General features: G+C 43.5%; 1 protein-coding gene across 1 annotated transcript; it reads right to left on the reverse strand.

Annotated features, from left to right (window-relative positions):
• Window positions 1-45277: 45277 nt before the first annotated feature.
• Window positions 45278-46599, reverse strand: LOC123053206 (uncharacterized). The gene is made up of 2 exons (XM_044476639.1): window positions 46295-46599; window positions 45278-46008 (listed from the first exon to the last, which is right to left on the reverse strand). Exon 2 carries the CDS (start codon window positions 45993-45995, stop codon window positions 45630-45632), a length of 366 nt encoding a protein of 121 aa, XP_044332574.1. The 5' UTR covers window positions 45996-46008; window positions 46295-46599; the 3' UTR covers window positions 45278-45629.
• Between the last annotated feature and the right edge of the window lie 97580 nt (window positions 46600-144179).

Here is a 144179-nt window from a genome sequence, read left to right on the forward strand (position 1 = left end):
GTTCGTCAAGTCAGTGCTGTTTTAACCTTCTCAAGGACCGGGCGTAGCCACACTCGGTTCAACTAAAGTTGGAGAAACTGACACCCGCCAGCCACCTATGTGCAAAGCACGTTGGTAGAACCAGTCTCGCGTAAGCGTACGCGTAATGTCGGTCCGGGCCGCTTCATCCAACAATACCGCCGAACCAAAGTATGACATGCTGGTAAGTAGTATGACTTGTATCACCCACAACTCACTTGTGTTCTACTCGTGCATATAACATCTACGCATAAAACCAGGCTCTGATACCACTGTTGGGGAACGTAGTAATTTCAAAAAAAATCATACGCACACACAGGATCATGGTGATGCATAGCAACGAGAGGAGAGAGTGTGTCCACGTACCCTCATAGACCGAAAGCGGAAGCGTTAGCACAACGAGGTTGATGTAGTCGTACGTCTTCAAGGTCCGACCGATCAAGTACCGAACGTACGTCACCTCCGAGTTCAGCACACGTTCAGCTCGATGACGTCCCTCGAACTCCGATCCAGCCGAGCTTTAAGGGAGAGTTCCGTCAGCACGACGGCGTGGTGACGGTGATGATGATGCTACCGACACAGGGCTTCGCCTAAGCACCGCTACGATATTATCAAGGTGGAATATGGTGGAGGAGGGCACCGCACACGGCTAAGAGATCAAGAGATCAATTGTTGTGTCTCCAAGGGGTGCCCCCCTCCCCATATATAAAGGAGTGGAGGAGGGGGAGGGGGCTGGCCACCCTAGGCGTGCCCCATGAGGAGTCCTACTCCCACCGGGAGTAGGACTCCCCCCTTCCAAGTGGGAGTAGGAGGGGAGAGGGAAGGAGAGAGAGGGGGGAAGGAAAGGGGGGCGCCCCCCTCCTTGTCCAATTCGGACTGGGGGGAGGGGGCGCGCGGCTGCCCTTGGCCGCCCGTCCTCTTCTCCACTAGGGACCAACAGGCCCATTAGTCTCCCCCGTGGGTTCCGGTAACCCCCCGGTACTCCGGTATGTGTCCGAAACTACCCGAAACCATTCCGATGTCCGAACATAGTCATCCAATATATCGATCTTTATGTCTCGACCATTTCGAGACCCCTCGTCATGTCTGTGATCATATCCGGGACTCCGAACTACCTTCGGTACATCAAATCACAAAACTCATAATACCGATTGTCATCTAACTTTAAGCGTGCGGACCCTACGGGTTCGAGAACTATGTAGACATGACCGAGACTCATCTCCGGTCAATAACCAATAGCGGAACCTAGATGCTCATATTGGCTCCTACATATTCTACGGAGATCTTTATCGGTCAAACCGCATAACAACATGCGTTGTTCCCTTTGTCATCGGTATGTTACTTGCCCGAGATTCGATCGTCGGTATCTCAATACCTAGTTCAATCTCGTTACCAGCAAGTCTCTTTACTCGTTCCGTAATACATCATCCCGCAACTAACTCATTAGTTACAATGCTTGCAAGGCTTATAGTGATGTGCATTACCGAGTGGGCCCAGAGATACCTCTCCGACAATCGGAGTGACAAATCCTAATCTCGAAATACGCCAACCCAACAAGTACCTTTGGAGACACCTGTAGAGCACCTTTATAATCACCCAGTTACGTTGTGACGTTTGGTAGCACACAAAGTGTTCCTCCGGTAAACGGGAGTTGCATAATCTCATAGTCATAGGAACATGTATAAGTCATGAAGAAAGCAATAGCAACATACTAAACGATCAAGTGCTAAGCTAACGGAATGGGTCAAGTCAATCACATCATTCTCCTAATGATGTGATCCCATTAATTAAATGACAACTCATGTCTATGGCTAGGAAACATAACCATCTTTGATCAACGAGCTAGTCAAGTAGAGGCATACTAGTGACACTCTGTTTGTCTATGTACTCACACATGTATCATGTTTCCGGTTAATACAATTCTAGCATGAATAATAAACATTTATCATGATATAAGGAAATAAATAATAACTTTATTATTGCCTCTAGGGCATATTTCCTTCATGCATCTCATGCGGCTATTTAAATATATATGCTTAAATTGATATTGATCTATATATGCATGTTAAATTAAGACAACGGTCATATCGCTCTGTATAATAGTTTTAGAATTACCGGGCAAAGTCAGCTGGGAGGGGGTGGCAAGAGAACGTTATTTGTTGGCGGTTTTAGTTGTTAGGCGAGATGAAATGATGACAGTTTTTAAATGAAAATTGCCTCCTCACCAAGAAACTGCGATGCCGCATGAAGAAAATGACACACCTCGCCACTTCCTCACAACTATAACTGCCACAAAATCGTTCACATATGCCACCCTCCCCGTCGAACGTTCGCCAGCTAAAGTCGTCCTAGAATTATAGTTTTGGAATACCTAATGTACAAAATATATTTGTAAAAATTGCATAAATACACCGCCGTACCTATGTTGACACAACATGACTGTAGGGGGCTCTCCTCGCCTAGCCCGCGCCGCCGGCCCCGGCGTCTAGCCAACCGACGGCGACCACTCCGGCCCAATCGTCCACAGATCTCACCCAGCCCGGGCCTAGGGCCATGGCCTGCTCCCCCACCCCCGGTCGACCTCGTGAGCGACGCTGGCTCGAGGTCAGCCTCTCGCCACCGAGCTTGTCCAGCCTGCGCGCCGCCTTGCCGCCGCCGTCCTATCGCCAGGTGCTCTGCTCCGTGCCTCCCCGCCCCGCTAGCCCTGCGGCCCTGGCCTCATCGACCGCTCGGCTTATCCCGTGCTCGGAGATCCACCGGGTCCCCTGTGCGCCATCTCCGCCGTCGCAGGCCCCCTGGGAGATGGTCCGCGGCCGCAAGCGCCCCCGTTCTTGCCGTGCTCGCCGGCCTGACGACGCGCGCCGCCCGTGTCCCGCTCAGCCTGCCCCCGCGGAGGAGTGCCCGCGCTGCTTCAGCACGGAGCACACGCGCATCGAGTGCCGCTGCGTTATCCGGTGCTCTCGCTGCCGGTTCTACGGACACCTCCGCCGGAACTGCACCAACCCCCCTACCGCCCCTCCCTGCCGGCGAAGCGTGCGCCCAGGCCTCCCCCACCCCAACGCTCCCTCCGAGCCCTGTGCGCACTCTGGGTCCAGCGTGGCGGGATCCTTCCGGCCCGCGTCCTCTGGGTCGGGCAGTGTCTCCCCCGCGTCTCTCGCCTCCATGCCTCGTTCTGCTTCTCCGGCGAGGTCCCGCACCCCTTCCGCCACCCCGGTGTGGTCCGCGGCCGCCTCCCCGGTGGCCTCGGGATCGTCCGCGCCGCTGTCTGGCCACCCCTCTCGCCGCCCTGTGACCTCGCTCTGCTTCTGCCACGCTCTGCTGAGGTTTTTGCGGCGGAGCTGGAGCTACAGCAGCTCTCGCTGGTTGCCACCCTGGCTGGCAACCGTTCTAGGATCTCCTGCACCAAGGTCATCGCCGCGCTTCGGGAGCGCTTCCACCTCTCGCCGGACATCCTCTCCGTCCGTCGCCACCAGCCCGAGCCGTTCCTCCTCAGGTTCTCTGACCCAGCCGCTCATGCCCGCGTTGCTGCCGGAAACGCGCGCTTCCCACCATTCTGGCTCATCCTCCACCCCTGGAGCAGTCTGGCTGGTGCGGAGCCCATGGATCTTCCCTTTCGCGTGGACATCAAAATGATTGGCATCCCGGACCATGCCTGGCATCTCTCCTCTGCGGAAATGCTGCTTTCTCCATTATGTGAGATTGAGCACCTGGCTCCGGAGATCCGCGATTGCTCCGACCGCTCTGCGTTCAGGCTATCGGCATGGACCAACAACCCCGATGCGATCCCGCGACACTCTGAGCTCTTCCTCCCGGAGCCAGATGCGGTGCTGCCTGATGCCAACCCCGTGGTGGCCGAGTGTTTCGCGCTGCGTGCCCTCCGCCGCCCGGTGCGTATCTTCGCCACTGAGACCGCGGACTTCCGGCGGCTGCCCCCCTCCTCGGGCTGACCATGGCGGTGCTGCTCCTGGAGGTGACGAGTCTTTGCCTTTGCCAGAGCCTTGGCCAAGGCGGCATCAGTTCCTGAGTCGGGCGGGAACTGCGGCGCTGCTGGTGCCCGCCCCGCGCCGGGCGGCGCCACCGATGTGCTGTGGCGACGAGGTGCCCCACCCCCCCGCACGCGTCTAGTCTGGCGTGCTTTGGCCCCACCCCTCTGATGCCCCTGTCCGTCCGTCCGGTCGCATGGCCCACCGAATCGCTTTTCCTGCCACGGATAAAGCGCCTGCGACCATTTTGGACTCTTCTGCCTGCGTGACCCTGCCGCAGCATATCCTGCTGTTGGTCCTTTGACCAACCGTTGCTTCGACCGACACGCCCCGCAAGGATCCCAACCTTGATTCCCCTCTATCCTTCCGCTCCTCCGCACCAGGCAGTCCGGAGGAGCGCGCCACTCCGCTCCTGGACAGTTGTCCCCCTCCATTTCGCGCGGAGCGCGCTCCAGATTCTTCCACTGAGGGGGCCACTCTGCCCCCCGGCAAGCTCTTGACCCAAGCCTGACACGCCAGTCGCCCTGGCCCATTGCGCCCCCGACGACGGGTCCGACCTGGGCGCTGATCCATGCGCGTCTGACGTCCCGACAGCAGAGCCCACTTTGCCCCTTTTGGCGTTGGACTCTCCATGTGGTCTTGATTCGCTGCATGCCCCCCTCTCCACCAACGCTACGGGCGAATCCACCCCTGCGCCACTGCATGCAGATAACCGTGGGACTTGGGCCACTACGGGCGCGGATCCCTGCGATACCCCCACCTGCTCGCCTGATCCTGCGGGGCCGCTGCATGGGCTCGTCCCACCGATGCATGCCAACCCTTCGACCCCCGCTGATCTGGCGGCTTCCTGCTCCCTTTGCTGCAGGCCTCTAACCCACTGTTGCCTTCTCCCTCCCCTCAGTCTAGGCGCTGGCGCAACGACTTACCGCCTAACTTCACACCACACCGCAGTAACAGGATCGCCTTGACCGACCGTGGCCTCAACTCTGAGCACAGGGCCAAGCGCGTGCTCCTCAAGTGGCTTGGGCTGCTTTCGGACGATCAACCACTTTCAGACAGCGTTCTGCAGCAATATGCTCGCCCATTCGATCCGCCGCTCGCCGCAGAGACCATTCAGGCCCTGACTGACTTCTACGGATGGAAGATACCGACTGCTGCGGCGGACTAGGTGTCTCCGGATCGCGCCTCATTATGGCCTGAGTCCATGTCCCCCGCCCCACCTGCTAGGAACCCCCCCACTGTTGTTATGAATCAAAATCTTAAGATTGTGTTCTGGAATGTGCGCAGCCTTAATTGCCCGGCCAGACGCATCGCCGTTCTTTCCATGATCGCCTCGGTCTCCCCGAGTGTTGTTTGTCTCCAGGAGTCCAAGCTTGCTGTTGTTTCCCCTGCTGTGGTTGCCGAGACGTGTGGGACAGCTTTTCAGGACTTCTTCGTCCTCCCCGCTGATGGGACACACGGTGGCATCATTCTGGCTTGGAGACATTGGCCTCTACCACGTCACCGCCCTCGCCACGGTGCCCGGGCGCGAGGGGCATTGGTCGCTGACTGATACGTCTCCAACGTATCTACTTTTCCTAACGCTTTTCCTCTTGTTGGACTCTAATTTGCATGATTTGAATGAAACTAACCCCGGACTGACGCTGTTTTCAACAGAACTACCATGGTGTTATTTTTGTGCAGAAATAAAAGTTCTCGGAATGAAACGAAACTTTGCGAGGATTTTTTATATCAATAAAGAGAATTTCTAGAGCCAAGAGCCATCGGAGGGGGGCACCTGGGTGGGCAAAACCCACCAGGGCGCGCCTGCCCTCCCAAGCGTGCCCAGGTGGGTTGTCCTCACCTGGTGGCCCGGCAGACCCTGAAACCGACGCTATAAAATCCTATTTTTCCAGAAAAAAATCAGGGAGAAAGAATTATCACGATCCACGAGACGGAACCGCCATCACCTCCTGTTCTTCATCGGGAGGCCAGATCTGGAGTCCGTTTGGGGCTCCAGAGAGGGGGATCTTTGTTCTTGGTCATCACCAACCCTTCTCCATAGCCAATTCCATGATGCTCCCCACCGGGAGTGAGTAATTCCTTCGTAGTCTTGCTTGTCGGTGAGGAGTTGGATGAGATTCATCATGTGATCGAGTTAGTTTTGTTAGGGCTTGATCCCTAGTATCCATTATGTTCTGATATTGATGTTGCTATGACTTTGCCATGCTTAATGCTTGTAACTTTGGGCCCGGGTGCCATGAATTCAGATCTGAACCGTTTATGTTATCACCATTATATCCATGTTCTAGATCCGATCTTGCAAGTTATAGTCACCTACTACGTGTTACGATTTGGCAACCCCGGAGTGACAATAGTCGGGACCACTCCCGGTGATGACCGTAGTTTGAGGAGTTCATGTATTCACCGTGTGTTAATGCTTTGTTCTGGTTCTCTATTAAAAGGAGGCCTTAATATCCCTTAGTTTCCAATATGGACCCCGCTGCCACGGGAGGGTAGGACAAAAGATGTCATGCAAGTTCTTTCCATAAGCACGTATGACTATTTACGGAATACATGCCTAGATTATATTTATGAACTGGAGCTAGTGCCATATCGCCCTAGGTTATAAATGTCTCGTGATGAATATCATCCACAAATTACCGATCCAATGCCTACGAATTTATCTTATATTGTTTCTGCTAAGTTACTCCTGCTATCGTTACTGTTGCACTTGCTACAAAATTACTGCTCTCACTGTTACCGTTACCATTGCTGCTGACACTACTATCATATTACTTTGCTACTGATCACGTTGCTGAGATAATTAATCTCTAGGTGTGGTTGAATTGACAACTCAGCTGCTAATACCTTCAAATATTCTTTGGTTCCCCTTGTGTCGAATCTATAAATTTGGGTTGAATACTCTACCCTCGAAAACTGTTGCGATCCCCTATACTTGTGGGTTACAAGACCTTTTTCTGGCGCCGTTCCCGGGGAGGGTTAATACTTTTCTCGTAGTTGCGGATGATTGCAGGAGGGTTAATCATAAGTAGGAGGTTTGTTCAAGTAAGAACATCACCTAAGCACCGGTCCACCCACATATCAAATTATCAAAGTAGCGAATACAAATCAAACCAACATGATGAAAGTGACTAGATGAAATTCCCGTGTACCCTCAAGAACGCTTTGCTTATCATAAGAGACCATTTTCGCCTGTCCTTTGCCTCAAAAGGATTGGGCTACCTTGCTGCAATTTTGTTACTACTATCGTTACTTGCTCGTTCCAAATTATCTTGCTATCAAACTACTCCGCTACTTACAATTTAGCACTTGCAGACATTACCTTGCTGAAAACCACTTGTCATTTCCTTCTGCTCCTCGTTGGGTTCGACACTCTTACTTACCAAAAAGAGCTACAATTGATCCCCTATACTTGTGGGTCATCAAGGATATTTTCTGGCGCCGTTGCCGGGGAGTGAAGCGCCTTTGGTAAGGAAACATTTATATAGTGTGCTGAAATTTATTCTTGCTACTATGGAAAACAATCCTTTGAGGGGTTTGTTCGGGGTATCTTTGTTGGGGAATGTAGTACTTCAAAAAAATTCCTACAATCACGCAAGATCTATCTAGGAGAAGCATAGCAACGAGCAGGGAGAGTGTGTCCACGCACCCTCGTAGACCGAAAGCGGAAGCGTTAAGTAACGCGGTTGATGTAGTCGAACGTCTTCGCGATCCAACCGATCAAGTACCGAACGCACGACACCTCCATGATCTGCACACGTACAGCTTGGTGACGTCCCTCGAACTCTTGATCCAGCTGAGGCCGAGGGAGAGTTTCGTCAGCACGACGGCGTGGTGACGGTGATGATGAAATTACCGGCGCAGGACTTCGCCTAAGCACTACGACGATATGACCGAGGTGTGTTTCTGTGGAGGGGGGCACCGCACACGGCTAAGAGATCAACTTGTGTGTCTATGGGGTGCCCCCTCCTCCGTATATAAAGGAGTGGAGGAGGGGGTCGGCCGGTGTCAAGGGGTGCGCCCCAAGGGGGGAATCCTACTCCTACTAGGAGTAGGTTCCCCACTTTCCTAGTCCAACTAGGAGGGGAAGGAAAGAGGAAGAGGGAGAGAAGGAAAGCCCCCCCCCCCCGAATTCGGATTGGGCTTGGGGGGGCGCACGCCTCCACTTGGCCGCCTCCTCCTGTCTTCCACTAGGGCCCATGAAGGCCATTAACCCCCCGGGGGGTTCCAGTAACCCCCCGGTAGTCCAGAAAATGCCGGAACCTATCTGAAACCTTTCCGGTGTCCAAACATAACCTTCCAATATATCAATCTTTATGTCTCGACCATTTCGAGACTCCTCGTCATGTCCGCGATCACATCCGGGACTCCGAACAACCTTTGGTACATCAAAACACATAACTCACAATACATCTCGTCATCGAACGTTAAGCGTGCGGACCCTACGGGTTCGAGAACTATGTAGAGATGACCGAGACCCATCTCCGGTCAATAACCAATAGCGGAACCTAGATGTTCATATTGGCTCTGACATATTCTACGAAGATCTTTATCGGTCAAACCGCATAACAACATACGTTGTTCCCTTTGTCATTGGAATGTTACTTGCCCGAGATTCGATCGTCGGTATCACTATACCTAGTTCAATCTCGTTACCGGCAAGTATCTTTACTCGTTTCGTAATGCATCATCCCGCAACTAACTCATTAGTCACATTGCTTGCGAGGCTTATAGTGATGTGCATTACCGAGAGGGCCCAGAGATACCTCTCCAACAATCAGAGTGACAAATCCTAATCTCGATCTGTGCCAACTCAACAAACACCATCAAAGACACCTGTAGAGCATCTTTATAATCACCCAATTACGTTGTGATGTTTGATAGCACACTAAGTGTTCCTCCGGTATTCGGGAGCTGCATAATCTCATAGTCACAGGAACATGTATAAGTCATGAAGAAAGCAATAGCAATAAACTAAACGATCATAGTGCTAAGCTAACGGATGGGTCATGTCAATCACATCATTCTCTAATGATGTGATCCCGTTCATCAAATGACAACTCATGTCTATGGCTAGGAAACTTAACCATCTTTGATTAACGAGCTAGTCAAGTAGAGGCATACTAGTGACACTCTATTTGTCTATGTATTCACACATGTACTAAGTTTCCGGTTAATACAATTCTAGCATGAATAATAAACATTTATCATGATATAAGGAAATATAAATAATAACTTTATTATTGCCTCTAAGGCATATTTCCTTCAGTCTCCCACTTGCACTAGAGTCAATAATCTAGATTACACAGTAATGATTCTAACACCCATGGAGTCTTGGTGCTTATCATGTTTTGCTCGTCAGAGAGGCTTAGTCAACGGGTCTGCAACATTCAGATCCGTATGTATTTTGCAAATCTCTATGTCTCCCTCCTTGACTTGATCGCGGATGGAATTGAAGCGTCTCTTGATGTGCTTGGTTCTCTTGTGAAATCTGGATTCCTTTGCCAAGGCAATTGCACCAGTATTGTCACAAAAGATTTTCATTGGACCCGATGTACTAGGTATGACACCTAGATCGGATATGAACTCCTTCATCCAGACTCCTTCATTTGCTTCTTCCGAAGCAGCTATGTACCCCGCTTCACACGTAGATCCTGCCACGACGCTTTGCTTAGAACTGCACCAACTGACAGCTCCACCGTTCAATATAAATACGTATCCAGTTTGTGACTTAGAGTAATCTGGATCAGTGTCAAAGCTTGCATTGACGTAACCATTTACTACGAGCTCTTTGTCACCTCCATAAACGAGAAACATATCCTTAGTCCTCCTCACGTATTTCAGGATGTTCTTGACCGCTATCCAGTGATCCACTCCTGGATTACTTTGGTACCTCCCTGCTAAACTAATAGCAAGGCACACATCAGCTCTGGTACACAGCATTGCATACATGATAGAACCTATGGCTGAAGCATAGGGAATTACTTTCATTTTCTCTCTATCTTCTGCAGTGGTCGGGCATTGAGTCTGACTCAGCTTCACACCTTGTAACACAGGCAAGAACCCTTTCCTTGCTTGATCCATTTTGAACTTCTTCAAAACTTTATCAAGGTATGTGCTTTGTGAAAGTCCAATTAAGCGTCTTGATCTATCTCTATAGATCTTGATGCCCAATATATAAGCAGCTTCACCGAGGTCTTTCATTGAAAAACTCTTGTTCGAGTATCCTTTTATGCTATCCAGAAATTCAGTATCATTTCCGATCAACAATATGTCATCCACATATAATATCAGAAATGCTACAGAGCTCCCACTCACTTTCTTCTAAATACAGGCTTCTCCAAAAGTCTGTATAAAACCATATGCTTTGATCACACTATCAAAGCGTATATTCCAACTCCGAGATGCTTGCACCAGTCCATAAATGGATCGCTGGAGCTTGCACACTTTCTTAGCACCTTTTGGATCGACAAAACCTTCTGGTTGCATCATATACAACTCTTCTTTAAGATATCCATTAAGGAATGGAGTTTTGACATCCATTTGCCAAATTTCATAATCATAAAATGCGGCAATTGCTAACATGATTCGGACGGACTTAAGCATCGCTACGGGTGAGAAGGTCTCATCGTAGTCAACTCCTTGAACTTGTCGAAAACCTTTTGCAACAAGTCGAGCTTTGTAGACAGTAACATTACCGTCAGCGTCAGTCTTCTTCTTGAAGATCCATTTATTCTCTATGGCTTGCCGATCATCGGGCAAGTCAACCAAAGTCCACACTTTGTTCTCATACATGGACCCCATCTCAGATTTCATGGCTTCAAGCCATTTCGTGGAATCTGGGCTCATCATCGCTTCCTCATAGTTTGTAGGTTCGTCATGGTCAAGTAACATGACTTCCATAACAGGATTACCGTACCACTCTGGTGCGAATCTTACTCTGGTTGACCTACGAGGTTCGGTAGTAACTTGATCAGAAGTTTCATGATCATCACCATTAGCTTCCCCACTAATTGGTGTAGGAATCACTGGAACTGATTTCTGTGATGAACTACTTTCCAATAAGGGAGCAGGTACAATTACCTCATCAAGTTCTAATTTCCTCCCACTCACTTCTTTCGAGAGAAACTCCTTCTCTAGAAAGGATCCATTCTTAGCAATGAATATCTTGCCTTCGGATCTGTGATAGAAGGTGTACCCAACAGTCTCCTTTGGGTATCCTATGAAGACACATTTCTCCGATTTGGGTTCGAGCTTATCAGGTTGAAGCTTTTTCACATAAGCATCGCAGCCCCAAACTTTAAGAAATGACAACTTGGGTTTCTTGCCAAACCAAAGTTCATATGGTGTCGTCTCAACGGATTTAGATGGTGCCCTATTTAGCGTGAATGCAGCCGTCTCTAAAGAATAACCCCAAAACGATAGCAGTAAATCAGTAAGAGACATCATAGATCGCACCATATCTAATAAAGTGCGGTTACGACATTCTGACACACCATTTCGCTGTGGTGTTCCAGGTGGCGTGAGTTGCAAAACTATTCCGCATCGTTTCAAATGAAGACCAAACTCGTAACTCAAATATTCTCCTCCACGACCATATCGTAGAAACTTTATTTTCTTGTTACGATGATTTTCCATTTCACTCTGAAATTCTTTGAACTTTTAAAATGTTTCAGACTTATGTTTCATCAAGTAGATATACCCATATCTGCTCAAATCATCTGTGGAGGTCAGAAAATAATGATACCCGCCGCGAGCATCGACACTCATCGGACCGCATATATCAGTATGTTTTATTTCCAACAAGTCTGTTGCTCGCTCCATTGTTCCGGAGAATGGAGTCTTAGTCATCTTTCCCATGAGGCATGGTTCGCAAGCATCAAGTGATTCCAAAAGCCCATCAGCATGGAGTTTCTTCATGCGCTTTACACCAATATGTCCTAAACAGCAGTGCCACAAATAAGTTGGACTATCATTATTAAACTTATATCTTTTGGCTTCAATACTATGAATATGTGTATCACTACTATAGAGATTCAGTAAAAATAGACCACTCATCAAGGGTGCATGACCATAAAAGATATTACTCATATAAATAGAACAATCATTATTCTCTTATTTAAATGAATAACCGTCTCGCATCAAACAAGATCCGGATATAATGTTCATGCTTAATGCTGGCACCAAATAACAATTATTCAGGTCTAAAACTAATCCTGAAGGTAGATGTAGAGGTAGCATGCCGATGGCGATCACATCGACTTTGGAACCATTTCCCACGCGCATCGTCACCTCGTCCTTAGCCAATCTTCGCTTAATCCATAGCCCCTGTTTCGAGTTGCAAATATGAGCAACAGAACCAGTATCATATACCCAGGCGCTCCTACAAGCATTAGTAAGGTACACATCAATAACATGTATATCAAATATACCTTTCACTTTGCCATCCTTCTTATCCGCCAAATATTTGGGGCAGTTCCGCTTCCAGTCACCAATCCTTTTGTAGTATAAGCACTCAGTCTCGGGCTTAGGTCCAGACTTGGGTTTCTTCACTTGAGCAGCAACTTGCTTGTTGTTCTTTTTGAAGTTCCCCTTCTTCCCTTTGCCCTTTTTCTTGAAACTGGTGGTCTTGTTGACCATCAACATTTGACGCTTCTTCTTGATTTCTACCTCCGCAGCCTTTAGCATTGCGAAGATATCGGGAATTGTCTTATCCATCCCTTGCATATTATAGTTCATCACGAAGCTTTTGTAGCTTGGTGGCAGTGATTGAAGAACTCTGTCAATGACACTATCAACCGGAAGATTAACTCCCAGCTGAGTCAAGTGATTGTGGTACCCAGACATTCTGAGTATATGCTCACTGATAGAACTATTCTCCTCCATTTTGCAGCTGTAGAACTTATTGGAGACTTCATATCTCTCAATCTGGGCATTTGCTTGAAATATTAACTTCAATTCCTGGAACATCTCATATGCTCCATGACGTTCAAAACGTCGTTGAAGTCCCAGTTCTAAGCCGTAAAGCATGGCACACTGAACTATCAAGTAGTCATCAGCTTTGCTCTGCCAGACGTTCATAACATCTGGAGTTGCTCCTGTAGCGGGTTTGGCACCTAGCGGTGCTTCCAGGACGTAATTCTTCTGTGCAGCAATGAGGATAATCCTCAAGTTATGGACCCAGTCTGTATAGTTGTTACCATCATCTTTCAACTTAGCTTTCTCTAGGAACGCATTAAAATTCAAAGGAACAGTAGCACGGGCCATTGATCTACAACAACATAGACATGCAAAATACTATCAGGTACTAAGTTCATGATAAATTAAAGTTCAATTAATCATATTACTTAAGAACTCCCACTTAGATAGACATCCCTCGAATCATCTAAGTGACCACGTGATCCAAATCAACTAAACCATGTCCGATCATCATGTGAGATGGAGTAGCTTTCAATGGTGAACATCACTATGTTGATCATATCTACTATATGATTCACGCTCGACCTATCGGTCTCAGTGTTCCGAGGCCATATCTGCATATGCTAGGCTCGTCAAGTTTAACTCGAGTATTCTACGTGTGCAAAACTGGCTTGCACCCATTGTATGTGAATGTAGAGCTTATCACACCCGATCATCACGTGGTGTCTCGGCACGACGAACTGTCGCAACGGTGCATACTCAGGGAGAACACTTATACCTTGAAATTTAGTGAGAGATCATCTTATAATGCTACCGCCGAACTAAGCAAAATATGATGCATAAAGGATAAACATCACATGCAATCAATATAAGTGATATGATATGGCCATCATCATCTTGTGCCTTTGATCTCCATCTCGAAAGCACCGTCATGATTACCATCGTCACCGGCTTGACACCTTGATCTCCATCGAAGCATCGTTATCGTATCACCAACTATTGCTACTACTACTATTGCTACCGCTTAGTGATAAAGTAAATCAATTGCATGGCGATTGCATTTCATACAATAAAGCGACAACCATATGGCTCCTGACAGTTGCCGATAACTGTTACAAAACATGACCATCTCATACAACAATTTATATATCATCATGTCTTGACCATATCACATCACAGCAAGCCCTGCAAAAACAAGTTAGACGTCTTCTACTTTGTAGTTGCAAGTTTTACGTGGCTGCTATGGGCTTAGCAAGAACCGTTCTTACCTACACATCAAAACCACAACGATTTTTCGTCAAGTGTGCTGTTTTAACCTTCAACAAGGACCGGGCGTAGTCACACTCGATTCAACTAAAGGTGGAGAAACAGACACCCACTAGCCACCTGTGTGCGAAGCACGGCGGTAGAACCAGTCTCATGAACACAGTCATGTAATGTCGGTCTGGGCCGCTTCATCCAACAATACCGCCGAATCAAAGTATGACATGCTGGTAAGCAGTATGACTATTATCGCCCACAACTCTTTGTGTTCTACTCGTGCATATGACATCTACGCATAGAACTAGCTTGGATGCCACTGTTGGGGAACGTAGTATTTCAAAAAAAAATCCTACGATCATGCAAGATCTATCTAGGAGAAGCATAGCAACGAGCGGGGAGAGTGTGTCCACGTACCCTCGTAGACCGAAAGCGGAAGCGTTAAGTAACGCGGTTGATGTAGTCGAACGTCTTCGCGATCCAACCGATCAAGTACCGAACGCACGGCACCTCCACGATCTGCACACGTACAGCTCGGTGACGTCCCTCGAACTCTTGATCCAGCTGAGGCCGAGGGAGAGTTTCGTCAGCACGACGGCGTGGTGATGGTGATGATGAAGTTACCGGCGCAGGGCTTCGCCTAAGCACTACGACGATATGACCGAGGTGTGTTTCTGTGGAGGGGGGCACCGCACACGGCTAAGAGATCAACTTGTGTGTCTATGGGTGCTACCTCTTGAGCATGCGTTGGTTTTCCCTTGAAGAGGAAAGGGTGATGCAGCAAAGTAGCGTAAGTATTTCCCTCAGTTTTTGAGAACCAAGGTATCAATCCAGTAGGAGGCCACACGCAAGTCCCTCGTACCTACACAAACAAATAAGAACCTTGCAACCAACGCGATAAAGGGGTTGTCAATCCCTTCACGGCCACTTGCAAAAGTGAAATCTGATAGAGATGATAAGATAATATTTTTGGTATTTTTATGATAAAGATTGAAAGTAAAGATTGCAAAATAAACGGCGACAGAAATAGCTTGTTGACGGGAGATTAATATGATGGAAAATAGACCCCGGGGCCATAGGTTTCACTAGTGGCTTCTCTCAAGATAGCATAAGTATTACGGTGGGTGAACAAATTACTATCGAGCAATTGATAGAAAAGTGCATAATTATGAGAGTATCTAGGCATGATCATGTATATAGGCATCACGTCCGCAACAAGTAGACCGACTCCTGCCTGCATCTACTACTATTACTCCACACATCGACCGCTATCCAACATGCATCTAGAGTATTAAGTTCATAAGAACAGAGTAACACATTAGGCAAGATGACATGATGTAGAGGGACAAACTCAAGCAATATGATATAAATCCCATCTTTTTATCCTCGATGGCAACAATACAATACGTGTCGTTTCCCCTTCTGTCACTGGGATCGAGCAACGTAAGATTGAACCCAAAGCTAAGCACTTCTCCCATTGCAAGAAAGATCAATCTAGTAGGCCAAACCAAACTGATAATTCGAATAGACTTGCAAAGATAACCAATCATACATAAAAGAATTCGGAGAAGATTCAAATATTGTTCATAGATAATCTTGATCATAAACCCACAATTCATCGGATCTCGACAAACACACCGCAAAAGAGTTACATCGAATAGATCTCCAAGAAGAACGAGGAGAACTTTGTATTGAGATCCAAAGAGAGAGAAGAAGCCATCTAACTAATAACTATGGACCCAAAGGTTTGTGGTAAACTACTCACACATCATCGGAGAGGCTATGGTGTTGATGTAGAAGCCCTCCGTGATCGATGCCCCCTCCGGCAGAGCGCCGGAAAAGGCCCCAAGATGGGATCTCACGGGTACAGAAGGTTGCGGCGGTGGAAATAGGGTTTCGTGGTGCTCCTTGATGGTTTCGGGGTACGTAGGTATATATAGGAGGAAGAAGTAGGTCAGTGGAGCCACAAGGGGCCCACGAGGGTGGAGGGCGTGCCCAGGGGGGTAGGCGCGCCCTCCTTCCTCGTGGCCTCCTCATTAATTTATTGACATCCACTGCAAGTCCTCTGGATCACGTTTGTTCCAAAAATCACGCTCCCGAAGGTTTCATTCCATTTGGACTCCGTTTGATATTCCTTTTCTGCGAAACACTGAAATAGGCAAAAAAACAGCAATTTGCACTGGGCCTTGGGTTAATAGGTTAGTCCCAAAAATAATATAGAAGTGTATAATAAAGCCCATTAAACATCCAAAACATAATATATAATAGCATGGAGCAATAACAAATTATAGATACGTTGGAGACGTATCAAGCATCCCCAAGCTTAATTCCTGCTCGTCCTCGAGTAGGTAAATGATAAAAACAGAATTTTTGATGTGTAATTCTACTTAGCATATTCTTCAGTGTAATTTTGTTTATTGTGGCATGAATGTTCAGATCCGAAAGATTCAAGATAAAAGTTAATGTTGACATAAAAATAATAATACTTGAAGCATACTAACCAAGCAATTATGTCTTCTCAAAATAACATAGCCAAAGAAAGCTCATCCCTACAAAATCATATAGTTTGGCCATGCTTCATTTTCGTCACACAAGATGCTCTCATCATGCACAACCCCGATGACAAGCCAAGCAATTGTTTCATACTTTAGTAATCTCAAACTTTTTTCAACTTTGACGCAATACATGAGCGTGAGCCATGGATATATCACTATGGGTGGAATATAATATGATGATGGGGGTTGTGTGTAAAAGACAAAAAAGGAGAAAGTCTCACATTGACGCGGCTAATCAACGGGCTAGGGAGATGCCCATCAATTGATGTCAATGCAAGGAGTAGGGATTGCCATGCAACGGATGCACTAGAGCTATAAATGTATGAAAGCTCAACAAAAGAAACTAAGTGGGTGTGCATCCAAATTGCTTGATCATGAAGACCTAGGGCATTTGAGGAAGCCCATTGTTGGAATATACAAGCCAAGTTATATAATGAAAAATTCCCACTAGTATATGAAAGTGACAAAACAAGAGACTCTCTATCATAAAGATCATGGTGCTACTTTGAAGCACAAGTGTGGAAAAAAAGGATAGTAGCATTGTCCCTTTTTTTTCTCTTTTTTTTTCTTTTTTTGGTCCTTTTTTATTTGGCCTTTCTCTTTTTTTTATTTGGGACAATGCTCTATTAATGATGATCATCACACTTCTATTTATTTACAACTCGATGATTACAACTCGATACTAGAACAAGTATGACTCTATATGAATGCCTTCGGCGGTGTACCGGGAAGGGCAATGAATCAAGAGTGACATGTATGAAATAATATCCATGGTGGCTTTGCCACAAATACGATGTCAACTACATGATCATGCAAGGCAATATGACAATGATGAAGCGTGTCATAATAAACGGAACGGTGGAAAGTTGCATGGCAATATATCTCGGAATGGCTATGGAAATGCCATAATAGGTAGGTAGGGTGGCTGTTTTGAGGAAGATATAAGGAGGTTTATGTGTGATAGAGCGTATCGTATCACGGGGTTTGGATGCACCGGTGAAGTTTGCACCAACTCTCGAGGTGAGAAAGGGCAATGCACGGTACCGAAGAGGCTAGCAATGATGGAAGGTTGAGAGTGCGTATAATCCATGGACTCAACATTAGTCATAAAGAACTCACATACTTATTGTAAAAATATAGAAGTCATCAAAAATCAAGCACTACACGCATGCTCCTAGGGGGATAGATTGGTAGGAAAAGACCATCGCTCGTCCCCGACCGCCACGCATAAGGATGACAATCAAAGAACACCTCATGTTTAAAATTTGTCACACAACATTTACCATACGTGCATGCTACGGGACTTGCAAACTTCAACACAAGTATTTCTCAAATTCACAACTAATCAACTAGCACAACTTTAATATTACCACCTTTATATCTCAAAACAACTATCAAGTATCAAACTTCTCTTAGTATTCAATGCACTTTAAAGTTGTTATCTTGGATGCCTATCATATTAGGACTAATTTTATAACCAAAGTAAATTACCATGCTGTCCTAAAGGACTCTCAAAATAATATAAGTGAATCATGAGAGATCAATAATTTCTATAAAATAAAACCACCACCATGCTCCAAAAGATATAAGTGAAGCACTAGAGCAAAATTGTTTAGCTCAAAAGATATAAGTGAAGCACATAGAGTATTCTAATAAATTCTGAATAATGTGTGTCTCTCTCAAAAGGTGTGTACATCAAGGATGATTGTGGTGAACTAAAAAAGCAAAGACTCAAATCATACAAGACGCTCCAAGAAAAACACATATCATGTGGTGAATAAAAATATAGCTCCAAGTAAAGTTACCGATGGACGAAGACAAAAGAGGGGATGCCTTCTGGGGCATCCCCAAGCTTAGGCTTTTGGGTTGTCCTTAGATTTTACCTTGGGGTTCCTTGGGCATCCCCAAGCTTAGGCTCTTGCCACTCCTTGTTCCATAATCCATCAAATCTTTACCCAAAACTTGAAAACTTCACAACACAAAACTTAACAGAAAATCTCGTGAGCTCCGTTAGCGAAAGAAAAAAAAACACCACTTCAAGGTACTGTAATGAACTCATTCTTTATCTATATTGGTGTTAAAACTACTGTATTCTAACTTCTCTATGGTTCATAACCTCCGATACTAGCCATAGATTCATCAAAATAAGCAAACAACACAGGAAAAACAGAATCTGTCAAAAACAGATCAGTCTGTAGTAATCTGTACCTAACGCAAACTTCTGGAACTCCAAAAATTCTAAAATAAATTTCTGGACGTGAGGAATTTATCTATTAATCATCTGCAAAAATAATCAACTAAATAGCACTCTCCAGTAAAAAGTTGTAACTAATCTCGTGAGCACTAAAGTTTCTGTTTTTTACAGCAAGATCAAAAAGACTTCACCCAAGTCTTCCCAAAGGTTCTACTTGGCACAAACACTAAATAAAACACAAAAACACATCTAACCAGAATCTAGATGGATTATTTATTCCTAAACAGAACCAAAAATCAAGAAACAAAAATAAAATTGGGTTGCCTCCCAACAAGCGCTATCGTTTAACGCCCCTAGCTAGGCATAAAGGCAAGGATAGATCTAGGTCTTGCCATCTTTGGTGTGCAATCCATAAGTGGAAATCATGATAGATTCATAAGGTAATTTAATTTTTTTTCTAGGAAAGTGTTCCATGCCTTTCCTTAACGGAAATTGGAATCTAATATTCCATTCCTTCATATCAATAATTGCATCAATCGTTCTGAGGAAAGGTCTACCCAGAATAATAGGACATGAAGGATTGCAATCTATATCAAGGACAATGAAATCTACGGGCACATAATTACTATTTGAAACAATAAGAACATCATTAATTCTTCCCATAGGTTTCTTAATGGTGGAATCCGCAAGGCGCGAGTTTAAAGAACAATCATCAAATTCACAAAAACCTAACATATCACACAAAGTTTTTGGAATCGTGGAAACACTAGCACCCAAATCACACAAAGCATATCATTCATGATATTTAATTTTAATTTTAATAGTATGTTTCCACTCATCATAAAGTTTTATAGGGATAGAAACTTCCAATTCAAGCTTTTCTTCATAAGATTGCATTAAAGCATCAACGATATGTTTAGTAAAAGCCTTATTTTGACTATAAGCATGCGGAGAAATTAGCATGGATTGCAACAAGGAAATACAATATATATATTTTTTGACCATAAAAAATATATTAAAGAACAATTATCATAATTAAATTCCTTGAAATCCAAGATAGTGGGTTCATTGCTATCTAAAGTTTTGACCTCTTCAATCCCACTTTTACCAAATTTTGCATCAAGATCTAAAAACTCCGAATCATTGGGATGCCTTTTAACTAAAGTTGACTCATCTCCAGTCCCATCATTATCAAGATTCATGTTGCAAAACAAATATTTAATAGGGGACACATCAATTACTTTTAGATCTTCATCCTTATTATCATGAAAACTAGAAGAACACGCTTTCACGAAGCAATCTTTCTTAGCACACATCCTAGCGGTTCTTTCTTTGCACTCATCAATGGAAATTCTCATAGCCTTGAGAGACTCATTGATATCATGCTTAGGTGGAATAGATCTAAGTTTCAAAGAATCAACATCAAGAGAAATTCTATCCACGTTCCTAGCCAACTCGTCAATCTTAGGCAATTTTTCCTCAAGCAAAGCATTGAAATTCTTTTGAGAAATCATAAATTCTTTAACACTAGTCTCAAAATTAGAGGGCGTCTTATTAAAATTTCCATAAGAGTTGTTGTAGGAATTACCATAATTATTAGAGGAATTACTAGGATACGGCCTAGGATTAAAGTTTCCTCTATAAGCGTTGTTACCAAAATTGTTGCTACCACCAAAATTCACATCCATAGATTCATTATTATTCTCAATCAAAGTAGACAAAGGCATATCATTGGGATCAGAAGAAACACTCTTATTAGCAAACAATTTCATAAGTTCATCCATGTTTCCACTCAAAAACATTAATCTCTTCAATTGCATGCACCTTTTTACTAGTAGATCTTTCAGTGTGCCATTGAGAATAATTAACCATAATATTATCTAGGAGTTTAGTAGCTTCTCCTAAGGTGATTTCCATAAAAGTGCCTCCCGCGGCCGAATCTAAAAGATTTCTAGAAGCAAAATTCAATTCGGCATAATTTTTTTGTATAATCATCCATAAATTCAAACCATGTGTAGGGCAATTACGTATCATTAATTCCATCCTCTCCCAAGCTTGTGCAACATGTTCATGATCAAGTTGCTTAAAATTCATAATATCGTTTCTAAGAGAGATGATCTTAGCGGGAAGAAAATACTTAGAGATAAAAGCATCTTTGCACTTATTCCAAGAATCAATACTATTTTTAGGCAAAGATGAAAACCAAGTTTTAGCACGATCTCTAAGCGAAAACGGAAATAGCTTCAGTTTAACAATATCATTGTCCACATCTTTCTTCTTTTGCATATCACACAAATCAACAAAGCTATTTAGATGGGTAGCGGCATCTTCACTAGGAAGGTCGGCGAATTGATCTTTCATGACAAGATTCAACAAAGCAGCATTAATTTCACAAGATTCAGCATCGGTAAGAGGAGCAATCAGAGTGCTAAGAAAATCATTGTTGTTGGTATTGGCAAAGTCACACAATTTAGTATTGTCTTGAGCTATCGTGACAAGCAAGCAATCCAACACACAAGCAAACAAGAAGCAAGCAAAAAAGAGGTGAACGGAAAGAGAGGGCGAATAAAACGGCAAGGGTGAAGTGGGGGAGAGGAAAACGAGAGGCAAATGGTAAATAATGTAATGCGAGGGATAAGAGTTTGTGATGGGTACATGGTATGTCTTGACTTGTGCGTAGACTCCTCGGCAACGACGCCAGAAATCCTTCTTGCTACCTCTTGAGCATGCGTTGGTTTTCCCTTGAAGAGGAAAGGGTGATGCAGCAAAGTAGCGTAAGTATTTCCCTCAGTTTTTGAGAACCAAGGTATCAATCCAGTAGGAGGCCACACGCAAGTCCCTCGTACCTACACAAACAAATAAGAACCTTGCAACCAACACGATAAAGGGGTTGTCAATCCCTTCACAGCCACTCGCAAAAGTGAAATCTGGTAGAGATGATAAGATAATATTTTTGGTATTTTTATGATAAAGATTGAAAGTAAAGATTACAAAATAAACGGCGACGGAAATAGCTTGTTGACGGGAGATTAATATGATGGAAAATAGACCCGGGGGCCATAGGTCTCACTAGTGGATTCTCTCAAGATAGCATAAGTATTACGGTGGGTGAACAAATTACTGTCGAGCAATTGATAGAAAAGTGCATAATTATGAGAGTATCTAGGCATGATCATGCATATAGGCATCACGTCCGCAACAAGTAGACCGACTCCTGCCTGCATCTACTACTATTACTCCACACATCGACCGCTATCCAGCATGCATCTAGAGTATTAAGTTCATAAGAACAGAGTAACACATTAGGGTAAGATGACATGATGTAGAGGGATAAACTCAAGAAATATGATATAAACCCCATCTTTTTATCCTCGATGGCAACAATACAATACGTGTCGTTTCCCCTTCTGTCACTGGGATCGAGCAACGCAATATTGAACCCATAGCTAAGCACTTCTCCCATTGCAAGAAAGATCAATCTAGTAGGCCAAACCAAACTGATAATTCAAAGAGACTTGCAAAGATAACCAATCATACATAAAAGAATTCAGAGAAGATTCAAATATTGTTCATAGATAATCTTGATCATAAACCCATAATTCATCGGATCTCGACAAACACACTGCAAAAGAGTTACATCGAATAGATCTCCAAGAAGATCGAGGAGAACTTTGTATTGAGATCCAAAGAGAGAGAAGAAGCCATCTAGCTAATAACTATGGACCCGAAGGTCTGTGGTAAACTACTCACACATCATCGGAGAGGCTATGGTGTTGATGTAGAAGCCCTCCGTGATTGATGCCCCCTCCGGCAGAGCGCCGGAAAAGGCCCCAAGATGGGATCTCACGGGTACAGAAGGTTGCGGCGGTGGAAATAGGGTTTCGTGGTGCTCCTTGATGGTTTCGGGGTACGTAGGTATATATAGGAGGAAGAAGTAGGTTAGTGGAGCCACGAGGGGCCCACGAGGGTGGAGGGTGCGCCCAGGGGGTAGGCGCTCCCTCCTTCCTCGTGGCCTCCTCGTTGATTTGTTGACGTCCACTCCAAGTCCTCTGGATCACGTTTGTTCCAAAAATCACGCTCCCGAAGGTTTCATTCCGTTTGGACTCCGTTTGATATTCCTTTTCTGCGAAACACTGAAATAGGCAAAAAAAACAGCAATTTGCACTGGGCCTTGGGTTAATAGTTGGTCCCAAAAATAATATAAAAGTGTATAATAAAGCCCATTAAACATCCAAAACAGAATATATAATAGCATGGAGCAATCAAAAATTATAGATACGTTGGAGACGTATCAATGGGGTGCTCCCCTCCCCCGTATATAAAGGAGTGGAGGAGGGGGTCGGCTGGCCTCAAGGGGCGCGCCCCAAGGGGGGAATCCTACTCCTACTAGGAGTAGGTTCCCCCCTTTCCTAGTCCAACTAGGAGGGGAAGGAAAGAGGAAGAGGGAGAGAAGGAAAGCCCCCCCAATCCGGATTGGGCTTGGGGGGGGGGGGGCGCGCGCCTCCACTTGGACGCCTCCTCCTCTCTTCCACTAGGGCCCATGAAGGCCCATTAACCCCCCGGGGGGTTCTGGTAACCCCCCGATAGTCCGGAAAATTGCCAAACCTATCCGAAACCTTTCCGGTGTCCAAACATAACCTTCCAATATATCAATCTTTATGTCTCGACCATTTCGAGACTCCTCATCATGTTCGTGATCACATCTGGGACTCTGAACAACCTTCGCTACATCAAAGCACATAACTCACAAGACATATCGTCATCGAACGTTAAGCGTGCGGACCCTACGGGTTCGAGAACTATGTAGACATGACCGAGACTCATCTCTGGTCAATAACCAATAGTGGAACCTGGATGTTCATATTGTCTCCCACATATTCTACGAAGATCTTTATCGATCAAACCGCATAACAACATATGTTGTTCCCTTTGTCATCGGTATGTTACTTGCCCGAGATTCGATCGTCGGTATCACTATACCTAGTTCAATCTCGTTACCGGCAAGTCTCTTTACTCATTCCGTAATGCATCATCCCGCAACTAACTCATTAGTCACATTGCTTGCAAGGCTTATAGTGATGTGCATTACTGAGAGGGCCCAAAGATACCTCTCCGGCAATCAGAGTGACAAATCCTAATCTCGATCTTTGCCAACTCAACAAACACCATCGGAGACACCTGTAGCATCTTTATAATCACCCAGTTACGTTGTGACGTTTGATAGCACACTAAGTGTTCCTCCGGTATTCGGGAGTTGCATAATCTCATAGTTATAGGAACATGTATAAGTCATGAAGAAAGCAATAGCAATCAACGAAACGATCATAGTGCTAAGCTAACGGATGGGTCATGTCAATCACATCATTCTCTAATGATGTGATCCCGTAAATCAAATGACAACTCATGTCTATGGCTAGGAAACTTAACCATCTTTGATTAACGAGCTAGTCAAGTAGAGGCATACTAGTGACACTCTGTTTGTCTATGTATTCACACATGTACTAAGCTTCCGGTTAATAAAATTCTAGCATGAATAACAAACATTTATCATGATATAAGGAAATATAAATAATAACTTTATTATTGCCTCTAGGACATATTTCCTTCAATATTCACCTCGACCGGAGCCACAATTAGCTACCCCTCAACCTATTGCACCTACGGAAAATATTGAATATGAAATCCCTTCGGGTATGATAGAACAACTGCTAGCTAATCCTTATGCAGGAGATGGAAGCGAACATCCTGATATGCACTTGATATATGTAGAACAAATTTGTGGATTGTTTAAGCTTGCAGGTTTACCCAAGGATGAAGTTATGAAAAAGGTTTTCCCTTCATCTTTGAAGGGAAAAGCATTGGCATGGTATAGGCTATGCGATGATATTGGATCTTGGAATTGGAATCGATTGAAATTGGAGTTCCACCAAAAAGTATATCCTATGGATCTAGTTCATAGTGATCGGAATTATATATATAATTTTTGGCCTCGTGAAGGAGAAAGTATCGCTCTAGCTTGGGGGAGGTTTAAGTCAATGTTATATTCATGCCCCAATCATGAGCTCTCAAGAGAAATTATTATCGAGAACTTTTATGCTCGGCTTTCTCGTAATGATCAAACCATGCTTGATACTTCTTGTGCTGGTTCTTTTATGAAGAAGACTATTGAATTCCGGTGGGATCTTTTGGAGAGAATTAAACGCAACTCTGAAGATTGGGAACTTGATGAAGGTAAAGAGTCAGGTATTAAGCTTAAGTATGATTATGTTAAATCTTTTATGAATACCGATGCTTTTCAAAAGTTTAGCACTAAATATGGACTTGACTCTGAGATAGTAGCCTCCTTTTGTGAATCATTTGCTACTCATGTTGATCTCCCTAAAGAGAAGTGGTTTAAATATCACCCACCTATTAAAGAAGAAATCAAAGAACCGGTACCAGTTAAAGAAGAAACTATACTTTACAATGTTGATCCAGTTGTTCCTTCTGCTTATATTGAGAAACCACCTTTCCATGTTAGATTAAAGGAACATACTAAAGTTTCAACTGTGGTTAACAAAAGCTATATTAGAACACCTAAACCTGATGAACAAATCAAGTAGAACCTAGTATTGCTATGGTTAAATATCTCTTGGAAGAAGATATAGAAGGGCATGTTATTTACTTCTGTGAAGAAGCTGCTAGAATTGCCAAACCTGATAAAAAAATAAACATAGACATGTAGTTGGCATGCCCGTCATCTCAGTTAAAATAGGAGATCACTGTTATCATGGTTTATGTGACATAGGTGCTAGTGTGAGTGCTATTCCTTACACCTTATATCAAGAAATTATGAATGACATAGCACCCGCAGAGATAGAAGACATAGATGTTACTATTAAACTTGCTAATAGAGACACTATATCACCAATTGGGATTGTTAGAGATGTTGAAGTCTTGTGTGGGAAAATAAAATACCCTACTGATTTTCTTGTTCTTTGTTCCCCACAAGATGACTTTTGTCCCATTAGTTTGGTAGACCTTTCTTGAACATCGTAAATGCTAAAATAGATTGTGAGAAACAAACTGTCAGTGTTAGTTTTGGTGATGAATCTCATGAGTTTAACTTTTCCAAGTTTAGTAGAAAACTTCATGAAAAAGAATTGCCCAGTAAAGATGAATTAATTGGTCTTGCTTCTATTGTTGTGCCTCCTACTGATCCACTAGAACAATATTTGCTAGACCATGAAAATGATTTACATATGCATGAAAGAAATGAAATAGATAAGATTTTCTTTGAACAACGTCCTCTGCTTAAACACAATTTGCCTATTGAAACTCTAGGAGGTCCTCCTCCACCTAAAGGTGATCATGTGTTCGAATTAAAACAATTGCCAGACACTTTGAAATATGCTTATCTTGATGAAAAGAAGATATATCCTGTTATTATCAGTGCTAACCTTTCAGAACATGAAGAAGAAAGATTGTTGAAAGTTCTAAGGAAGCACCGAGCTGCTATTGGATATACTCTTGATGATTTAAAGGGCATTAGTCCCACTCTATGTCAGCAAAAAATTAATATGGAACCTGATGCTAAACCCGTTGTTGATCACCAATGTCGGTTAAATCCGAAAATGAAAGAAGTGGTAAGAACGGAAATATTAAAACTTCTGGAAGTAGGTATAATCTATCATATAGCTGATAGTAGATGGGTAAGTCATGTTCATTGTGTTCCGAAGAAATGAGGTATTACTGTTGTTCCTAATGATAAGAATGAACTTATTCCACAAAGAATTGTTACAGGTTATTGAATGGTAATTGATTTTAGAAAATTAAATAAAGCAACTATAAAAGATCTTTACCCTCTGCCTTTTATTGATCAAATGCTTGAAAGATTATCTAAGCACACACATTTTTGCTTCCTTGATGGATATTCTGGTTTTTCACAAATACCGGTTTCTCAACCTGATCAAGAAAAGACCACTTTTACTTGTCCCTTTGGAACTTATGCTTATAGACGTATGTCTTTTGGTTTATGTAATGCACCTGCTACCTTTCAAAGATGTATGACTGCTATATTCTCTGACTTTTGTGAAAATATTGTTGAGGTTTTCATGGACGACTTCTCTGTTTATGGGAAGTCTTTTGATGATTGTTTAAGCAATCTTGATCGAGTTTTGCAGAGATGTGAACAAACAAATCTTGTCTTGAATTGGGAGAAGTGCCACTTTATGGTTAATGAAGGCATTGTCTTGGGTCATAACATTTCTGAAAGAGGTATTGAAGTGGACAAAGCTAAGGTTGATGCAATTGAGAAAATGCCATGTCCTAAATATATCAAAGGTATTCGTAGTTTCTTAGGTCATGCTGGTTTCTATAGGAGATTTATCAAAGACTTTTATAAAATTTCTAGGCCTATTAAGAGTCTTTTGCAAAAGGATATTCCTTTTGTTTTGGATGATGATTGTTTAGAAGCTTTTGAAACACTCAAGAAAGCCTTAATTTCTGCACCTATTGTTCAACCACCTGACTGGAACTTGCCTTTTGAAATTATGTGTGATGCTAGTGATTATGCTGTTGGTGTTGTTCTAGGACAAAGAGTTGATAAGAAACTGAATGTTGTTCATTATGCTAGTAAACCTCTAGATAGTGCTCAACGAAACTATGCTACTACTGAAAAAGAATTCTTAGCAGTGATGTTTGCTTGTGATAAATTTAGACCTTATATTGTTGATTCCAAAGTAATTGTTCACACATACCATGCTGCTATTAAATATCTTATGGAAAAGAAAGATGCTAAACTTAGACTCATTCGATGGATTCTCTTGTTACAAAAATTTGATTTACAGATCACTGATAGAAAAGGAGCTGAGAACCCTGTAGCTGATAATTTATCTAGGCTTGAAAATTTGCCTGATGACCCACTACCTATTGATGATAGTTTTCCTGATGAGCAGTTAGCTGCAATAAATGTTGCTCATAGTACTCCTTGGTATGCTGATTATGCTAATTACATTGTTGCTAAATATTTACCGTCTAGCTTTACATACCAATAAAAGAAAATTTTCTTCTATGATTTAAGACATTACTTTTGGGATGACCCACATCTTTATAAAGAATGAGTAGATGGTATTATTAGACGTTGTGTACCTGAGCATGAACAGGGACAAATCCTACGGAAATGTCACTCCGAAGCTTATGGAGGGCATCATGCTGGAGATAGAACTGCCCACAAGGTATTGCAATCTGGATTTTATTGGCCTACTCTCTTCAAGGATGCCTGTTAGTTTGTCTTATCTTGTGATGAATGTCAAAGAATAGGTAATATTGGTAAGCGTCAAGAAATGCCTATGAATTATTCACTTATTGTTGAACCATTTGATGTTTGGGGATTTGATTACATGGGACCTTTTCCTTCCTCTAATGGGTCTACACATATTTTGGTTGTTGTTGATTATGTTACTAAATGGGTAGAAGCTATTCCAACCAGTAGTGCTGATCACAACACCTCTATTAAAATGCGTAAGGAAGTTATTTTCCCTAGGTTTGGAGTCCCTAGATATTTAATGACTGATGGTGCTTCACACTTTGCCAACTATGATGTTAACCATAGAATTGCATCACCTTATCATCCTCACTCTAGTGGTCAAGTTGAACTTAGCAATAGAGAAATAAAATTAATTCTGCAAAAGGCTGTCAATAGGTCCAGGAAGAATTGGTCTAAGAAATTAGATGATGCACTTTGGGCTTATAGAATAGCATATAAAAATCCTATGGGTATGTCTCCTTATAAAATGGTTTATGGAAAGGCTTGTCATTTGCCCCTTGAGTTAGAACATAAAGCATATTGGGCCATCAAAGAGCTCAACTATGATTTCAAACTTGCTGGTGAAAAGAGGTTATTTGATATTAGCTCATTAGATGAATGGAGAACCCAAGCTTATGAAAATGCAAAATTATTCAAAGAAAAAGTTAAAAGATGGCATGACAAAAGAATCCAAAAGCGCGAGTTCAAAGTCGGAGAATATGTTCTTTTGTACAACTCTCGTTTCAGATTCTTTGCAGGAAAACTCCTCTCAAAATGGGAAGGCCCATATGTCATCGAGGAGGTTTATCGGTCTGGAGCCATCAAAATAAATAATGTCAAAGGTACTAACCCGAAGGTTGTCAATGGGCAACGAATAAAACATTATATCTCAGGTACACCCATTAATGTTGAAAGTAATATTATCCAAACTTTCACACCGGAAGAACACATAAAAGAGTCCTTCTGGAACACTCCAGAATTGTGAAAATAAGGAGGTACGTGATACGGCAAGTAAACGGACTCCGAAAAATCCGCAAAAATATTTTTTATCAGTTTTGGAATATTTAGAAAATTAGGAAAATAAGAAACCTCCAGGAAGCGTACCCTGGTGGGCACAAGACACCAAGGCGCGCCAGGCAAGCCTGGCGCGCCCAGGTGGGTTGTTCCCACCTGGGACACCTTCCGGACTCCGTTTTTCTACCATATGCTTGTCCTCCAAGATAAAAAATCTATATATACTTCCCGAACCTGTTAACCACCGTATCGCGGAGAAATCCTCTGTTTTCTTTTCCTTGATGTTTCCTGACAGATCCCATCTGTCATGGCTGCTTCACGCTCCTCCAAGGACAAGTTCTTCAAGAACGTCATCAACCCATATCTGCGGGAGGTGGTGTAGCACCCTCAAGCCATCCAGATGCATGAGGGGGCGCTTCACCTCCGCGATGTGCAAGGACCCAAGGGGACCGGAACCATGGAGGCCAGGCTTGAAGCTATGGAGTAGGAAGTCCTCTGATGCAAGGGGGTGGAGGAGTGTGGACTCAACGCCAATCACCTCATGATCACAGACCTCTCCCGTGATCTCAAGGTGGATGGAAAGCCCATGAAGGACATCGTCTTCACCCTAAACAACCAAATCAACTTCCTCCAAAGCCAGATCTATGATCTCCAAAACCAAGTCTTCGAATATGAGGCGAGGTTTAAAGGTATGAGTTTGGCTGCTAGTTGCAGGACCCGTGAGACTCACTCCTCCTCTTATGATGGTGGACCACTGCCATGGAAATCCGAGGACAAGATCTCTTCTTCATCACAACCACCTTCTTCTTCGTCACCAAAGGAGAATTGAGTATCGGGTATGGGCACTCCCCTTGGCTTTCGCCAAGCTTGGGGGAGGTGCCCTTGTATCGTATCATCCCACTATCTTTTTACCTTTACTTACTTCAGTTCGGTCTTTTGCTTTAGAAGAATAAAAATTTAGTTCGATCATTTCTTCTTTGAGATTTTGCTTAGTGATCTATCCTTGTAATCATGTGCAAGTTATATAATAAAGTTTAGTTTGAGTTTTTTCTTTCTTTACTTTCATGTTGCAAATAAAGAAAAGAAATAAGGAAGAGAAAAAAGGAGAAAGGAAATAAATAAAAGAAAGGAAATAAATCAAGAAGATCATATACTAATCTTATGGTAGGTGACGACACCACATCAGGAAAAGTATAAGTAGAAAATTTTATTAGGGATTGACAAACATAGCATTATTCAATGATGCAACTCATGAAGAATTAATAAGGGAAGAGAAGATTCACATATAAATATACTATCCTAGAAATCTTTTGTGATTGTGAGTCCTCATCAAAATATTATATGCCAAAATTGTCGACGTTGGACAAGGAAGACAACTTAATGGTTTATGTTTGTTTATATTCACATAGAAGTCATATTGTCATGGATCCTTTAACATGTGGTGCTCGCCCCCTATCTTTGCTAGCCAAAAATTCTGCACTAAGTAGAGATACTACTTGTGCATCCAAAAACCCTTAAACCCAAATCTTATTTTCAAGTGTCCACCATACCTACCTAGGGATTGAGCAAGATCCCTCAAGTAAGTTGTCATCAGTGCAAAAAGGCAATAAAAATGCTTCTAAAAGTGTGAACTCATTTAGTGTAAGAGAAAATTGAGTGTTGCACGAACTTGTGATGGTGAAGAATAAAAGCGATAGACTGCATAATAAAGGTCGCTATTACAAGGGGGAATGTAACGTGACATTCTTTTGCACTAAGGGGTTGAGCATACAAACAAATAAGCGCATGGCAACCTCTGCTTCCCTCTGTGAAGGGCCTATCTTTTACTTTTCAGTATTTACTTTTATGCAAAGAGTCAAAGTTTTTCTCTCTATTCCTTTTTATTTTTCTCCTTTGGCAAGCATCATGTGGTGAGGAAAGATCTAGGCACATATGTCCAGTTGAATATAGATAGCATGAGTTATTATTGTTGACATCACCCTTGAGGTGAATACGTTGGGAGGCGAAACTATAAGCCCCTATCTTTCTATGTGTCCGGTTGAAATGTTTTGCTCATGTGTACGCGGTGAGTGTTAGCAATCATAGAAGACTATATGATGGTTGAGTATGTGGACTTGCCTAAAGGCTCCGATACGTGACCCTTCCTGAAAAGATGATGCATTGTAGTTGCAAAGTTGAGTGAGAACATAGCTTGTTGGTTTTTAATAGAGTTTTTGCTTTATACTTTGATTGTGTGATGAATCGTTACTTATTCATGAGAAGGCTATGATAAAATTTCTATGATAAAAGTTTTATGTTTGAATTTGTTGCTATTATAATAATGAACATGATGCTTCTATGTCCGTATTTTGTTTTTATCGACACCTCTCTCTCAAAGCATGTGGATATGTTTTTCGATTTTGGTTTTCGCTTGAGGACAAGCAAGGTCTAAGCTTGGGGGAGTTGATACGTCCATTTTTCATCATGTTTTCTTACTGTTATTTATGATGTTTTTATCCGTAATAATGATTTTTGGAGTAATTCTAATGCCTTTTCTCTCATAATATGCAAGTTATACACAAAGAGGGAGAATTCCGGCAGCTGGAAATCTGGACCTGAAAAAGCTACGTCAGGCTACCTATTCTACACAACTCCAAATGAGCTGAAACTCCACGAGGATTTTTTGTGGAATATTTGAGAATTATTGGAGCAAATAAATACCAGAGGGGGCCCACCAGGTGGGCACAACCCACCTGGGTGCGCCAGGGAGCCCAGGCGCGCCCTGGTGTGTTGTGCTCACCCAGGCCCACCTCCAGTGCCCATCTTCTGGTATATAGGTAATTTTGACCTAGAAAAAAATAAGGAGAGGACTTTAGGGATGGAGCACCGCCGTCTCGGGGCGGAACTTGGGTAGGAGCACTTTTGCCCTCCGGCGGAGCGATTCCGCCGGGGGAACCTCCCGGAGGGGGAAATCATCGTCATCATCATCACCAACAACTCTCCCATCTTGGGGAGGGAAATCTCCATCAACATCTTCAACAACACCATCTCATCTCAAACCCTAGTTCTTCTCTTGTGTTCAATCTTGTTACCGGAACTATGATTCGTGCTTGTGGGTGACTAGTAGTGTTGATTACATCTTGTAGTTGATTACTATATGGTTTGTTTGGTGGAAGATTATATGTTCAGATCCAATATACTATTTAATACCCCTCTGATCTTGAGCATGATTATTATTTGTGAGTAGTTACTTTTGTTCTTGAGGTCACGGGAGAAATCATGTTGCAAGTAATCATGTGAACTTGATATGTGTTCGATATTTAGATAGTATGTATGTTGTGATTCCCTTAGTGGTGTCATGTGAATGTCGACTACATGAAAATTCACCATATTTGGGCCTAAGGGAATGCATTGTGGAGTAGCAATTAGATGATGGGTTGCAAGAGTGACAGAAGCTTAAACCCCAATTTATGGCTATTCCGTAAGGGACCGATTGGATCCAAAAGTTTAATGCTATGGTTAGGATTTATTCTTAATACTTTTCTCGAAGTTGCGGATGCTTGAGGGAGGGTTAATCATAAGTAGGAGGTTTGTTCAAGTAAGAACAGCACCTAAGCACCGGTCCACCAACATATCAAATTATCAAAGTAGCGAACACAAATCGAACCAACATGATGAAAGTGACTAGATGAAATTCCCGTGTACCCTCAAGAACGCTTTGCTTATCATAAGAGACCGTTTTGGCCTGTCCTTTGCCTCAAAAGGATTGGGCTACCTTGCTGTACTTTTGTTACTACTATCGTTACAAATTATCTTGCTATCAAACTACTCCGCTACTTACAATTTAGCACTTGCAGACATTACCTTGCTGAAAACCACTTGTCATTTCCTTCTGCTCCTCGTTGGGTTCGACACTCTTACTTATCGAAAAGAGCTACAATTGATCCCCTATACTTGTGGGTCATCACACCACATGCTATTAATCCTGATATGTCGCAAGTTATTGATGATGCTACTCCTACTATGAATGATTCTTATGATGATGCTAGTACCTTGCTTGATGATGATGATGTGCCACTTGGTGAATTTCTTGATGAACAAATTGCTAGAGTAATACAACATGATGTTGTTGAATCTAATGATGAGCTTGAAACTGATACTCTTGAAACACCTGCTAGAACTAGCCTTCCTAGATATGAATTGCCTAAGGTACCAGAAGGTTATGTTATGAATGAGGAGACAACTAGAGATATTCTTGCTTGTAAGGATAGAGATGATCTAGAGAAATCACTATGCAAGTATAAAGAAAAATCTCTGAATGTTAGAATGCAATATGATCCTAAGTTTGCTAATTCACCTATCTTTATTGATGATAAGGATTATGAATTCTCTGTCGACCCAGAGTTCATTACTTTGGTTGAATCTGATCCTTTCCATGGTTATGAAACTGAAACTGTTGTGGCACATCTTACTAAGTTGAATGACATAGCCACCCTTTTTACTCATGATGAGAAAACTCGCTATTACTATATCCTCAAATTATTTCCATTCTCATTAAAGGGTGATGCTAAAGCTTGGTACAATACTCTTGCTCCTGATTGTGTGCGTAGTCCCCAGGGTATGATTTATTACTTCTCTGAAAAATATTTTCCTGCTCATAAGAAACAAGCTGCCTTACAGGAAATATTTAACTTTGTGCAAATTAAAGAAGAGAGTCTCCCACAAGATTGGGGGAGGCTCTGCCAATTACTTAATGCTTTGCCTGATCATCCTCTTAAGAAAAATGAAATACTTGATATCTTCTATAATGGACTAATCGATGCTTCTAGGGACTTCCTAGATAGTTGTGCTGGTTGTGTTTTCAGGGAACAAACTTATTGATCAAGATGAAGAATTATTGATCAATATATTGAAAATTTATGTTGATTGGACTCTTCCTGAACCACCACCCAAGCCCACTCCGAAGAAGAGGGGTATATTATATCTCAGTCCTCAAGATATGCAAGAGGCAAAGAAATTGAAGGGAAAGGTATTAAAGCCGAGGATGTTAAAATTTACCTCCTATTGAAGAAATACATGGGCTTAATACACCACCACCACCTAAGGTGGTAGAGGTAAATTCTCTAATGAAGTTCAATGATAATGACAATCCTCACAATATGCACCCTAGCCAATGCCTTTATGAGTTTGGAAACTACATTAGAAAACAAGATCACTTCAATGCAAATGTTATGAAACAATTGAAATACAGTTCTCATATGATTGCTCGCTTGAGTGACATGTTATTTAGAATCTCAAATGATGTTAGGTGTTGGAAAACATGCTTCTATGGTACAAACCTATCTAGAACAAGTTGCTAAATCTCAAAGAGAATTGCTTGATGAAATGAATAACAATACCCATGACTTTGCTGTTAGAGTTGCAACTAGAGGAGGTAAAATGACTCAGGAACCACTTTATCCTGAGGGACACCCAAAAAGAATTGAACATGATTCACAAAGGAACAACACCACTGCACCTAGTCCATCTAAAAAGAAGAAGAAAAAGAAAAATGATAGGACTTTACATGCCTCTAGTGAACCTGAAATAGAAAACCCTCCTGATAATGATAATGATGTTTCTATCTCTGATGATGAAACTCAGTCTGGTAACGAACATTCACCTAGTGATAATGAAAAATATAATGCTGATGTTCATGAAGATACTCAACCAAATAATGAAAAAGAACCAGATAATAATGTTAAGATAGAGCCTCCAGTTGATCTTGGTAACCCACAACCTAAGAATACACGATATCATAAAAGAGACTTTGTTGCTAGAAAACACGGTAAAGAAAGAGAACCATGGGTTCAAAAACCTACGCCTTTTCCACCCAAGTCAAATAAAAATAAATATGATGAGGAATTTGAACGCTTTGCTAAAATGTTGAGGCCAGTCTTTTTGCGTACTCGCTTGACTGATATCCTTAAAATGCCTCCTTATGCAAAGTATATGAAAGACATCATCACCAATAAGAAAAAAATACGGGAAGCTGAAATCTCCACTATGCTTGCTAATTATACTTTTAAAGATGGAGTACCTAAAAAACTTGGAGATCCGGGAATACCAACTATACCTTGCTCCATCAAAAAGAATTATGTGAAAACTGTTTTATGTGATTTAGGAGCTGGTGTTAGTGTTATGTGCCTTTATCTTTATATAAAAGACTAGACTTGAATAAACTCACACCTACTGAAATATCTTTGCAAATGGCTGACAAATCAACTGCCATACCTATCGGTAATTGTGAGGATGTGCCCGTTGTTGTTGCTAATGTTACTATTTTGACTGACTTTGTTATACTTGAGATGCCCGAGGACGACAACATGTCGACTATCCTTGGTAGACCCTTCTTGAATACTGCAGGGGCTGTTATTGATTGCAATAAAAGCAAGGCCACTTTTCATATCAATGGTAATGAGCATACGGTGCACTTTCCGAACAAACAATTCCAAGTGAATGGTATTAATGTTATTGAAAAATCTCCGACAATCACTATTGGAAGTTTTCAAATACCTTTACCTACTGCCAAAAAGAAATATGAAATGCTTATTGTTGGGGATATTCACATCCCCGTTGAGGTACCTTAGTGATTTACGAAAGTTCTTCGGTTTCATGCTAATCGAAAGTGGTTGTTAATAAGACTTGATCAATCTTATTAATGGATCATTTTTGAGAGGTATGAAGTTGATGAATTTAGTAAGCACTACCTTCTGTCCCTGTCTTTTGTTTTCTGTTTTCATTAGTAAATAAAATAAAATGCCATGTTTTGTCTATTTTCTGAATTTCCTGTGCAATAAAAAATGTCCCAAAAATAAAAGTTGTCAGAATGCTCTGAAAATTTAATACGATTTTTTCTGAATATTTAAGAATTTCTAGTGCAAATAATATCAGAGGGAGGTGCACCAGGTGGCACAACCAACCTGGGCGCGCCAGGACCCCCAGGCGCACACTGGTGGGTTGTGGTCCCCGCGTGGGCCCCCTCACTTATCCCTTCACACCACATCATCACCTACCTCTAGAAAAAATTCTCCATTGCTCTCTCTCTCGTGTTCTTGCTCTCAAACCCGCGGATTTCGATCTCTTTGCTCGAAGCTCCATTTCCGAAACTGTTTCGGGGGATTGTTGCTTGGTATGTGACTCCACCTTTTGTCCAATTAGTTTTTGTTTTAATGGTTTATATTTTGAATAATTAGCTACTCTTGGTGCTGCTGTAGATGAGCTTGCATGTTGAATTCTAAATAGTTTGAATGCTTGCTATGGCCTCTAAGTATCCTTATGAGTAGTTGCTATTAATTATATAAAGTTTTGTTGATAAATTTTTGTCATCCTAAAAATTTTCAGAAAATTGTACGCGAACATTATGAACCTATTTGGAAGGAGCTCTTGGAGGAGGAGATCCTCGGGGGCATCTTCTAGTGACAGCTCCGTTCGTCAGTCTTATGTTGAACCAAGTGAAAGTTTCATACGAGATGCCGCCACCAAAACATGCTTACGACCTTGCGATGATTATATGGTGCGTGTGGGAAGGAGGAATTTGAGCAATATGTTCACAATGCCGGTCTTGGTCCCTACATTTCAGATAAGTGCGAGCAACACCACACCCTCACTGAAACTTTTGTCAAAGGATTTAAATTCCATCCCCGTGAGTCTAGGGTGTCATTTAAACTTTATGAAAATCCATTTACCATTTCATTAGAGAATTTTTCTCACCACTGCAAACTCCCATTCTGGGGTTTGCTTGACGAACCGCCAAGGGCCGAGTACCAATCATTCTTGACTAGTCTTTGCTGTGGTGAGACGAGGGGAGTGACACAAGGTAGAATAAAGAGCATTTATTTTCCCGCAATTCAGTACTTTGCATTATTTAACGGGAAATGTATAGTAGGCAAGCAAGATTGTAGTATATTTTGTGCTCCAGACTTGAGCCTCATACGCAGCGCTCTCACCGGTGAAAGGAGTTATAATCTTGGAGCGATTGTTGCACGCAGACTGCAGCATAACGCTAATAGTGGCTATTTCTATGGTGGAATATATGCCACACGTTTATCACGAGGGCTGGGTGTTTCACCTTTGCCCTTTGACCCTATCCTACCCACGCAATATTTAGACTTTGATGCTTTGAAAAGTCATAAGATCCTCAAAAGAAAAATTCATAATTTCACTTATAACTTGTTGTTTAACCAAACATCTGTTGTGCACACATATTTGCATGCACCTGCTCTTTTTGACTATCACATCAAGGGAAGATATTTTGTTCTTGAGAGCGAGGCCCGAGCTCACAACGCGGTCGTGGGGACAGCACGGCAGGCCGAGGCATCCGCGCCGAGAGCCTCCGTGAGCTACCACGCCGACTACTATCCAGGCTACTGACTGCTTACCAAGTTAGGCCAAAAGCCTAAGCTTGGGGGAGTACGCGTTTCTCACCGAAATTACATTCAAGTTCACACCTATCATTCTAGTTGTCGATTTTCACACTTTTTCATTGTATTATCCATGTTTAAATCTATTTTCTTGCTTTCTTCTTTTGTGTTTGAAAAAACTTAGAAAAACCAAAAAAAATAGTTGTAGTTAGTTTACTTTCTATGCATGCTTTGTTGTAATATTAAAAAGAAAACCCAAAAAGATTTCCTTGTTCTTCTTTTGCTTGTTGGGAGCTTCCCTGTGTAAATAGTTTTCTCGTTTTTGCTTTTCTCTTTTATTCGCTTGCTCGAGAAAAACCAAAAATATTTCAGTGTGTTTCTCTGAATTTATTTTCTTTTTATTCGAGTTGTACCGAGGAGAAGACCACGATGAAAATGTTGAGTGGCTCTCATTTGAATAATTGTTGATTTAATAAAGAGTCCATTTTACCTGGTCTTCTCCTGTTGAATAAAATGTTTGCAGATTCCAGTTTAGTCCACGGCACTCTTGCACAATTATTATTTTCACATCGTTCGGTCGTGCAAGTGAAAGGCAATAATGACGATATTCGATGAACTGGTCGTGGCAGAGAGAAACAGGTATGAGCTCGACTTGTCCTGTTTGTGTAAATATGTTTAACCTAGTATCCATGATTCAGCCCATTATGATTAAACATGTTTGCAATAACAATTAGAGATTATAGTTTCTCATGCCATGCATAAGTAGCTAGGAGTGGATAATGATTTATCTTGGATATCGACATTGCGTTAAAATGATTGTGATGTAGTATGATGATATGGTATCCTCCTTTAAATGTTCGAGTTGCTTGACTTGGCACATGTTCATGCATGTAGTTGAATCAAAACCAACATAGCCTCTTCGATATTTATGTTCATGGTGTTCATATCCTACTCATGCTAGTGTCCAATGTTACTTACGCATAATGCATGTTCATGACCGTTGTTGCTATCTAAGTATCTAGTTGTCCGCTTCTCAACCTAATTGCTAGCCTTCGCCTATACTAAGTGGGAATTCTGCTTGTACATTGAAAACCTTGAACCCAAAGTTATTCCAGATGAGTCCACCATACCTACCTATATGCGGTATTACCCTGCCGTCCTAAGTAAATTTGCATGTGCCACCTCTAAAAACTTCAAATAATTATCCTTTTTTTGTGCCTGGATTGTTCATGGAACGACAGGAGGTGGTCGGTATTTTCCATGCTAAGTGGGTTATTCTCAGGTCGAGTGTTTATTCACTCGCCATCGCACGAGAAAAGGGCGGTAATAGGGATGCCGAGTCCCAAACTGCAAACAGAAAAAACTTACAAGTAATCAAACAAAAACTCCCAATGAAGTCAAAACCTTTACTTGCCGCTTGGGAACCACCACTAGCGTACTTAGCATGAAAGATGTTGATAACTGATGGTCGTGAAGTGAATGAAAAGGTGGCATGTCTCAAAATTATCATTTACCTCTGTTTTAAAAATTGAGCTCTGGCACCTCTGCAAATCACCGCTTCCCTCTACGAAGGGACTTTCTATTTACTTTTATGTTGTGTCACCACCTTCTAAAAACAAGCGCCAGAAACTGAGTAGAGCACAACTGTTATGATTTATGCATTGTGTATAGCTAATGTTGGGTGCATCATGACCGGATCTTTTCTACCATGAATTACAATGTTTAGTCGCTGCTTGAACTTTGGAGGTGCTCTGCATTTATGTTTTGCGGTCTCAGAAAGGGCTAGCGAGATACCACTATTGTCATATTATATCAGGGTTGTTTTGACAAATGTTGCTGTTTGAGATATCTTATTATTGCTCGCTAGCTGATTATGTCATTGATATGACTCATTATAACCTTTAAGAGTTATTGTCGGCATGGTTAGTTATAATGTTGGCTGAAAACCTGGGTGCTGTTTAAGCTTATTTATACAAACAAGAGCAAAAGAGTTCGTATTTTTTTTTCTTTTTCACTTTCAGTTTATCAACTGAATTGCTTGAGGACAAGCAAAGGTTTAAGCTTGGGGGAGTTGATACGTCTCCAACGTATCTACTTTTCCTAACGCTTTTCCTCTTGTTTTGGCTCTACTTTGCATGATTTGAATGAAACTAACCCCGGACTGGTGCAGTTTTCAGCAGAACTACCATGGTGTTATTTTTGTGCAGAAATAAAAGTTCTCGGAATGGAACGGAACTTTGTGAGGATTTTTTATATCAATAAAGAGAATTTCTGAAGCTAAAAGCCATCGGGGGGCACCTGGGTGGGCACAACCCACCAGGGCGAGCCTGCCCTCCCAGGCGCGCCCAGGTGGGTTGTCCCCACCTGGTGGCCCCGCAGACCCTGAAACCGACGCTATAAAATCCTATTTTTCTAGAAAAAAATCAGGGAGAAAGAATTATTACGATCCACGAGACGGAGCCACTGCCACCTCCTGTTCTTTATCAGGAGGCCAGATCTGGAGTCCATTGGGGCTCCGGAGAGGGGGGTCTTCGTTCTTCGTCATCACCAACCCTTCTCCATCGCCAATTCCATGATGCTCCCTACTGGGAGTGAGTAATTCCTTCGTAGGCTCACTGGTCGGTGAGGAGTTGGATGAGATTCATCATGTAATCGAGTTAGTTTTGTTAGGGCTTGATCCCTAGTATCCATTATGTTCTGAGATTGATGTTGCTATGACTTTGCCATGCTTAATGCTTGTCACTTTGGGCCCGGGTGCCATGAATTCAGATCTGAACCGTTTATGTTATCACCATTATATCCATGTTCTACATCCGATCTTGCAAGTTATAGTCACCTACTACGTGTTATGATCCGGCAACTCCGGAGTGACAATAGTCGGGACCACTCCCGGTGATGACCGTAGTTTGAGGAGTTCATGTATTCACCGTGTGTTAATGCTTTGTTCCGGTTCTCTATTAAACCGAGGCCTTAATATCGCTTAGTTTCTAATATGGACCCCGCTGCCACGGGAGGGTAGGACAAAAGATGCCATGCAAGTTCTTTCCATAAGTACGTATGACTATTTATGAAATACATGCCTACGTTATATTTATGAACTGGAGCTAGTGCCGTATCGCCCTAGTTTATGGCTGTCTCATGATGAATACCATTCAACAATTACCGATCCAATGCCTACGAATTTATCTTATATTGTTTCTGCTAAGTTATTACTGCTATCGTTACTGTTGCACTTGCTATAAAATTACTGATATCACTGTTACCGTTACCATTGCTGCTGTCACTACTATCGTATTACTTTGCTACTGATCACGTTGCTGCAGATAATTAATCTTCAGGTGTGGTTGAATTGACAACTCAGCTGCTAATACCTTAAAATATTCTTTGGCTCCCCTTGTGTCGAATCTATAAATTTGGGTTGAATACTCTACCCACGAAAACTGTTGCGATCCCCTATACTTGTGGGTTATCACTGACCGGTGTCTACAGGCCGCACCGCCATGAGGACAAGCCGGCCTTCCTCGCCGAGCTTCACGACGCCCACTCTCTCTGCGCTGGCCCATGGCTTATTGGCGGCGACTTCAATCTCATTGCCACGACGTCGGACAAGAGCAATGATCGGTTGCACCGTGGGGCTATGAGTAGATTCTGTCGTTTTATCGCTGGCGAGGAGCTCCGCGACATCTACTTCATGGGTGACGGTATACATGGTCGAGCGAGCGTGACTCGCCGACCCTGGAGCGCATCGACGGGGTTATGTGCATGTCGGGCTGGGCTGTGGAGCACCCTTCCTGCTTCCTGCGCTGCCTTTCCTCCGCCACTTCTCATCATGCGCCGCTCTTGCTTGACTGCTCCCCGCGTGTCCCGGGACCCCGCAGGTTTCACTTCGAGAAGTTTTGGCCGAAGATCGAAGGCTTCCACCAGACTGTGGCCAATGCCTGGGAATCTGGCCCGGCCGACGAGGATCCTTTATGGCGCATTTTCCCCCGCCTCAAGTTCACTGCCAAGGCTTTGCAAAGCTGGAGTGTGCGCTGCATTGGTCACGTCGCGCAGCAACTGTCATTCGCCCATGAGCTCATTGCGCGGCTCGACGCGGTGCAGGACGTCCGCCCCCCGCATCCTGTCGAGCCTTGGTTCCAGTGCCGCCTCAAGTCAGCATACCTTGGGCTCGCTTCCCTCGACCGCTCCATCGCGTGTTAACGTGTCTGTTGCTCTTGGCTGCAAGCTGGTGAGACCAACACCTCCTTCCTTCGGGTACGAGCGGCGCATCGGAAGCAGCATTCCAGGATCGTGTCGTTGCATGTGGACGGCCAGGAGATTATGGACCATGAGGCCATGTCTGAGGCAGTCTATGACCACTTCGCGGCCGCGCTGGGCACGTCTGACCCCCGCGCCTTCACCCTCAACCTTGACGGTTTGGATCCACGCTCGTTCGACCTGGCAGGGCTGGATGTGCCGTTCTTTGAGGACAAGATTTGGGCCGCAGTTAAATAGCTGTCGTCCGGCAAGTCGCCCGGACCGAACGGATTCTCCGCGGAATTCCTATGCGCTTGCTGAGATATCATTAAGCACGGCATCTGTGCTATGTTTGCCAAGCTCTACTCTCTCAACGGTTGTGGCTTCCAGAAGCTCAACGAGGCCTTCGTCATGCTGCTCCCCAAGCGCCCTGATGCGGCTTGTACTACAGATTACCACCCCATCAGCCTTATTCACATCATTGCCAAGCTTGGGGCCAAGGTTCTCTCCCTGCGCCTCGCCCCGCGCCTTGGCGAGATGATCTCGATGAACCAAAGTGCTTTCATCATCGGCAGATGCATCCACGACAACTTCCTCCTCGTGCAACAAACGGCGCGCCGGCTTCACAATCTCAAGTTGTCTCGTGTCATGCTCAAGTTCGACATCGCCCGCACGTTCAACTCGGTTTCTTGGCTCTTCCTCCTCGACATTCTGCGCCATCTGGGCTTTGGCCTGCGTTGGAGGGAGTGGATCTCCATCCTCCTTGGCACGGCAAGCACACGGGTCCTTCTCAACGGCTGCACTGGGCCTCCTATTGCACACCGCAAGGGGCTTCGCCAAGGCAACCCTGTTTCCCCCATGCTCTTCATGCTGGTCATCGACGTCCTGGACCGGCTGCTCTAGCGGGCCGTTGCCGACGGCGTCCTCCGCCTTACCCCGCGTCACATGGCATCTAGCATCTCCCTCTATGCTGATATGTTGTCATCTTCTGCCATCCGGACGAGCACGACCTCGCCGTGGTCCGCGAGCTTCTTCGGGTCTACGGCGTCGCCTCAGGCCTCCACACGAATATCGCGAAGTGCTCTGCTTCTCCTATCCAGTGCTTGCTGGATCGCGCCGCCGTCCTACGCGGCCTCGCTTGCCCGATCGTGGATTTCCCTACCAAGTATCTAGGCCTTCCACTCTCTATCAGGAAGGTTTCCTCCGCCGCGCTCCAACCCTTCATCGACAAGCTCGAGCGCAAGTTGTCGCCTTGGTGGGCTACCTTGCTCTCCAAGGGCGAGAGGTTGGCGCTTGCTCGTCATGTCCTGGGTGCCATGCCACTGCACATCATGATGTCAATGGCTAACCCCGCCCATCCTGAAGCAGCTCAACCGCCTGGTCCGCTCCTTCCTCTGGCGCGGCCACAAGGAGGCAAATGGCGGCCCCTGTCTCGTCAGCTGGCCCTCGGTCAGTCGTCCCATTTCGCTCGTAGGGCTTGGCATCCCTGACTTTCAGCGCGCTGGGGTTGCGCTTCGGACCCGGTGGCTTTGGCTTCAGGCGACAGACCCTTCCCGCCATGGCACCACCTGCACATGCCCAGCTGCTCCGAGGTCCAGGCCATCTTCCGTGCCTCCACGTCATGGGCCCTTGGAGACAGCCGCTCATGCCGCTTTTGGGTTGATCCCTGGGTCGATGGCAGGTCTATAAAGGAGATTGCCCCGCTGATCTATGACAAAGTGCCGCGGCGACGACGCAAGATCCCTTTTGTCCGTGATGCCCTAGCAGACCGTTCCTGGGCGCGGGACATCTCCGGTTCTCTAGGGCCGGCGGCGCTGGTCCAGTACGTCCACCTCTGGCAGCGGCTGCGTCAGGTTACCCTCTTGGACTCTCCGGACTCGCTCACGTGGGGATGGACTGCCAACGGCGCCTACACCGCGAGCTCGTGCTACAACTCTATGTTCATTGGCTCCATCGAGGCCTCCCACTGGCGGCTTACGTGGCGCCCTTGGGCGCCACTCCGTGTGAAGGTCTTCTTCTGGCTCGCGCTCAGGGATCGGGGCTGGACGGCGGTGCGCCTCGCCAGACACGGCCTCCCTCACGGTTCTGCTTGCTCCCTGTGTGACCAGACGCCGGAAACCATGGCCCATCTCCTTTCGGAATGCCCGTTCTCTAGGCGGTATGGCATGACTCGCTCGCTTGGTGTCGGCTCCCGGTGACCATCCCCCCGCGGACATCCCCTTCATCGACTGGCTTGCTACTTCGGCCACCACCACCCCCACTTGCCTGCGCCGCGGTTTCACCACTCTGGCCCTGCTCATCGCTTGGGAGATCTGGAAGCAACGCAACGCTTAAGTCTTCGATGCCACCCGGCCGTCCATCTCTAGGACCTTAGCGACGATCATGGAGGAAGCTCGCGGCTGGGCCCATGCGGGCGCCCTAGGACTTTGCCACATCTTGCCCGAGGAGTAGTTTCTCTGGTTTGGGGATGCGTACACCCCTTTCTGTTGTACGCTATAACCTACTGACTCACGCCGCGCTGCGTGTTCGTGCTCGTCAGAGGTTTCTGCAATTGCTGTTGCTACTTTTTCTACCTATCAAACAATGATACGCAAGCCATTTGCGTATTCGCGAAAAAAAAAACATGACTGTAGGGCCTATAAACTGAGAGCGGCTTGCTAAAAAGAACAGAACTGAGAGCGATTACGGGCCATGGCATACCAACCATCTTATCGTTGTCACTACTAGATTATTCGTTCTGGTTCAGGTACTAACTCACCTCACCAACTGAAGAACGTGGGTGCTGGTGAGGAAATTGGTGCAGGTACAGGAAATGAATTAAAATGAGAAAATAGCATACGGTGGAGTCGATCGCTTACTCGAGTTAGATATTGTTGTTACGTTGAATATTGACAGTACTTATGCAAATCTCGTGTTTAGATCGGTAACGATTAGCAGTAATTTAGAAACAATTATTTCTTGATCGTCTACATGTCAAACAAGATCTTGATTGTATACAAATTAGCAAAATCGATCTAATTTATTTACACCTGGACGAATCTTTGCAAGGTTCGTCCGAATGTCGTGGCAGTACCAGATGATCATACAGCGATGACAAATCATTCACATGATAATATAAACAAACGCTTAATCAAGACAGCACCAGAATGGGCTGGCAGTGAAGTGAACGCAACCACCAAAAGACGCGGAAGCACCATGGTAAACAGTACCAGACCTGTGTCTGTGACTGCTACTTTTCACGATCCAAGAAATCTGAGACCTCAGCGGTGATGTATACTACCAAAGTACCTGTGATATCTGGTTGCAATAGCAAATCTGTAGTACGTACTAAGAGATGCTCTTGTCCAGCATGTTTTTCTTTCCTTTGAAGCACAAACCGTTGAACAATCTCTTGTCCAACATGTCCCTAATTTGAGCCCAGTAAGATCTTAAATCAGGCAAGAAGCATGGATTTAACTGAAAAGGTAATCACAAGAGAGCGCCACACAAGCTCATACTCTGACCAATATGACTCCATCTCAAATGAAGGGTGGGGAGAAGCAGGCAAGCAGGATAATTTCCTTTCATGGAGAGGAAAGTCCATTCGATCCAAGGGAGATCCCAACAAAAGACGGGGTGGGTGTGGGGGGAGGGGGGAGAGAGAAAACAAGAGTTCTCCAATCGACACAATACATCGAGGGAGCAGTAAATAAACTCCCTTTCTTATGACATGTATATGACCTTCCCGTCCCTCTCTGTTGTCGAGCGTTCTTGATTTTCGAGGCTGATACTTGGGTCACGTCACTGGGTCGCGACGGTGCCGGAGGACGAGGACGGCGAGGCCGGGTGCCGCGGCACTGCGTTGGCCGCGGCCGGTGAAGGAGGCGAAGAAGGGCGGCTTCCCTGGCCCTGGCCGTGGCCGTGGCCCTGAGAGTTGGTGCGGTGGAAACGGCACTTGAAGGACCCGGCGTGGGTGGCCGGCGCGCAGACGCACTTGGAAGCAGGCCCGTGGCCTGCGCCGGACGGCGCCGACGCCGACCCGGGCCACCTCCTCCGTGTATTCTTGGGCGACGCTGCCTCACCGGTCGGCGTGGTGCTGTTGCTGTGGTGGCCGTGGGTGTGGAACCTCCCCTCCTCCCCCGTGGTGTCCACGTAGTTGGAAGCCATTTCTGTCGAGTGTCTGCATAGGCATCATTAAGGGTGACTTTAACGAGCGAGTAAATACATGATTCGTTCCGATTTCCAAATAATAACCCGAGAAATAGATCGAGCGTTCATCAGGACATCAAACAAATCGAAAAAGACAGAACAAGTTTTGCCGTGTCCACGCCGTGTAATCAACAGCTCAAGAAGGAGGACGGTTGGTGGTAATCAGTTGTATGTTAGTGCACACACAGGTGAAAATAACACTACGATATTCAGTGCTAAGCAGCAGAAGAATCGAAAGAAGTTGAGATTAGTAGTACCTAGAAATCTGAAAGCGGGGGATGGAAGCAGCTGCCCGGGCGAGAGGAGGTGCCGAGAGCGGCAAACTGCGTTGCCCCGGCGAATACCCCTGGCTTTATACGGGCATGGCCTGCCCGCGGGCAGCTGCCCGGGATTCCTCCCGGGCCCCGAAACCGTGGGCCCCGCCCACTGGCCCGACGGCCCCGCCCACCGTCTCGGTCGGATTCGGATGGGAACGAGATCTCGCACGCAGGGACAAGCGCACGCCGGCGGTTGTGCATAATTCCGGGACACCTATGGGCTCCCGTCACGTTGAGCCAACGAGATTGGAGCGGCGCCGCCGCGCCAAATCCGGAGAACGCCCACAGACTCCGTCGCGGCTAGAGTGCGCGCGCGGCAACCTACTACCACTGGAGTTTTTTTTTTTTTTTTTTTGCGTTAATAAAGGATAGCACTCGACTCGAGAGGCGTCCTACCTACATACCCAGCATGGCAGCATCCATCGGTCATCGCGTGGGTGCGCGAGAGGCGTCTGCCCACTCGCCTCGAGTTCACGACACATGGGCGCGGCGGCACGTATGCAGCGGGGCGCTGCGTTTGCTATGCCACGTTAGGGGTCTGGACCGTGCCGACGCGTGCGGGTAGTCGGACGGGACACGAAACGGCGACGCATGGCAACGAGCAGCCCAACCGCCCGAGGCCGAAGGATCCAAACAAAAGGAACCGAGAGTCCGACACGGCGGAGCCGCCGACCGCCAAGGGTAAGGATTCCCCAGTTTCTCACCGGACGTGCTACGGGCCTACGGCATGGTCGATCGATTGTGACATCCTGATATATCACGGAGGATGATTGGGCCGATCGTTATCACATCCTTGCGTGGTGGTGGCTCCAATTAGATCGGACACTTCTCTAGCACACCGCGCGAACGTCAAGTCGGCTCGTCGCTCGCTCGCCTCGCAGCACGTCCGTCGCCCTCGCCCCGGCCGTGTTGGCTATACCTTCCACGCTACGGAATCAGACACGTGCCAGACTCAGTACTAGACTTACTTTTTCTTTTTTGCGAGAAGTACTAGACTTACTTGAGAGTATCACAGTAAGTATTTTTATTTTGGACAGGAGGTTGAATCCCCGGCCTTTGCATCAATAAGATGCACCCGATTGTTTTTGTTAATTACTCCTTCCATTCACAAATCACAAGATGTTTTTGTACTTTATACATATTGAAATGAGTAGCAAACGCACTAAAATGTACCTACGTACATCGAGTTTCAAAAAAGAAGATAGAATATCTTATATTTTGTGAACGGACCAGCGTATAAATAAAACAACCACTTAAAAAAGATAAACATTCTTGTATCAGCGTCGTCACGTCAGTTCGACAAGGATTTTCAGCCTGCTTGTTAAGACCAATCAATGAAGACCAACGCAACAGCAAATAGACAACGCCTTAAACAAGATAAAGATACAATTTCGTCGATGCTGAGCCCAACCAATAATGGTACGTGCAAGAGTTTTTCATCCGAACATGAAACGGTGTTTAAGTCAACATCTTGTATCTGCAATACTCCACGTCGAGCCAAAAAGGCAATAACAGATTGGTGGGGTGTCTTCACACCCTAGACCACCGCCATGTTCGTCGGGAGGGTGCCAATGTCTCGGTGCATATCTGGCTGCTACCACTCAACACCAACGCGAGTTGTACTGCAACATCCACCATATTGTTGGAGTCACTGCGCCGGTGCTAGATGTCGGTGGGGAACCGCTGACCTGCCCCAAATTCACCAGCGCCAGGCGCTGCTGCTGGTGCCACGAACCTTCTCGTGCGATGGGCATTGCCTTCACACCAAAGGAAAATCTCCTTTGCGCCGCCAGCAAGTGACCACTATGCCACACGGAACCACCATTGGCGCGCCTGCAATGTGTTGTCGCACCACTTGATCTCCTTGTTGCGGTTGCCGAGCGCCCCCCTAGACACACATTAACTAGCTGCAGCACCATCGCGCTACTCATGCCCAAGCCCTTGCATTACTCATAAGAGGCGTCCAAGTTAACTAACATCAACACAGACATCGTCCTAGGTTGCGACTCACTGGCCGGTCAGATGAACACAAGGGATTGCTCCTCCACTAGCACCCGTCGAACGTCAGTCGCGAGTGCCAAGATCCAGTTTACCATTGTCGGTCCCGTGAAGCCTGGGGGTCCCACGGATTCGTCTCACATGGGTGGCGTCAGCCCCGTCTATGGGTGTGCACGGGCTCGCCGCCCATGAACTACAAATCCATGCCCCTCCCGAGGTGGCATGCAAATCTTTGTCAAGAACTAAGCCTACGAAAGCCTATCATCAGCGCTGGCGTGGCCGTCTCACTACCATGGGTAGTTCGAGGAGGTCCACGCCCGACAACCTACAACATCCAGAAGGAATCAGCTCCGCTATCCTGCCTGGCAGCAACGCTCTCACTACCATGGGTAGTTCGAGGATGTCCACGCCCGGCAACCTACAACATCCAGAAGGAATCAGCTCCGCTATCCTGCCTGGCAGCAACGCTCTCACTACCATGGGTACTTCGAGGATGTCCACGCCCGGCAACCTACAACATCCAGAAGGAATCAGCTCCGCTATCCTGCCTGGCAACAACGCTCTCACTACCACGGGTAGTTCGAGGATGTCCATGCCCAACAACCTACAACATCAAGAAGGAATCAGCTCCGCTATCCTGCCTAGCAGCAACGCGGTGGTACGCCAATCCATGTTAAGGAACTACCTCAAGATCCAGATCCTTGTGAAGACTCTCACTAGCAAGACCATCACACTTGGGGTGAAAACCCTTTGACACCACCGACGATGTCAAGGCCAAGATCTACCAGGCGAGGAGCTACTTCCAGGGGGCATGCCCCCCGTCACTTGCCTCCCATGGATGCCCGAGGACCTGCCAACGACCAGTCGCTAGCGGGCGCGGCGATGGGACTGCTCAGGCCTACAGTGGTCTAGACCTGCAACATCCAATCGTTGTTGGGGAACATAGTATTTCAAAAAAATTCCTACGATCACGCAGGATCTATCTAGGAGAAGCATATCAACGAGCGGGGAGAGTGTGTCCACGTACCCTCGTAGACCGAAAGCGGAAGCGTTTAGTAACACGGTTGATGTAGTCGAGCGTCTTCGTGATCCAACCGATCCAAGCACCGAACGTACGGCACCTCCGCGTTCAGCACACGTTCAGCTCGATGACGTCCCTCAATCTCTTGATCCAGTTGAGGACGAGGGAGAGTTCCGTCAGCATGACGGCGTGGCGACGATGATGATGAAGTTACCGGCGCAGGGCTTCGCCTAAGCACTACAACGATATGACCGAGGTGTGTAATTGTGGAGGGGGCACCGCACACGGCTAAGAGAAGACTTGGTGGGTCTTTGGGGTGCCCCCGCCCATGTATATAAAGGAGGGGGGAAGAGGAGGCCAGCCCTAGAGGGGGCGTGCCAGGGGGGAGTCCTACTTGGACTCCCGGTCCAAGTAGGATTCGCCCCCTTCCTATTCCAACTAGGAGAAGGAGGGAAGGGGGAAGAGCGGAGAAGGAAGGAGGGGGCGCCGCCCCCTCCTAGTCCAATTCGGACCAACCCATGGGGGGGGCACACAGCCACCCCTTGAGGCCCTTCTCTTCTTTCCCCTAAAGCCCATTAAGGCCCATTACTCTCTCGGGGGGTTCCGGTAACCTCCCGGTTCTCCAAAAAAATGCATGAACCACTCGGAACCATTCCGATGTCCAAATGCAACCTTCCAATATATGAATATTTACCTCTCGACCATTTAGAGACTCCTCGTCGTGTCCGTGATCTCATCCGGGACTCCAAACAAGCTTCGGTCATCAAATCACATAACTCATAATACAAATCGTCATCGAACGTTAAGCGTGCAGACCCTACGGGTTCGAGAACTATGTAGACATGATCGAGACACATCTCCGGTCAATAACCAATAGCGAAACCTGGATGATCACATTGGCTCCTATATATTCTACGAATATCTTTATTGGTCAAACCGCATAGCAACATATGTTGTTCCCTTTGTCATCGGTATGTTACTTGCCACGGATTCGATCGTCGGTAGCATCATACCTAGTTCAATCTCGTTAACGGCAAGTCTCTTTACTCGTTCCGTAATGCATCATCCCATGACTAACTCATTAGTCACATTGCTTGCAAGGCTCATAGTGATGTGCATTACCGAGAGGGCCCAGAGATACCTCTCCGATACACGGAGTGACAAATCCTATTCTTGATCTATGCCAACCCAACATATCACCTTCGGAGACACCTGTAGAGCATCTTTATAATCACCCAGTTATATTGTGATGTTTGATAGCACATAAGGTGTTCCTCCGGTATTCGGGAGTTGCATAATCTCATAGTCAGAGGAACATGTATAAGTCATGATGAAAGCAATAGCAATAAAACTAAACGATCATTAATGCTAAGCTAACGGATGGGTCTTGTCCATCACATCATTCTCTAATGATGTGATCCTGTTAATCAAATGACAACACATGTCTATGGTTAGGAAACTTAACCATCTTTGATTAACGAGCTAGTCAAGTAGAGGCATACTAGGGACACTTTGTTTGTATATGTATTCACACATGTATCAAGTTTCCGGTTAATACAATTCTAGCATGAATAATAAACATTTATCATGATATAAGGAAATATAAATAACATCTTTATTATTGCCTCTAGGGCATATTTCCTTCAGTCCCCCACTTGCACTAGAGTCAATAATCGAGTTCACATCGTCATGTGATTTAACACCAATAGTTCACATCTTTATGTGATTAGTTCACATCTCCATGTGACTAATACCCAAAGGGTTTACTAGAGTCAATAATCTAGTTCACATCGCTATGTGATTAATACCCAAAGAGTGATCATGTTTTGCTTTGTGAGAGAAGTTTAGTCAACGGGTCTGCCACATTCAGAGCCGTATGTATTTTGCAAATTTTCTATGTCTACAATGCTCTGCACGGAGCTAATCTAGCTAATTGCTCCCACTTTCAATATGTATCCAGATTAGAGTTATCTGGTTTAGCGTCAAAGCTTGCATCAACATAACCCTTTACGACGAACTTTTTGTTACCTCCATAACCGAGAAACATATCCTTATTCCACTAAGGATAATTTTGACCGATGTCCGGTGATCCACTCCTAGATCACTATTGTACTCTCTTGCCAAACTCATGGTGAGTTACACAATAGGTCTGGTACACAGCATAGCATACTTTATAGAATCTATGACTGAGGCATAGGGAATGACTTTTCATTCTCTTTCTATTTTATGCCGGGGTCGGGTTTTGAGTCTTTACTCAACTTCACACCTTGCAACAAAGGCAAGAACTCCTTCTTTGACGGTTCCATTTTGAACTACTTCAAAATCTTGTCAAGGTATGTACTCATTGAAAAAACTTTATCAAGCGTCTTGATCTATCTCTATAGATATTGATGCTCAATATGTAAGCAGCTTCACCGAGGTCTTTCTTCGAAAAACTCCTTTCAAACACTCATTTATGCTTTCCAGAAAAATTCTACATCATCTCCGATCAACAATATGTCATACACATATACTTATCAGAAAAGTTGTAGTGCTCCCACTCACTTTCTTGTAAAAATACAGGCTTCACCGCAAGTCTCAATAAAACTATATGCTTTGATCAACTTATCAGAGCATATATTCCAACTCTAAGATGCTTGCACCAGTCCATAGATGGATCGCTGGAGCTTGCACATTTTGTTAGCACCTTTAGGATTGACAAAGCCTTCTGGTTGCATCATATACAACTCTTCTTTAAGAAATCCATTAAGGAATGCAGTTTTGACATCCATTTGGCAGATTTCATAAAATGTGGCGATTGCTAACATGATTCAGACAGACTTAAGCATCGCTACGAGTGAGAAAATCTCATCATAGTCAACACCTTGATCTTTGATACGTCTCCAACGTATCTATAATTTTTGATTGTTCCATGCTATTATATTATCTGTTTTGGATGTTTAATGGGCTTTATTATACTCTTTTATATTATTTTTGGGACTAACCTACTAACCCAAGGCCCATTGCAAATGGCTATTTTTTGTGCCTATTTCAGTGTTTCACAGAAAAGGAATATCAAACGGAATCCAAACGGAATGAAACCTTCGGGAAAGTGATTTTTGGAACAAATGTGACCCAAAGGACTTGGAGTGGACGTCAAGAAACAACCGAGGAGGCCACGAGGCAGGGAGGCGCGCCTGCCCCCTGGGCGCACCCCACCCTCGTGGGCCCCTCGCAGCTCCACCGACCTACTTCTTCCTCCTATATATACCCATATACCCCGAAACCATCGAGGAGCACCACAAAATGCTATTTCCACCGCCGCAACCTTCTGTACCCATGAGATCCCATCTTAGGGCCTTTTCTGGCGCTCCGCCGGAGGGGGAATCAATCACGGAGGGCTTCTACATCAACACCATAGCCTCTCCGATGATGTGTGAGTAGTTTACCTCAGACCTTCGGGTCCATAGTTATTAGCTAGATGGCTTCTTCTCTCTCTTTGGATGTCAATACAAAGTTCTCCTCGATCTTCTTGGAGATCTATTCGATGTAATTCTTTTTGTGGTGTGTTTGTCGAGATCCGATGAATTGTGGGTTTATGATCAAGATTATCTATGAACAATATTTGAATCTCCTCTGAATTCTTTTATGTATGATTTGTTATCTTTGCAAGTCTCTTCGAATTATCAGTTTGGTTTGGCCTACTAGATTGATCTTTCTTGCAATGGGAGAAGTGCTTAGCTTTGGGTTCAATCTTGCGTTGCTCGATCCCAGTGATAGGAGGGGAAATGACACGTATTGTATTGTTGCCATCGAGGATAAAAAGATGGGGTTTATATCATATTGCTTGAGTTTATCCCTCTACATCATGTCATCTTGCCTAATGCGTTACTCTGTTCTTATGAACTTAATACTCTAGATGCATGCTGGATAGCGGTCGATGTGTGGAGTAATAGTAGTAGATGCATAATCGTTTCGGTCTACTTGTCGCGGACGTGATGCCTATATACATGATCATGCCTAGATATTCTCATAACTATGCACTTTTCTATCAATTGCTCGACAGTAATTTGTTCACCCACCGTAATACTTATGCTATCTTGAGAGAAGCCACTAGTGAAACCTATGGCCTCTGAGTCTATTTTCCATCATATTAATCTTCCGTCAACTAGCTATTTCTGTCGCCGTTTATTTTGTAATCTTTACTTTTAATCTTTATCACAAAAATACCAAAAATATTATCTTATCATCTCTATCAGATCTCACATTTGCAAGTGGCCGTGAAGGGATTGACAACCCCTGTATCGCGTTGGCTGCAAGGTTCTTATTTGTTTGTGTAGGTACGAGGGACTTGCGTGTGGCCTCCTACTGGATTGATACCTTGGTTCTCAAAAACTGAGGGAAATACTTACGCTACTTTGCTGCATCACCCTTTCCTCTTCAAGGGAAAACCAACGCATGCTCAAGAGGTAGCAAGAAGGATTTCTGGCGCCGTTGCCGGGGAGTCTACGCACAAGTCAAGACATACCAAGTACCCATCACAAGCTCTTATCCCTCGCATTACATTATTTGCCATTTGCCTCTCGTTTTCCTCTCCCCCACTTCACCTTTGCTGTTTTATTCGCCCTTTTCCGTTCGCCTTCCTCCCGTATGTATCTTTGTTTGTGTTTCCATGTGCCTTCTATTTGCTTGCATCTTTGCTTGCTAAAAATCTATTGATATGGATCCACTTAAAGTGTTCCACTTGGATCATCTTCGATCCTTATGCGCTCGTGCTGAAACCCCAACTAGCCTAGTTGATGGGAAATCTTTAGATGAGCATGCTCGTTTTGTGCATCACCGTTTGTCTGAAAAAGGGAAACTCTTATGGGATCAAATAAACAGATTGTTGTGTTACGCTTGGAATCTTTATGAAATTTATGATTTTACTTGTTGCACTAAGAACCCTAAAAAACACCTTCCCTACCTTTATGAGTTTAATGAAAATGAAATCTTATCTTCTTATGCAAAGAGTGTTTACAGTTACTATGAGATTGAACAAATTGAAGAATTTGTTGCTTTTAAGGGTGCTTATGAAGTTGCTTCTTTGATTGAAAAGTATGATGTTACTCTCTACGAATCTGAAAATTTTGACATACTTAAATGTTGCTATGAAAACTATGCTCATAATGTCTATGTCAAAGAATTTATTGAGAGAATGACCATTGCTTTGGAAGAAACTAATGATATGCATGAATCTATAGATAATGATGATTCCGCGGATTTGATTGAAATATCCCTTGATGAACATGATGCTTGCTATTCTTGTGGCCATGATGCCAATATTTATGAAGATGAATTTGCTATAGTTCCTTATGTTAAACATGAGATCGTTGCTATTGCACCCATACTTGGTAGTTCCTTCGATGAAAAGCATGATTGCAATGATGTTATTATAAATTCTCTTAATGCCAATTGTGTTAATAATATTCAAAACCCTAAGCTTGGGGATGCTTGTTTTTCTATGTCTAGTATTTGTTGCAATGATCATGATTGGGGTGATTCTTTTTATGACCCTGAAAATTTATTTAAGCCCCATGATGAATATGAGATTGATATTAGTGTTTGCCATAATATTGAAAGTGGGTTTGGAAGAGTGTCAACTTTAGACCCCACATATTTGGAGAATGTTCAATCTTATGAAGTTTTTGATAAAAGTGGGTTTGGAGAGGTCATGACTTTAGTTAATATTAATCCCACTATTTTGGAAGAGTGTCAACTTCGCATGCATGTGGATCGTGTTGAAAATATTTTATGTGATAGCTATTGTGTTGAATTTTCTTATGATCCTACATGCAATTATTATGAGAGAGGAAAATATGGTTGTAGAAATTTTCATGTTACTAAATTACCTCTCGTTATGTTTAGATTGCTATTGTTTCTTTCCACTTCCTTGCATAGGCTAGTTTTTGCTTGCTATGATAATTTGTTTGCCTATAAGATGCCTATGCATAGGAAGTATGTTAGACTTAGATATGTTTTTCACATGCTATATGATGCTCTTTTTGTGCTTAAATTCTTGTCTTTCTTGTGAGCATCATTAAAATTATCAATGCCTAGCTAAAAGGGGCGTTAAACGATAGCGCTTGTTGGGAGGCAACCCAATTTTATTTTTGTTTCTTGCTTTTTGGTTCTGTTTAGTAATAAATCATTCATCTAGCTTCTGTTTAGATGTGGTTTTTGTTGGGGAACTTAGTAATTTCAAAAAAAAATCCTACAGACACGCAAGATCATGGTGATGCATAGCAATGAGAGGGGAGAGTGTCGTCCACGTACCCTCGTAGACCGTAAGCGGAAGCGTTATGAGAACGCGGTTAATGTAGTCGTACGTCTTCACGATCCGACCGATCCAAGTACCGAACGCACGGCACCTCCGAGTTCAGCACACGTTCAGCTCGGTGACGTCCCCCGAACTCACGATCCAGCAGAGCTTCGCGGGAGAGTTCCGCCAGCACGACAGCGTGATGACGGTCATGATGATGCTACCGACGCAGGGCTTCGCCTATGCACCGCTACGATATGACCGAGGTGGATTATGGTGGAGGGGGGCACCGCACACGGCTAAAAGATCAACTGATCAACTTGTGTGTCTATGGGGTGCCCCCTCCTCCGTATATAAAGGTGTGGAGGAGGGGGAGGGGCCGGCTCTCCTAGGCGCGCCCCAAGGGGAGTCCTACTCCCACCGGGAGTAGGACTCCAACCCTTCCAAGAGTAGGAGTAGGAGAGAGGGAAGAAGGAGAGAGTGGGAAGGAAAGGGGGCGCCCCCCCTTGTCCAATTCGGACTAGAGGGGGAGGGGGCGCGCGGCCTGCCCTGGCCGCCACTCCTCTTCTCCACTAAGGCTCAATAGGCCCATTACACTCCCCGGGGGGTTCCGGTAACCCCCCGGTACGCCGGTATTTGTCCGAACTTGCCCGGAATCCTTCTGAAGTCCAAACATAGTCATCCAATATATCGATCTTTATGTCTCGGCCATTTCGAGACTCCTCCTCATGTCCGTGATCATATCCGGGACTCCGAACTACCTTCGGTACATCGAAGCACATAAACTCATATTACCGATCGTCACCGAACGTTAAGCGTGCGGACCCTACGGGTTCGAGAACTATGTAGACATGACCGAGACTCGTTTCCGGTCAATAACCAATAGCGGAACCTGGATGCTCATATTGGCTCCTACATATTCTGCGAAGATCTTTATCGGTCAAACCGCATAACAACATACATTGTTCCCTTTGTCATCGGTATGTTACTTGCCCGAGATTCAATTGTCGGTATCCCAATACCTAGTTCAATCTTGTTACCGGCATGTCTCTTTACTCGTATCATAATATATCATCCCGCAACTAACTCATTAGTTGCATTGCTTGCAAGGCTTATAGTGATGTGCATTACCGAGAGGGCCCAGAGATACCTCTCCGACAATCGGAGTGACAAATCCTAATCTCGATCTATGCCAACTCAACAAGTACCATCGGAGATACCTGTAGAGCACCTTTATAATCACCCAGTTACGTTGTGACGTTTGGTAGCACACAAAGTGTTCCTCCGGTATTCGGGAGTTGCATAATCTCATAGTCATAGGAACATGTATAAGTCATGAAGAAAGCAATAGCAATATACTAAACGATCAAATGCTAAGCTAACAAAATGGGTCAAGTCAATCACATCATTCTCTAATGATGTGATCCCATTAATCAAATGGCAACTCATCTCTATGGCTAAGAAACTTAACCATCTTTGATTCAACGAGCTAGTCAAGTAGAGGCATACTAGTGACACTTAATTTGTCTATGTATTCACACATGTACTAAGTTTCCGGTTAATACAATTCTAGCATGAATAATAAACATTTATCATGATATAAGGAAATATAAATAACAACTTTATTATTGCCTCTAGGGCATATTTCCTTCAATTTTGTGTTTTAATTAGTGTTTGTGCCAAGTAGAACCTTTGGGAAGACTTGGGTGAACTCTTTGCGATCTTGCTGTAAAAAACAGAAACTTTAGCGCTCACGAGATTAGCTAAAACTTTTTACTGGAGAGTGCTATTTAGTTGATTCTTTTTGAAGACAATTAATAGATAAATTACTCACGTCCAAAAATTTATTTCAGAATTTTTGGAGTTCCAGAAGTATGTGTTTGATACATATTACTACAGACTGTTCTGTTTTTGACAGATTCTGTTTTTCGTGTGTTGTTTGCTTATTTTGACGAATCTATGGCTAGTATCGGAGGTTATGAACCATAGAGAAGTTGTAATACAGTAGGTTTAACACCAATATAAATAAAGAATTAGTTCATTACAGTACCTTGAAATGGTGGTTTGTTTTCTTTCGCTAACGGAGCTCATGAGATTTTCTGTTAAGTTTTGTGTTGTGAAGTTTTCAAGTTTTGGGTAAAGATTTGATGGATTATGGAACAAGGAGTGGCAAGAGCCTAAGCTTGGGGATGCCCAAGGTACCCCAAGGTAAAATCCAAGTACAACCAAAAGCCTAAGCTTGGGGATGCCCTGGAAGGCATCCCCTCTTTTGTCTTCGTCCATCGGTAACTTTACTTGGAGCTATATTTTTATTCACCACATGATATGTGTTTTGCTTGGAGCGTCTTGTATGATTTGAGTCTTTGCTTTTTAGTTCACCACAATCATCCTTGCTGTAAACACCTTTTGGGAGAGACACACATTAATCGGAATTTATTAGAATACTCTATGTGCTTCACTTATATCTTTTGAGCTAAATAATTTTGCTCTAGTGCTTCACTTATATCTTTTAGAACACGGTGGTTGTTTTATTTTATAGAAATTATTGATATCTCATGTTTCACTTATATTATTTTGAGAGTCCTTTATAACAACATGGTAATTTTCTTTGGCTATAAAATTAGTCGTGATATGATAGGCATCCAAGATGGATATAATAAAAACTTTCATATAAGTGCATTGAATACTAAGAGAAGTTTGATACTTGATGATTGTTTTGAGATATGGAGATAGTGATATTAAAGTTGTGCTAGTTGAGTAGTTGTGAATTTGAGAAATACTTGTGTTGAAGTTTGCAAGTCCCGTAGCATGCACGTATGGTAAACGTTGTGTAAATAATTTGAAACATGAGGTGTTCTTTGATTGTCATCCTTATGAGTGGCGGTCGGGGACGAGCGATGGTCTTTTCCTACCAATCTATCCCCCTAGGAGCATGCGCGTAGTGCCTGGTTTTTGATGACTTGTAGTTTTTTGCAATAAGTATGTGAGTTCTTTATGACTAATGTTGAGTCCATGGATTATACACACTCTCACCTTTCCATCATTGCTAGCCTCTTTGGTACCGTGCATTGCCCTTTCTCACCTTAAGAGTTGGTGCAAACTTCGCCGGTGCATCCAAACCCCGTGATACGATACGCTCTATCACACATAAACCTCCTTATATCTTCCTCAAAACAGCCACCATACCTACCTATTATGGCATTTCCATAGCCATTCCGAGATATATTGCCATGCAACTTTCCACCGTTCCGTTTATTATGACACGCTTCATCATTGTCATATTGCCTTGCATGATCATGTAGTTGACATCGTATTTGTGGCAAAGCCACCATGCATATTATTTCATACATGTCATTCTTGATTCATTGCCCATCCCGGTACACCGCCGGAGGCATTCATATGGAGTCATATTTTGTTCTAGTATCGAGTTGTAATCATTGAGTTGTAAATAAATAGAAGTGTGATGATCATCATTAATAGAGCATTGTCCCAAATAAAAAAAGAGAGAGAAAGGCCAAATAAAAAAAGAAAGGCCAAAAAAAAGAAATAAAAAGAAATAAAAAGGAACAATGCTACTATCCTTTTTCCACACTTGTGCTTCAAAGTAGCACCATGATCTTTATGATAGAGAGTCTTTTGTTTTGTCACTTTCATATACTAGTGGGAATTTTACATTATAGAACTTGGCTTGTATATTCCAACAATGGGCTTCCTCAAATGCCCTAGGTCTTCGTGAGCAAGCAAGTTGGATGCACACCCACTTAGTTTCTTTTGTTGAGCTTTCATACATTTATAGCTCCAGTGCATCCGTTGCATAGCAATCCCTACTCCTTGCATTGACATCAATTGATGGGCATCTCCCTAGCCCGTTGATTAGCCACGTCAATGTGAGACTTTCTCCTTTTTTGTCTTCTCCACATAACCCCCATCATTATATTCTATTCCACCCATAGTGATATATCCATGGCTCATGCTCATGTATTGCGTGAAAGTTGAAAAAAAGTTTGAGATTACTAAAGTATGAAACAATTGCTTGGCTTGTCACCGGGGTTGTGCATGATGAGAGCATTCTTGTGTGACGAAAATGGAGCATGACCAAACTATATGATTTTGTAGGGATGAACTTTCTTTGGCCATGTTATTTTGAGAAGACATGATTGCTTAGTTAGCATGCTTGAAGTATTATTATTTTTATGTCAATATTAAATTTTATCTTGAATCTTTCGGATCTGAACATTCATGCCACAATCAAGAAAATTACATTGAAGAATATGCCAGGTAGCATTCCACATCAAAAAATTCTGTTTTTATCATTTACCTACTCGAGGACGAGCAGGAATTAAGCTTGGGGATGCTTGATATGTCTCCAACGTATCTATAATTTTTTATTGTTCCATGCTATTATATTATCTGTTTTGGATGTTTAACGGGCTTTATTATACACTTCTATATTATTTTTGGGACTAACCTACTAACCCAAGGCCCAGTGCAAATTGCTGTTTTTTTGCCTATTTCAGTGTTTCGCAGAAAAGGAATATCAAACGGAATCCAAACGGAATGAAACCTTCGGGAGAGTGATTTTTGGAACAAACGTGATCCAGAGGACTTGGAGTGGACGTCAAGAAACAACCGTGGAGGCCACGAGGCAGGGAGGCACGCCTGCCCCCTGGGCGCGCTCCCCACCCTCGTGGGCCCCTCCCAGCTCCACCGACCTACTTCGTCCTCCTATATATACCCATATACCCCGAAACCATCGAGGAGCACCACTAAACCCTATTTCCACCGCCGCAACATTCTGTACCCGTGAGATCTGATAACCCACAAGTATAGGGGATCGCAACAGTTTTCGAGGGTAGAGTATTCAACCCAAATTTATTGATTCGACACAAGGGGAGCCAAAGAATATTCTCAAGTATTTGCAGTTGAGTTGTCAATTCAACCACACCTGGATAGCTCAGTATCTGCAGCAAAGTATTTAGTAGCAAAGTAATATGGAAGTAACGGTATCAATAAAGGTAACAAAGGTAACAGTAACAAAATTAATATTTTTGGTGTTTTGTAGTGATTGTAACAGTAGCAACTGAAAAGTAAATAAGCAAGGAACAATATGTGAAAAGCTCGTAGGCATTGGATCGGTGATGGAGAATTATGCCGGATGCGGTTCATCATGTAACAATCATAACATAGGGTGACACAGAACTAGCTCCAATTCATCAATGTAATGTAGGCATGTATTCCGAATATAGTCATACGTGCTTATGGAAAAGAACTTGCATGACATCTTTTGTCCTACCCTCCCGTGGCAGCGGGGTCCTAGCGGAAACTAAGGGATATTAAGGCCTCCTTTTAATAGAGTACCGGAACAAAGCATTAGCACATAGTGAATACATGAACTCTTCAAACTATGGTCATCACCGGGAGTGGTCCCGATTATTGTCACTTCGGGGTTGCCGGATCATAACACATAGTAGGTGACTATAGACTTACAAGATAGGATCAAGAACTCACATATATTCATGAAAACATAATAGGTTCAGATCTGAAATCATGGCAGTCGGGCCCTAGTGACAAGCATTAAGCATAGCAAAGTCATAGCAACATCAATCTCAGAACATAGTGGATACTAGGGATCAAACCCTAACAAAACTAACTCGATTACATGATAGATCTCATCCAACCCATCACCGTCCATCAAGCCTACGATGGAATTACTCACGCACGGCGGTGAGCATCATGAAATTGGTGATGGAGGATGGTTGATGATGACGACGGCGACGAATCCCCTCTCTGGAGCCCCGAATGGACTCCAGATCAGCCCTCCTGAGAGGTTTTAGGGCTTGGCGGCGGCTCCGTATCGTAAAACGCGATGAATCATTCTCTCTATTTTTTCTCCCCGAAAGTGAATATATGGAGTTGGAGTTGAGGTCGGTGGAGCGTCAGGGGGCCCACGAGGTAGGGGGTGCGCCCAGGGGGGCAGGCGCGCCCCCACCCTCGTGGACAGGGTGTGGGCCCCTTGACGTGGATTTTTCTTCTAGTATTTTTAATATTTTCCAAAAAGATGTTCCGTGGAGTTTCAGGTCATTCCGAGAACTTTTGTTTCTGCACATAAATAACACCATGGAAAGTCTGCTGAAAACAGCGTCAGTCCGTGTTAGTTCCATTCAAATCATGCATGTTAGAGTCCAAAACAAGGGCAAAAGTGTTTGGAAAAGTAGATACGACGGAGACGTATCAACTCCCCCAAGCTTAAATCTTTGCTTGTCCTCAAGCAATTCAGTTGATAAACTGAAAGTGATAAAGAAAAACTTTTACAAACTTTGTTTGCTCTTGTTGTTGTAAATATGTAAAGCCAGCATTCAAGTTTTCAGCAAAGATTATGACTAACCATATTCACAATAACACTTAGGTATCATGTTTACTCATATCAATAGCATAATCAACTAGCGAGCAATAATAATAAATCTCGGATGACAACACTTCCTCAAAACAATCATGATATGATATAACAAGATGGTATCTCGCTAGCCCTTTCTGAGACCGCAAAACATAAATGCAGAGCACCTTTAAAGATCAAGGACTGACTAAACATTGTAATTCATGGTAAAGGAGATCTAGTCATAGTCATACCCAATATAAATTAATAGTAATGGATGCAAATGACAGCTGCGCTCTCCAGCTAGTGCTCTTTAATAAGAGGGTGATGACTCAACATAAAAGTAAATAGATAGGCCCTTCGCAGAGGGAAGCAGGGATTTGTAGAGGTGCCAGAGCTCGGTTTTGAAATAGAGATAAATAATATTTTGAGCGGTATAGTTTGATTGTCAACATAACAACCAAGAGATGGCGATATCTTCCATGCTACACACATTATAGGTGGTTCCCAAACAGAATGGTAAAGTTTATACTCCCCCTCCACCAACAAGCATCAATCCATGGCTTGCTCGAAACAACGAGTGCCTCCAACAAGCAACAGTCCCAGGGGGAGTTTTGTTTGCAATTATTTTGATTTAGTTTGCATAAAGGATGGGACTGGGCATCCCGGTGACCAGCCATTTTCTCGTGAATGAGGAGCGGAGTCCACTCCTCTTGAGAATAACCCGCCTAGCATGGAAGATACGGACAGCCCTAGTTGATACATGAGCTATTCGAGCATACAAAAGAGAATTTCATTTGAAGGTTTGGAGTTTGGTACATAAAAATTTACTTGGAACGGCAGGTAGATACCGCATATAGGAAGGTATAGTGGACTCATATGGAATAACTTTGGGGTTTAAGGGATTGGATGCACAAGCAGTATTCCCGCTTAGTACAAGTGAAGGCTAGCAAAAGACTGGGAAGCAACCAACTAGAGAGCGACAATAGTCATGAACATGCATTAAAATTAATAAACATTGAGTACAATCATGAGTAGGATATAATCCACCATGAACATAAATATCGTGAAGGCTATGTTGATTTGTTTCAACTACATGTGTGAACATGTGCCAAGTCGAGTCACTTAAATCATTCAAAGGAGGATACCACCCCACTATACCACATCACAACCATTTTATTAGCATGTTGGCACGCAAGGTAAACCATTATAACTCATAGCTAATCAAGCATGTCACGAGCAACTATGATCTCTAATTGTCATTGCAAACATGTTTATCCATAATAGGCTGAATCAGGAACGATGAACTAATCATATTTACAAAAAAAGAGAGGTCGAGTTCATACCAGCTTCTCTCATCTCAATCAGTCCATCATATATCATCATAATTGCCTTTCACTTGCACGACCGAACGAAGTGAATAATAATAATAAGAGTGCACGTGTATTGGACTAAGCTGGAATCTGCGAGCATTCAATAAACAGGAGAAGACAAGGCAATATGGGCTCTTGGTTAAATCAACAATAATGCATATAAGAGCCACTTCAACAATTTAATTATGGTCTTCTCCTATCGACCCCCAAAGAAAAGAAAATAAATAAAACTATTTACACGGGAAAGCTCCCAACAAGCAAAAGAAGAACGGGAAATATTTTTTCTTTTTTCTTTTTAATTATTACTACTACAACAAGAAAAGTAAACTAGCTAAAAGCTACACTAATTTTTTTGGTTTTTCTTAAGGTTTATCAAACACACAAGAAGAAAGCAAGAAAAAGAAAATAAACTAGCATGGATATTATAGTGAAAAAGTATGAGCACCGACATCTAGCAATGAGTGTGTGTGAACATGAATGTAATGTCGGTGGGAAATACGTACTCCCCCAAGCTTAGGCTTTTGGCCTAAGTTGGTTCATTGCCACGGATGGCCTGGCGGATATCCGTAGTTGTAGCCGGGGTCGTACTGAGATGCAGCAATTATCGCCTCCTGAGCTGCAGCGTGGCGGCGAGCTGCCTCTGCCCTCCTCTCGTACTCATCTGCCTCCTCTCTGGTAATAATATATCTTCCTTTTGCCTAATAATCAAAGAAGGCAGGAGCAGGGAGAGTAATACGGACAGCACGACGTCTGTCAAAGATTAAGCGATACTGGAGAGGTGATTCATTCCTCTCAACAAACTGGTGGTGAACCATAGCATCAAAGTCTAGGTAAGCAGGAGGCAATTCAATATCATCATCACGTATGGTTACACCAAGAAATTAGCTAGGCGGGTTGCATAAATTCCACCAAAGAAATCTCCATTAAATCTATTATTATGCAACCTACGTGCAACAATGGCTCCCAAATTATAAGATTTGTCTCCTAACATAGCACTCCTAAAAATACTGAGGTCAGGGACACACATATGACATGCTTCATCTTTACCAGTTACGCACCTACCTATGAAGAGTGCAAAATAATGTATAGCAGGAAAATGAATGCTCCCTATGGTAGCTTGTGCTATATCTCGAGATTCCCCCACAGTTATACTAGCAAGAAAATTTCTAAATTCAGATTTGCGGGGTTCACTAGCACTACCCCATTATGGAAGTTTGCAGGCAGCGGTAAAATCCTCTAAGTCCATCGTATATGATTTTTCATAAAGATCAAACAGGACAGTTGGAGAATTACGTGAAGATGAAAATTCAAACCTCCTCACAAAGGAACTAGTGAGATAATGGTACTGGCGGCATTTTTCTGCCTCAAAGCTCACAAGATCAGCGTTACGCAAATATGCGTTAAATTCTTCCTTGATTCCCGCTCGATCCATAAAATTTTCTGAAGGCCATTCACAGGGCCGCACTGGAGCGTCCCTTGGTGGCACATCGTCAGCATCACACATTGCAAGCCTGGGTCCTTACTTCCTTGAAGAACCACCTTGGTACATTTTCCTAAGCATATTTCTTCCTCTAAAAAATTTCTGAAATTTTTAGTGACTTCAAACAAAAGTGAGCCAAACTAAACAAAATTGATAGCAACTACTCCTACAAGTGACTAGAGCCTATATCAAGCATTAGAACTACTTGGAACCATATAAATTTGACATGCAAGCTCAAGAACATGGTCACCTAGACAGCACAAATTTGCAATGAATAAAACACTAGAACAAAAACTAATTGGACCAATGGAGGAGTCACATACCAAGGAACAATCCCCCCAAGCAGTTTTGTGAGAGGTGCTTTGAGCAAGGAGATCGAAAATCGCAGCAAAATGAGCTAGAACTCGTGCTTGAGCTGGATGGTGAATTTTTTGGGAGGAAGGAGTGTGTGGGTGCAGGAATAAGTGGAGGGGGGCACCATGGGCCCACGAGGCAGGGGGCGCGCCCAGGGGGGTAGGGCGCGCCCTCCACCCTCGTGGCCAGGTGCTTGCCCCTCCTGCTGTGTTCTCAGTGCCAGGTATTCTCAAATATTCCAGAAAAAATCATATTCCATTTTCAGGGCATTTGGAGAACTTTTATTTTCGGGGTATTTTTATATTGCACGGATAAATCAGAAAACAGACAGAAAAATACTATTTTTACTTTATTTCAACTAAATAACAGAAAGTGGAAAGGAAGGTACAGAAGGTTGTGCCTTCTAGTTTCATCCATCTCATGCTCATCAAAAGGAATCTACTAACAAGGTTGATCAAGTCTTGTTAACAAACTCTTTCCAAATAACATGGAACCGGAGAAATTTCGAATAACACTATGTTACCTCAATAGAGTTGATACTATGAACTTGAGGTTGTTTCCTCGGAAAGTGTACCATATGCTCATTACCATTAACATGAAAAGTGACATTGCCTTTGTTGCGATCAATAATAGCCCCTGCAGTATTCAAAAAGGGTCTTCCAAGAATAATAGACATACTATCATCCTCGGGAATATCAAGAATAACAAAGTCCGTTAAAATAGTAACGTTTGCAACTACAACAGGCACATCCTCACAAATACCGACAGGTATAGCAGTTGATTTATCAGCCATTTGCAAAGATATTTCAGTAGGTGTCAACTTATTCAAATCAAGTCTACGATATAAAGAGAGAGGCATAACACTAACACCGGCTCCAAGATCACATAAAGCAGTTTTAACATAGTTTCTTTTAATGGAGCATGGTATAGTAGGTACTCCTGGATCTCCAAGTTTCTTTGGTATTCCACCTTTAAAAGTATAATTAGCAAGCATGGTGGAAATCTCAGCTTCCGGTATCTTTCTTTTATTAGAAACAATATCTTTCATATACTTAGCATAAGGATTCATTTTGAGCATATCAGTTAATCGCATACGCAAAAAGATAGGTCTAATCATTTCAGCAAAGCGCTCAAAATCCTCATCATCCTTTTTCTTGGATGGTTTGGGGGGAAAAGGCATGGGTTTCTGAACCCATGGTTCTCTTTCTTTATCGTGTTTCCAAGCAACAAAGTCTCTCTTATCATAACGTTGATTCTTTGATTGTGGGTTATCAAGATCAACAGCAGGTTCAATTTCTACATCATTGTCATTACTAGGTTGAGCATCATCATGAACATCATCATTAACATTATCGCTAGGTTCATGTTCATTACCAGATTGTGTTTCAGCATCAGAAATAGATATATCATTTGGACTCTCAGGTGGTTCAGCAATAGGTTCACTAGAAGCATGCAAAGTCCTATCATTTTTCTTTTTCTTCTTTTTAGAAGCACTAGGTGCATTAGTATCATTTCTCTGAGAATCTTGCTCAATTCTCTTAGGGTGGCCTTCAGGGTACAAAGGTTCCTGAGTCATTTTACCGGTTCTAGTAGCCACTCTAACAGCATAATCATTATCCTTACTATTTAATTCATTGAGCAAATCATTTTGAGCTTTAAGTACTTGTTCTACTTGAGTGGTAACCATAGAAGCATGTTTGCTAATAAGTTTAAGTTCACCCTTAACTCTAGACATATAATCACCCAAGTGTTCCAGCGTATCGGAATTGTATTTCAATTGTCTACCAAAATAAGCATTGAAGTTTTCTTGTTTGACAATAAAATTATCAAACTCTTCTAAGCATTGTCTAGCAGACTTATAGTGAGGAATATCACCTTCATCAAATCTATAGAGAGAATTTACCTTTACTACCTGTGTCGGGTTATCAAGACCATGAGTTTCTTCAATAGGTAATGGATTAAGATCATACGTTTTTTCAACGGGCGGTAAATTAAGACCATGTATTTCTTCAATAGGAGGTAAATTCTTAACATCTTCAGCTTTAATACCTTTTTCTTTGATAGATTTCTTTGCCTCTTGCATATCTTCAGGACTGAGAAATAGAACACCTCTTTTCTTCGGAATAGGCTCAGGGGCTGGCTCAGGAAGTGTCCAATTATTTTCATTTGTCAACATATTATTCAATAGAATTTCAGCTTCATCCGGCGTTCTTTCCCTGAAAACAGAACCAGCACAACTATCCAGGTAATCTCTGGAAGCATCGGTTAGTCCATTATAAAAGATATCAAGTATTTCATTTTTCTTAAGAGGATGATCAGGCAAAGCATTAAGTAATTGGAGAAGCCTCCCCCAAGCTTGTGGGAGACTCTCTTCTTCAATTTGCACAAAATTATATATATCCCTCAAAGCAGCTTGTTTCTTATGAGCAGGGAAATATTTAGCAGAGAAGAGTAAATCATATCCTTGGGACTACGCACACAACCAGGATCAAGAGAATTAAACCATATCTTCGCATCACCCTTTAATGAGAACGGAAATATTTTAAGGATATAAAGGTAGCGAGAATTAACCCACAAGTATAGGGGATCGCAACAGTTTTCGAGGGTAGAGTATTCAACCCAAATTTATTGATTCGACACAAGGGGAGCCAAATAATATTCTCAAGTATTTGCAGTTGAGTTGTCAATTCAACCACACCTGGATAACTCAGTATCTGCAGCAAAGTATTTAGTAGCAAAGTAATATGGAAGTAACGGTAACGGCAACAAAGGTAACGGTAGCAAAAGTAATATTTTTGGTGTTTTGTAGTGATTGTAACAGTAGCAACGGAAAAGTAAATAAGCGAGGAACAATATGTGAAAAGCTCGTAGGCATTGGATCGGTGATGGAGAATTATGCCGGATGCGGTTCATCATGTAACAATCATAACATAGGGTGACACAGAACTAGCTCCAATTCATCAATGTAATGTAGGCATGTATTCCGAATATAGTCATACGTGCTTATGGAAAAGAACTTGCATGACATGTTTTTTCCTACCCTCCTGTGGCAGCGGGGTCCTAGTGGAAACTAAGGGATATTAAGGCCTCCTTTTAATAGAGTACCGGAACAAAGCATTAGCACATAGTGAATACATGAACTCTTCAAACTATGGTCATCACCGGGAGTGGTCCCGATTATTGTCACTTCGGGGTTGCCGGATCATAACACATAGTAGGTGACTATAGACTTGCAAGATAGGATCAAGAACTCACATATATTCATGAAAACATAATAGGTTCAGATCTGAAATCATGGCACTCGGGCCCTAGTGACAAGCATTAAGCATAGCAAAGTCATAGCAACATCAATCTCAGAACATAGTGGATACTAGGGATCAAACCCTAACAAAACTAACTCGATTACATGATAGATCTGATCCAACCCATCACCGTCCAACAAGCCTACGATGGAATTACTCACGCACGGCGGTGAGCATCATGAAATTGGTGATGGAGGATGGTTGATGATGACGACGGCGACGAATCCCCCTCTCCGGAGCCCCGAACGGACTCCAGATCAGCCCTCCCGAGAGGTTTTAGGGCTTGGTGGCGGCTCCGTATCGTAAAACGCGATGAATCCTTCTCTCTGATTATTTTCTCCCCGAAAGTGAATATATGGAGTTGGAGTTGAGGTCGGTGGAGCGTCAGGGGGCCCACGAGGTAGGGGGCGCGCCCCCCACCCTCGTGGACAGGGTGTGGGCCCCCTGACGTGGATTTTGCTTCCAGTATTTTTAATATTTTCCAAAAAGGTGTTCCGTGGAGTTTCAGTTCATTCCGAGAACTTTTGTTTCTGCACATAAATAACATCATGGAAAGTCTGCTGAAAACAGCGTCAGTCCGGGTTAGTTCCATTCAAATCATGCAAGTTAGAGTCCAAAACAAGGGCAAAAGTGTTTGGAAAAGTAGATATGACAGAGACGTATCAAGATCCCATCTTAGGGCCTTTTTCGGCGCTCCGCCGGAGGGGGAATCGATCAGGGAGGGCTTCTAAATCAACACCATAGCCTCTTCGATGATGTGTGAGTAGTTTACCTCAGACCTTCGGGTCCATAGTTATTAGCTGGATGGCTTCTTCTCTCTCTTTGGATCTCAATACAAAGTTCTCCTCGATCTTCTTGGAGATCTATTTGATGTAATTCTTTTTGCGGTGTGTTTGTCGAGATCCGATGAATTGTGGGTTTATGATCAAGATTATCTATGAACAATATTTGAATCTCCTCTGAATTCTTTTATGTATGATTTGTTATCTTTGCAAGTCTCTTCGAATTATCAGTTGGTTTGGCCTACTAGATTGATCTTTCTTTCAATGGGAGAAGTGCTTATCTATGGGTTCAATCTTGCGTTGCTCGGTCCTAGTGACAGAAGGGGAAATGACACGTATTGTATTGTTGCCATCGAGGATAAAAAGATGGGGTTTATATCATATTGCTTGAGTTTATCCCTCTACATCATGTCATCTTGCCTAATGAGTTACTCTATTCTTATGAACTTAATACTCGAGATGCATGCTGGATAGCGGTCGATGTGTGGAGTAATATTAGTAGATGCATAATCGTTTCGGTCTACTTGTCGCGGACGTGATGCCTATATACATGATCATGCCTAGATATTCTCATAACTATGCACTTTTCTATCAATTGCTCGACAATAATTTGTTCACCCACCGTAATACTTATGCTATCTTGAGAGAATCCACTAGTGAAACCTATGGCCCCCGGGTCTATTTTCCATCATATTAATCTTCCGTCAACTAGCTATTTCTGTCGCCGTTTATTTTGCAATCTTTACTTTTAATCTTTATCATAAAAATACCAAAAATATTATCTTATCATCTCTATCAGATCTCATTTTTGTAAGTGGCCTTGAAGGGATTGACAACCATTTTATCGCGTTGGTTGCAAGGTTCTTATTTGTTTGTGTAGGTACAAGGGACTTGCGTGTGGCCTCCTACTGGATTGATACCTTGGTTCTCAAAAACTGAGGGAAATACTTAGGCTACTTTGCTGCATCACCCTTTCTTCTTCAAGGGAAAACCAACACATGCTCAAGAGGTAGCAAGAATGATTTCTGGCGCCGTTGTTGAGGAGTCTACGCACAAGTCAAGACATACCATGTACCCATCACAAACACTTATGCATCGCATTACATTATTTGCCATTTGCCTCTCGTTTTCTCCCCCCCTTAACCTTTGCCGTTTTATTCTCCCTTTTCTGTTCGCCTTCCTCCCGTATGTATCTTTGTTTGTGTTTCCATGTGCCTTCTATTTGCTTGCATCTTTGCTTGCTAAAAATCTATTGATATGGATCCACTTAAAGTGTTCTACTTGGATCATCTTCGATCCTTATGCGCTCGTGCTAAAACCCCAACTAGCCTAGTTGATGGGAAATCTTTAGATGAGCATGCTCGTTTTGTGCGTCACTGTTTGTCTGAAAAAGGGAAACTCTTATGGGATCAAATAAACAGATTGTTGTGTTAGACTTGGAATCTTTATGAAATTTATGATTTTACTTGTTGCTCTAAGAACCCTAAAAAACACCTTCCCTACCTTTGTGAGTTTAATGAAAATGAAATCTTATCTTCTTATGCAAAGGGTGTTTACAGTTACTATGAGATCGAACAAATTGAAGAATTTGTTGCTTTTAAGGGTGCTTAGGAAGTTGCTTCTTTGATTGAAAAGTATGATGTTATTCTCTACGAATCTGAAAATTTTGACATACTTAAATATTGCTATGAAAACTATGCTCATAATGTCTATGTCAAAGAACTTATTGAGAGAATGACCGTTGCTTTGGAAGAAAATAATGATATGCATGAATCTATAGATCATGATGATTCCGCGGATTTGATTGAAATATCCCTTGATGAACATGGTGCTTGCTATTCTTGTGGCCATGATGCCAATATTTATGAAGATGAATTTGCTATAGTTCCTTATGTTAAACATGAGATCGTTGCTATTGCACCCATACTTGGTAGTTCCTTCGATGAAAAGCATGATTGCAATGATGTTATTACAAATTCTCTTAATGCCAATTGTGTTAATAATATTCTAAACCCTAAGCTTGGGGATGCTAGTTTTTTTATGTCTACTATTTGTTGCAATGATCATGATTGGGGTGATTCTTTTATGACCCTGAAAATTTATTTAAGCCCCATGATGAATATGAGATTGATATTAGTGTTTGCCATAATATTGAAAGTGGGTTTGGAAGAGTGTCAACTTTAGACCCCACATATTTGGAGAATGTTCAATCTTATGAAGTTTTTGATAAAAGTGGGTTTGGAGAGGTCATGACTTTAGTTAATATTAATCCCACTGTTTTGGAAGAGTGTCAACTTCGCATGCATGTGGATCGTGTTGAAAATATTTTATGTGATAGCTATTTTGTTGAATTTGCTTTTGATCCCACATGCAATTATTATGAGAGAGGAAAATATGGTTGTAGAAATTTTCATGTTACTAAATTACCTCTCATTATGTTGAGATTGCTATTGTTTCTTTCCGCTTCCTTGCATAGGCTAGTTTTTGCTTGCTATGATAATTTGTTTGCCTATAAGATGCCTATGCATAGGAAGTATGTTAGACTTAGATATGTTTTTCACATGCTATATGATGCTCTTTTTGTGCTTCAATTCTTGTCTTTCTTGTGAGCATCATTAAAATTATCAATGCCTAGCTAAAAGGGTCGTTAAACGATAGCGCTTGTTGGGAGGAAACCCAATTTTATTTTTGTTTCTTGCTTTTTGGTTCTGTTTAGTAATAAATCATTCATCTAGCTTCTATTTAGATGTGGTTTTTGTTGGGGAACTTAGTAATTTCAAAAAAAAATCCTACAGACACGCAAGATCATGGTGATGCATAGCAATGAGAGGGGAGAGTGTCGTCCACGTACCCTCGTAGACCGTAAGCGGAAGCGTTATGAGAACGCGGTTAATGTAGTCGTACGTCTTCACGATCCGACCGATCCAAGTACCGAACGCACGGCACCTCCGAGTTCAGCACACGTTCAGCTCGGTGACGTCCCCCGAACTCACGATCCAGCAGAGCTTCGCGGGAGAGTTCCGCCAGCACGACAGCGTGATGACGGTCATGATGATGCTACCGACGCAGGGCTTCGCCTATGCACCGCTACGATATGACCGAGGTGGATTATGGTGGAGGGGGGCACCGCACACGGCTAAAAGATCAACTGATCAACTTGTGTGTCTATGGGGTGCCCCCCTCCTCCGTATATAAAGGAGTGGAGGAGGGGGAGGGGCCGGCCCTCCTAGGCATCCCCAAGGGGAGTCCTTGACGCCCGGATAGTTACGCTACAGTAACCCTCCGCTAATGATGCCACGTCAACACGATTACTGTTGTTAATCTTGTGAGGATTCAAATCCCGTTCAAATTTCAAATTTAAAATCAAGTCAAACAATTAAAGATTTCAAAAGTCAAAACTAAAATGTTCTTAATGTGACAAATAAATCATGGATATTATTGGTGGAGAAACAACATACTAAACTATTTTAGCTAGGTGCCAAAGTTATTGTGGCAGTGGTATAATTAATGTTACAATGTTAGGTGCTAATTGAATATTTTACCAAACTAAAACAATTTGGGAAATAAAATTAAAACAGAAAAGAAAATAAATAAAAGGTAAAAGATAAAACAAAAATGAAAAAGGACCCCCCTTACTGGCCTTTGGCCCGGCAGGCCACCAGGCCGGGGCCGCCCCCCTCAGTCCCCATAACCTCCCCCCACCGACGGGAAACCATAGCCCATCGCACCCAACCCCCCCCACTACGCTCTCCTCCCCCCCGATCCGATCTGGATCTGGGCTTGCCTCGTCGCCCCTGACGCCGCGCGTCGCCGCACCGCCGGCGCCTGTCGCTCCGACTCGCCGGGCCACCTCGCCGCTCGTCGAACGCCTCCCCGCTGCGCCCCGACGACCACGACTCGCCGCCCGGCGCTGCCCGACGTCGTCTTCCCCGCGCTCGTCGCCGGATCGCCAAGCGCCGCGCCTCCTCATCACCACCTCGCCGGACTGCCGCGCCGGAACGTCGTCCCCGTCCTGCTCCCCACGCCCCACTGCCCCGTGCCCTACAACCCCGATGAGGCCCTCGGCCTCTCCTCCTCTCCCCGCACTCGCCGTCCGCCCGATGCTGCCCCATGGCCGCGGCCTCCTCCCCCCGTCGCGACTGGAACGGCGTCCCGCGCGCGCCCACCGTGGCCGGGTCTTCGCACGCGCGCCTGCCCGGGGGCGCGCCCTGCCTCGCTCCGGGGCCACGCCCTGCCTCGCTCCGTGGCCGCGCATGGAGTTCTGCTCCCCTGTGCCTGCTCCACTCCCTCCGCACCCTGGCCGCACCCACCTGCGCCCAGCCGCGCGTGCCCGTCTCGCGCCACCGTGCCCGCAGCCGCCGGCCGGGTTCGCCTGCCCGTCGCCTCGGGTCCGCCCGATGGGCGCCTCGCCTGCAACGGCGCCCGCTGCCCAGCGCCCGCTCGGGTGACACCTGCACCCGAGCGCCCGAACCCGTTAAGGCCCGTGGCCCAATGACAGTCGGGCCCCACCCCAGTACCAGAACGTTAAAAAAAGGAATTAAAGAAAATAGTAAATAAGAAATAAAAATATTAACTAATTAATTAATTAAACTTAATTAATCCTGTTTAATTAACCTAATTAGCTAATTAACCTAATTAAGTAATGTTAATTAACTAAACAGTCAATGACATGCGAGACCCTCCCGTCAGCTTGACCCAGTCAACACCTCTGTTAACTGATGACGTCATGCTGATGTCATGCTGATGCAGTAATGCCATTTTCGAATTAAATTAGTAATTATAATTTATAAATTGATTTAAATCTTTAAAAATAAATATAAAATAAACCGTAACTCGGATGAAAATGTTTTGTACATGAAAGTTGCTTAGAACGACGAGACAAATCCGGACACGCAACCCGTTCGTCCGCCACACATTCCTAGCATAGCAAACTCACAACTTTTCCCCTCCGATTCATCTGTCCGAAAACGCGAAACACCGGGAATACTTTCCCGGATGTTTTCCCCCTTCGCCGGTACCACCTCCTACCGCGTTAGGGCACACCTAGCACCGCGCATTGTCATGTCTTCCATCGTCATGCTTATGTTTGCATTATATTCATTGTTTCTTCCCCCTCTTCTCTCTAGTAGACTACGAGACCGACGTCGCTGCTGGTGCCCTGACCAACTACGCTGTTGACGACCCCTACTTGCCAGAGCAACCAGGCAAGCCCCCCCCTTGATCACCAGATATCGCCTATTCTTCTCTATACTGCTTGCATTAGAGTAGTGTAGCATGTTACTGCTTTCGGTTAATCCTATTCTGCTGCATAGCCTGTCATCGTTACTACAGTTGTTACCCTTACCTGCTATCCTACTGCATAGTATAGGATGCTAGTGTTCCATCAGTGGCCCTACACTCTTGTCCGTCTGCCATGCTATACTACTGGGCCGTGATCACTTCGGGAGGTGATCACGGGTATATACTATATACTTTATACATGATACATGTGGTGACTAAAAGCGGGTCGGCTCGAGGAGAACCCGCGAGTGATTCACGGATTGGGGCTGAAAGGACCTTTGTCCCGACGGCCCTCTGGGTGGATCTTTGTGGCGGAGCGACAGGGCAGGTTGAGACCGCCTAGGTGAGAGGTGGGCCTGGCCCTGGTCGGTGTCCGCGGTTACATCAAATAACACGCTTAACGAGTTCTTGGTATTTGATCTGAGTCTGGCCATTTGGTCTATACGCACTAACCAACTACGCGGGAACATTATGGGCACTCGACGTCGTGGTATCAGTCGAAGCCTTCGTGACGTCAGCGACTGAGCGGCGCGCGCCGGATTGGACTGGAACGCCTGCTAGGCTAGGTCTGCTTCCGGCCGCGTTTGCAACGTGCAGGTGTGCAATGGGCGATGGGCCCAAACCCCTGCGCCATTGGATTTAGACCGGCGTGCTGACCTCTCTGTTGTGCCTAGGTGGGGCTGCGACGTGTTGATCTTCCAAGGCCGGGCATGACCCAGGAAAGTGTGTCCGGCCAAATGGGATCGAGCGTGTTGGGTTATGTGGTGCACCCCTGCAGGGAAGTTTATCTATTCGAATTGCCGTGTCCCTCGGTAAAAGGACGACCCGGAGTTGTACTTGACCTTATGACAACTAGAACCGGATACTTAATAAAACACACCCTTCCAAGTGCCAGATACAACCCGGTGATCGCTCTCTAACAGGGCAACGAGGAGGGGATCGCCAGGTAGGATTATGCTATGCGATGCTACTTGGTGAACTTACCATCTACTCTCTTCTACATGCTGCAAGATGGAGGTGGCCAGAAGCGTAGTCTTCGGCAGGATTAGCTATCCCCCTCTTATTCTGGCATTCTGCAGTTCAGTCCACCGATATGGCCCTTTACACATATACCCATGCATATGTAGTGTAGCTCCTTGCTTGCGAGTACTTTGGATGAGTACTCACGGTTGCTTTTCTCCCTCTTTTCCCCCTTTCCTTTCTACCTGGTTGTCGCAACCAGATGCTGGAGCCCAGGAGCCAGACGCCACCGTCGACGACGACTCCTACTACACCGGAGGTGCCTACTACTACGTGCAGCCCGCTGACGACGACCAGGAGTAGTTAGGAGGATCCCAGGCAGGAGGCCTCCGCCTCTTTCGATCTGTATCCCAGTTTGTGCTAGCCATCTTATGGCAACTTGTTTAACTTATGTCTGTACTCAGATATTGTTGCTTCCGCTGACTCGTCTATGATCGAGCACTTGTATTTGAGTCCTCGAGGCCCCTGGCTTGTATTATTATGCTTGTATGACTTATTTATGTTTTAGAGTTGTGTTGTGATATCTTCCCATGAGTCCTTGATCTTGATCATACACGTTTGCGTGCATGATTAATGTACGATTGAATTGGGGGCGTCACAAGTTGGTATCAGAGCCGACTGCCTGTAGGAATCCCCCTTTCCAACTCCTTGGCCGAAGTCGAGTCTAGTCATTGAAAATCTTTACTAACATGGCTGTGTGGCCTATGGGCCCATGTCGCCATTGGGTGGTATTAGGATCTTTTATTCCTTGACCTATACTCTGGGACTCTGATCTCTCTCCTATTCGGGTTTAATGAATTTACTAAAATCTAACTTTAGGATCTCATTACTACTTCCTCCCGGAGAGCCCCTTCAGGCCAGATGATCGCCGGCTGCACCAGGAGATTCCGAAGATACTCTACGATGTGCTCTCGAGACTATGTGCCATCGCTTTTGCAATTCACTTCCATCGATAAATCCCTATGGATAACTAGTTACACCTATCGTTCATATTGTCATCCCCAGTTGCTCTTGTTATTACAAGATGTCCTGAAATACTCTTCGATATTCCGAGAATTCTTTATGCTTACTGTCCTACCGTTCCTTGCCGCATGAATACCCCTACGGATAATTACTCGCACTTGCCGCATATCCGTTCGTCCAAAGTTGTTCAAGTGTTTCACAAAAGTCTTCGAAATACTACCCGATCTTCCGGTAGTCCTTCTGCAAATACTTGTCTGCTTGCAGTTTGGACAATTCCATTTGACTAACAATAACCATTAAAATCCTTGTGATTGATATTCTGATCGTGTTGATTCAACATGTGTGTAAATGCACACAATCATCAGTTATTCCCTGGAAATTTCCTTCCGGCTCAGTCATCATTTTAAACGTGAGCTGGTTCTCAAGCAATCCAATTGCCGTCGGTTGTACCCTAAGCCTACTCAACTTATCCATCCTTAATCAGAGTTTTTGCCTCTGAGCCCTTGATTTGGAAATTATGATTCTTTGCCTTTGAGCTTTGAGTTAGTCAGTTGTTTCTATAATCTAAGGCCCTTGCCTTGATTCTTCCTCTGGTTGTGTGCCGATGCTCACATCAGCTCCGTTATGAACCATCAAGTCCTTTGTTGAATTATCATCTGATAGTGTCCTTCGTATACAAAAACCTCGAGAAGTTCTTTTCGGGATACATAATACCATTGGTAAATCCCGTTCTATGATTTGGCCAACCATGCTCTACTTTCGAGCTGGTGATATTTACTATTGAAGCTTGTGGTATATGTTTCCATGATACCCTGACGGGTTGAACCTATGCCTTCCTTAATATGTGTGAACCCGAAAGTTTTCACGGGTCATACTCCTCTGGTAATTCACCAGGTAGGTTTTGACACTGAAATCATCTTTATCTAGAGCAGTGATTGAAAGGTTATGCATTGAAGAAGTGGGAGTCGACCTTGAACTTTGTGTTCATGCCCATGGACACGATGTAGATCTTATCATTAAAGCTTCTCTTAAATTAATTATTCCCTTGGTATAAGTTCATCTTATATCTGGGATCTGGCCTTTTGCAATCATGGTTCCGACCATGTTCTCCTTTAAATACCATTTCTCGTGCAAGTGTAAGCACTTGTCTTCTATAGAGCAATACCCCAGTCCAACCTCTACTTTGATCTACCGTCGAGTATTACCCCCTAGTATCTCGAGGTTATCACGGAACATCATATCTTCTTATGAGTTCTCCATCAAGTACTACATTCTCACCAATTTCAATTTTTCCTGGGTTCTGAGTGGTTAGTCACTCGAGTACACCGATAACTAAATTGAGTCCGCGTCGCGATTAAACAACTCTTAGTAATCTTCTTTACTTGCGAGTTTGTACTCGATCACGTCATTCCTAGCCTGATTGGCTATATCATTATCGTGCTAAATTTTAACTGTGCTACCGGGTCCTTCTTCCCGGAGCACAAATTTCGACGGTGAGCTAATCTTACAATCGATCTTCCTCGTCATATCGTTTCTCCTTGAACAACAAACTTGATTTCGAGTTTATGTCGTACCCATGGTCCCAATAACCGTTTGCTTCATCATTCATTTAACTTGATGTCATCGCCGATCGATTACATCTTCATGAAATCTCTCGACAAATGTGTCGTGATCATCATCAGCATTCTGAGCTCTTCCAGGATATCAATTGAATTCATGATGGGAAATACCATCCTTGCCCTCGATGATTTGTGTTGTCATCAACCACTTTATTGCCTTCCCTCCAACACAAACTTGTTCGTGTTCTATGTTATACCTTGAGTTCCTTGCTATCCAGCGTTTGTTCTTCATTACCTTGGAGAATTACCATCTTTTATGTCAAGAATGCCGTGAGGATTACTCCACCTCTTAAGAATTCTTGGTATAGTGATACTTCTCACCATCACCATTCTTTCTTGGTCCCCGTGTTGTTTCTAACTGGAATACCGACAATTGAACTATGATGTGTAAATTCAAAACTTCTAACCCTATTGCTTTGAAGTGAATGATCGATTGATTCATTTTAATTCTTTTTGTTCATTAAGTCACTGTTCTCACATTTATCGTGCAATCCATCCCATATTTCGGGTGCACCTGTCAACCTATGTTTAATTGTGGATGTTTTCCTCGAACATACATCATTATATCATTTGATCTGACAAATGTTATCTCCTTGTTCACATAATTGTGGAGATCCATCTTTTTGGATATCTCGTTGAAATATCGCTAAGTCCATCAGCCACCTCCTCGTCCCCTCCTTGGTTTAATGATGAACTCTTGTTTTGGAACTCGCTTCCATAATTCTTTTCCCGAGAAACTTACTATGTCATCTCGTCAAATCGTGTTGCACCTTTTCTTCTTAGGCATCCTGAGTCGGAGGTATCCTAACACTGATCAGATATGAATCTCGGTCAGATATGATGGTTGGAACATTTTTCCAAGAGTTATAACGTTGGTCTTTATATGACCCGGTAAGGTGATGTCATGCCTAGCACACCTGGCTGGAGGGCCTATTGTTATAGTTCTTACTTTTAGCAATGTTAACCATCCTTCCATGAGGAAATTGAAAGACTTATTCTATAAGTTGTTCCTGATGAATCCATTGAGTATCCAAAGTCCGACCTTTGCTTGAAGACCATGTCAATGCTATCGCGAAGCATGTCTATGGTACTCCGATTTTCAACAAGAACATTTGAACCCCAATGCTAAATGTTTCTTGCTCAATTATCCAAACACCGTTGTATGGGTAATGTCATGAAATTTCTCTTCCCCTACCTAAAGGGTTTTCTACATTATCTCCTGTCGTGGATATCTTGCTCTGCTTGTCCTTGGGAAGGGTATACCCCTGGTACATGTGTCAAACACATTTTCCTTTCCATTGTTCTGTTTGATCTGATGATCACATTTTCCTTTCCATTGATTTGTTTAACCTTCCTTGTGATCCATATGAACTAAGCAGTAATATTCTTCTGCTTATGTAAACGCCTTGGTGTACAACCGTGTCAGTAAGCCCCTGTTGCATTTGTCGATAGCATTCTGGTAACCACCGATGGACGAGAACTTTGCCTATTGGTCCGCCTCGTTCAACGAGCAGGAAAATGGTTCTCTTTGTCCCTCGCTCTTGGTACCGATGTTGACATTGACATAACTGACAGGCTTTCCTCTGACCTGCATTGCTATCATGATCGTGCATGATCACAATGCCCTCCCTAATTTTTTAACCCACATGGTGGGCCCATAACCCATAGTTCCACAGGATCGAAACCTGGCTCTCCTGTACACCCCTGTTGCTAAAGTTATTTCTCGCATTTGACTCCGTATGTAATTCACGGGTCAGCTTCCTAGAGATGACCTATTCTGGTATTAGACGCAATACTTATTCTCGTTGCTCTGGACCCCTTTCACACTTTGTTTCAGGAAACGATCGATTGCCTACCTGCTCGAAACTTCCCATGAAACCTCATTACTTTGCCCTCGATATTTTCTTAAGTTTCAATTCGAGAGTTACTTTCTGCCACCTTCCTAAATGTTATCGACCAGATAGTCAACCTTGTAGAGGTTCGTTCGCCCGGAATACCCCCCTTATTCTTTCTTAAGTATGATGGAACCCCCGATAAAGCATGCCGACTTCATCTTGATGACTTGAAGCAGAAAAATGAAGACATCAATATAGTGGATCGACCACTTCGAGAAGAGCAATCAAGATCGACAAGATTCGTTAGAATTTCGTAACCAGATCTTTCGCCCTTACTCCACCTCTTAAAATCTCGGGACGAGATTTCTTGTAGTGGAGGAGAATTGTGACGCCCGGATAGTTACGCTACAGTAACCCTCCGCTAATGATGCCATGTCGTCATGATTACTGTTGTTAATCTTGTGAGGATTCAAATCCCGTTCAAATTTCAAATTTAAAATCAAGTCAAACAATTAGAGATTTCAAAAGTCAAAACTAAAATGTTCTTAATGTGACAAATAAATCATGGATATTATTGGTGGAGAAACAACACCTTTATAAAATAATGAAATACCCTAAAGTGATTAAAACAACAGCAAAACAATTAGTTATACTCCTAATATATTTTACAAAATACTAAACTATTTTAGCTAGGTGCCAGAGTTATTGTGGCAGTGGTATAATTAATGTTACAATGTTAGGTGCTAATTGAATATTTTACCAAACTAAAACAATTTGGGAAATAAAATTAAAACAGAAAACAAAATAAATAAAAGATAAAAGATAAAACAAAAATGAAAAAGGACCCCCCCTCACTGGCCTTTGGCCCGGCAGGCCACCAGGCCGCCCAGCCGGCCCACCAGGCCCGGGCCGCCCCCCTCAGTCCCCATAACCTCCCCCACCGATGGGAAACCCTAGCCCATCGCACCCACTCCCCCCACTACGCTCTCCTCCCCCCGATCCGATCTGGATCGGGGCTTGCCTCGTCGCCCCTGACGCCGCGCGTCGCCGCACCGCCGACGCCCGTCGCTCCGACTCGTCGGGCCACCTCGCCGCTCGTCGAATGCCTCCCCGCTGCGCCCCGACGACCAGGACTCGCCGCCCGGCGCTGCCCGACGTCGTCTTCCCCGCGCCCGTCGCCGGATCGCCAAGCGCCGCGCCTCCTCATCACCACCTCGCCGGACTGCCGCGCCGGAACGTCGTCCCCGTCCTCCTCCCCACGCCCCACTGCCCCGTGCCCTACAACCCCGGTGAGGCCCTCGGCCTCTCCCCCGCACTCGTCGTCCGCCCGATGCTGCCCCGTGGCCGCGGCCTCCTCCCCGCGTCGCGACTGGACCGGCGTCCCGCGCGCACCCACCGTGGCCGGGTCCTCGCACGCGCGCCTGCCCGGGGGCGCGCCCTGCCTCGCTCCGGGGCCACGCCCTGCCTCGCTCCGGGGACGCGCTCGTCGCGCCCGCGACCTCCCGTGGCCGCGCACGGAGTTCTGCTCCCCTGCGCCTGCTCCACCCCCTCCGCGCCCTGGCCGCACCCACCTGCGCCCAGCCGCGCGTGCCCGTCTCGCGCCACCGTGCCCGCAGCCGCCGGCCGGGTTCGCCTGCCCCGTCGCCTCGGGTCCGCCCGATGGGCGCCTCGCCTGCAACGGCGCCGGCTGCCCAGCGCCCGCTCGGGTGACACCCGCACCCGAGCGCCCGAACCCGTTAAGGCCCCTGGCCCAATGATAGTCAGGCCCCACCCTAGTACCAGAACGTTAAAAAAAAGGAATTAAAGAAAATAGTAAATAAGAAATAAAAATATTAACTAGTTAATTAATTAACTAAATTAATTAAACTTAATTAATCATGTTTAATTAACCTAATTAGCTAATTAACCTAATTAACTAATGTTAATTAACTAAACAGTCAATGACATGCGGGACCATCCCGTCAGCTTGACCTAGTCAACACCTCTGTTGACTGATGACGTCATGCTGACGCCATGCTGATGCAGTAATGCCATTTTCGAAATAAATTGGTAATAATAATTTATAAATTGATTTAAATCTTTAAAAATGAATATAAAATAAACCGTAACTCGGATGAAAATGTTTTGTACATGAAAGTTGCTCAGAACGACGAGACGAATCCGGATACGCAACCCGTTCGTCCGCCACACATCCCTAGCATAGCAAACTCGCAACTTTTCCCCTCCGATTCATCTGTCCAAAAACGTGAAACACCGGGAATACTTTCCCGGATGTTTCCCCCTTCGCCGGTACCACCTCCTACCGCGTTAGGGCACACGTAGCATCGCGCATTGTCATGTCTTCCATCGTCATGATTATGTTTGGATTATATTCATTGTTTCTTCCCCCTCTTCTCTCCGGTAGACTGCGAGACCGACGTCGCTGCTGGTGCCCCGATCGACTACGCTGTTGACGACCCCTACTTGCCAGAGCAACCAGGCAAGCCCCCCCTTGATCACCAGATATTGCCTATTCTTCTCTATACTGCTTGCATTAGAGTAGTGTAGCATGTTACTGCTTTCGGTTAATCCTATTCTGCTGCATAGCCTGTCATCGTTACTACAGTTGTTACCCTTACCTGCTATCCTACTGCTTAGTATAGGATGCTAGTGTTCCATCAGTGGCCCTACACTCTTGTCCGTCTGCCATGCTATACTACTGGGCCGTGATCACTTCGGGAGGTGATCACGGGTATATACTATATACTTTATATACATGACACATGTGGTGACTAAAGTCGGGTCGGCTCGTTGAGTACCCGCAAGTGATTCTGATGAGGGGGCTGAAAGGACAGGTGGCTCCATCCCGGTAGAGGTGGGCCTGGGTTCCTGACGGCCCCCGACTGTTACTTTGTGACAGAGCTACAGGGCAGGTTGAGACCACCTAGGAGAGATGTGGGCCTGGCCCTGGTCGGCGTTCACGGATACTTAACATGCTTAACGAGACCTTGGTATTTGATCTGAGTCTGGCCATTTGGTCTATACGCACTAACCAACTACACGGGAACAGTTATGGGCACTCGACGTCGTGGTATCAGCCGAAGCCTTCGTGACTTCAGCGACTGAGCGGCGCGCGCCGGATTGGACTGGAACGCCTGCTAGGCTAGGTCTGCTTTCGGCCGCGTTCGCAACATGCAGGTGTGCAATGGGCGATGGGCCCAGACCCCTGTGCCATAGGATTTATACCGGCGTGCTGACCTCTCTGTTGTGCCTAGGTGGGGCTGCGACGTGTTGATCTTCCGAGGCCAGGCATGACCCAAGAAAGTGTGTCCGGCCAAATGGGATCGAGCGTGTTGGGTTGTGTGGTGCACCCCTGCAGGGAAGTTTATCTATTCGAATAGCCGTGTCCCTCGGTAAAAGGACGACCCGCAGTTGTACCTTGACCTTATGACAACTAGAACCGTATACTTAATAAAACACACCCTTCCAAGTGCCAGATACAACCCGGTGATCGCTCTCTAACAGGGCGACGAGGAGGGGATCGCCGGGTAGGATTATGCTATGCGATGCTACTTGGTGAATTTACCATCTACTCTCTTCTACATGCTGCAAGATGGAGGTGGCCAGAAGCGTAGTCTTCGGCAGGATTAGCTATCCCCCTCTTACTCTGGCATTCTACAGTTCAGTCCACCGATATGGCCCTTTACACATATACCCATGCATATGTAGTGTAGCTCCTTGCTTGCGAGTACTTTGGATGAGTACTCACGGTTGCTTTTCTCCCTCTTTTCCCCCTTTCCTTTCTACCTGGTTGTCGCAACCAGATGCTGGAGCCCAGGAGCCAGACGCCACCGTCGACGACGACTCCTACTACACCGGAGGTGCCTACTACTACGTGCAGCCCGCTGACGACGACCAGGAGTAGTTAGGAGGATCCCAGGCAGGAGGCCTCCGCCTCTTTCGATCTGTATCCCAGTTTGTGCTAGCCATCTTATGGCAACTTGTTTAACTCATGTCTGTACTCAGATATTGTTGCTTCCGCTGACTCGTCTATGATCGAGCACTTGTATTCGAGCCCTCGAGGCCCCTGGCTTGTATTATGATGCTTGTATGACTTACTTATGTTTTAGAGTTGTGTTGTGATATCTTCCCGTGAGTCCCTGATCTTGATCGTACACGTTTGCATGCATGATTAGTGTACGATTGAATCGGGGGCGTCACAGTCCTACTCCCACCGGGAGTAGGACTCCAACCCTTCCAAGAGTAGGAGTAGGAGAGAGGGAAGGACTAGAGAGGGGGAAGGAAAGAGGGGCGCCACCCCGCTCCTTGTCCAATTCGGACTAGAGGGGGAGGGGGCGCGCGGCCTGCCCTGGCTGCCTTCCTCTTCTCCACTAAGGCCCAATAGGCCCATTACACTCCCCGGGGGGTTCCGGTAACCCCCCGGTACTCCGGTATTTGTCCAAACTTGCCCGGAACCCTTCCGAAGTCCAAGCTGTTGGGGAACGTAGTAATTTCAAAAAAAATCATATGCACACGCAAGATCATGGTGATGTATAGCAACGAGAGGGGAGAGTGTGTATACGTACCCTTGTAGACCGAAAGCGGAAGCGTTATGACAACGCGGTTGATGTAGTTGTACGTCTTCACGATCGACCGATCCTTAGTACCGAACGTACGGCACCTCCGTGTTCAGCACACGTTCATCTCCGTGACGTCCCGCAATCTCACGATCCAGTAGAGCTTCGAGGGAGAGTTCCGCCAGCACGACGGCGTGATGACGGTGATGATGATGCTACCGACGCAGGGCTTCGCCTAAGCACTGCTACGATATGACCGAGGTGGATTATGGTGGTGGGGGGCACCGCACACGGCTAAGAGAGATCAATGATCAACTTGTGTGTCCATGGGGTGCCCCCTCCCCCGTATATAAAGGAGTGGAGGAGGGGGAGGGCCGGCCCTCTACTATGGCGCGCCCTGGGGAGTCCTACTCCCACCGGGAGTACGATTCCCCCCCTTCCATGTAGTAGGAGTAGGTGAGAAGGAAAGGGAAAAGAGAAGAGAAGGAAGGAGGGGGCGCCGCCCCTCCCCTAGTCCAATTCGGACTAGGCCTTGGGGGGGCGCAACCTCCCCTCTCTCTTTCCCCTAAAGCCCAATAAGGCCCATATACTCCCCGATGAATTCTCGTAACTCTCTGGTACTCGGAACCTTTCCGATGTCCGAATATAGTCGTCCAATATATCGATCTTTACGTCTCGACCATTTCGAGACACCTCGTCATGTCCCCGATCTCATCCGGGACTCCGAACTACCTTCGGTACATCAAAACACATAAACTCATAATACCGATCGTCACCAAACGTTAAGCGTGCGGACCCTACGGGTTCGAGAACTATGTAGACATGACCGAGACTCGTCTCCGGTCAATAAACAATATCGGAACCTGGATGCTCATATTGGCTCCCACATATTCTACGAAGATCTTTATCGGTCAAACAGCATAACAACATACGTTGTTCCCTTTGTCATCGGTATGTTACTTGCCTGAGATTCGATCGTCGGTATCACAATACCTAGTTCAATCTCGTTACCGGCAAGTCTCTTTACTTGTTCCGTAATGCATCATCCTGCAACTAACTCATTAGTCACATTGCTTGCAAGGCTTATAGTGATGTGCATTACCGAGATGGGCCCAGAGATACCTCTCCGATACTCGGAGTGACAAATTGTAATCTCGATCTATGCCAACCCAACAAACACCTTCGGAGACACCTGTAGAGCGTCTTTATAATCACCCAGTTACGTTTTGACGTTTGATAGCACACAAGGTGTTCCTCCGGTATTTGGGAGTTGCATAATCTCATAGTCATAGGAACATGTATAAGTCATGAAGAAAGCAATAGCAATATACTAAACGATCAAATGCTAAGCTAATGGAATGGGTCAAGTCAATCACATCATTCTCTAATGATGTGATCCCGTTAATCAAATGACAACTCATGTCTATGGCTAGGAAACTTAACCATCTTTGATTCAACGAGCTAGTCAAGTAGAGGCACACTAGTGACACTCTGTTTGTCTATGTATTCACACATGTATCAAGTTTCTGGTTAATACAATTCTAGCATGAATAATAAACATTTATCATGAAATAAGGAAATAAATAATAACTTTATTATTGCCTCTAAGGCATATTTCCTTCAGTCTCCCACTTGCACTAGAGTCAATAATCTAGTTCACATCGCAATGTGATTTAACACCAATAGTTCACATCACCATGTGATTAACACCCAAAGGGTTTACTAGAGTCAATAATCTAGTTCACATCGCTATGTGATTAACACCCAAAGAGTAGTAAGGTGTGATCATGTTTTGCTTGTGAGAGAAGTTTAGTCAACGGGTCTGCCACATTCAGATCCGTATGTATTTTGCAAATTTCTATGTCAACAATGCTCTGCAGGGAGCTACTCTAGCTAATTGCTCCCTCTTTCAATATGCACCCAGACTGAAACTTAGAGTCATCTGGATCAATGTCAAAACTTGCATCGACGTAACCCTTTACGACGAACCTTTTGTCACCTCCATATTCGAGAAACATATCCTTATTCCACTAAGGATAATTTTGACCGCTGTCCAGTGATCTACTCCTAGATCACTATTGTACTCCCTTGCCAAACTCAGTGTAGGGTATACAATAGGTCTGGTACACAGCATGGCATACTTTATAGAACCTATGGATGAGGCATAGGGAATGACTTTCATTCTCTCTCTATCTTCTGCCGTGGTCAGGCTTTGAGTCTTACTCAACTTCACACCTTGCAACACTGGCAAGAACTCCTTCTTTGACTGTTCCATTTTGAACTACTTCAAAATTTTGTCAAGGTATGTACTCATTGAAAAAACTTATCAAGCGTCTTGATCTATCTCTATAGATCTTGATCCTCAATATGTAAGCAGCTTCACCGAGGCCTTTCTTTGAAAAACTCCTTTCAAATACTCCTTTATGCTTTCTAGAAAATTCTACATTATTTCCGATCAACAATATGTCATTCACATATACTTATCAGAAATGCTGTAGTGCTCCCACTCACTTTCTTGTAAATACAGGCTTCACCGCGAGTCTGTATGAAACTATATGCTTTGATCAACTCATCAAAGCGTATATTCCAACTCCGAGATGTTTGCACCAGTCCAGAGATGGATTGCTGGAGCTTGCACATTTTGTTAGCACCTTTAGGATCGACAAAACCTTCTGGTTGCATTATATCCAACTCTTCTTTAAGAAATCCATTAAGGAATGTAGTTTTGACATCCATTTGCCAGATTTCATAAAATGTGGCAATTTGCTAACATGATTCGGACAGACTTAAGAATCGCTATGAGTGAGAAAATCTCATCGTAGTCAACACCTTGAACTTTGTCAAAAACCTTTTTCGACAAGTCTAGCTTTGTAGATAGTAACACAACTATCAGTGTCCGTCTTCCTCTTGAAGATCCATTTATTTTCTATGGCTTGCCGATCATTGGGCAAGTCAACCAAAGTCCACACTTTTGTTCTCATAGATGGATCCCATCTCAGATTTCATGGCCTCAAGCCATTTCGCGGAATCTGGGCTCATCATCGCTTCCTCATAGTTCGTAGGTTCGTCATGGTCAAGTAACATGACCTCCAGAATAGGATTACCATACCACTCTGGTGCGGATCTCACTCTGGTTGACCTACGAGGTTCGGTAGTAACTTGATCTAAAGTTACATGATCATCATCATTAGATTCCTCACTAATTGGTGTAGGAGTCACAGGAACAAATTTCTGTGATGAACTACTTTCCAATAAGGGAGCAGGTATAGTTACCTCAACAAGTTCTACTTTCCTCCCACTCACTTCTTTCGAGAGAAACTCCTTCTCTAGAAAGGATCCATTCTTAGCAACGAATGTCTTGCCTTCGGATCTGTGATAGAAGGTGTACCCAACTGTCTCCTTTGGGTATCCTATGAAGACACATTTCTCCGATTTGGATTTGAGCTTATCAGGATGAAACTTTTTCACATAAGCATCGCAACCCCAAACTCTAAGAAACGACAACTTTGGTTTCTTGCCAAACCACAGTTCATATGGTGCCGTCTCAACGTATTGAGATGGTGCCCTATTTAACGTGAATGCAGCTGTCTCTAATGCATAACCCCAAAACGATAGTGGTAAATCGGTAAGAGACATCATAGATTGCACCATATCTAATAAAGTACGGTTACAATGTTCGGACACACCATTACGCTGTGGTGTTCCAGGTGGCGTGAGTTGTGAAAATATTCCGTATTTTTTCAAATGAAGACCAAACTCGTAACTCAAATATTCTCCTCCACGATCATATCGTAGAAACTTTATTTTCTTGTTACGATGATTTTCCACTTCACTCTGAAATTATATGAAATTTTCAAATGTTTCAGACTTATGTTTCATCAAGTAGATATACCCATATCTACTCAAATCATCTGTGAAGGTCAGAAAATAACGATACCCGCCGCGAGCCTCAACACTCATCGGATATCATACATCAATATGTATTATTTCCAATAGGTCAGTTGCTCGCTCCATTGTTCTAGAGAACGGAGTCTTAGTCATCTTGCCCATAAGGCATGGTTCGCAAGCATCAAGTGATTCATAATCAAGTGATTCCAAAATCCCATCAGCATGGAGTTTCTTCATGCGCTTTACACCAATATGACCTAAACGGCAGTGCCACAAATAAGTTGCACTATCTTTATTAACTTTGCATCTTTTGGCTTCAATATTATGAATATGTGTATCACTACCATCGAGATCCAACAAACCATTTTCATTGGGTGTATGACCATAGAAGGTTTTATTCATGTAAACAGAACAACAATTATTCTCTAACTTAAATGAATAACCGTATTGCAATAAACATGATCGAATCATATTCATGCTCAACGCAAACACCAAATAACACTTATTTAGGTTCAACACTAATCCCGAAAGTATAGGGAGTGTGCGATGATGATCATATCAATCTTGGAACTACTTCCAACACACATCGTCACCTCGCCCTTAACTAGTTTCCGTTCATTCTGCAACTCCCGTTTCGAGTTACTACTCTTAGCAACTGAACCAGTATCAAATGCCGAGGAGTTGCTATAAACACTAGTAAAGTACACATCAATAACATGTATATCCAATATATCTTTGTTTACTTTGCCATCCTTCTTATCTGCCAAGTATCTAGGGCAGTTCCACTTCCAGTGACCATTTCCTTTGAAGTAGAAGCACTCAGTTTCAGGCTTGGGTCTAGCTTTGGGCTTCTTCACGGGAGCAGCAACTTGCTTGCCGTTCCTTTTGAAGTTCCCCTTCTCCCCTTTGCCCTTTTCTTGAAACCAGTGGTCTTGTCAACCATCAACACTTGATGCTTTTCTTGATTTATACCTTTGTCGATTTCAGCATCACGAAGAGCTTGGGAATCGTTTCTGTTATCCCTTGCATATTATAGTTCATCACGAAGTTCTAGTAACTTGGTGATAGTGACTAGAGAACTCTGTCAATCACTATCTTATCTGGAAGATTAACTCCCACTAGATTCAAGTGATTGTAGTACTCAGACATTCTGAGTGCATGCTCACTAGCTGAGCTATTCTCCTCCATCTTGTAGGCAAAGTACTTGTCAAAGGTCTCATACCTTTCGACATGGGCATGAGTCTGAAATACTAATTTCAACTCTTGGAACATCTCATATGCTCCGTGGCGTTCAAAACGTCTTTTAAGCCCCGATTCTTAGCCGTAAAGCATGGTACACTAAACTATCAAGTAGTCATCATACCGAGCTTTGCCAAATGTTCATAATGTCTGCATATGCTCCTGAAATAGGTCCATCACCTAGCGGTGCATCAAGGACATAATTCTTCTGTGCATCAATGAGGATAATTCTCAGATCACGGACCAAGTCCGCATCATTGCTACTAAGATCTTTCAACATATTTTTTTTCTCTAGGAACATATCAAAATAAACCGGGAGCAACATCGCGAGCTATTGATCTACAACATAGATATGCTAATACTACCAGGACTAAGTTGATGATAAATTAAAGTTCAATTAATCATATTACTTAAGAACTCCCACTTAGATAGACATCCCTCTAATCATCTAAGTGATCACATGATCCATATCAACTAAACCATGTCCGATCATCACGTGAGATGGAGTAGTTTTGATGGTGAACATCACTATGTTGATCATATATTCTATATGATTCATGCTCGACCTTTCGGTCTCCAGTGTTCCGAGGCCATATCTGCATATGCTAGGCTCGTCAAGTTTAACCCGAGTATTTCTGCATGTGCAAAACTGGCTTGCACCCGTTGTATATGAACGTAGAGCTTATCACACCCGATCATCACGTGGTGTCTCGGCACGACGAACTTTGGCAACGGTGCATACTCAGGGAGAACACTTGTACCTTGAAATTTAGTGAGAGATCATTTTATAATGCTACCGTCGATCTAAGCAAAATAAGATACATAAAAGATAAATATCACATGCAATCAATATAAGTGATATGATATGGCCATCATCATCTTGTGCCTTTGATCTCCATCTCCAAAGCACCGTCATGATCACCATTGTCACCGGCGGGACACCTTGATCTTCATCGTAGCATCGTTGCGTCTCGCCAACTATTGCTTCTACGACTATCGCTACCGCTTAGTGACAAAGTAAAGCAATTACATGGCGATTGCATTTCATACAATAAAGCAACAACCATATGGCTCCTACCAGTTGCCGATAACTCCGTTACAAAACATGATCATCTCATACAATAAAATATAGCATCATGTCTTGACCATATCACATCACAACATGCCCTACAAAAACAAGTTAGACGTCCTCTACTTTGTTGTTGCAAATTTTACGTGGCTGCTATGGGCTGAGCAAAAACCATTCTTACCTACGCATCAAAACCACAATGATATTTCGTCAAGTTAGTGCTGTTTTAACCTTCAATAAGGACCGGGCGTAGTCACACTCAGTTCAACTAAAGTTGGAAAAACTGACACCTGCCAGCCACCTGTGTGCGAAGCACGTCGGTAGGACCAGTCTCGTGTAAGCGTATGCGTAATGTTGGTCCGGGCCGCTTCATCCAACAATACTGCCGAACCAAAGTATGACATGCTGGTAAGCAGTATGACTTGTATCGCCCACAACTCACTTGTGTTCTACTCGTGCATATAACATCTACGCATAAACCTGGCTCTAATACCACTGTTGGGGAACGTAGTAATTTCAAAAAAATTCCTACGCACACGCAAGATCATGGTGATGCATAGCAACAAGAGGGGAGAGTGTGTCGACGTACCCTCGTAGACCGAAAGCGGAAGCGTTATGACAACGCGGTTGATGTAGTCGTACGTCTTCACGATCGACCGATCCTCACTACCGAATGTACGGCACCTCCGTGTTCAGCACACGTTCAGCTCCGTGACGTCCCGCGAACTCACGATCCAGTAGAGCTTCGAGGGAGAGTTCCGTCAGCACGACAGCTTGATGACGGTGATGATGCTACCGACGCAGGGCTTCGCCTAAGCACTGCTACGATATGACCGAGGTGGATTATGGTGGAGGGGGACACCGCACACGACTAAGAGAGATCAATGATCAACTTGTGTGTCCACGGGGTGCCCCCTCCCCCGTATATAAAGGAGTGGAGGAGGGGGAGGGCTGGCCCTCTACTATGGCGCGACCTGGGGAGTCCTACTCCCACCGGGAGTAGGATTCCCCCCCCTTCCATGTAGTAGGAGTAGGAGAGAAGGAAAGGGAAAAGAGAAGAGAAGGAAGGAGGGGGCGCCGCCCCTCCCCCTAGTCCAATTCGGACTAGGCCTGGGGGAGGGGGGGCGCAGCCTCCCCTCTCTCTTTCCCCTAAAGCCCAATAAGGCCCATATACTCCGCGGCGAATTCCCGTAACTCTCCGGTACTCCGATAAATACCCGAATCACTCGGAACCTTTCCGATGTCCGAATATAGTCGTCCAATATATCGATCTTTACGTCTCAACCATTTTGAGACTCCTCGTCATGTCCCCGATCTCATCCGGGACTCTGAACTACCTTCGGTACATCAAAACACATAAACTCATAATACCGATCGTCACCGAACGTTAAGCGTGCGGACCCTACGGGTTCGAGAACTATGTAGACATGACCATTTCTAGACTCCTCGTCATGTCCGTGATCATATCCGGGACTCCGAACTACCTGTGGTACATCAAAACACATAAATTCATATTACCGATTGTCACCGAACGTTAAGCGTGCGGACCCTACGGGTTCGAGAACTATGTAGACATGACCGAGACTCGTGGCTACTACAACCATGGCATTTGCACACACCAAAGTAAACTATTAAATGCATAATTACATAGGTGGCTACTACACACATTAAATTTCCACACACCAATAAAGTAAACTATATATTACATTGATAACCCACAAGTATAGGGGATCGCAACAGTTTTCGAGGGTTGAGTATTCAACCCAAATTTATTGATTCGACACAAGGGGAGCCAAAGAATATTCTCAAGTATTCGCAGTTGAGTTGTCAATTCAACCACACCTGGATAACTTAGTATCTGCAACAAAGTGTTTAGTAGCAAAGTAGTATGATGATAGTGGTAACGGTAACAAAAGTAATATTTTTGGGTTTTGTAGTGATTGTAACAGTAGCAACGGAAAAGTAAATAAGTGAGGAACAATATCTGAAAAGCTCGTAGGCATTGGATCGGTGATGGAGAATTATGCCGGATGCAGTTCATCATGTAAGAATCATAACATAGGGTGACACAGAACTAGCTCCAATTCATCAATGTAATGTAGGCATGTATTCCGAATATAGTCATACGTGCTTATGGAAAAGAACTTGCATGACATCTTTTGTCCTACCATCCCGTGGCAGCGGGGTCCTAGCGGAAACTAGGGGATATTGAGGCCTCCTTTTAATAGAGTACCGGAACAAAGCATTAGCACATAGTGAATACATCAACTCCTCAAACTATGGTCATCACCGGGAGTGGTCCCGATTATTGTCACTTTGGGGTTGCCGGATCATAACACATAGTAGGTGACTATAGACTTGCAAGATAGGATCAAGAACTCACATATATTCATGAAAACATAATAGGTTCAGATCTAAAATCATGGCACTCGGGCCCTAGTGACAAGCATTAAGCATAGCAAAGTCATAGCAACATCAATCTCAGAACATAGTGGATACTAGGGATCAAACCCTAACAAAACTAATTCGATTACATGATAGATCTCATCCAACCCATCACCGTCCAGCAAGCCTACGATGGAATTACTCACGCACGGCGGTGAGCATCATGGAATTGGTGATGGAGGATGGTTGATGATGACGACTGCGACGAATCCCCCTCTCCGGAGCCCCGAACGGACTCCAAATCAGCCCTCCCGAGAGGTTTTAGGGCTTGGCGGCGGCTCCGTATCGTAAAACGCGATGAATCCTTCTCTCTGATTTTTTTTTCTCCCCGAAAGTGAATATATGGAGTTGGAGTTGAGGTCGGTGGAGCGTCAGGGGGCCCACGAGGTAGGGCGCGCGCCACCCACCCTCATGGATAGGGTGTGGGCCCCCTGACATGGATTTTTCTTCCAATATTTTTCATATTTTCCAAAAAGATGTTCCGTGGAGTTTCAGGTCATTCCGAGAACTTTTGTTTCTGCACATAAATAACACCATGGAAAGTCTGCTGAAAACAGCGTCAGTCCGGGTTAGTTCCATTCAAATCATGCAAGTTAGAGTCCAAAACAAGGGCAAAAGTGTTTGGAAAACTAGATACGACGGAGACGTATCAACTCCCCCAAGCTTAAACCTTTGCTTGTCCTCAAGCAATTCAGTTGATAAACTGAAAGTGATAAAGAAAGACTTTTACAAACTCTGTTTGCTCTTGTTGTTGTAAATATGTAAAGCCAGCATTCAAGTTTTCAGCAAAGATTATGACTAACCACATTCACAATAACTCTTAGGTCTCACGTTTACTCATATCAATGGCATAACCAACTAGCGAGCAATAATAATAAATTTCGGATGACAACACTTTCTCAAAACAATCATGATATGATATAACAAGATGGTATCTCGCTAGCCCTTTCTGAGACCGCAAAACATAAATGCAGAGCACCTTTAAAGATCAAGGACTGACTAGACATTGTAATTCATGGTAAAAGAGATCCAATCATAGTCATACCCAATATAAATTAATAGTAATGGGTGCAAATGACAGCTGCACTCTCCAGCTAGTGCTCTTTAATAAGAGGGTGATGACTCAACACAAAACTAAATAGATAGGCCCTTCGCAGAGGGAAGTAGGGATTTGTAGAGGTGCCAGAGCTCGGTTTTGAAATAGAGATAAATAATATTTTGAGCGGTATACTTTCATTGTCAACATAACAACCTAGAGATGGCGATATCTTCCATGCTACACACATTATAGGCGGTTCCCAAACAGAATGGTAAAGTTTATACTCCCCCTCCGCCAACAAGCATCAATCCATGGCTTGCTCGAAACAACGAGTGCCTCCAACAAGCAACAGTCCCAGGGGGAGTTTTGTTTGCAATTATTTTGATTTAGTTTGCATAAAGCATGGGACTGGGCATCCCGGTGACCAGCCATTTTCTCGTGAATGAGGAGCGAAGTCCACTCCTCTTGAGAATAACCCGCCTAGCATGGAAGATACGGACAGCCCTAGTTGATACATGAGCTATTTGTAACATCCCAAATTTTCAATTTGGAATGTTATAAATTAGAGCATCATTGCATATCATATTTTATTTGCATTTTGATTTTGATCCTAGAAATTCTACGCAACTCAAGGACCCACGGAGAGAGTTGGGGATTTCGTTATTTTCATATTTGGGTTTCCTCAAATTTTGAAAAGAGGATCATTTGATTTTATTTATTTTATCTTCAATTATTTCATTTATAAAAATACGAGAGAGGGAATAAAATGACTTTCCCCAAAATAAGAAATATTGAGGATTTAATAAAAAAATCAAATATTATTTTATTTGGAAGTTTTCGCTATTTTATTTGAATTTAGAAAAAATTGCACGTTTTTCAAAACTGCATTTTAGGGCCAAGAAAATGTTCATCTCGTTCTAAATATTTTTTTAGACAGTGAAAATTTGTTTTGGCATTCTTAGATTTTTATTTTATTTCCTAGAATTTTTCTTAGTTTCGGCGAAATTGTTTTAAAAAAAGAGTCACGCGCCCGACTAGGCCGAGGCCCAGCCGAGCCGGCCCGCCTCCCCGCCGCCGTCTCCCGCGCGGAGACCGCGCACGCGCCGCCGCCGCCGACCCGGACAGAGTCCGAGCCGGACTCCCCTCCGCCGCCGCCTTGCCCCCTCCCCCAAGCCACCACACCCCCTCTTTAAATAGCCGCCGCCGCCCCCTCACCCCGCCACCCGACCCGCCCCGCCTCCCGCAACCGTAGCCGCCGAGCCGCCGCCACCGCCTTCGCGCCGTCGCCGCCCAAAGTCGAGCCGCCGCCGCCCGGAGCCCTGCAGCCCCACCGGACCCCGCCGGACTTCGCCAAAGCCCGACGAGGTAGCCGCCCGCCGTCACCACCATTTTTTTAAAACCCGTTCGGTTTTTTTAAAACACCTAGATCCGGGTTTTTTAGAAAACCCTAGTTTTCGTTTTTTTAGATTCGATCGTTTTTTTCGGTTTAGTTTTTTTAGCGGACGTTCGTCCATACGTTCGTTTTAACGAACGAGTTCGCCGTTTAGTCGCTGCTAACGAACGTTTGTTCGTTAGCCTGTTCGTCCGTTTTCTTTTTCTCCGATTTTCCGCGATTATTTCTGATCGTGATTTCCGATCGGTTTTTCGTTTTCATTTTTCTTTTCGCTCGTTTGTCGGAATCAGGCGATTCAAGCGCCTGGAGTTTCGTCTCGAAGCCCTCTTTCCGTTTAACCAACTCAAAAAGTTTTTGCTTCTGTAGAATTTGACTTAGGTCTAGATTAGTAAACGAAGCTTGTTTCTTTCGCCGTTTGAGTTTCGTTGCTTCGTTTGATTAGATTCTTTTTGCAAACCGGAGTTCTTAAGTTGAACTTTCTGGTTAGATCTCTTATTTGAGTTTTACCTATGCATTAGATGAGTACTTATTGTATGCTTGTTTGTTTGCGATAGAGTACCCGGAGTGCGCCGCTTGCTACTTCGAATCTCTAGGTTTCACGGATCATCAGCAAGGCAAGTAACACTTTGATCATACTTTTCATACCCAGTTTTATTGTATTAGATCAATCCTCAAACACTGCATGATTAGGATCTGATTAAATTGTGGGTTTTGGGAAGTAGATGAGGTAGTACCTATTACCTGTTTTGTTTTGAAACCCTTGGGAGTTACTTCTACGTTTGCTTATATTGCTATGCTATGCTAGTAGACGTGGATTGGGTTTGAGTGTATCCATAACAGATGTGAGTTTGTTAATTAATGGTTCAACTTAAGGTGGCCACTTAAATACACATCTGGGTGGATTGAGGCACCTGGGTATTCCAGCGATTGCCTGTTTTTTATGGACCGCCACCCAGGCTCAAAGGGATCATAAGATTTTTCATGCTAGAAACTTCCATGTGCAGCCACAAGCTATTATGGGCTTTTGCATAGTTGATTAAGTTGTGTGAACTCTTACAGTGGTAGACTAGCAGATGTAGGGGAAGTAGGTGTAACTGTCTGCCCGATCGTAAGGCGCTAACGCTTCTGAAAGACTATGTCTCGGTCATCCGTTTCTCAAACACCATGTAGTGCGAGAATCCCAATGGAGGAGATCGAGTCTTGCGGGGAAAAGTGCGCAAACCTATGCAGAGTGTACAATCTAACCATGGTTAGACGTGTCCCCGGTTATGGACAACTTGAGTATCTAGTACTTGGATTATCATGTGAATCTCATCATGTTACTTTAATTAATTTTGTTGGGATTAATGTTGAAACTTAATTGGGATTGAGATGGTGTCACCCATTCTCAATGTTTAGCAACCACCATGATAGTTAAATAAAATTTATTCCTTTGAAGTAGGGAAAATTTGGCTTTTCGCAAAACTGTAACCATAGAGCTTTCCACCAGCCAAATATGCATGTAGTATAGCATTATTCTGTTCATTACTCTCTATGTGTTACATTGCCAGCATATTCCATGTGCTGACCCGTTTTCGGGCTGCAACGTTTCACGTTGCAGACTTTTCAGACGACGAGTAAGGTTCCTTAGGTCGTGGTCTTATACTCAGTGATGCCGTTGGAGTTGATGGACTCACTTATCTTCCAAGCCTTCCACTGTTATTGTTATTAGATGGCCTTAAGCCATATTTATTGTATTAAGTTCTCTTTTGAGACATTCGATGTAATAAGTGTGTGATCGCTACTCTGTTATAAATCCTTCAAGTATTGTGCGTGTCAGCATTACTGATCCAGGGATGACACTGATGCACAGAGACTTGACCGTCTGAGGTCTGGTCGCTACAAGATGGTATCAGAGCACACGTTAACTGTAGGACACGACCACTAAGCTTAAACCCTAGATCACTATTCTCTTCTCATTTCTGACTCCTCTCCATTTTCCACTCTTTTAGGATGGCGGATGCCAGGAACAAGTTCATGCAACCAGATGAAGATACACCCTTTGGACGCCACTTGAAGGAAGTCACTAGATACCTGAACATCGGAGTACCAAGCTTCACCGGAACCTACAACGCCACCCTACCAGAAGAGGAGCGTTGGATGATTCAAGTTCAAGTTCCACGATGTAACATCCCAAATTTTCAATTTGGTATGTTATACATAGATCATCATTGCATATCATATTTTATTGCATTTTGACAAATCCTCGATAAATCCTAAGCAACTCAAGGACCCTCGGAGAGAGTTGGGGATTTTCTCAAAATTTCATATTAGATTTGCATCAAATAATAAAACGAGGATTTTGGTTTTAATTATTTTCTCTCCGGAAAAATATTTCATTTAAAAATAAACGAGAGGAGAAAATATGACTTCTCCAAAACAATTTAAATACTGGAGGAAAAGTGTTAAAATCATTTATTGGAATTTATTTGGATTTCATTTGCAATTTTAATTGCATTAAAAATATTGCATGTTCTAAAAATATTATTTTTGTGTTAAAAAAATGTTCACCCTATCCTAGATTTTCTAACTAGACGGGGAAAATTTATTTTATATTTTTTGGACTTTTATTTATTTTTCTACGAATTTTTTTCCGCGGAACGTATTAAAAAAAAACTGCGCGCCGCCCGACCGGGCCGAAGCCCAGCCGAGCCGCCGGCCCATCCCGCCCCGTCGTCCTCTCCGCGTACGGGAGCGCCGCCGCCGCCGTGTCCGCCTCGGGCACGGGAGCTCCCCTGCCTTGCCCCCTCCTCCAAGTAGCACCCCTCCATATATATAGCCGTCGCCCCCCTCCTACTCACCCTGCCGCCGCCCGCACCCGCTCGAGCCGCCGCCACAAGCTACTATGGGCTCTAGCATAGTTGAGTAGGTTACATGATCTCTTGAAGAGGTGGGCTAGCAGATGTAGGGGAAAGTAGGTGTACCGGTCCACCCGGAGTAAAGAGTTATTGTTCCTGAAAGACTGTGTCTCGCTCATCCGTTTCTCAAACATCATGCAGTGCGAGAATCAAGCGGAGGCGATCAAGTCTTGTGGGGAAAAGTGCACAAACCTCTGCAGAGTGTACAAACTAATCATGGTTAGCCGTGTCCCCGGTTATGGACAACTTGAGTATCTAGTACCTGGATTATCATTTGAATCTCATCACCATGTTACTTTTTAATTAATTTTGTTGGGTTATTGATGATTTTTAATTGGGATTGAGATGCTGTCAACCATCTCAATGTTTCACAACCACCATGATAGTTAAATAAATTTATTCCTTTGAAGTAGGGAAAAGTTGGCTTTTCGCAAAACTTTAACCATAGAGCTTTCCACCAGCCATATATGCATGTAGTATAGCATTATTATTGTTCATTATTCTCTATGTGCTACTTTGCCAGCATATTCTATGTGCTGACCCGTTTTCGGGCTGCAACGTTTCATGTTGCAGACTTTTCAGACGACGAGTAAGGTGCTTTAGGTCGTGGTCTTATACTCAGTGATGCCGCTGGAGTTGATGGACTCACTTATCTTCCAAGTCTTCCGCAGTTATCGTATTTAGATGGCCTTAAGCCATATTTATCATACTTATTCTCTTTGGAGATATTCGATGTAATAAGTGTGTGATTGCTACTCTGTTATAAATCCTCCATTTGTACTGTGCGTGTCAGCATTACTGATCCAGGGATGACACTGGTGCACAGCAGCACAGACCATTTGAGGTCTGGTCGCTACAAAGGTGGTATCAGAGCACACGCTGACTGTAGGACACGACCACTAAGCTTAAGCCCTAGAAAGCTTCTCTCTTCTCATTTCTGACCCCTCTCCACTTTCTACTCTTTTAGGAATGGCGGATGCAAGGAGCAAGTTCATGCAACCAGATGAAGACATGCCTTTTGGTCGACACTTGAAGGAAGTCACTAAGTATTTGAACATAGGAATACCAAGCATCACCGGAACCTACAACGCCACATTATCCGAAGAGGAGAGCTGGAAGATTCAAGTTCACATTCCAGGAAGGACGTTTGTGCCAGTTACTGAACCCATAAGATTGGTTTTCGAAGCACCAACCTGGAGTTTAGGGAAGAGCATGGCCGCCCACATCGCTATGGGACGCATTGGAGAAGTATACCACCAGGAGCTTAAGGATACAATTTATCAGATTTGTGGACGCCGAGACGCGCAATGGGAGATGATCAGAACCAAGAAGGATGGATCAATTGCAGCTTTCATCCAGGAGCAAAACCAACATATTCGTCGCCAGGAGAACCAGATGTGCACGGACAAGGAAGAACTGAAGAAGGCTTTAACCAAGATAAGGAGCTGGAGGAAGAACTCAAGGCTACACGCGAGGATTATATGGAGGAAATCATCGCACTAGTAGGGAAGAATGACGACCTGGAGAAGAAGATTGGAGTATTCATGGGAAATCCAGTGCCAAAAGCAGAGGATGACGAATGCACTTGTCCGGATAACTACATCATCATCGACGACACCGACTCGGAACCAAGTGAAGATGACTTTGTTGACGAAGCTGGAGCAGACATCATGGAGTCTTCAACTGATCAGAATTTCTAGTAGACCACCATATCAGTAGTAGTTTTCCCCCATTTAATAGTAGCAAGCACTTTGTAACGCTAGTTAGATCGATTGTTATGCCTTGTTTGAATTGATTGAGTGATATTGATTGTATTTGTCTCATGAGCATATGGGTAGTGTTTTCCCTCTAGACCTCATTCTATTCTTAACTCTCATCTTTTCTAACCCATCAGATGCCTCCGAGACGCGACACCGGATTTGTTTTCCCACCGGAGATCACCCAGTTGATTCAGCAACAGAATGCCCTGATGCAAGTGTTAGTGCAGAACCAAGGCAACAACAACAACAACCCACCGCCACCACCACCTGTTGATCACTTAGCCCGTTTCTTGAGGCTAAACCCGCCGGTGTTTTCCAGTAGCACCGAGCCGATTGTTGCAGATGATTGGCTCCGCAAAGTTGGAAGGGAGTTGACCACTGCAGGATGCACAGATGCGGAAAAAGTGCGTTTTGCCACACATCAGCTTGATGGACCCGCAGCATCATGGTGGGAGAATTATACAGCCACGCACCCTATTGACACTGTCACATGGGACCAGTTTCAGCAAGCTTTCCGTACAGCTCATGTTTCAGCAGGAGCTATGGCTATGAAGAAGCGCGAGTTTCGCAACCTACGCCAAGGAGGACGCGCCGTAGGCCAGTATGTGGAGGATTTCAGTAAGTTAGCACGTTATGCACCAGATGACGTTGCTACAGATGCTGCCAAGCAGGAGAAATTTTTGGAAGGACTGAATGATGAACTGAGTATGCAGTTGATGGTAGCAACCTTCAACAACTACCAGGAGCTGGTAGATAGAGCTCTCATGATTGAAGGGAAGCAACAGCAGATTGAAAACCGTAAGAGGAAGTATGGACAATGGAAGTACAATTCTGGAGCTCAGCAGAAGCCACGATTAGCCCCGAAGCCGGGAGGACAGTTTCAGCATACCCATGGAGGAGGTAGTTCGCACAACCATAATGGCTCCAAGAATGGTAATGGGAATGGAGGAACCAACGGACAGAACCGTACCAACCCATCTACCCCAGCCAAGAGGGATCTAAGCCATGTTACTTGTTTCAAGTGCCAGAAGACTGGACATTATGCAACTGATTGTCCTGAAGCCCAAAATGGAAATGGCAATGGAAGCTCTGGGAAGAAGCCGAACCCGTTCAACAAAGGACATGTGAACCACGTGAGCGTGGAGGAGGTTGAAGCTCAGCCTGATGCAGTAATAGGTAAGTTTTTGGTTAAGTCATTTACTGCAACCGTTCTTTTCGATACTGGTGCATCGCATTCATACATATCAAGGGGATTTGTGAATAAGTTTAAGCTGTCCACCCAAGTTCTCAAAACCCCTATGTTAGTAACCTCGCCAGGAGCAGAGTATATGGCAAGCCAAGGATGTTTTCAGATACCATTGGCCATTGGTAGGCATGTTTTCCCCTCAGACCTCATAGTTTTGGAGTTGCAAGGTTTGGATGTGATTTTGGGAATGGATTGGCTATCGTTGTATGGAGGAAACATCGATTGTGCCAGCAAGACGATTTTGCTTACCACCCCAGAAGGAAAAAGGATCAAGTATGTATCCCGGCATATGCCGAAGAGGACTCAAGTGAATTCCTTATCAGGAGTTGTACAGGAGGAAGTACCAGTGGTGAAGGATTACCCGGATGTATTTCCAGAAGAGTTTCCAGGCATGCCACCGGATAGAGACATTGAGTTCTTGATTGAACTTTTGCCAGGCACAGGGCCAATATCTAAGAGACCGTACAGGATGCCCGCAAAAGATTTGGAGGAAAATAAGAAGCAGATCAAGGAGTTACTGGATAAAGGCTATATTCGCCCAAGTTCGTCACCTTGGGGATCACCAGTACTTCTAGTGGAGAAGAAAGATGGATCGCTGAGGATGGTTGTTGATTACCGTGGATTGAATGAAGTAACCATCAAAAACAAGTACCCACTGCCGATGATCAATGATTTGTTTGACCGCCTACAAGGAGCTAAAGTATTTTCCAAGATCGATCTACGATCAGGATACCATCAGTTAAAGATCCGAGAGCAGGATATACCTAAGATGGCTTTTACCACCAGATATGGACTGTATGAGTATACCGTTATGTCATTTGGCCTGACTAACGCACCTGCCTATTTCATGAACCTGATGAACAAGGTGTTTATGGAGTTTTTGGATAAGTTCGTCATGGTGTTCATTGACGATATTTTAGTCTTTTCCAAGAATGAGGAAGAGCATGAGGAGCATTTACGATTGGTACTTGAGAAGCTCAGAGAACATCAGTTAGACGCCAAGTTCAGCAAGTGTGAATTTTGGCTGAAGGAAGTTGGATTCCTTGGACATGTTATTTCGGGAGAACGAATAGCAGTAGACCCTGCCAAGGTTGACACAGTGACAAGTTGGGAATCACCCACGACAGTTAGAGAAATCCGGAGTTTTCTTGGACTTGCAGGATACTACCGGAGATTCATCGAGAGTTTCTCGAAGATTGCTAAGCCCATGACTGAGCTATTGAAGAAGGACACCAAATTCAATTGGACTGAGGAATGTGAAGCTAGTTTCCAAGAGTTGAAGAAACGATTGGTTACATCACCAGTGTTAATTCTGCCAGATCAACGCAAGGATTATGAAGTTTATTGCGACGCTTCTCGTCGAGGACTTGGAGCAGTGCTTATGCAGGAAGGAAGAGTTGTGTCATATGCTTCACGACAACTTAAACCCCATGAGAAGAATTATGCTACGCATGATTTGGAGTTAGCAGCCGTGGTGCATGTATTGAAGACATGGAGAAATTTTCTCATCGGAAACCATTGTGAGGTGTATACGGATCACAAGAGTTTGAAGTATATTTTCACGCAGAAGGAGTTAAATCTCAGACAGAGGAGATGGTTGGAGCTTATTAAAGATTATGATATGAGATTGCATTATCACCCAGGAAAGGCTAACGTAGTAGCAGACGCGTTGAGCCGCAAGAGTCATGTCAACACCCTCATTTACTGCACTCGTTCTTTTTGATACTGGTGCATCGCATTCATACATATCAAGGGGATTCATGGATAAGTATAAACTGCCCACCAAAGTTCTTAGAACACCTATGTTAGTGAGTTCACCAGGAGCAGAGTATATGGCAAGCCAAGGATGTTTTCAGATGCCATTGGCCATAGGTAGGCATGTTTTCCCCTCAGACTTAATAATCTTGGAGTCGCAAGGTTTGGATGTGATTTTGGGTATGGATTGGCTGTCGATGTACGGAGGAAACATCGATTGCGCCAGTAAGACGATTTTAGTTACCACCCTAGGACTCAGGTGAATTCCTTATCAGGAGTTGTACAGGAGGAAGTACCAGTGGTGAAGGATTTCCCTGAAGTATTTCTAGAGGAATTGCCAGGCATGCCACCGGATAGAGACATTGAGTTTTTGATTGAGCTTTTGCCAGGCACAGGGCCAATATCTAAGAGACCGTACAGGATGCCTGCAAAAGATTTGGAGGAGATTAAGAAGCAGATTAAGGAGTTACTGGATAAAGGCTATATTTGCCCCAAGTTCTTCACCTTGGGGATCGCCAGTACTTCTAGTGGAGAAGAAGGATGGATCGTTAAGGATGGTTGTTGATTATCGAGGATTGAATGAAGTGACCATCAAAAACAAGTACCCACTGCCGATGATCAACGATTTGTTTGACCGCTTACAAGGAGCTAAGGTATTTTCCAAGATCGATCTGCGATCAGGATACCATCAGTTGAAGATTCGAGAGCAGGATATACCTAAGACAACTTTTACCACCAGGTATGGGCTATACGAGTATACCGTTATGTCATTTGGTCTGACTAACGCACCTGCCTATTTCATGAACCTGATGAGCAAAGTGTTTATGGAGTTTTTGGAAAAGTTCGTCGTGGTGTTCATTGATGATATTTTGGTCTACTCCAAGAATGAAGAGGAGCATAAGGAACATTTGCATTTGGTACTTGAGAAGCTCAGAGAACATCACCTATACGCCAAGTTCAGCAAATGTGAGTTTTGGTTGAAGGAAGTTGGATTCCTCAGACATGTTATATCCGGAGAAGGAATAGCAGTAGACCCCACCAAAATTGACACTGTAACAAACTGGGAATCACCCACATCAGTTGGAGAGATCCGGAGTTTTCTTGGACTCGCAGGATACTACCGAAGATTCATTGAGAATTTCTCGAGGATTGCAAAGCCCATGACGGAGCTGTTGAAGAAGGACACCAAGTTCAATTGGACTGTGAAGCTAGTTTCCAGGAGTTGAAGAAACGTTTGGTTACATCACCAGTGTTGATTCTGCCAGATCAGCGCAAGGATTATGAAGTATACTGCGATGCTTCTCGTCGAGGACTTGGAGCAGTTCTTATGCAGGAAGGAAGAGTTGTTTCATATGACTCACGACAGCTTAAGCCCCATGAGTTGAATTATGCTACACATGATTTCGAGTTAGCAGCCGTAGTACATGCGTTGAAGACATGGAGACACTTTCTCATCGGAAACCACTCCGAGGTGTACACGGATCATAAGAGTTTGAAATACATCTTCACGCAGAAAGAGTTGAATCTCAGGCAAAGGAGATGCTTGGAGCTCATAAAGGATTATGATATGAGATTGCATTATCACCCCGGAAAGGCTAACGTAGTAGCAGATGCGTTGAGCTGCAAGAGCCATGTCAACACACCCATGACCGGAGAGTTACCAAAGGAATTAGCCGAGGATCTTTGCGAGCTATGTTTGGAAATAGTTCCGAGAGGCTATGTTGCCGCATTAGAAATACAGTCTACTTTGATGGATAAGATCAGAGAAGCTCAGAAGACTGACAAGGAGATTACCGAAATAAAGGAAAGGATGCGCAAAGGAAAAGCCAAGGGATTTCGTGAGGACGAGCACGATACCTTATGGTTTGAGGACCGCGTTTATGTGCCTAATGATCAGGAGATCAGGAAGTTGATTCTGCAAGAGGCCCATGATTCACCGTATTCGATTCACCCAGGAAATACCAAGATGTATTTGGATTTGAAGGATACTTTCTGGTGGACCGGAATGAAGAAGGATATTGCGGAGTACGTAGCAGTTTGTGATGTATGCCAGAGAGTGAAGGCAGAGCATCAGAAACCAGCAGGATTGCTACAGCCATTGCCGATACCCGAATGGAAGTGGGATAAGTTAGGCATGGATTTTATCACAGGATTGCCCAGGACTCGTTCAGGCTATGACTCAATATCGGTTGTAGTCGATCGTTTGACGAAAGTAGCTCATTTCATCCCAGTGAAGACCACTTACACCAGTGCTAAGTTGGCAAAGATATACATGACCAGGATCGTATGTCTGCATGGAGTTCCGAGGAGCATTGTATCAGACAGAGGAACCCAGTTTACCTCAAAGTTCTGGCATCAGTTACATGAAACTTTGGGTACCAGGCTAGAGTTCAGTACAGCCTTTCATCCACAGACAGATGGACAGACCAAAAGAGTGAATCAGATTTTGGAGGACATGTTGAGAGCTTGTGCGCTAGATTATGGATCTAGTTGGGACGACAATTTACCATATGCAGAATTTTCTTACAACAACAGCTATCAATCCAGTCTGAAGATGGCCCCTTTCGAAGCTTTGTACGGAAGGAGGTGTAGAACACCATTGTTATGGGATGAAGTTGGAGACCGTCAGTTGTTTGGACCAGATTTGATTAAGGAATCTGAACATAAGGTGAAGTTGATTCGCGATAGGCTCAAGGTAGCCCAATCCAGGCAGAAGAGCTATGCGGATTCTAAACGCAAGGAGACTGTTTACGAAGTCGGAGACAGAGTTTATCTTCGTGTATCCCCACTTCGAGGAGTTAAGCGCTTTGGAGTTAAGGGAAAGTTAGCGCCACGATTTGTAGGACCATACGAAGTTTTGGAGCGTATGGGAGAAGTTGCTTACAAGTTGGAATTACCCGAAGGATTGTCAGGAGTTCATGATTTGTTCCACGTTTCCCAGTTGAAGAAGTGCCACGCAGAGATGGCTGATATACCATTGAGAGATACCGTGCCGCTGGAAGCGATTCAGTTGGATAGTGATTTGATCTACGAGGAGAAACCAGTTAAGATTCTCGAATATGCCAGCCGAGTCACCCGCAGCAAGGTTATCAAGTTTTGCAAAGTTCAGTGGAGCCACCATACCGAGGATGAAGCCACCTGGGAGCGAGAGGAAGATCTACGGAAGGACCACCCTCACCTATTTTCTAGCCAACCCGAATCTTGAGGGCGAGATTCATCTTAAGGGGGGTAGGTTTGTAACATCCCAAATTTTCAATTTGGAATGTTATACATTAGAGCATCATTTCATATCATATTTTATTTGCATTTTGATTTTGATCCTAGAAATTCTACGCAACTCAAGGACCCACGGAGAGAGTTGGAGATTTCGTTAGTTTCATATTTGGGTTTCCTCAAATTTTGAAAAGAGGATCATTTGATTTTATTTATTTTATCTTCAATTATTTCATTTATAAAAATACAAGAGAGGGAATAAAATGAGTTTCCCAAAAATAAGAAATATTGAGGATTTAATAAAAAAATCAAATATTATTTTATTTGGAAGTTTTCGCTATTTTATTTGAATTTAGGAAAAATTGCACGTTTTTCAAAACTGCATTTTAGGCCAAGAAAATGTTCATCTCATTCTAAATATTTTATTTAGACGGTGAAAATTTGTTTTGGCATGTAGATTTTTATTTTATTTCCTAGAATTTTTCTTAGTTTCGGCAAAATTGTTTAAAAAAAAAGAGTCGCGCGCCCGACTAGGCCGAGGCCCAGCCGAGCCGGCCCGCCTCCCCGCCGCCGTCTCCCGCGGGGAGACCGCGCGCGCGCCGCTGCTGCCGAGCCGGACTCCGCCTCCGCCGCCGCTTTGCCCCCTCCCCCAAGCCACCACACCCCCCCTCTTTAAATAGCCGCCGCCGCCCCCTCACCCCGCCACCCGACCCGCCCCGCCTCCCACAGCCGCAGCCGCCGCCGCCGCCTTCACGCCACCGCCGCCGCCACCCGGAGCCCCGCAGCCCCACCGGACCCCGCCAGACTTCGCCAGAGACCGACGAGGTAGCCGCCCGCCGTCGCCGCCGTTTTTTTAAACCCGTTTGGTTTTTTTTAGAAAACCTAGATCCGGTTTTTTAGAAAACCCTAGTTTTCGTTTTTTTAGATTAGATCGGGTTTTTTCGGTTTAGTTTTTTTTAGCGGACGTTCGTCCGTACGTTCGTTTTAATGAACGAGTTCGCCGTTTAGTCGCTGTTAACGAACGTTCATTCGTTAGCCTGTTCGTCCGTTTTCTTTTTCTCGGATTTTCCGCGATTATTTCTGATCGCGATTTCTGATCTATTTTTCGTTTTCGTTTTTCTTTTCGCTCGTTTGTCGAAATCAGGCGATTCAAGCGCCTAGAGTTTAGTCTCGAAGCCCTCTTTCCGTTTAACCAACTCAAACAAGTTTTTGCTTCTGTAAAATTTGACTTAGGTCCAGATTAGTAAACGAAGCTTGTTTCTTTCGCCGTTTGAGTTTCGTTGCTTCGTTTGATTTGATTCTTTTTGCAAACCAGAGTTCTTAAGTTGAACTTTCTGGTTAGATCTCTTATTCGAGTTTTACCTGTGCATTAGATGAGTACTTATTGTATGCTTGTTTGTTTGCGATAGAGTACCCGGAGTGCGCCGCTTGCTACTTCAAATCTCTAGGTTTCACGGATCATCAGCAAGGCAAGTAACACTTTGATCATACTTTCCATACCCAGTTTTATTGCATTAGATCAATCCTCAAACACTGCATGATTAGGATCTGATTAAATTGTGGGTTTTGGGAAGTAGATGAGGTAGTACCTATTACCTGTATTGTATTGAAACCCTTGGGAGTTACTTCTACGTTTGCTTATATTGCTATGCTATGCTAGTAGACGTGGATTGGGTTTGAGTGTATCCATAACAGATGTGAGTTTGTTAATTAATGGTTCAACTTAAGGTGGCAACTTAAATACACATCTGGGTGGATTGAGGCACCTGGGTATTCCAGCGATTGCCTGTTTTTTTATGGACCGCCACCCAGGCTCAAAGGGATCATAAGATTTTTCATGCTATAAACTTCCATGTGCAGCCGCAAGTTATTATGGTCTCTAGCATAGTTGATTAAGTTGTGTGAACTCTTACAGTGGTAGACTAGCAGATGTAGGGGAAGTAGGTGTAACTGTCTACCCGATCGTAAGGCGCTAACGCTTCTGAAAGACTATGTCTCGGTCATCCGTTTCTCAAACACCATGTAGTGCGAGAATCCCAACGGAGGAGATCAAGTCTTGCAGGGAAAAGTGCGCAAACCTATGCAGAGTGTACAATCTAACCATGGTTAGCCGTGTCCCCGGTTATGGACAACTTGAGTATCTAGTACTTGGATTATCATGTGAATCTCATCATGTTACTTTAATTAATTTTGTTGGGATTAATGTTGAAACTTAAATGGGATTGAGATGGTGTCACCCATTCTCAATGTTTAACAACCACCATGATAGATAAATAAAATTTATTCCTTTGCAGTAGGGAAAAATTGGCTTTTCGCAAAATTGTAACCATAGAGCTTTCCACCAGCCAAATATGCATGTAGTATAGCATTATTCTGTTCATTACTCTCTATGTGTTACATTGCCAGCATATTCCATGTGCTGACCCGTTTTCGGGCTGCAACGTTTCATGTTGTAGAATTTTCAGACGACGAGTAAGGTGCCTTAGGTCGTGGTCTTATACTCAGTGATGCCGTTGGAGTTGATGGACTCACTTATCTTCCAAGCCTTCCGCTGTTATCGTTATTAGATGGCCTTAAGCCATATTTATTGTATTAAGTTCTCTTTTGAGACATTCGATGTAATAAGTGTGTGTTTGCTACTCTGTTATAAATCCTTCGAGTACTATGCGTGTCAGCATTACTGATCCAGGGATGACACTGATGCACAGAGACTTGACCGTCTGAGGGCTAGTCGCTACACTATTCGAGCATACAAAACAGAATTTCATTTGAAGGTTTGGAGTTTGGCACATACAAATTTACTTGGAACGGCAGGTAGATACCGCATATAGGAAGGTATAGTGGACTCATATGGAATAACTTTGGGGTTTAAGGGATTGGATGCACAAGCAGTATTCCCGCTTAGTACAAGTGAAGGCTAGCAAAAGACTGGGAAGCGACCAACTAGAGAGCGACAACAGTCATGAACATGCATTAAAATTAATAAACATTGAGTACAAGCATGAGTAGGATATAATCCACCATGAACATAAATATCGTGAAGGCTATGTTGATTTGTTTCAACTACATGTGTGAACATGTGCCAAGTCGAGTTACTTAAATCATTCAAAGGAGGATACCACCCAACTATACCACATCACAACCATTTTAATAGCATGTTGGCACGCAAGGTAAACCATTATAACTGATAGCTAATCAAGCATGGCACGAGCAACTATGATCTCTAATTGTCATTGCAAACATGTTTATCCATAATAGGCTGAATCGGGAACGATGAACTAATCATATTTACAAAAACAAGAGAGGTCGAGTTCATACCAGCTTCTCTCATCTCAATCAGTCCATCATATATCATCATAATTGCCTTTTACTTGCACGACCGAACGAGGTGAAAATAATAATAAGAGTGCACGTGTATTGGACTAAGCTGGAATCTGCGAGCATTCAATAAACAGGAGAAGACAAGGCAATATGGGCTCTTGGTTAAATCAACAATATTGCATATAAGAGCTACTTCAACAATTTAATTATGGTCTTCTCCTATCGACCCCCAAAGAAAAGAAAAGAAATAAAACTATTTACACGGGAAAGCTCCCAACAAGCAAAAGAAGAACGGGGAATATTTTTCGGTTTTTCTTTTTAATTATTACTACTACAGCAAGAAAGGTAAAGTAGCTAAAAGCTACATTAAATTTTTTGTTTTTTCTTAAGGTTTATCAAACACACAAGAAAGCAAGAAAAAGAAAATAAACTAGCATGGATATTACAGTGAAAAAGTATGAGCACCGACATCTAGCAATGAGTGTGTGAACATAAATGTAATGTCGGTGGGAAATACGTACTCCCCCAAGGTTAGGCTTTTGGCCTAAGTTGGTTTATTGCCACGGATGGCCTGGCGGATACCCATAGTTGTAGCCGGGGTCGTACTGAGATGAAGAAGACTTTGATTGCCACTGGCTGGAAATCATCTCCGGATCCCACTGGTAGTTAGACTGTCGTGGAGGCTCAAATTGTGGTTCCGGCTCCGCGGCTGGTGTAGGGTTCCGGTAGGCATGAATGGCCGCCCACGGAATGAGATACGGACCTGTAGATAAATTAAAAAAGGAGGGAACAGGCAAGGTAATAGTCTCAGGTGATGCTTATCAAAGAACAATTTGTATTTAAGCGCCCCTTCCTTATTCTTAACAATGAAATCGTGCGCTATCATACTCTTATAATCTAAATAAGCATTGGGCAGCAATTTTTCTTCTTTTTCATAGTGCCTAATAGGTATGTTATAATATGCAGCAAGGCGTGAAGCATAAATACCTCCAAAGATGGGGCCCATTGTATGGTTCAAACTTAACCGTTTAGCAATAATACCGCCCATACTAACAGTGTTATCGCGGAATAAACCATGGAACAAGATGATAATATCAGGAACACTAAGGTTTCCACAGTTTCCGCGACCAATTAAGCAAAGACTAGCAAATATGGCAAAGTAGCGTAAAACAGGAAAATGTATGCTAGTGATTCTTGCATCGGAAACCTTCCTAGTTTCCCCTACAGTAATAGTGTCAATAAACCCGTCCACATCTTTACGACGTGGTTCATCTAAACTACCCTCAAAAGGTATTTTGCAAACCTTGCAAAATTCATCTAGTGGCATCTTCTTAACAACATCATGTAAATGAAACTCTACTGAAGGAGGTGTTTCTTTAGGATAATAGTAGAAGTTTTGCACAAAAGTATTGGTGAGTAAGAGATACTGGTTGCGTTGATCGCGGACGAAGTCGGTGAGGCCTGCATTCTCAGCCAGTGAATAGAAATCATCATAAATCCCGGCTTCTCTCAAGAAATCTTTGGAAGGCCATTCACACGGCCGAACCTCCGCAGTGCGAGGCAAATTATATTTGGGCCTCTGTGCTTCTTCATTTTGCTTTTCCTTCGAGCTTCGGCTCAATGAGCCCCTCAAAAATCTCTTCATTATTTTCTGAAAAATTCTGAAATTTTTAGTAACTTCAAATAAAAGTGAACCAAGCTCAACAAAATTGATAGCAACTACTCCTACAAGTGCCTAGGGCCTATATCAAGCATTAGAACTACTTGGAACCATATAAATTTGACATGCAAGCTCAAGAACATGGTCACCTAGGCAGCACAAATTTGCAATGAATAAAGCACTAGAACAAAAACTAATTGGACCAATGGAGGAGTCACATACCAAGGAACAATCCCCCCAAGCAGTTTTGTGAGAGGTGCTTTGAGCAAGGAGATCGAAAATCGCAACAAAATGAGCTAGAACTCGTGCTTGAGCTGGATGGTGATTTTTTGGGAGGAAGAAGAAGTGTGTGGGTGCAGGAATAAGCGGAGGGGAGCCACCGTGGGCTCACGAGGCAGGGGGCGCACCCAGGGGGGCAAGCGCGCCCTCCACCCTCGTGGCCAGGTGCTTGCCCCTCCTGCTGTGTTCTCAGTTCCAGATGTTCTCAAATATTCTAGAAAATCATATTTCAATTTCAGGGCATTTGGAGAACTTTTATTTTCAGGGTATTTTTATATTGCACGGATGAATCAGAAAACAGACAGAAAAAAATAATACTATTTTTACTTTATTTCAACTAAATAACAGAAAGTAGAAAGAGGGTACAGAAGGTTGTGCCTTCTAGTTTCATCCATCTCATGCTCATCAAAAGGAATCTACTAACAAGGTTGATCAAGTCTTGTTAACAAACTCTTTCCGAATAACATGGGACCGGAGAAATTTCGAATAACACTATGTTACCTCAACGGAGATATGCACATCCCCAATAATAAGAATATCATATTTCTTCTTGACAGTAGGAAGAGGAAATTCAAAACCTCCAAAAATAATCGATGGAATTTTTCCAATAGAGTTGATACTATGAACTTGAGGTTGTTTCCTCGGAAAGTGTACCGTATGCTCATTACCATTAACATGAAAAGTGACATTGCCTTTGTTGCAATCAATAACAGCCCCTGCAGTATTCAAAAAGGGTCTTCCAAGAATAATAGACATACTATCGTCCTTGGGAATATCGAGAATAACAAAGTCCGTTAAAACAGTAACGTTTGCAACCACAACAGGCACATCATCACAAATACCGACAGGTATAGCAGTTGATTTATCAGCCATTTGCAAAGATATTTCGGTAGGTGTCAACTTATTCAAATCAAGTCTACGATATAAAGAGAGAGGCATAACACTAACACCGGCTCCAAGATCACATAAAGCAGTTTTAACATAGTTTCTTTTAATGGAGCATGGTATAGTAGGTACTCCTGGATCTCCAAGTTTCTTTGGTATTCCACCTTTAAAAGTATAATTAGCAAGCATGGTGGAAATCTCAGCTTCCGGTATCTTTCTTTTATTAGTAACAATATCTTTCATATACTTAGCATAAGGATTCATTTTGAGCATATCAGTTAATCGCATACGCAAAAAGATAGGTCTAATCATTTCAGCAAAGCGCTCAAAATCCTCATCATCCTTTTTCTTGGATGGTTTGGGAGGAAAAGGCATGGGTTTCTGAACCCATGGTTCTCTTTCTTTACCGTGTTTCCTAGCAACAAAGTCTCTCTTATCATAACGTTGATTCTTTGATTGTGGGTTATCAAGATCAACAGCAGGTTCAATTTCTACATCATTGTCATTACTAGGTTGAGCATCATCATGAACAACATCATTAGCATTTTCATTAGGTTCATGTTCATTACCAGATTGTGTTTCAGCATCAGAAATAGATATATCATTTGGATTCTCAAGTGGTTCAGCAATAGGTTCACTAGAAGCATGCAAAGTCCTATCATTTTTCTTTTTCTTCTTTTTAGAAGGACTAGGTGCATTAGTATCATTTCTCTAAGAATCTTGCTCAATTCTCTTAGGGTGGCCTTCAGGATACAAAGGTTCCTGAGTCATTTTACCGGTTCTAGTAGCCACTCTAACAGCATAATCATTATTCTTACTATTCAATTCATTGAGCAAATCATTTTGAGCCTTAAGTACTTGTTCTACTTGAGTGGTAACCATAGAAGCATGTTTGCTAATAAGTTTAAGTTCACCCTTAACTCTAGACATATAATCACCCATGTGTTCAAGCGTATCAGAATTGTATTTCAATTGTCTACCAAAATAAGCATTGAAGTTTTCTTGTTTGACAATAAAATTATCAAACTCTTCTAAGCATTGTCTAGCAGACTTATAGTGAGGAATATCACCTTCATCAAATCTATAGAGAGAATTTACCTTTACTACTGTGTCGGGTTATCAAGACCATGAGTTTCTTCAATAGGTAATTGATTAAGATCATATGTTTCTTCAACAGGCGGTAAATTAAGACCATGTATTTGTTCAATAGGAGGTAAATTCTTAACATCTTCAGCTTTAATACCTTTTTCTTTCATAGATTTCTTTGCCTCTTGCATATCTTCAGGACTGAGAAATAGAACACCTCTCTTCTTCGGAGTTGGTTTAGGAATTGGCTCAGGAGCTGGCTCAGGAAGCGTCCAATTATTTTCATTTTTCAACATATTATTCAAAAGAATTTCAGCTTCATCCGATGTTCTTTCCCTGAAAACAGAACCAGCACAACTATCCAGGTAATCTCTGGAAGCATCGGTTAGTCCATTATAAAAGATATCAAGTATTTTATTTTTCTTAAGAGGATGATCAGGCAAAGCATTAAGTAATTGGAGAAGCCTCCCCCAAGCTTGTGGGAGACTCTCTTCTTTAATTTGCACAAAATTATATATATCCCACAAAGCAGCTTGTTTCTTATGAGCGGGGAAATATTTAGCAGAGAAGTAATAAATCATATCCCAGGGACTACGCACACAACCAGGATCAAGAGAATTAAACCATATCTTAGCATCACCCTTTAATGAGAACGGAAATATTTTAAGGATATAAAGGTAGCGAGATTTCTCATCATTAGTGAACAGGGTGGCTATATCATTTAATTTAGTAAGATGTGCCACAACAGTTTCAGATTCATAGCCATGAAAAGGATCAGATTCAACTAAAGTACTTACATCAGGATCAACAGAGAACTCATAATCCTTATCAGTAACACAGATAGGTGAAGTAGCAAAAGCAGGGTTAGGTTTCATTCTAGCATTAAGAGATTGTTGCTTCCATTTAGCTAATAACCTCTTGAGCTCGTATCTATCTTTGCAAGCTAAAATAGCTAAAGCAGCTTCTTTTTCAAAAACATAACCCTCAGGAATAACAGACGATTCATATTTATTAGGGGGAGAGTCTTCATCATCACTTTCATCAATATTATCAGTTTCAATAATTTCATTCTCTCTAACCCTAGAAAGTTGTTCATCAAGAAATTCACCAAGTGGCACAGTAGTATCAAGCATAGAAGTAGTTTCATCATAAGTATCATGCATAGCAGAAGTGGCATCATCAATGACATGCGACATATCAGAACGAATAGCAGAAGTAGGTTTAGGTGTCGCAAGCTTACTCAAAACAGAAGGTGAATCAAGTGCAGAGCTAGATGGCAGTTCCTTACCTCCCCTCGTAGTTGAGGGATAAATATATTTTTTCTCGTCTTTCAAGTTCTTCATAGTGACCAGCAGATATAAATCCCAAGTGACTCAAAGAATAGAGTTATGCTCCCCGGCAATGGCGCCAGAAAATAGTCTTGATAACCCACAAGTATAGGGGATCGCAACAGTTTTCGAGGGTAGAGTATTCAACCCAAATTTATTGATTCGACAAAAGGGGAGCCAAAGAATATTCTCAAGTATTCGCAGTTGAGTTGTCAATTCAACCACACTTGGATAACTTAGTATCTGCAGCAAAGTGTTTAGTAGCAAAGTAGTATGATAATAGTGGTAACGGTAACAAAAGTAATATTTTTGGGTTTTGTAGTAATTGTAACAGTAGCAACGGAAAAGTAAATAAGCGAGGAACAATATGTGAAAAGCTCGTAGGCATTGGATCGGTGATGGAGAATTATGCCGGGTGCAGTTCATCATGTAACAATCATAACATAGGGTGACACAGAACTAGCTCCAATTCATCAATGTAATGTAGGCATGTATTCCGAATATAGTCATACGTGCTTATGGAAAAGAACTTGCATGACATCTTTTGTCCTACCATCCCGTGGCAGTGGGGTCCTAGCAGAAACTAAGGGATATTAAGGCCTCCTTTTAATAGAGTACCGGAACAAAGCATTAGCACATAGTGAATACATGAACTCCTCAAACTATGGTCATCACCGGGAGTGGTCCCGATTATTGTCACTTCGGGGTTGCCGGATCGTAACACATATTAGGTGACTGTAGACTTGCAAGATAGGATCAAGAACTCACATATATTCATGAAAACATAATAGGTTCAGATCTGAAATCATGGCACTCGGGCCCTAGTGACAAGCATTAAGCATAGCAAAGTCATAGCAACATCAATCTCAAAACATAGTGGATACCAGGGATCAAACCCTAACAAAACTAACTCGATTACATGATAGATCTCATCCAACCCATCACCGTCCAGCAAGCCTACAATGCAATTACTCACGCACGGCGGTGAGCATCATGAAATTGGTGATGGAGGATGGTTGATGATGACGACGGCGACGAATCCCCCTCTCCGGAGCCCCGAATGGACTCCAGATCAGCCCTCCCGAGAGGTTTTAGAGCTTGGCGGCGGCTCCGTATCGTAAAACGTGATGAATCCTTCTCTCTGATTTTTTTTCTCCCCTAAAGTGAATATATGGAGTTGAGGGCGGTGGAGCGTCAGGGGGCCCACGAGGTAGGGGGCGCGCCCAGGGGGGCAGGCGTGCCCCCACCCTCGTGGACAGGGTGTGGGCCCCCTGACGTGGATTTTTCTTCCAGTATTTTTAATATTTTCCAAAAAGATGTTCCGTGGAGTTTCAGGTCATTCCGAGAACTTTTGTTTCTGCACATAAATAACACCATGGAAAGTCTGCTGAAAACAGCGTCAGTCCGGGTTAGTTCCATTCAAATCATGCAAGTTAGAGTCCAAAACAAGGGCAAAAGTGTTTGGAAAAGTAGATACGACGGAGACGTATCATACATGCATGATTAACTAGCATAAACGATCATCTGATCATCATCTACTTCTTGTGACGCTTGCTCTGCTTGTGGCTTAATCCGGACTCGTCGATTTGGGTAACGAGGCACTTCCTCATGTCAAAGATTTGCCTGTGCATCTCGTAGAATGTGTACACGCTCTTGGCCGCGAATCTGAGGTGAGGTTCATCCAGTTGCCGCATCCAGGCCCTGTGCCAGGATAGGGGACTTGTTCTCTGGGCATCCTGCTTCATCTTTTCTTAGTAGGGGGCGATGATGGCCGAGGCGAGTTCGACCAGGGAGTCCTTCTTCGTGCTGCCCCAGACCCTGTAGTGGTCATGGATTTCGACAAGGTTCTTGCAGGCCAAGCCCGTAACACTGAGCGCGTTTACATTGTCGGTGGTTTCCACCATGGCGAACTTGTAGTCGGTGCTGTTGACAAACCTGTTGAAGTGGTCACAAACATGCAGTAGTGGTAGATGAGGACATGATGGCGCACGCACAACTGGGCGACGACTACCTTCTGATCTATGTCAGGACGACCGGCGGTGTACTGGAGGTCAATGCCGACCACCTTGTACTTGTCTCTAGCAAGCAACTGCTCAACGCTGTTGATGTAGTCGTCCACCACTGCCGGATCGATGGTGTACACCACCGAGAGATCCGTCTCCCTCGCGTGGGTCTCCACTCTATGCTCGCTGAACTCCATTGGAGCGCCGCTGGACATCCCCTCTCTATGTGCCGTCATGGGTGTGCTTGTTGTGTTGTGGGGCGCGATCGAAAGGTTGAAGAGACTAAGGTTATAATCGCCGCGGGAATTAAAGAGGAAGCCGGATGGCCAGGAATATTGGCAGGCCCTGATGGCAGTTCTAATTTGGAGTGCTTAAATCCATCGTGCCGCACGTAACTACATCGCGTGGCAACGCGCACGGCGCAACCGCATGCATATGGGCCCCCCGACGTGATCGTGCGCACGCCCAACCGCTGGCAGAGCACACGTAGAGGGACATGAGCAGAGCGCTCCGCGGTCGCCTCAACGGCGAGCAACCATATATATATGCATATAGCAGTTGAACACGCAAGGAAAAGCTGTCCACAAGCCGAGCGCGCCGACGAACGCGAGTAGAGGGCGCCAACGGACGCGAGCAGAGCGCGCCGCGGCGCCTAATGGTAAGCACAGCGTGCTGCGGCGCCTAACAGCGAGCAGAGCTTGCCGAGGGACGCGAGCAGAGGCCGGCACAGTGATACGTGGCAAATAAGACGAACTGTGCGAGCAATGTCTGAGACATCAAGCACGAACCTGATTAGAGTTGTGTGTGCGATCCGTGGCATACAGTTGATCCATCCGAGCTGTTTGTGATGGAATAAGCCGTGTGTGTTGCGGGCAAACGCTTGCTGGTATATAACCTTAAATTTAACCAAAAAAGTGTTAATGCATGTTAAAAAAATTGTATAGCTGGAAACTATGTTCAAATACGACTCCAACGATATAATCTTTGGCGACATGCATTCGTATTTTATTAGTTAAATCCTACTTATAAACCAGGACGGGGATACAGTAGGTAATTAAATCGCAAACGTTTTTTTGTATTAACCGTATGTGTATGTGTCATTTCGTCCTCCTCTCGCACGTCTTGTCACCCCGCTGCCGCAGACGGCTTACAGCGCAAGCTTGCGCAGCGCGCGGGGGTGTTCTTTTGGCCAAACGGTGGCTCGAAGTGGCGCCAATGAATCGTCAATGAGCCCGTTCACGCGCAAGCTTCCCGCCTGACTCGGTGAAATCCCCCAAAATCCCAATGCTTACCGGCCTGCTATAAAAATCCTCACGGCCGGCGAGTCCTGCGTCGCATTTTCCCCTCCCTCCCTGTAGCTTATGTCGTGTGCTTCTCCCACAATCGCCAATGGCACCGGTTCATCGTCGTCGCTCAGCCACTCCACTGTCATCAGAGGACAGCTCCAGCTGGGAGGCTACATCGCGGCGGCGGCGCAGTCCCCGGCATAGTGTAGTGTGTGGGGCGTCCCTGTTGGGTGTGCGCGGAACACCCACCACACGCTCCACGCCGCTGCCCGTCGGCAGTTGTTGCTGCCACACCACCGTCGAAAGCCAGGGCCATCTCCCGCTCCACCGTCGCGGCCCGAAGGTGGGAGGTGGCCGTCGTGGCCACCACCCCACTGCCGGCCACCATGGCCATCACCCGCCCCGCCACCGCGGCCCGAAGGCATGAGGTGGTGGTCGTGGCCGCCACCCCATCGTCGGCACCCGCCCCGGCACCGCCACCCGAAGGAGGGAGGCGGAGGTGGAGGCCCGCACGTGCGTCAGCGACCTTGCGTACTACATCGAGTTCCTGCGGGAGGAGGAGGAGCGCCTCGTCGATCACGCAAAGAGCCTTACCGCAGCCGTGGCCGCAGCACCCGCCGACGCAGAGGCGAGGAATTAGGAGATCTAGGAGCAATCCGGTCGCTTCGAGAGGGGCCGTCGGGAGCGGCATTCGGCGTTCGAGCTGGCGAGCGTCGCTGAACGTGCAGCAGCGGTAGGCACTGTATTGCATTTCTCCAGCTCATCGGTAGGCTCCTCCTCCTCCTCTGCCTCTTACTGAGCGCGCTTAGGCAGAGGAGAGGCTGCCGGAAGTAGCACAAAGCCCCTCCGTGGTAGTAGTAGTATTTAGGGGCTATTTTGTTCAATTCATCTGACTATAGATGTGTGGTCGAACTATACAATGTACTTAAAATTAGCTAGTATATATAGTTGAACTAGCTCTTTCAGTACGTGGTGGGCAACAATTGTGGAAAAGTTTGGTCGGTTCAGCTATCGAGTTGAACTATTTGGATAAATTAAGAACGACTGCTTAATCTATGAATGAAATATATGCTTAATTATTGAATTTTAGTTGCAAAAATTAGATAGTGCTAGTGATTTCTAGCTGCATATTTTGACAAATCGCAGTGTTAGAAGGATTGACAAATGGCAACGTTACTAGATCAACAAATGCAAATCTTTCCAGTTTGACAAATGACAACATACCCAATATGACAGATGCAAATCTTACCAAATTGTTTGTACGTGGTTGCACAATGGTCATCCAAAACAACTGTTTGCATTGAAGGGATGCACAAATCCTGCGCTGCGGATTTTCCCTCGACTTAAGGGGGAAGACCATAGCTCTCACTTTGCATACGGGTGTTCTATCTGAAACGTTTGTGATCAAGAGCTGCAGAAATCCTGCTCGGCACATTTTCTCTTGGCTTCCTGTTCTATCTGAAAGCAATAAGAGGCAACGGATATCGTTTCGTCCTCAAAGGTGGCACGTTCCCTACTGATAACCCACAAGTATAGGGGATCGCAATAGTTTTCGAGGGTAGAGTATTCAACCCAAATTTATTGATTCGACACAAGGGGAGCCAAAGAATATTCTCAAGTATTAGCAGTGGAGGTTTCAATTCAACCACACCTGGATAACTTAGTATCTGCAACAAAGTATTTAGTAGCAAAGTAATATGGAAGTAACGGTAACGGTAGCAAAAGTAATATTTTTGGGTTTTGTAGTGATTGTAACAGTAGCAACGGAAAAGTAAATAAGCGAAGAACAATATGTGAAAAGCTTGTAGGCACTAGATCGATGATGGAGAATTATGCCGGATGCGGTTCATCATGTAACAATCATAACATAGGGTGACACAGAACTAGCTCCAATTCATCAATGTAATGTAGGCATGTATTCCGAATATAGTCATACGTGCTTATGGAAAAGAACTTGCATGACATCTTTTGTCCTACCCTCTCGTGGCAGCGGGGTCCTAGCGGAAACTAAGGCATATTAAGGCCTCCTTTTAATAGAGTACCGGACCAAAGCATTAACACATAGTGAATACATGAACTCCTCAAACTACCGTCATCACCGGGAGTGGTCCCGATTATTGTCACTTCGGGGTTGCCGGATCATAACACATAGTAGGTGACTATAGACTTGCAAGATAGGATCAAGAACTCACATATATTCATGAAAACATAATAGGTTCAGATCTGAAATCATGGCACTCGGGCCCTAGTGACAAGCATTAAGCATAGCAAAGTCATAGCAACATCAATCTCAGAACATAGTGGATACTAGGGATCAAACCCTAACAAAACTAACTCAATTACATGATAAATCTCATCCAACCCATCACCGTCCAGCAAGCCTACGATGGAATTACTCACGCACGGCGGTGAGCATCATGAAATTGGTGACGGAGGATGGTTGATGATGACGATGGCGACGGATTCCCCTCTCCGGAGCCCCGAACGGACTCCAGATCAGCCCTCCCGAGAGAGTTTAGGGCTTGGCGGCGGCTCCGTATCGTAAAACGGGATGAATCTTTCTCTCTGATTTTTTTGTCCCCGAACACGAATATATAGAGTTAGAGTTGAGGTCGGTGGAGCTCCAGGGGGCCCACGAGGCAGGGGGCGCGCCCCCCACCCTCGTGGAAAGGGTGTGGTGCCCCTAGCCTTGATACTTTCGGCAGTATTTTTTATATTTTCCAAAAATAATCTTCGTGAAGTTTCAGGTCATTCCGAGAACTTTTGTTTCTGCACAAAAATAACACCATGGCAATTCTGCTGAAAACAACGTCAGTGCGGGTTAGTTCCATTCAAATCATGCAAGTTAGAGTCCAAAACAAGGGCAAAAGTGGTTGGAAAAGTAGATACGACGGAGACGTATCAACTCCCCCAAGCTTAAACCTTTGCTTGTCCTCAAGCAATTCAGTTGATAAACTGAAAGTGGTAAAGAAAAACTTTTACAAACTCTGTTTGCTCTTATTGTTGTAAATATGTAAAGCTGGCATTCAAGTTTTCAGCAAAGATTATGACTAACCATATTCACAATAACACTTAGGTCTCATGTTTACTCATGTCAATGGCATAATCAAGTAGCGAGCAATAATAATAAATCTCGGATGACAACACTTTCTCAAAACAATCATAATATGATATAACAAGATGGTATCTCGCTAGCCCTTTCTGAGACTGCAAAACATAAATGCAGAGCACCTTTAAAGATCAAGGACTGACTAAACATTGTAATTCATGGTAAAAGAGATCCAGTCATAGTCATACCCAATAAAAACTAACAGTAATGCATGCAAATGACGGCGGTGCTCTCCAGTTGGTGATTTTTAATAAGAGGGTGATGACTCAACATAAAAGTAAATAGATAGGCCCTTCGCAGAGGGAACCAGGGATTTGTAGAGGTGCCAGAGCTCGATTTTGAAATAGAGATAAATAATATTTTGAGTGGCATACTTTCATTGTCAACATAACAACCAAGAGATGGCGATATCTTCCATGCTACACACATTATAGGTGGTTCCCAAACAGAATGGTAAAGTTTATACTCCCCCTCCACCAACAAGCATCAATCCATGGCTTGCTCGAAACAACAAGTGCCTCCAACTAACAACAGTCCTGGGGAGTTTTGTTTGCAATTATTTTGATTTGATTTGCATAAAGAATGGGACTGGGCATCCCGGTGACCAGCCATTTTCTCGTGAGTGAGGAGCGGAGTCCACTCCTCTTGAGAATAACCCGCCTAACATGGAAGATACGGACATCCCTAATTGATACATGAGCTATTCGAGCATACAAAACAGAATTTCATTTGAAGGTTTAGAGTTTGGCACATACAAATTTACTTGGAACGGCAGGTAGATACCGCATATAGGAAGGTATGGTGGACTCATATGGAATAACTTTGGGGTTTAAGGGATGTGGATGCACAAGCAGTATTCCCGCTTAGTACAAGTGAATGCTAGAAAGAGACTGGGAAGCAACCAACTAGAGAGCGACAACAGTCATGAACATGCATTAAAATTAATCAACACTGAGTGCAAGCATGAGTAGGATATAATCCACCATGAACATAAATATCGTGAAGGCTATGTTGATTTTGTTTCAACTACATGTGTGAACATGTGCCAAGTCAAGTCACTTGAATCATTCAAAGGAGGATACCACCCTATCATACCACATCACAACCATTTTAATAGCATGTTGGAACGCAAGGTAAACCATTATAAACTCCTAGCTAATTAATCATGGCATAAGCAACTATAATCTCTATTTGTCATTGCAAACATGTTTATTCATAATAGGCTGAATTAGGAACGATGAACTAATCATATTTACAAAAACAAGAGAGGTCGAGTTCATACCAGCTTCCCCCATCTCAATCAGTCCATCATATGTCATCATTATTGCCTTTCACTTGCACGGCTGAACGATGTGAATAATAATAATAATAATAGTGCACGTGCATTGGAATAAGTTGGAATCTGCGAGCATTCAATAAACAGGAGAAGACAAGGCAATATGGGCTCTTGGTTAATTCAACAATAATGCATATAGGAGCCGCTTTAACAATTTCGTCATGGTCTTCTCCTATCGTCCCCCAAAGAAGAGAAAAGAAATAAAACTATTTACACGGGAAAGCTCCCAACAAGCAAAAGAAGAACATGAAATCTTTTGGGTTTTCTTTTAATTATTACTACTACAGCATGAAAGTAAACTAGCTAAAAGCTACAACTAATTTTGTTTTGTTTTCTTAAGGTTTATCAAACACACAAGAAGAAAGCATAAAAAGGGAAAAATAAACTAGCATGGATATTACAGTGAAAAAGTATGAGCACCGACATCTAGCAATGAGTGTGTGAACATAAATGTAATGTCGGTGAGAAATACGTACTCCCCCAAGCTTAGGCTTTTGGCCTAAGTTGGTCTATTGCCACGGCTGGCCTGGCGGATATCCATAGTTATAATTGGGGTCGTATTGAGAAGAAGCTTTAGATTTCCACTGGTTGGCAATCGCCTCCGGATCCCACTGGTAGTTAGACTATCGTGGAGGATCAAATTGTGGTTCCGGCTCTGGCTCTGGCTCTGTAGGGTTCCGGTAAGCGTGGATGGCCGTCAGCGGAACGAGATACTGGCATGCAGATAAATCAAACAAGGAAGGAGCAGGCAAGGTAATAGTCTCAGGGTGATTCTTATCAAATAACTGTTTGTATTTAAGCGCCCTTTCCCTATTCTTAACAATAAAATCATGTGCTACCATACTTTTATAATCTAGATAAACAGCAGGCAGCAGTTTTTCTTCTTTCTCATAGTGCCTAATAGGTATGTTATAGTATGAAGCGAGGCGCGAGGCGAAGATGCCTCCCAAGATGGGGCCCTTAGTACGGTTAAGATTTAACCGCTTTGCAACAATAACGCCCATACTAAATGTATCATCAGGAAACAAGGCATGGCACAAAATAATAATATCAGGGACACTAAGGTTTCCACAGTTTCTGCGACCAATTAAGCACCTACTAGCAAATATAGCAAAGTAACATAGAACAGGAAAATGTATGCTAGTGATTCGTGCGTCGAAAACCTTCCTCGTTTCCCCTACAGCAATTGTATCAATAAACCCATCCACATCGTTACGATGTGGTTCCTCTATGAAACCCGGAAAAGGTAACTTGCACACCTCACATAATTCATGAAGGGTCATCTCCTTATACTCATCATATAAATAAAAATCCACCGTAGGTGGTGACCTCCTAGAATGGAAATGAAAATTTTGCACAAAGGTATGTGAGTAAGAGATACTGTTCGCGTTGGTCGCGGAGGAAGTCGGTGAGGCCTGCATTCTCAGCCAACACATAAAAATCATCATAAATCCCGGTTGCTCTCAAGAAATCATCGCAAGGCAATTCACACGGCCGAACCTCCGCGGTACGAGGCAGATTATATTTGGGCCTCTCTTCTTCTTCACTTTGCTTTTCCTTCGAGCTTCGGCTCGACGAACCCCTCAAAAATCTCTTCATCATTTTCAAGGAACAATTCCCCAAAGCAGTTTTGTGAGAGGTGCTTTGAGCAAGGAGATCGAAAATCGCAGCAAAATGACCTACAACTCGTGCTTGAGCTGGTTGGTGATTTTTTTGGGAGGAAGAAGTGTGTGGGTGCAGGAATAAGTGGGGGGGAGCCACCATGGGTCCACAAGGCAGGGGGCGCGCCCTGGACCCTCGTGGCTAGGTGCCAGCTCCCCCTGCTGTGTTCTCAGTGCCAAATATTCTCAAATATTCCAGAAAAATCATATTAAATTGGCAGGGCATTTGGATAACTTTTATTTTCGGGGTATTTTTATATTGCACGGATAAATCAGAAAACAGACAGAAAAATACTATTTTTACTTTATTTCAACTAAATAACAGAAAGTAAAAAGAGGGTACAGAAGGTTGTGCCTCCTAACTTCATCCATCTCATGCTCATCAAAAGGAATCCACTAACAAGGTTGATCAAGTGTTGTTAACAAACTCATTCCGAATAAACATGGAATCGGAGAAATTTCGAATAACACTATGTTACCTCAACGGGGATATTCACATCCCCAATAATAAGAATATCATATTTCTTCTTGTCAGTAGGAAGAGGAAATTCAAAACCTCCAAAAATAATCGATGGAATTTTTCCAATAGAGTTGATACTATGAACTTGAGGTTGTTTCCTCAGAAAGTGCACCGTATGCTCATTGCCATTAACATGAAAAGTGACATTGCCCTTGTTGCAATCAATAACAGCCCCTGTAGTATTCAAAAAGGGTCTTCCAAGAATAATAGACATACTATCGTCCTCGGGAATATCAAGAATAACAAAGTCCATTAAAATAGTAATGTTTGCAACCACAATAGGCACATCCTCACAAATACCGACAGGTATAGCAGTTGATTTATCAGCCATTTGCAAAGATATTTCAGGAGGTGTCAACTTATTCAAACCAAGTCTATGATATAAAGAGAGAGGCATAACACTAACACCGGCTCCAAGATCACATAAAGCAGTTCTAACATAATTTCTTTTAATGGAGCATGGTATAGTTGGTACTCCTGGATGTCCAAGTTTCTTAGGTATTCCACCCTTAAAAGTATAATTACCAAGCTTGGTGGAGATTTCAGCTTCCGGTATCTTTCTTTTATTTGTAACAATTTGTTTCATGTACTTGGCATAAGGATTCATTTTAAGCATATCAGTCAAACGCATACGCAAAAAGATAGGTCTAATCATTTCAGCAAAGCGCTCAAAATCCTCATCATCCTTTTTCTTGGATGGTTTAGGAGGAAAAGGCATGGGTTTCTGAACCCATGGCTCTCTTTCTTTACCGTGCTTCCTAGCAACAAAGTCTCCCTTATCATAATGTTGATTCTTTGATTGTGGGTTATCACGATCAACAGCAGGTTCAATTTCCTCATCATTGTCATTACTAGGTTGAGCATCAACATGAGCATCATCATTGACATTATCACAAGGTTCATGTTCATTACCAGATTGTGTTTCGGCATCAGAAATAGAAATATCATTAGGATTCTCAGGTGTGTCTACAACAGGTTCACTAGAAGCATGCAAAGTCCTATCATTTTTATTTTTCTTCTTTTCAGAAGGACTAGGTGCATCTATATTATTTCTCTGAGAATCTTGCTCAATTCTCTCAGGATGGCCTTCAGGATACAAAGGTTCCTGAGTCATTTTACTAGTTCTAGTAGCTACTCTAACAGCAAAGTCATTATTCTTATTATTCAATTCATTGAGCAAATCATTCTGAGCTTTAAGTACTTGTTCTACTTGAGTGGTAACCATAGAAGCATGTTTACTAATGAGTTTAAGTTCACCTTTAACTCTAGGCATATAATCACCCAAGTGTTCAATCATATAAGCATTTTGTTTTAACTGTCTACCAAAATAAGCATTTAAGTTTTCTTGTTTGACAATAAAATTATCAAACTCATCCAAGCATTGGCTAGCAAACTTAGTAGGCGGGATTTCGGCTTTATCATATCTATAGAGAGAATTTACCTTTACTACCTGTGTTGGGTTATCAAGACCATGTGTTTCTTCAATAGGTGATGGATTAAAACCATGTATTTCTTCAACAGGCGGTAAATTAAGACCATGTATTTCTTCAATAGGAGGTAAATTCTTAACATCTTCAGGACTGAGAAATAGATTTGTTTGCCTCTTGCATGTCTTCAGGACTGAGAAATAGAACACCCCTCTTCTTCAGAATTTCAGCTTCATCTGGTGTTCTTTCCCTGAAAACACAACCAGCACAACTATCCAGGTGGTCTCTGGAAGCATTGGTTAGTACATTATAAAGGATGATTAGGCAAAGCATTAAGTAATTGGAGAAGCCTCCCCCAAGCTTGTGGGAGACTCTCTTCTTCAATTTGCACAAAATTATATATTCCCCTTAAAGTAGCTTGTTTCATATGAGCGGGGAAATATTTAGCAGAGAAGTAATAAATCATATCCTGGGGACTACGCACACAACCAGGATCAAGAGAATTAAACCATATCTTAGCATCACCCTTTAACGAGAACGGAAATATTTTAAGGATGTAATAGTAGCGGGTTTTCTCATCATTAGTGAACAGGGTGGCTATATCATTTAATTTAGTAAGGTGTGCCACAACAGTTTCAGATTCATAGCCATAGAAAGGATCAGATTCAACCAAAGTAATTATATTAGGATCAATAGAGAATTCATAATCCTTATCAGTAACAAAGATAGGTGAAGTAGCATAAGCAGGATCATATTTCATTCTAGCAATCAGAGTTTTCTGTTTCAGCTTAGCTAATAATATCTTAAGATCACTTCTATCATTGCAAGCAAGAAAATCTCTATCAGTTTCTTCATCCATAATATAGTCCTCAGGCACAACAGGCAATTCATATTTAGGGGGAGAATCTTCATCAATATTATCGGTTTCAATAATTTCATTCTCTCTAGCCCTAGCAAGTTGTTCATCAAGAAATTCACCAAGTGGCACCGTAGTATCAAGCATAGAAGTAGTTTCATCATAAGTATCATGCATAGCAGAAGTGGCATCATCAATAACATGCGACATATCAGAATTAATAGCAGAAGCAGGTTTAGGTGTCGCAAGCTTACTCAAAACAGAAGGTGAATCAAGTGCAGAGCTAGATGGCAGTTCCTTACCTCCCCTCGTAGTTGAGGGATAATTTTTGTTTTCTCGTCTTTCAAGGTCTTCATAGTGACCAGCAGATATAAATCCCAAGTGACTCAAAGAATAGAGCTATGCTCTCCGGCAACGGCGCCAGAAAATAGTCTTGATAACCCACATAGGGGATCGCAACAGTTTTTGAGGGTAGAGTATTCAACCCAAATTTATTGATTCGACACAAGGGGAGCCAAAGAATATTCTCAAGTATTAGCAGTTGAGTTGTCAATTCAACCACACCTGGATAACTTAGTATCTGCAGCAAAGTATTTAGTAGCAAAGTAATATGGAAGTAACGGTAACGGTAGCAAAAGTAATATTTTTGGGTTTTGTAGTGATTGTAACAGTAGCAACGGAAAAGTAAATAAGCGAAGAACAATATGTGAAAAACTCATAGGCATTGGATCGGTGATGGAGAATTATGCCGGATGCGGTTCATCATGTAACAATCATAACATAGGGTGACACAGAACTAGCTCCAATTCATCAATGTAATGTAGGCATGTATTCCGAATATAGTCATACGTGCTTATGGAAAAGAACTTGCATGACATCTTTTGTCCTACCCTCCCGTGGCAGCGGGGTCCTAGCGGAAACTAAGGGATATTGAGGCCTCCTTTTAATAGAGTACCGGACCAAAGCATTAACACATAGTGAATACATGAACTCCTCAAACTACCGTCATCACCGGGAGTGGTCCCGATTATTGTCACTTCGGGGTTGCCGGATCATAACACATAGTAGGTGACTATAGACTTGCAAGATAGGATCAAGAACTCACATATATTCATGAAAACATAATAGGTTCAGATCTGAAATCATGGCACTCGGGCCCTAGTGACAAGCATTAAGCATAGCAAAGTCATAGCAACATCAATCTCAGAACATAGTGGATACTAGGGATCAAACCCTAACAAAACTAACTCGATTACATGATAAATCTCATCCAACCCATCATCGTCCAGCAAGCCTACGATGGAATTACTCATGCACGGCGGTGAGCGTCATGAAATTGGTGATGCAGGATGGTTAATGATGACGATGGCGACGGATTCTCCTCTACGGAGCCCCGAACGGACTCCAGAATAGCCCTCCCGAGAGAGTTTAGGGCTTGGCGGCGGATCCGTATCGTAAATGTAATGAATCTTTCTCTCTGATTTTTTCTCCCCGAACACGAATATATAGAGTTGTAGTTGAGGTCGGTGGAGCTCCAGGGAGCCCATGAGGCAGTGGGGCGCGCCCAGGGGGCAGGCGCGCCCCCCACCCTCGTGGAAAGGGTGTGGGCCTCCTGGCCTTGATTCTTTCGCCAGTATTTTTTATATTTTCCAAAAATAATCTCCGTGAAGTTTCAGGTCATTCCGAGAACTTTTGTTTCTGCACAATAATAACACCATGGCAATTCTGCTGAAAACAGCGTCAGACCGGGTTAGTTCCATTCAAATCATGCAAGTTAGAGTCCAAAACAAGGGCAAAAGTGTTCGGAAAAGTAGATACGACGGAGACGTATCACCCACCGAAACCATCACGCTTGTTGTGAGAAGCAAAGGTTTGTGAGAAGCTTATACCCATACCTGCCCCAAATGGGACAAATTTTTTACCACGGCATGTTGATGCCGCTCCATGATAGCATGCCAAGTTTCATGAATTTCAGACAAGCTTTGGATTTACTATAATTTAAAAACCAGGTATCTCAATGTTTGCGGCTGAGTGACGGTGGCAGGGTGTTTGAAATTCATTCCCATTTCTTGCATGGGACCTAAGCATGCAACCAAGGACACATATTTGATTTTTCAACCAGTTTATATGCACTGGAGAATGTGCATATAGTTCAAATTTGAATTATGCACATAAAATGCCTGGAAACCCCAGTTAATGTATAAAAATGTCCAAACGAACCCCGAAAAATTCCAAAATTGAACACAACACTCCTTTTGTTCTATGTTGACACTCAAAATTTTTTGAAAGCAATAAGAGGCAACGGATATCGTTTTGTCCCTAAAGGTGGCACGTTCCCTACCGAAACCATCACACTTGTGGTGAGAAGCTCTGGTTTGTGAGAAGCTTATACCCAAACCTGCCCCAAATGGGACAAATTTTTTACCACAACATGATGATGCCGCTCCATGATAGCATGCCAAGTTCCATGAATTTCAGACAAGTTTTGGATTTACTAGAATTTAAAAACCAGGTATCTCAATGTTTGCCGCCGAGTGACGGTGGCAGGGTTTTTGAAATTCATTCCCATTTCTTGCATGGGACCTAAGCATGCAATCAGGGACACATATTTGATTTTTCAACCAGTTTATATGCACTGGAGAATGTGCATGTAGTTCAAATTTGAATTATGCGCATAAAATGCCTGGGAAACCCAGTTAATGTATAAAAATGTCGAAACGAACCCGAAAAAATTCCAAAATTAAACACAGCACTCCTGTTGTTCTATGTTGACACTCGAATTTTTTTGAAATCAATAAGAGGCAACGGATATCGTATCGTCCCCAAAGGTGGCACGTTCTCTACCGAAACCACCACGCTTGTTGTGAGAAACTCTGGTTTGTGAGAAGCTTATACCCAAACCTGCCCCAAATGGGAAAAAATTACCATGGCATGTTGATGCCGCTCCATGATAGCATGCCAAGTTTCATGAATTTCAGATGAGATTTGGATTTACTAGAATTTAAAAACCAGGTATCTCAATGTTTGCGGCCGAGTGGCGGTGGCAGGGTGTTTGAGATTCATTCTCACTTCTTGCATGGGACCTAAGCATACAACCAATGACACAAATTTGATTTTTCAACCAGTTTATATGCACTGGAGAATGTGCATGTAGTTCAAATTTGAATTATGCACATAAAATGCCTGGGAAACCAAGTTAATGTATAAAAATGTCCAAACGAACCCCAAAAAATTCCAAAATTAAACACAACACTCCTGTTGTTCTATGTTGACACTCAAATTTTTTTGAAAGCAATAAGAGGCAATGGATATCATTTCGTCCCCAAAGGTGGCACATTCCCTACCGAAACCATCACGCTTATTGTGAGAAGCTCTGGTTTCTGAGAAGCTTATACCCAAACTTGCCCCAAATGGGACAAATTTTTTGCCATGGCAAGTTGATGCCGCTCCATGATAGCATGCCAAGTTTCATGAATTTCAAGCGCGTTTTGAATTTGCTAGAATTTAAAAACCATGTATCTCAATATTTGCGGCCGAGTGACGGTGGCAGGGTGTTTGAAATTCATTCCCATTTCTTGCATGGGACCTAAGCATGCAACCAAGGACACATATTTGATTTTTCAACCAGTTTATATGCACTGGAGAATGTGCATATAGTTCAAATTTGAATTATGCACATAAAATGCCTGGAAACCCCAGTTAATGTATAAAAATGTCCAAACGAACCCCGAAAAATTCCAAAATTGAACACAACACTCCTTTTGTTCTATGTTGACACTCGAAATTTTTTGAAAGCAATAAGAGGCAACGGATATCGTTTTGTCCCTAAAGGTGGCACGTTCCCTACCGAAACCATCACACTTGTTGTGAGAAGCTCTGGTTTGTGAGAAGCTTATACCCAAACCTGCCCCAAATGGGACAAATTTTTTACCACAACATGATGATGCCGCTCCACGATAGCATGCCAAGTTCCATGAATTTCAGACGAGTTTTGGATTTACTAGAATTTAAAAACCAGGTATCTCAATGTTTGCCGCCGAGTGACGGTGGCAGGGTTTTTGAAATTCATTCCCATTTCTTGCATGGGACCTAAGCATGCAATCAGGGACACATATTTGATTTTTCAATCATGGGACCTACCGAAACCATCACGCTTGTTGTGAGAAGCTTATACCCAAACCTGCCCCAAATGGGACAAATTTTTTACCACGGCATGTTGATGCTGCTCCATGATAGCATGCCAAGTTTCATGAATTTCAAACGAGTTTTGGACTTACTAGAATCTAAAAACTAGGTATCTCAATGTTTGCGGCCGACTGACGGTGGCAGGGTGTGTGACATTCATTCCCATTTCTTGCATGGGACCTAAGCATGCAACCAAGGACACAGATTTGATTTTTCAACCCGTTTATATGCACTGGAGGATGTGCATGTAGTTCAAATTAGAATTATGCACCTCAAATGCCTACAAAACCAAGTTAATGTATAAAAACGTCCAAACGAACCCTGAATAATTCCAATTTTTTTGACGACACACCTATAGTTGCATGTTCACTACAGATAAAAGTTCTAGCAATTAAAACACCACCCTTTGTAGCCGTGACCCCATTACGCAAATCAAATCAAGACGATAAATCAAGTTGATCGCACACAGTTATTATCACCAACCGTGTGAGATGCAGCACAAAATATCTTGGAGCATCATCGGTGTATAGTACGCCTATGGCTTACGCGAGAAGGTGCGTCGGCTACAATCCACAGCCGGCGTGTCAAGCAGACTAGCTCACTCCCCAAATATCATTTCACTATTCATTCATCGCCGGTGAAAGATGGGGACGTGGACCCACGTTGTGAGGGCAACTTCGGCGGCCCACTCCAGCAAAAGCGCGACCGCAGCCGCCAGGCGCGTGCTAACAAGCTTCATGAGGGCGACCGCAGTCTGCGTCCGGGCGGCCAAGGCAGCCCAAACGGCCCCTATTGCTTCTCAGGCGGCGGCAGCAGCATCTACCTCGAGGATAGCAACTGGCGAGAGTGGCACGACAGCTATCCGTTCCACAGCGGCGACCTTAGCCCTGATGGAGGCCACCCACTACCATGTCGAGGCCGTCCACGCCCAGCTCGTAACGGTCACCGCACAAATCGAACGAAGCTTCTCTGACAACGGTCGGCAACCCACAACCGAAGAGTTGGCAGTTGCCGAGAGAGTTCGAGCAACCGTCCGTTCCTGCGTGGCATACCTTGCCACGACGGAGCCCGCCAGAGCCCGGATCGCGGCCACCCACGCCCAGCTCATGGCGACCTATTCCAAAGATATGGCGGACGCGGATTGCGAGATGCTTGCCGAGTATGGTGCAATTGATGCCATGGAGCCCCTTCCCCAGGAGACCGTCGGGCGTGAGCTGGACATGGAGGCGGCGGCGAAGATTGACGAGCACCAGCCATAGTAGTACTCTTTGTTTTGTTTAATTAAGAGCGCCGGTCTTTAATTTGTTAGAGTAATGTTTAGGTCAGCTAGCTCTGATTAATTGCTGAACTTGCTCGATTAAGAAGTTAGTCTCCTTTGTGTACCCAAATTATGCAATGACGTGGATGACCACTGTAACCAGGGAAATTCGAACCAAAATTTTTGACGTTCAAACTCAACACACACGGGTTAAGCTATGTGAATCGTTTGTGATGTTCACATATCGTACACAGTTCTGAATAAGGGACCGTGTCTGATGACACTTTGTGCGCCAGTTTTTTCGCTAAGCGATTCCAAATTTTCGGCTTCCGCGGAAATATCTACCTCCCTTCCCCCTCAATCTTACCAAAAGCGACATTTCCCCTGTTTCTGCTTTCCTTTCCAAGTTGAAACATTCACTCCTTGTTTTCAGCGCCGCCTCCTCGCCAGCGACCCTCCTCCACGCTGCTCGGCCTCGCCTATCCAGGCAGGTCATCCACGCCCGACCCCCATCCTCCTTCTCCTTCCACATCCCACATGTCCCAACCGCCGGCGCGACACCTTCCACCCAAATCATCGACCCCTCCACCAAATAAGCACCACCCAAGCCATGGTGCGCGCAGTATAGCCAGGATCCGAAGGACCATTTGGCAGCGGAGAATCAAATCGCGGCCGCACGCGTGGATGATGTCACAATAAGCAAGATGACATGATGTAGAGGGATAAATTCATGCAATATGATAAAAAATCCCATCTTGTTATCCTCGATGGCAACAATACAATATGTGCCTTGCTGCCCCTACTGTCACTGGGAAAGGACATCGCAAGATTGAACCCAAAGCTAAGCACTTCTCCCATTGCAAGAAAGATCAATCTAGTAGGCCAAACCAAACTGATAATTCGAAGAGACTTGCAAAGATAACCAATCATACATAAAAGAATTCAGAAGATTCAAATATTGTTCATAGATAAACTTGATCATAAACCCACAATTCATCGGTCTCAACAAACACACCGCAAAAGAAGATTACATCGAATAGATCTCCACGAGAGAGGGGGAGAACATTGTATTGAGATCCAAAAAGAGAGAAGAAGCCATCTAGCTAATAACTATGGACCCGAAGGTCTTTGGTAAACTACTCACACATCATCGGAGGGGCTATGGTGTTGATGTAGATGCCCTCCGTGATTGATGCCCCCTCCGGCGGAGCTCCGGAACAGGCCCCAAGATGGGATCTCATGGGTACAGAAGGTTGCGGCGGTGGAATTAGGTTTTTGGCTCCGTATATGATCGTTTGGGGGTACGTAGGTATATATAGGAGGAAGGAGTACGTCGGTGGAGCAACGTGGGGCCCACGAGGGTGGAGGGCGTGCCTGGGGGGAGGGGGTAGGCGCGCCCCCCTACCTCGTGGCTTTCTCGAAGCTTCCTTGACTTAGGGTCCAAGTCTCCTGGATCATGTTCGTTCCAAAAATCACGTTCCCGAAGGTTTCATTCCGTTTGGACTCCGTTTGATATTCTTTTTCTGCGAAACTCTGAAATAGCCAGAAAACAGCAATTCTGGGCTGGGCCTCCGGTTAATAGGTTAGTCCCAAAAATAATATAAAAGTGAATAATAAAGCCCAATAATGTCCAAAACAGAATATAATATAGCATGGAGCAATCAAAAATTATAGATACGTTGGAGACGTATCAAGCATCCCCAAGCTTAATTCCTACTCGTCCTCGAGTAGGTAAATGATAAAAACAGAATTTTTGATGCGTAGTGCTACTTGGCATAATTTCAATGTAATTCTTCTTATTGTGGCATGAATGTTCAGATTTGATATGATTCAAGATAAAAGTTTAATGTTGACATAAAAACAATAATATTTCAAGCATACTAACTAAGCAATTATGTCTTATCAAAATAACATAGCCAAAGCAAGTTATCCCTACAAAATCATATAGTCTGGCTATGCTCCATCTTCCCCACACAAAATATTCATATCATGTACGACCCCGGTTTTAGCCAAGCAATTGGTTCATACTTTTAACGCGCTTCAGCCTTTTCAGCTCTTACGCAATACATGAGCGCAAGCCATGGATATAGCACTATGGTGGAATAAGGTATAATGGTAGGGGTTATGTGGAGAAGACAAAAAAGGAGAAAGTCTCACATCAACGAGGCTAATCAATGAGCTATGGAGATGCCCATCGATTGATGTTAATGCAAGGAGTAGGGATTGCCATGCAACGGATGCACTAGAGCTATAAATATATGAAAGCTCAACAAAAGAAACTAAGTGGGTGTGCATCCAACTTGCTTGCTCACGAAGACCTAGGGCACTTGAGGAGGCCCATTGTTGGAATATACAAGCCAAGTTCTATAATGAAAAATTCCCACTAGTATATGAAAGTGACAAAACAAGAGACTCTTTATCATGAAGATTATGGTGCTACTTTGAAGCAAAAGTGTGGTAAAAGGATAGTAACATTGTCCCTTCTCTCTTTTTCTCTCATTTTTTGGGCCTTCTCCTTTTTTATGGCCTTTCTCTCTCTCTCTCTCTCCCTCTCTCTCTCTCTCTCTCTCTCTCTCTCTTTTTATTCCTCACTTGGGACAATGCTCTAGAAAATGATGATCATCACACTTCTATTTATTTACAAGTCAATGATTACAACTCGATACTAGAACAAAGTATGACTCTATATGAATGCCTCCGGTGGTGTACCGGGATAGGCAATGAACCAAGAGTGACATGTATGAAAGAATTATGAATGGTGGCTTTGCCACAAATACTATGTCAACTACATGATCATGCAAAGCAATATGACAATGATGAACGTGTCATGATAAACGGAACGGTGGAAGGTTGCATGGCAATATATCTCGAAATGGCTATGGAAATGCCATAATAGGTAGGTATGGTAGCTGTTTTGAGGAACATATAAGGAGGTTTATGTGTGAAAGAGTGTATCATATCACGGGGTTTGGATGCACCGGCGAAATTTGCACCAACTCTCAATGTGAGAAAGGGCAATGCACAGTACCGAAGAGGCTAGCAATGATGGAAAGGTGAGAGTGCGTATAATCCATGGACTCAACATTAGTCATAAAGAACTCACATACATATTGAAAAAATCTACAAGTCATCAAAAACCAAGCACTACGCGCATGCTCCTAGGGGGATAGATTCGTAGGAAAAGACCATCGCTCGTCCCCGACCGCCACTCATAAGGAGGACAATCAAAGAGCACCTCATGTTTCAAATTTGTTACATAACGTTTACCATACGTGCATGCTACGAGACTTGCAAACTTCAACACAAGTATTTCTCAAATTCACAACTACTCAACTAGCACAACTTTAATATCACTACCTCCATGTCTCAAAACAATCATCAAGCATCAAACTTCTCTTAGTATTCAAAACACTCATAAGAAAGTTTTTACTATTCCTGAATACCTAGCATATTAGGATTATTTAAGCAAATTACCATGCTATTTAAGACACTCAAAATAATCTAAGTGAAGCATGAGAGATCAATAGTTTCTATAAAACAAATCCACCACCATGCTCTAAAAGATATAAGTGAAGTACTAGAGTATTCTAATAATTTCCGAATCATGTGTGTCTCTTTCAAAACGTGTGTACCGAAAAGATGATTGTGGTAAACTAAAAAGCAAATACTCAAATCATACAAGACGCTCCAAGCAAAACACATATCATGTGGTGAATAAAAATATAGCTCCAAGTAAAGTTACCGATGGAAGTAGACGTAAGAGGGGATGCCTTCCGGGGCATCCCCAAGCTTTGGCTTTTAGGTGTCCTTAGATTATCTTGGGGATGCCATGGGCATCCCAAGCTTAGGCTCTTGCCACTCCTTGTTCCATAATCCATTAAATCTTTCACCCAAAACTTGAAAACTTCACAACACAATACTCAGCAGAAAATCTCGTGAGCTCCGTTAGCGAAAGAAAACAAAAGACCACTTCAAGGCACTGTAATGAAATCATTCTTTATTTATATTGGTGTTAAAACTACTTTATTCCAACTTCTATATGGTTTATAAACTGTTTTACTAGCCATAGATTCATCAAAATAAGCAAACAACACACGAAAAACAGAATCTGTCAAAAACAGAACAGTCTGTAGTAATCTGTATCAAACGTATACTTCAGGAACTCCAAAAAATCAGAAAAAATAGGACGACCTAGACAATTTGTTTATTGATCAGCAGAAATTGGAATCAATATTTTATCACGTTCTGGTGATTATTAACAATTAGTTTCGTGAACAGAAAGTTTCTGGAATTTTCTGCAGGATCAAATAACTATCATCCAAGAAGATCCTATAGGTTAAACTTGGCACAAACACTAATTAAAACATAAAAACACATATAACCAGAGGCTAGAGAAAGACTTTATTCATAAACAGAAGCAAAAAGCAAAAAACAAAAAATAAAATTGGGTTGCCTCCCAACAAGCGCTATCGTTTAACGCCCCTAACCAGGCATGATGATTTCAATGATGCTCACATAAAAGATAAGAATTGAAACATAAAGAGAGCATCATGAAGAATATGACTAGCATATTTAAGTCTAACCCACTTCCTATGCATAGGGATTTTGTGATCAAACTATTTATGGGAACAACAATCAACTTGCATAGGAAGGTAAAACAAGCATAACTTCAAGATTTTAAGCACATAGAGAGGAAACTTGATATTATTGCAATTCCTACAAGCATGCATTCCTCCCTCATAATAATTTTCAGTAGCATCATGAATGAATTCAACAATATAACCAGCACCTAAAGCATTCTTTTCATGACCTACAAGCATAGAAAATTTACTACTCTTCATATAAGCAAAATTCTTCTCATTCGGGATAATGGGAGTATCATAAGAGACTTGAATACTATAAATTGTTTCCACACTAAAAGAGTAATGTTCAGAAAAAGGGGAATCATAATCATGACAAGTTTTATAAATATAATCATCACTACTCTTTATAGCATAAGTTTCATCACAATAATCATCATAAGTAGCAACTTTGTTCTCATCATAATCAATTGAAACCTCTTCCGAAATAGTGGATTCATCACTAAATAAAGTCATGACCTCTCCAAATCCACTTTCATAATTATCACAATAAGATTCAACATCCTCCAAAATAGTGGGATCACTACTTCCTAAAGTTTACACTCTTCCAAACCCACTTTCATTAATATAAGCATCATAAGTAGGAGGCATGCTATCATCATTATAAATTTGCATATCAAAACTTGGGAGACTAAAAATATCATCTTCATTAAACGTAGCATCCCCAAGCTTGGGACAAACATTAATTGCTGCAAATATATTCTCAAAAACATCATCTGCGTCAAACATAGCATCCCCAAGCTTGGGTCTTTTCATATCATAAGCATAATCACTATCATCATTAATAGTATGGATAGCACCAATAGTATAGCAATTGTCATATTCCAAGCAGGTGCCAAAAAGATTTTCAAGATCATAAGAAGTATCATTATCTTCCCAATCATAATCATCACAACAAGCAATAGGCATAACAAGATCATCATCAAGTGCATCATCTTCCACAATTATTTTTGATTAATTTTCATGGGGCACAACAATAATAGGAGCAACATTATTTGGGAGAGATATCTTTTTACCTCTCTTCCTTTTTCTTTTCTTCTTCTTCATCACATCATGTGTGGGTTCAATCCTCCTTTTGGAGCTCCTTATTAATGAAATTGGTTGAATAGAAGGCTCCTCCTCGTTACATGATTCATCATAAGAAATAATAGGAGAATATTGGGAAGTCTCTTCCCTTTCATTAGTATTCTCTTCATCTTCTATTTCTTTTCTTTTCTTTATGTAATTGGCAATATAAGGATTTTCAATGCAATTCACCACACAATACATATAAATTTCCTCTAGATCAAAACCAAGAAGTTTGTCACGGTTAAATACTGGAAGATAGTTAGTTACACGTTTCATTTCTTCATAACCCATAAGCAAACTAAGTTCATTATGATGTGCAAGGGAAATCAAGTCATCACAATTTTTTGAAACGATTAGATCATGAAACAATTTGCATCGGATAGTTAAATGACCACGTTCATTGCAAAGTTCACAAGTATGGCCAAGAAAATTTAAATTTTCAGCACAAACATCTAGCCTTTCTTGCAACAATTTAGTTTCTAAATGCTTATGCCTCTTGCAATATCTATCTTCCCTATTTGGTGTGTACTTGCAAACCCAATGCACTCCACAAAAATTGACATGTTTATAGGAGACATTTTCATCATAACTAGTGCAATCATCATTAGTACTATGGATATTCAAAGAGTTCATACTAACAATATTGCAATCATGCTCATCATTCAAAGATTTAGTGCCAAACATTTTAATGCATTCTTCTTCTAACACTTTGGCACAATTTTCCTTTTCCATCATTCTCACGAAAGATATTAAAAAGATGAAGCGTATGAGACAAACTCAATTCCATTTTTTTTGTAGTAGTTTTCTTTTATAAACTAAACTAGTGCTAAAACAAGAAACAAAAAGATTCGATTGCAAGATCTAAAGATATACCTTCAAGCACTCACCTCCCCGGCAACGGCACCAGAAAAGAGCTTAGTTGACGGGGTGTGAGTGCCGCTTACCTAGCCTCCCCGGCAACGGCGCCAGAAAAGAGCTTGATGTCTACTACACAACCTTCTTCTTGTAGACATTGTTGGGCCTCCAAGTGCAGAGGTTTGTAGGACAGTAGCAAATTTCCCTCAAGTGGATGACCTAAGGTTTATCAACCCGTGGGAGGCGTAGGATGAAGATGGTCTCTCTCAAACAACCCTGCAAACCAAATAACAAAGAGTCTCTTGTGTCCCCAACAAACCCAATACAATGGTAAATTGTAGAGGTGCACTAGTTCGGCGAAGAGATGGTGATACAAGTGCAATATGGATGATAGATATAGGTTTTTGTAATCTGAAAATATAAAAACAGCAAGGTAGCTAATGATAAAAGTGAGCATAAACGGTATTGCAATGCTAGGAAACAAGGCCTAGGGTTCATACTTTCACTAGTGCAAGTTCTCTCAACAATAATAACATAACTGGATCATATAACTATCCCTCAACATGCAACAAAGAGTCACTCCAAAGTCACTAATAGCGGAGAACAAACGAAGAGATTATGGTAGGGTACGAAACCACCTCAAAGTTACTCTTTCTGATCGATCTATTCAAGAGTCCGTAGTAAAATAACACGAAGCTATTCTTTCCGTTCGATCTATCATAGAGTTCGTACTAGAATAACACCTTAAGACACAAATCAACCAAAACCCTAATGTCACCTAGATACTCCAATGTCACCTCAAGTATCCGTGGGTATGATTATACGATATGCATCACACAATCTCAAATTCATCTATTCAACCAACACAAAGAACTTCAAAGAGTGCCCCAAAGTTTCTACCGGAGAGTCAAGACGAAAACATGTGCCAACCCCTATGCATAGGTTCATGGGCGGAACCCGCAAGTTGATCACCAAAACATACATCAAGTGAATCACGTGATATCCCATTGTCACCACAGATACGCACGGCAAGACATACATCAAGTGTGCTCAAATCCTAAAAGACTCAATCCGATAAGATAACTTCAAAGGGAAAACTCAATCCATTACAAAAGAGTAGAGGGGGAGAAACATCATAAGATCCAACTATAATAGCAAAGCTCGCGATACATCAAGATCGTACCACCTCAAGAACACGAGAGAGAGATCAAACACATAGCTACTGGTACATACCCTCAGCCCCAAGGGTGAACTACTCCCTCCTCGTCATGGAGAGCACCGGGATGATGAAGATGGCCACCGGTGAGGGATCCCCCCTCCGGCAGGGTGCCGGAACAGGGCCCCGATTGGTTTTTGGTGGCTACAGAGGCTTGCGGCGGTGGAACACCCGATCTATTCTGTTCCCCGATGGTTTTAGGGTATATTGGTATATATAGGAGGAAGAAATATGTCAGGGGAGCCACGAGGGTGGAGGGCGCGCCCAGGGGGTGGGCGCGCCCCCCTGCCTCGTGCCATCCTCGTTGCTTTCTTGACGTGGACTCCAAGTCCTCTGGATCGCTCCCGTTCCAAAAATAACTTTCCCGAAAGTTTCATTCCGTTTGGACTCCGTTTGATATTCCTTTTCCGCGAAACACTGAAACAAGGGAAAAACAGGAACTGGCACTGGGCTCTGGGTTAATAGGTTAGTCCCAAAAGTAATATAAAAGTGTTTAATAAAGCCCATAAACATCCAAAACAGATAATATAATAGCATGGAACAATCAAAAATTATAGATACGTTGGAGACGTATCAGCATCCCCAAGCTTAATTCCTGCTCGTCCTCGAGTAGGTAAATGATAAAAACAGAATTTTTGATGTGGAATGCTACTTGGCATAATTTCAATGTAATTTTTCTTAATTGTGGTATGAATATTCAGCTCCGAAAGATTCAAGATAAAAGTTCAATATTGACATCAAAATAATAATACTTCAAGCATACTAACTAAGCAATTATGTCCTCTCAAAATAACATGGCCAAAGAAAGTTCATCCCTACAAAATCATATAGTTTAGTCATGCTCCATTTTCGTCACACAAGAATGCTCTCATCATGCACAACCCCGATGACAAGCCAAGCAATTGTTTCATACTTTAGTAATCTCAAGCTTTTTCAACCTTCACGCAATACATGAGCGTGAGCCATGGATATAGCACTATGGGTGGAATAGAATATGATGATATGTGGAGAAGACAAAAAAGGAGAAAGTCTCACATCAACGAGGCTAATCAATGAGCTATGGAGATGCCCATCGATTGATGTTGATGCAAGGAGTAGGGATTGCCATGCAACGGATGCACTAGAGCTATAAACATATGAAAGCTCAACAAAAGAAACTAAGTGGGTGTGCATCCAACTTGCTTGCTCACGAAGACCTAGGGCACTTGAGGAGGCCCATTGTTGGAATATACAAGCCAAGTTCTATAATGAAAAATTCCCACTAGTATATGAAAGTGACAAAACAAGAGACTCTTTATCATGAAGATTATGGTGCTACTTTGAAGCACAAGTGTGGTAAAAGGATAGTAACATTGTCCCTTCTCTCTTTTTCTCTCATTTTATGGGCCTTCTCTTTTTTTATGGCCTTTCTCTCTCTCTCTCTCCCTCTCTCTCTCTCTCTCTCTTTTTATTCCTCACTTGGGACAATGCTCTAGAAAATGATGATCATCACACTTCTATTTATTTACAACTCAATGATTACAACTCGATACTAGAACAAAGAATGAATCTATATGAATGCCTCCGGCGGTGTACCGGGATAGGCAATGAACCAAGAGTGACATGTACGAAAGAATTATGAATGGTGGCTTTGCCACAAATACTATGTCAACTACATGATCATGCAAAGCAATATGACAATGATGAACGTGTCATGATAAACGGAACGGTGGAAAGTTGCATGGCAAATTATCTCCGAATGGCTATGGAAATGCCATAATAGGTAGGTATGGTAGCTGTTTTGAGGAACATATAAGGAGGTTTATGTGTGAAAGAGCGTATCATATCAAGGGGTTTGGATGCACCGGCGAAGTTTGCACCAACTCTCAATGTGAGAAAGGGCAATGCACGGTACCGAAGAGGCTAGCAATGATGGAAAGGTGAGAGTGCGTATAATCCATGGACTCAACATTAGTCATAAAGAACTCACATACTTATTGAAAAAATCTACAAGTCATCAAAAACCAAGCACTACGCGCATGCTCCTAGGGGGATAGATTGGTAGGAAAAGACCATCGCTCGTCCCCGACCGCCACTCATAAGGAGGACAATCAAAGAGCGCCTCATGTTTCAAATTTGTTACATAACATTTACCATATGTGCATGCTATGAGACTTGCAAACTTCAACACAACTATTTCTCAAATTCACAACTACTCAACTAGCACAACTTTAATATCACTACCTCCATGTCTCAAAACAATAATCAAGCATCAAACTTCTCTTAGTATTCAAAACACTCATAAGAAATTTTTTACTATTCTTGAATACCTAGCATATTAGGATTATTTAATCAAATTACCATGCTATTTAAGCCTCTCAAAATAATCTAAGTGAAGCATGAGAGATCAATAGTTTCTATAAAACAAATCCACCACCGTGCTCTAAAAGATATAAGTGAAGTACTAGAGTATTCTAATAATTTCCGAATCATGTGTGTCTCTTTCAAAAGGTGTGTACAGGAAAGATGATTGTGGTAAACTAAAAAGCAAAGACTCAAATCATACAAGACGCTCCAAGCAAAACACATATCATGTGGTGAATAAAAATATAGCTCCAAGTAAAGTTACCGATGGAAGTAGACGAAAGAGGGGATGTCTTCCGGGGCATCCCCAAGCTTTGGCTTTTAGGTGTCCTTATATTATCTTGGGGATGCCATGGGCATCCCCAAGCTTAGGCTCTTGCCACTCCTTGTTCCATAATCCATTAAATCTTTCACCCAAAAATTGAAAACTTCACAACACAATACTCAGCAGAAAATCTCGTGAGCTCCGTTAGCGAAAGAAAACAAAAGACCACTTCAAGGCACTATAATGAACTCATTATTTATTTATATTGGTGTTAAAACTACTTTATTCCAACTTCTCTATGGTTTATAAACTGTTTTACTAGCCATAGATTCATCAAAATAAGCAAACAACACACGAAAAACAGAATCTGTCAAAAACAGAACAGTCTGTAGTAATCTGTATCAAACGTATACTTCAGGAACTCCAAAAAATCAGACAAAATAGGACGACCTAGACAATTTGTTTATTGATCACCAGCAATTGTAATCAATATTTTATCACGTTCTGGTGATTTTTAACAATTAGTTTCGTGAACAGAAAGTTTCTGGAATTTTCTGCAAGATCAAATAACTATCATCCAAGAAGATCCTATAGGTTAAACTTGGCACAAACACTAATTAAAACATAAAAACACATCTAACCAGAGGCTAGAGAAAAACTTTATTCCTAAACAGAAGCGAAAAGCAAAAAACTAAAAATAAAATTGGGTTGCCTCCGAACAAGCGCTATCGTTTAATGCCCCTAACCAGGCATGATGATTTCAATGATGCTCACATAAAAGATAAGAATTGAAACATAAAGAGAGCATCATGAAGAATATGACTAGCATATTTAAGTCTAACCCACTTCCTATGCATAGGGATTTTGTTATCAAACAATTTATGGGAACAACAATCAACTTGCATAGGAAGGTAAAACAAGCATAACTTCAAGATTTTAAGCACATAGAGAGGAAACTTGATATTATTGCAATTCCTACAAGCATGCATTCCTCCCTCATAATAATTTTCAGTAGCATCATGAATGAATTCAACAATATAACCAGCACCTAAAGCATT

Source organism: Triticum aestivum, chromosome 2D (genome assembly GCF_018294505.1).
Source record: "Triticum aestivum cultivar Chinese Spring chromosome 2D, IWGSC CS RefSeq v2.1, whole genome shotgun sequence".
NCBI classification, from domain to species: domain Eukaryota; kingdom Viridiplantae; phylum Streptophyta; class Magnoliopsida; order Poales; family Poaceae; genus Triticum; species Triticum aestivum.

What these genes read in the sequence shown, in the direction of transcription:
- LOC123053206 (XM_044476639.1), bottom strand. Translation starts at nt 45,995, where the DNA reads ATGGCTTCCAACTACGTGGACACCACGGGGGAGGAGGGGAGGTTCCAC.